Below are 144179 nucleotides of genomic sequence, written 5' to 3'. Positions count from 1 at the left end.
TCTGCATTTAACAGAAAAACTAACAGAAAAATTGACGGAGGTATGACATTGTCACAAATTCGTAAGATACAGTATGACATTGTCTTTTTTAAAAGATGAGGTATGAAACTGTCGTGACCTCAATAGTTGAGGTAGTTTTTTGTACCTTACCCTAGAAATTACTACCTGCGCATTGCTGCGATATTAGAAATTGTAAGAAAAATTATGTTTCAAAGATATAAAAGATTTTGTCATAGAATATTAATATTACATTGAAAAAATCCTTAACGGATATAGTCCACATACAAAAAAATCCTTGAACTTTTGCCTCTACATAAGAAAAAAAAATAACAAAATAGATCAAGAAAGCAGCTTAGGCAAGGGAAGAAAATGGAAGTTGTTCCCTTGAGCACCTTAAGTTTCCCTCCAGTAGCAAGAAAGCAGCCTAGGCAAAGAAAGATATGAAATATTGAAATACATGCAATTAATTTATATATCAACAGGTTTATACTATATATAAAAAAAAAAGATACAATATGGATACCTAGTCCTTTTTTTGGTGGAAAAAGAATCTTGTTTTATAACAGTTGGAAAGGACATTTTTTTCAGTGATTTAAAAGTCTCTTATTTAGATCACTGCAATCTAATATTTAGTTGATGATGTTGCATATTGTATATGTAAATATTGAGATTTTATGGAATAATTGAACAATCAATCTAAAAACCAAGTTAACACCCATAGACATATCCCCTGTATTCTCAAGAGGACCTAATTCACTTCTTAATTGTACCTAACATGTATAACACTTAACACTTCACTGTAGCTTAATAGAACAATATAGAAAATGGTAGAAATCAAACATTATTTTTGAAAGCCTAAACTAATACAAAATAGGAGACAGGAAATTAAGGTAATTGGTAGATTGAAGACTAACCAGGTTGAGAGTGGAGCTTGATTTGTTCACTTCACAAAAAATCATAGAAAGCACAACTTTACACTCAGGTTAGTCTTTGAACAATGAATAGGTAAGGAAAAGAGTGGTCTATTTTCCAATTGCATAGATACTTATGAAAGAAAAGAGAGAACCACAATGCATATTCCAGTACTCATAAGCAATAATTTGGGAATTTTCCGACAACATACACTAAAAGTAGGATAGCCAAGGAAAACAATAAGCAACAATTATCTTTGTTAACAAAGAAAAAGAATGCAAGTGCATCTGTTTGAAGGATCACATGGCAACACAAAAGAATTATTGAAAACATAAGAAGATTCATGAGATAGATCGATGCATGGCAACGATATAAATACAAATTTTGGGAAACAATTGTCTAGTTAAGGAACAATTCCATTAACAACTCAGTATGAAGTATGGACAAAGATTGAGACATTACTCACATAAAGTTATTCAGGATCACCACTTGTGCCAGCAGCAAAGGCTGAGGTCAATGAGATAATCAACAACCTTCCCACACTGCAAATGAATATGTTAAAAAGAAGCATGCTTAGGAAATCATTTCTTAATAAATTAACCTTTCTTTGGTGTCAGAATTGGAAAATCCTTTATGCAGAAACGTGAAAAAGAACAAATCAAAGATGTACTTACACCACAATTCATGATCATTATCCACAATTTCCAAAGCAAACATGCAATCAAACAGATACCTTTCTATTTTTCACCTCTCTCTCCCTGTTATTTGTATTGTGATAAGGTTTATGATAAACAATGATTTTACCAAAATTTAATAATAATAAACATCACAGTAGAAGTTTAACATGAGAGAAAGAGTCAATCTCTACCATTCCCTTGCATGCTTGATCTCCACATAAATTTAATCTAAATTTACCAGTATTAACAGAATCAATAACTTAATAACATTTTTACATCATTAATTAGTAGAAAACAATACATAAATACAGCCCAACAAAATAAACATAATGCATTCATTGCTGAAACAGGGAGGCAACCTCCATGCTGCTGTTGTGCAAGATCCAGCAGAGGAATCACTGCAGAATGTTTGTAGTTGGATGGATGATGGGATAGTATCTCTTTCACCTAAAACTGAAAAAGTGACCTTTTAGAACTCAAAAACATAAAAATAATCTTGCAAGTGCCAAATAATGGATATAATCAATGCTCGTGGTCTGACAGCTCAACTCAAGAACTTAGATAACATCATCATCATATGAATCAGTAAGAAAACTTTCTAAAATGCGATAAATAACTTGGGCAAATTTAAACCTTATAGGACAATCCAATTCTAGTAACTCAACTTAGCAACGTGGTTGGAACGTTCAACACCCCCTACGCTCTAGTTATGCATAAATTCAAAACTGAGCATGTTTGAATTAAGGGTGGTCAGAAAATCCTAAACCTTTTATACACATCTTTGCTTAATTATCGGGGCTTGTAATGTTTGACATTAATAGCTTTAGCCTAAAGCACACATTGACAACCAAATTACACAATCTTTCTCCTCTTTTTCATCTTTTTACAATTACACATCTTTCGCCAAAGTTACTGCATTGCATCGCCATTGAATAATATGCTAATACAAATCACAATGGAAAGGGGCATACCAAAAAAAAAAAAAAATAAACAAAGCTCCAAATCAAAACTCACATTAAATACAGAGGGCTCTCAAGGCTGCAAACAAAAGCCCCAAATCCAAAGAACCACGATTTCTTAAAGCCAAAAACAAAACCAAATTAAACACCATGACGAGGAATCCAAAGCTACAAACGAAATCCCCAAAATCACAACAACAAAATTTAAACAAAAAACCCATTCATAAATTAAAATTTAGACTCCTAAATACATAATATTCAAAGCAGAGAATTACCCACCCCAAATCGGCACCAAGAAACACTACCTTTTACTGGCCTTCAAATTTTCTTCGAATCAACACCAAATTAACTATTTTTCAGCAACAGAAGCTCATTGTATAAAAAGCTTATGATCAGCATCTATTTGAGTCGAGCCTTTCCAAGATCTGATTCAAGTTTTTCCTTATGTAGTGGAAATGCCTTACAGATAGTTTTACCCCACAACAGCGGAAGCAAATTCAGAGGTTGAATCCGTCTTGTCATATCTCTTCCTCCTCTGTTCCAAGTATTTGATCCCCCTTACGCTTACAACATAGCGGGTTGCTTACTTTCTTCCGGTGCATCGGACTTGGTTCAGTAGAATATCTCATGCGTTCCTCGACTGGATAAAGTCATTTTTGGAGGATAAACTGTGAGTCGGAAGAACGGGTTTAAAAGAAATATATATTAGCTTGATTTTTATGCAGGGCATTCATGGGTGGTCCGACGAAGCAGCTTTTCCGTGGGGGGTCAATTGATTACACAAATCTCTTTGTTTCAAATAGGTTATCCCATTTCGGCCGGCCAATCAACGAAGATCTGAAGAATGGTCACTTTTTGAGCCTACGAAAGGAAATTCCATTCTAATCCTGCTACGAAATATCGATTTTCAAGCGGTAAGGTTTTGAGCCAATCAAGTAAGCAAGTACTTGTATCCGTCCCTGCTGTCGCAGGTGATGAAGTATTAGGCACACACGCTCAATCCGCGAGGATTCCAAGTATCTTGTTATTAATGCGTGCATTCCATTATTGTGGAAATATTCCCCCATGGCACCAATAGCGGAGCCAAAATTTTTATTTTTTGGGTGGGTTAGCTAAAATTATTAGCATGTAATCATATAATATTTTTTTTCGCCTACATAAAATTATATAATAATCTATATAAAAGTAAGAACATGAAGTACTAATCCGAACGAGTTTATTAATTACTTTCCAACTAATTTTACACAAATAAAACATGAGTACAAAAAAACAGTAGAACGAGGACAAATATTATCACTTTTGTTGATAACAAGTACCCAAAAGAAAAAAAGGTTAGGGGATGCCAATTCAAGTTTTGCCGTAGGTATCTGTAATGAAATTGAAATCTTTTGTTATTATCAAAATCGATATTGTCATCGAGTCATTTTTATTAGTTACAAATACAGGAACCATGAAACATGGACTATTGTCAAAATCTTTAACCCTAATAGACAAATTCAAGGACTTAAAAAAAATAAACCTAACAATTGAATCAAGAAATAAGTTAAATGAAGAGATGAAGAACATACCTAGTGTTCAATTTCATTACAAAATAATTTGATGGTGATTCATAGTTTTTCTTTTCTTGGGAAAGCAACGCAGCTTTGTGGAATATGGTAGATGGTTTTTTTTGTTTTGAATGAATAGGGTAAAAAGCATGGGGAGTAGGAGAAATCTAATTATGTATTAATTTGTCATTTTTACTTTTAGCCTAAAAATAATAAAATAATATATAAGGTAATAAAAGTATTATTTATTAATTAAGAAACACATTAACTAATAGTTTTGGCTTGATTTGGGTGGGCTATTATACCTACAATGAGCAACAACAAGTTATATAGAAACTATTATAGCTGTAGTTTGTTAAAATCCTCCCTAGGCTACAGCCCACTATAGCCGTGGGTGTAGCTCCGCCAGTGCATGGCACACCAAGAATATGGGGCCAGAAATTGCAGAGGAGCTGGTTTCTATTTTTCCAGAAAAAGATCTACATAAATTTTGATTGATTTCATCGTTTTTAGCAAGAAAAAGAGAGACAAAGACAGAGAACTTGAGATCAGAGAGGCATAAAACGTCAGGTTTGAGAGCAAGAAAAGCTTTTGCGAGAATTAGTTTGGATTTTCCCAAGAATTCATCAAAATCAAACGATAGAAATTTAATCACAACAAACATGCCGAACACAACAGATCAAACATTCATGCAAAGAAAATTTGATTAGATACTTTCTTGCGGAATGCCAGTGGTTCGGAGCCTGAGAAAGAGCTCGAGAAATCTGTGGAAGCAAAAATGGGAGCCTGCCTTTCCATCTTTCCTCCTTACTGCGATGAGCAACACATGTATCGGAGGAAGAAAATTCAACAAAAAGGCACACCGATGATAGACACATGGCCAATAAAGAAAGAAGCGGAAGCCGAAAGAAAGATTGAGAAAAATGAACAAAACCAGGGGGTTAAACGATGAGTGAGATGTGGCGAAGATGGGCAAAACCAGATTTTTGTTGTACCAAGCAAGCAACAAAATGTGGAAGTGAGAAGAAAAGAAGGGTATTTCTGCCATTTACTGTTCACAAATGGTGAAAAACAGTGCCAGAGGAATTGAGTTTTAGTATATAGATAATGTGTGATTTTCGAAGTTAGGGTTTGTTTTAGAGTCATGGGGTTTAGGTGTAGTCAGTGTTTGTAAGTTTATGGCTAGGTAGACTAAATTCATAAAATAAATGATGTGTCAACAATAAGAAATAAGCACGTTAATTAACATTTAAGTAATAATCCAATCATCAACTTTCATGTCATTTACAATGTGTTTCGATGAGGAAATTTAAGATTACAAAGGAATTTCAAAATGACAGAAATAGAAATGATGAAATTTTATTTTTTAGAATTTGTGAATTTTATTGTTTGGTTAACTTAAAAGAACAATGACAGAAATAACACTTATTTCTATGAAATTTAAACTAGGGAATTGGAGGCCCTGTTCCAAAGTTTTTTTTTACCGTACGGAAATTCTGAATTTCTATGTTTATGAATTAAAACAAGGGAATTGGTGCATGTTAATTTATAATTTCCGACTTTTGTCAAAATTCTAAGTTTATTTTCTTCATCTAAACATAGTGTTAGTTTTACAAATTTTAGTCTACAAATTTGGTCTTCCTAGTATTACCCTTGGAATTAATATGGATAATTTAAGGGAATCAATACATGGTTCAATTGTTTGTTGGTTATGTCGCACCGGAGAGAAGCCATCGAGGGTGATGGCTAGGGTGTATCAAGTGGCTTCTTCAAGTTTTTAATAGTAATTGTTTTTTGTCAAACAATATATTTTGTTAGATTAGAAGTTAAATTAGCTTTGAACCCACGCCAGTGGCAGATCTAGGATTTTAGTATGGGATGGTCCTAACATTAAAGCTCCAAAAAAAAAAAAAAAAAAACCAAACTAACATTGCAAAAGAAAAACGACAAAGTCACTATTTGTCTATCAAAATAAAATAAATATTTTTGTTGTCTTGAAGTATAACTACATAATGTGTAACTCTTGTTGTGAATGCAAGACTATCAAAAGTCTTGTAGTTAATACAAAGACAAACACTGTGTTTGATCACTTGAGTGACAAGTCCTCACAACATGCACTAATAAATAAACTAGGTACCCCAAGAAAAACTTGCATAACTAAACTCTAATTAGGGTTTTGGGATCGAAGAGAAGAATGGAAGACGTATGCAAACTACAGGCTAAACCCAAATGCCAACACAGATTATAGGCCCATTGGGCAGTAGTCAGTAATAAGCATAGAGGAGGAAGGTAAGTTTGGAAAAGGATCCTCTTCGGATCCTCTTTGTGGGGATCACTGCCATTCATCATATATCGTGCGGTCAGTTTTAGTTAGATACTATTTATATTCAATTTTAAATTTTAAATTTTAAATAATTTCTGACCGCACGATGTACGATGAACAACTATGATTGATGGATCCCCCGAATCCCCCAAAAAAGATCTAAAGAGGATCATTTTTTGGTAAGTTTAAAGTTTTTTATTGGTTGGAAGAGTTGAGGAATCCCAAAGGCAAAACGAAATGATTACTTGGATGAGATTAGGACTCCCTTGATATGGAAATGGGTCCTCTCTGGATCCTTTCCACCAAATCTTGTCTATCAACAAATTCGGACCCTTGAAATTTAATTCAACAGCTAAAGTTATTATAACTTTTAAAAGAACCTTCTGTTTTTAGCCGTTTGATCAAATTTTAATGGCCCAGATTGGTTGATTAACAAGATTTGATGGAAGGGATCCGGAGAGGATCCCTTTCCCCTTGATATAATATTTCCCTTTTTCAAACTCTTTAAATTGATTTTTACTTTGAATTGGGTCCCACCTCAGCCACCAATGAGTATGGATTGAAGAACCTCACGTGGAGTCTAAACCAAAAGGATGTGACTAGATGTCCAATCAGAATAAAAATGCACGCCTTCCATTTTTTTTTAATGGTTTGGCTCAAAAGGGTCTCATTTTGGCCAATTAATTTGAAAGAAAAAGAGTCATCTTCTTTCTCCTTCTGTTTTGCAGAAGGTGCACGGCAGCCATGGCTGCTCTTCTCCTCCACCACAGCCCATATTTGGGTGGTCCTTAGAGGTTTTCAAAGCCACTTTTGGGTGGTCCTGGAACCACCTTGGTCCCTTAATAGATTCGCGTTTGACCTACGCCATCATGTAAGGATTCATCTCATTTCCATCACTGTAGTAAAAAGCCACTTGCTTTAATAAGAATTTTAAAGTAATGTGGAAATGTTGTGGTTGCCTTATCAGCAGTTAATTGGGTCCCACTCATGTCATGTCGGAGAGTTAACATATTTATTGATATAGTTGATGGAAAACGACATACTGAAGTAAAAATTGAGTTTCAAGAGATAAAGTGATGAAATTTAAATTTTAAGGAACAAAGTGAGATTAAAGTGAAATTTCAAAAACTGTAGCAAAAAATAAGCCTAAAAATTATGTTTGCCTAATTTGTCCATGAGTAGTTCAACTAGGCATGGTACTGGTAAAGCAGAGCAATAGGAAGGTGAATTCAAACGCAGATGCAAAAGATTTGGGCATTTCGTCTACTGACCTAAACCACAACTGCGAGTTAAATTCTTAGGTAACCAAAAACAAAAAAATGGTGCCTGTTTCTTGGCAACAAGCTAGTCTGTACTTGCTTTAGTCTTTGTAAGTTATACCCAATTAGTTGTTGTTGTTTTTTTTTTTTTCGGTTGTGGAAGAAGCAGCAAATTGCAATTCAATAATCGAGTGCGCGATGTTCATTGATATTTATAGGATTACAAGTCATACATATGTAGAACTAGGATTACAATTTAGTATATTTATAGGATTACAAGTCGACGTGGATTAAATAGTAGTTGAATCAGGACAAAACATGATCTGCAGTAAGCAGTGCAGCAGGGGTGTTTTCTGAGGATTCCTTGTTGGAATGGAATTCTGTTTGTGCAACAGACAAAGACTGAATTGGAGTCGGTTTATCACTCCCCACAAACAGAAATGAAGGTCACAAACTAGAAGTTTGGACAGTAATAATTCAAAACGAACTGCAGACAATCCCTTGGTAAGGAGATCAGCTAGTTGATATGTGGAGGAGACATAACAAATGATGATCTCTTTACAAGTTACTTTTTCACGAACATAGTGATAGTCGACTTCGACATGCCACATGGGCTGTTGATAAACTGGATTGGAGGTGACGGAAATTGCACTAATGTTGTTGCACCAGATATGTGGCAGAGTAAGAGGGAGATGAAGCTCCCGAAACAAGGTGCGATACCAAGAAAGAGCAGCGGCTGTGTTGGCAAGCTGACGATATTCAGCTTCTGTACTTAAGTGCGAGAACCACGTTGCTTCTTGGAGCTCTACAAGATGAAGTTGTCACCAAGGAACATACAATAACCACCAGTTGAACGACGGTCTTTCGGATCACCAACATAGCCTGCATTAACATAGGCAGTGAGTTGAAGGGAACTCGGGCGGTAAACAATCCCATGGTTTGAAGTAGTTTTAGGATAATGGAGTATTCGCTTAACCGTAACCCAATGTATCGTTGTGGGCTTATGCATAAACTGACAAACATGGTTAACGGCAAATGCAATATCAAGATGAGTGAAAAGAAGATACTGCAAGACATCCACAATACTATGAAACTCGGTGATATCAGACAATGGTTCGCCATCAGACACACTGAGGTGTTGGCCACTAATGGCTGGGGTCGAAATGGGCTTGCATTTCAGCATTTTGGTGCATTTAAGAAGATTAGTGATATACTTTGTCTGAGCAAGATGAAGGCCGGTGCTAGTACGATGAACCTCCATACCTAAGAAATAATGTAAGGGTCCAAGATCCTTCATGGAAAATAATGTGCCCAACTGATGAATGAAACGAGTTATATGGTCCATGCAATTGCCAGTAATAAGAATGTCATCCACATAAATTAACAAGTAACTAATCACTAAACCATCAAAGAAAGTAAACAATGACGAATCTGCATGAGAAGATATGAAACCCAAACTTTCCAAGTGTTGAGAAAAACATTGAAACCATGCATGAGGAGCTTGTTTAAGACCGTATAAGGAACGTAGCAATTTGCACACATGAGATGGACGTTGAGGATTAATGAACCCCAGTGGTTGCCGCATATAGACCTTTTCACTCAAAGAACCATGAAGGAACGCATTTTGGACATCAAGTTGACAAAGAGGCCAATTGAATTGAATAGCAATGGAGAGAATTAACCTAATAGTCACATGATTGACAATGAGACTAAATGTCTCACTGTAGTCTAAACCCTTTTGTTGATGAAACCTGTTAGCCACTAACCGTGCCTTGTAACGCTCAATTGAGCCATCAAAGCGTTGCTTGATTTTATATTCCAATTTATTCGGAAGAATGTTCATATTGTGTTGAAACGGAACCAAAGTCCAAGTGCCGTTACGTTGTAAGGCATTGAATTCGCCAGCCGTCGCCTTTCGCCACTCGGAATCCTTATTAGCCTGACTAAAACATGTAGGCTCAACCAAGTCACTAAAAAAAAGTAGTAACATAAGCATATTTGGGATTAGGTTTAAGGAATACCAATTTTTCCTTGAGTGACCATGGAATGGGACAAGTCGCTTACCTCAGGAGTAGATGAAACAAGTGAGGTAGGTATGATTGGTGGGAGGTTTGAGGTAGGGACCGGTCAAGAGAAGAACTAGAGGGTACAATAAAGATTGATGTCGGTAGGACAGGGGGTTGGGAAGGTTTGGGGCGTGGGGACCTGCTAGTGTATACTGGAAGTGGGTGCTAGGTAGGAGGCTGAGGATGACCTAGCATAGAATGCCACAAAGCTTCAGTTACACGTTCACCTAATAAAGCAAAAACACCATTAGTTTGATGATAGGGGCGACTGGAACACAGGTAGAATCCATTGTTACTCCGGCCTTGTAAAAGGGTCATCCTCGTCTGCGAATCCTACACACAATAAAAATAGGGATGTAAAGTAAAGAAGCAGTTATTATCATCTGAAAAATGGTTCAAAGAAATCACATTAGTTAAGGCTTGAGGACAATAGAGTGTGTTAGGCAAACGAAAAAAAGCATATTTATTTCTAAGATACGAGTGACCAATTTTTGTGATGTTCAAATCTAGACCACCATGCACATCACGAATTTGATCAGTTCCATGATACTCACAAGGATTTTGAAGTTGGCCTACATCATTGGTTATGTGAGAATTTGTGTCGGAGTAAAAAAGCCATTGTTGGACAGAATGTGCAGAGGCAGAAGCACGAGAAGATGGTACAGCTGCATAGGCTTGAAGACGAGATGAGGGAACTCAACCTTCGTATGACATATTGAGACGATTGAAGCAATCAATAGCCGAGTGCCCAAAGTGTTGACAAATTTGACATTGAATGCGCCCAGAGGAGGAAAAAAACAGGCAAGGAACCATGAGATGTGCTAGAGATAGGTGCTAGACCAAGAAGTCCATTATAAGAAGAGGATGACTCGCGGGAAGGGGTTGCAGAGGTGTAGGTTGTAAAGGCAGCAGAATCGGAGCCCTGGGCAACCAAATTTTGGCGTGAAAAGTTACCACTATGTTCACCACAAAATGAATTACCACGGCCACGGAAGCCACCATGACCACCACGGACAGCAGGAAAAGCAGAGGTGCCATTATCAGAGGGAAGAGAGAAGGCATTATAATGTTGCTCAACACTCAGTAATAAAGCTTCCTATGAATTGTAGGTGATGAGAGTGTCACGAGATTGTACGGAAGCAACAGTGGTCTCGTAATCCAAGAAAGGATCATCTGATCAATCTTTATCCATTCAACATATACTGGATTGACCTTGTCGATGAGTTTACCATTGTCATTAAGAAGAAAAGCAGATGGGTTGTGAGTTTGACCAGTAACATAAGATAGTAAGTTGCGGCTGTGCAGCAAGGGAAGGAATTGACCACGCCGGAGAGGGTAGTTGTTATGGTTGAGCTTGATGGTGAGAAAATTTGTGACAGAGGGAGCATCAGCAGTAGAGGAAGAAGACGCCATAACTGTAGAATACTGAAAAAAAAAAAAATATATAATATGAACCTTTGTCAAGAGATGCTGGCTCCTGATACCATGAAAGATAGCAATTATGAATCTCAGCTCAATAATCGAGTGAGCGATGTTCATTGATATTTATAGGATTACACGTCATACATATGTAGAACTATGATTACAATTTAGTAAATTTATAGTATTATATTGAAATTTGAAGGTGTATTTTCTATTATTATGATGAAACAAAGTACAAAGATAGCTCATATATATGAGCGTGGGAAGAAGAGAAAAAACAAGGAACAAAAAACAATCTTCCTTCCTTGATTTACGCCTAATCACCTAACAACTAAAGCAAGGGCAGCAACTAGACTAACAACTAAAGCAAGGTCAGCAATCCCTTGAATTAGTGAGAATAACAGCCATACTCAAGTTGTTAGACAGCACCCCATGCATACATCCATGCTACCTACCAGCTATGGTAAATGATAGATAACTAGACTAGATCTTCCAATACTCCCCCTCAAGTTGGATTAAACGGGTCGATTGATCCAAGCTTGGACAAGAGGTGATGGAAAATAGCAAACGGTAATCCTTTTGTGAAGATATCTGCAAGTTGATCATAACTACGAATTAAGTGTGTATCAATGACCTTGGACTGCACTTGATTTCGAACATAATGGCAGTCAACTTCAATGTGTTTAGTTCGCTCATAGAAGACAGGATTTGATGCTATGTGCATCGTAGCTTGATTATCACAATAGAGAGACATAAGTTGTTGATGAGGAAACCCCAAGTCCAATAATAGATTTTTGAGCCAAATAAGTTCACAAGCAGTCGAAGCCATAGCACGGTATTCTACTTCTGCACTAGAGCGTGCAACCACACTTTCTTTCTTGCTCTTCCAAGTGACTAGGTTACCTCCTACGAAGGTGTAGAAACCAGTGATAGACTTGCGATCGAGAGCATTCCCCGCCCAATCTACATCTGTATATCTTGAGATATGAATGTGATTATTGTTGTGCATGAGAATCCCTCTACCAATGGAGCCCTTCAGATATCGAAGCACATGATGAACAATCTTCATGTGATCCATGCTTGGAGCATGCATAAATTGGCTAACAAGACTCACGGCATATGCTATATCAGGGCGAGTGATAGTTAGATAAATGAGTTTGCTGATCAATCTCTGATAGTATTCTATATTGGGAATGAGATCACCGTGAGATTGCAGCTTCAAGTTACTATTCAAAGGTGTACGAGCAGGTTTACAGTCTATCATGTTGGCCTCGCGAAGAAGATCAATAATATACTTGCGCTAATTTAGAAAACAACCCTTGTGAGAGTATGCCATCTCGATCCCTAGAAAATATTTAAGAATGCCGAGATCTTTTATAGCAAACTTGTGATTGAGATATCGTTTAAGAGCACTAATCTCTGACATATTATCACCTGTCACAATGAGATCATCAACGTAAATAAGCACCACAAGTTTACCCGATGTGCTTGAACGTACAAATAAGGAAGAATCAGCATTGCTCCGACAGAAACCAACTCTTTCTAGAACATGACTGAGCTTGGCATACCATGGACGTGGACTTTGCTTGAGACCATAAATGGATTTATGAAGTTTGCACACCATTTTTGGATTGTTTGATTGAGGATGACCTAAAGGCAGTTTCATGAAAACTTCTTCTTCAAGCTCACCATGTAGAAAAGCATTTTTAACATCCATTTGAAAAAGAGGCCATGCATTGTTAATGGCAATAGATAACAACACCTTGATAGTGTTCATCTTTGCCACATGAGCAAATGTCTCATTGTAATCCACTCCATAGGTTTGAGTAAATCCTCGAGCAAGCAAACGAGCCTTATTCCTTTCAATCGCACCATCTGAATGGAACTTGGTCTTGTATACCCAACGACTTCCCACAACCTTCTTTCCTTTGGGAAGTTTCACTATAGTCCAGGTGTTGTTTTCATGAAGAGCTTGAAGCTCTTTTGCCATAACAGCTCTCCACTCACTGTGTAGATTAGCTTCGTGAAAGCTTTGTGGTTCATAGGTTTCAGTAATTGCACTGAGGAATGCAGCAAAAAAGGATGGAATTTTGTTGTAATTAATAGCAGAAGTCAGGGTATACCTGGCATTGTAAGTTACATAATCATGTAACTTGGACGGAAGTTTCCTCTCACAGGGAGGATTTTGACGAACTGTGAGAGATTGAGTTGCTGGCAATTGAGCAGTTTCTTGGTTAGAAAGACTACTGGAGGGTTATGATGAGATAGGTTCTTCAGGGACCACATGTGGAGAGTTCTGTAGGTTGCAAGAATCAACCTCATTCAATACCTGGTCCCTTGATGCATCATCTTCACTTAGATATGGTATTGGGAACAAATCAAGCAAATTCTCCCCCTTTCTAGAATAGTTAAGAGGTTGAGTGAAGTAAGGTATGCTTTTTTTCAAATTTCACATCTCTTGAAACAACTATTTTCGTAGTTGTTAGATTGTAGCATTTGTAACCCTTTTGAGTGGATGAATAGCCTAGGAAAACACATTTGGCAGCCCTTGGATCTAGTTTGTCATGATTTGATGCTTGAATATGAATGAAGCATGTACATCCAAAAACTCTCAAATGGGATAGATTGATCCGTCTATCTTTCAAGACCTCATATGGTGATTTAAAGTTCAATATCTTACTAGGGAATCTGTTGATGAGATATGCAGCAGTAAGAATACCTTGGGAGTAAAAATTTTTTAGGCACATTCGAGTGAAACATAAGAGCTCTAGTTTTTTCAAGTAGATCTCTATTCTTCCTTTCTGCTACCCCGTTTTGTTGAGGTGTTCCAACACAACTAGTTTGATGTAATATACCATGTGTGCTTAGACAGTGAGATATGTTATGGGACTTATATTCGGAGCTATTATCTGATTGTAAAACATGAATCTTTGAAGCAAATTGTGTGTTTACAAGTCTATGAAAATCTTGAAAAACTTCCAGCACTTCAGTTTTAAATTTCAAAAGATACAACCAAGTGATCATTGTGAAATCATCCACAAAAGTTACAAAATATTTGTATCCGTCAGGACCTTAAGACTGGTCCCCAAACATTGGAATGCACGATTTCAAAAGGATTACTAGCACTAGACAAGAAGGAAGTGAAAGGTAATCTAGTGAACTTAGAGAAGTGACAAACATCACAGGAACTTGTAACTTTGCATAGGTTTGGAAACAAAAAAGACATAACTTTATCAGAAGGATGTACAAGTTGTCGGTGCCAAAGTTGTTGTTCTTGAACCAGGCTTGAAGTGACTTGGAAAACCTTGGGAAATTGGACATGCTTGGAAAGGTAGTAGAGGCCATTTAAGAAAAAACCTTCACCAATCGTCTTCTTGGTGGTGATATCCTGAAAAGCCACAGTTTTTGGGGAGAAAATAGCAAGACAGTTCAATGAGTTTGTGATTTTTCCAACAGATAAGAGCTGAAAAGGGAATGAGGGAACATAAAGAGCCTCAGACTCGTCACCACTAGAAATCAAATGTGTTTTCCCTCTCCCTACAATCATAGCACCCTTATCATTAGCACCTGACACTTGAGATGGACATGAGAGTTTTTCAAAATTATGCAGATTTGTAGACTTGTTAGTCATATGATCAGTAGCTCTTGAATCTATAATCCAATAATCATGCGCATTACCTACTTTGAGAGCAGTTAAGAAGGATTGTAAGATACCTGGAATATCTTGTTGTGTCACACCTTCATTTTCAGCCATAAAACCAACAAACTGCCCTAGTAGAGCAGCTTGTTTGTTGTCACCTTGACTAGTTGATCCTTCATTGTCTCCATGCCCTTGTTTCATGTGGAGGAAGGTAGCAAATTCATTTATCAGGATGGCTGGATTGGAGGTGAACTTCTGTGCTCCCCCGGTATGAGTGGTGGCGGTATGATTTGCCTTGTAGGATGAGTTGTGTGAACCCTTAGGGAAACCCTTGTTGTTGTCCCTAGAAAACTTGGGCCTTAGTTTAGGGTGGAGAATCCAACAATGATCTCGTGTATGTTCCCCAGTACCACAGTAGCTACATTTCACAATAGGTTTCTTTCCTTTGTAGCCCTTCTCTTCACTAGTTCTATGGTTAGAGAGATATACCCTAGCTTCTGGTATATTTGCCTTTAATTCCACAATCATGATTTTTCTACGAGTTTCTTCCCTTTGACTTGTGGCACACACACTTGAGAAGGAGGGAAGATCAAGATTCATGAGGACATGACTCCTGAGATCTTCGTATTCAGGACTTAAACTCGCAAGAAGTTGAAATATTTTGTCTTCCTCAGCTCTCTTGGTCATCACGGCAGTGTCAATGGTGTGTGGCCGATAGACATTCAACTCATTCCACATGGTGGTTAACTTCCCAAGGTGTTGCGCAAATGAGTTTCCTTCATGTTGTAGACTAGCAATATCCTTTTTTAACTGGAACACTCGAGCTGCATTATTCTGATTGCCATACATTTCTTTGAGATTTTTCCAAAGGATGCAGGAGGATTTAGCATAGCTGAAAATTTCTGCAATCTTTCGATCCATAGAATTGAGTAGCCATGACATGACCAACTGGTCCTTGCACAACCAATCATTGTAATCTGATGAGGACACATCAGGCGCTGGAATAACACCATTAAAATAACCAAGTTTCGATTGTCCTCCCAAGGCAAGAGTGACTGCTCTCTCCCGATGAAGATAATTGAACTCATTTAGTAAGACAGAAATGAGACGTTGATTTGGGTTGACATCAACATCTAAATGAAGTGAAGATGGTGCAACATGCGAGCTAACTTCTTCGCCATGCACTGAACTCTCTTCAGCCATGATAGAGAATCAGGAAAAGCTCACAGATTTCTCAAGAAACTACTCAGAAGCAGGTCGATTAGGATCATTGCTCTGATACCATATTGAAATTTAAAGGTGTATTTTCTATTATTATGACGAAACAAAGTACAAAGATAGCTCATATATATGAGCGTGGAAAGAAGAGAAAAAACAAGAAACAAAAAACAATCTTCCTTCCTTGATTTACGCGTAATCACCTAACAACTAAAGCAAAGGCAGCAACTAGACTAACAACTAAAGCAAGGTCAGCAACTAGACTAACAACTAAAGCAAGGTCAGCAATCCCTTGAATTAGTGAGAATGACAGCCATACTCAAGTTGTTAGACAGCACCCCATGCATACACCCATGCTACCTACCAGCTAGGGTAAATGACAGATAACTAGACTAGATCTTCTTCCAATAGATTACAAGTCTGCGTGGATTAAATAGTAGTTGAATCAGGACAAAACATGATCTACAGCAAGCGGTGCAGCATGGGCGTCTTCTGAGGATTCTTTGTTGGACTGGAATTCTATTTCTGCAACAGACGGAGACTGAATTGGAGTCGGTTTATCACTGACTTCTTAATTAATCTGCCCAGATTATGGTTAACTAACAAGATTACTGAAACTTGGATTTCTTTGGAAAACCTTTTTGTTAACTAATTGAAATGGAAAATCCATTCCATTGTTGGTCTGACTACAAAAACAAGGCTGGCTTATGACCAAACAAAATCATGTTGTTGGGTGTCAAAAGTACACCAATGGATGAGTTCCAAGAGAAAATCCCACGAAAAAAAAACCAGATCGACCGGCATAAACAGAAACTAAAAACTGAAAAAAGAATGAAAAAAGGGGATTGGATTGGATTTGTCTTAGATTGATGTCCGGAAAGTTACTAGTAAACGCGGTGTAAATTCAATAACAAACAAGGAAAAATACACGAAAAATCTGCATAAAAAACGAAAACACACAGGAGCTTTCAAGCTTTCAAGTTTTCAAGTTTACTTGTTGGCTACTTCGACTTCGTTTGTGTTTGTATACTCGTTACGCGAGCTGAAACCCTAAACTTTTGTTCCATTTCCTATTTCGTCCTTCAACTTTGTTGTTTTTCTTTATATGCGCCTCATGGACATGGTTATGAAGAATTTAGTAATGTGGTCTACTGTGCTTACATAATAGGACTCCTTTTGTTTTTTCACTTTTCTTCTTTACCACAGGTACACCACTATTGTATGTCCCATGCCAATTGGCATGGAACGCCCTGATGAAGGCTTTACTCATGTCGTAAAAGTCTTTCCCCTCTTTGACATGGTAGGTAAGTTTTGACTGTGACACGAATGCAATAGCGGATCAAGGCCAAACCCTAAGGGGTGTCAATTGACCCCCAAAATTTTATTTTTCTTTCAATAGATTTCAGTTGTTTTGGCCCTTTAATTCTTGGTATAATGTCTAAAAAAAAGCAACTAAGGGAAGTCAATGATGATTTAGTTTATAAAGTCCATTGGTGAGGTTTTGATGCTTATATATATGATGATTAAGTTGCGAGCTAAAAAACAAGAATTACTGGTTGAGTAACTTAAAAAATAATTTTTTGAATTGAAAAGCAAACGATAAACACCTACAGGGTCGGTATTTAAGTAATAAAGATAGTGGGACAATGATCCAAATAACAAAACAAAATTAGAATACATAATCCGAATAACAAAACACAATTAGATTAAGCTTGAGAAAACAAACACAATAACACAAACAATTAACTAAACAGAAGCGTACAAGATAGCCACAAAACCAACGAAAACAAATCAAAGAGGCTGCAGAAGAAAAATAAAGCAGATGGAAATATTATCATGCATGCATTTTTCAGCAACGGATGGGCTGGCCAAAGTTGCATTTAGCAGGAAGCTGCATGGCAAGGTTTGGGTCGATTCCATAGGCACTGAGAAAGTTTGAGTACTTCTTGAAAAGGCAAAGGCATCCGAAGTCGGCATATGAAAGAGCCGTGCAACACAGAGCTGACGGAGGCTGGGGGTTTGCTCCGTTCACTGAAGGGGCGCATGCATTCAAACCCTCTTTCGTCATTCGGCAAAAACTCTGGTCGCTGTTGGCCATCAAGGTGTCGGAGCCAATGGCTACTGCCAAGAACAATGCCACAATAACAAGCAGCTTTCTGTATGCTTCCATGTTTCTCTCTCACCTTCTCTCTCACTAATATTGTCTTTGGTTTCTTGTTGTATTGATGAACCATGTGAAAGATGTCTTTGGGGTTTGGCTTTTATATAGCTAGCAAGCAAAGGTACGGGTATGGTGGGTTGTCTTAACTCTTGCCCGCTTGTAATTATATATATATATATATATATATATATTGGTGGTGCTAGTTGTGATTCATTGCTCATTTTTGGTTGGCACTCTCTGAGGGTTATTTTGAGACACATTATTGACATTCTAAAAAAGTTATTCGACACTCTAAATATATAGAAATATAAGAAGAAAAATACACTTGAGAAGAGTGCAAAATGATTTTTTTGTAGTGTCCATAACAGCACCCTCTATTTTCTATGTTGATATTATACTTTTTGCAAGGATGTCCTCTAAAGTAAAATTTTTTAGCTCAAGTGGTTAAAAACATTTACTTCCTACACTCGATCTTTTGTATTCGTGACTCTTCCCATTATAATTCATTAGCAGCATGCATGCATTCATTAGCATTACAGTGTTAGAACTCGTGACAAAGAATTGGCGTATTGAGAGTACTGCATGGTGTGGGCTGTACAGATCACGGAGGTGCATTGGTGGTTGGTCGTTTCTGGGAAATATTATCCAAATTAACGAATTGTTTACAACTAATTAAGGAATGTGATTGCTAATTTGGTGACATGCATGTGACCCTTCGTATCCTTTTGTTGTTTTTATATTGGGTTAATTACACTAACACCCCTTAAGGTTTATCGAGTTTTCACAAAACCACCTCACATTTGAAACATTACACTAACACCTCCTCACGTTTTAATTCACTTTCACATAACCCCTTCAGTCAAAATTTTGCTAATAAATGGACAACTTTACCCTTGTAACTAATTAATTAAATAATAATGAAATATATTAGAAAAAAAATATTAAAAATAAATAAATTAAACATTAAAAAATAAATTAAAATTTTAAAATGAAATAAATCAAATGCAAACCTTTATCAAGTTACTGTTAGTAAAAACATCAGGCTGGCATTACGGAAAAGTCTTCATCGGGTTAAGAATAGAACATGCTTCATCAGTCAGATTGTTCAGACAAGGATGAAAATTTTCTCAATTTTTCTTTAGATTAAGGGGAAAAACCTCAAGAGCATAAAGACACTACTTCTTCTCCATGACGTCGGACAGGGCCTCGATGACAGTGTTTTATTCTTCACATTTTTCAAAGAGGAATGAGCGGAGATGAAGCGGAAGGAGCGAAGGTTGCGGAAGGAGCGAAGGTTTTTTTGTAAGTCACCGGAGTTGATGTATCTGAGACGCCCAGGAACTCACCTCTCTCCCAGTGGAGTTTTTGTTGAGAGGAAGAAGATGCGGGATGAGAAAGGAAGAGAATGAGAGAGATTGAAGAAGCCATGGATGGCTTTGGCCTGCAAAATTGTTAAAGCAGTGACGGGGTAGTGAGTAATGAGGGAGGGGCAGGGGAGAGGAAAAGGATGAAGGTGGCAATGGTGGGACAACGAGAAAGGAAAACGGCGGGGAGTGGAATTGGGGAAGGGGTTTAGGTTTACTCTTTTTTTTTTCCTTTTCTATTTTTAAGTTTTTAATTTATTCTTTTAATGTTTAATTAAAATTTTCAATGTTTAATTCATTTTTAATGTGTTTTACTAATATATTTCTATTTAATTAATTAGTTATAAGGGTAAAGTTGTCATTTTATTAGTAGAACTTTGACTGAAGGGGTTATTTGAAAGTGAATTAAAACGTGAGGAGGTGCTAGTGTAATGTCTCAAATGTGAGGGGATTTTGTGAAAACTCGATAAACCTCAGGGTATGTTAATGTAATTAACCCTTTCTATATTTGATGCTTCCCTTCTTGATGGGGATGGAGGTGGAATTCATTAATTAACAGGAGTTTATAGGAAAATAAGGGCTGGTTTGGTATTGCTGTGCTTTGAAAAAAAACTACTTCTTTTGTGCTGTGAGAATAAGCAGCTGTGGAATAAAGCAGCAGAGTGTTTGGTAAACTTTTTTGTACAAGTGCTTTTGAAAAAAAAAGCAGTATTATAATGTTTGGTAAACTTTTATGTAAAATAGATGTGAAAAAAAGCCGGTTTTTCAAAGCTGGGTTTTGCAGCTTCTTGTTTTTGGCTTTTTTTCACCCAAAACTGTGAAAAAAAGCTGAAGCTGAATGTTTACCAAACACAAAAACAGCTCCCAACTTTTTTTATACCAGTTTTTTTTTTTTCTTTTCAGAATCACCTCAATACCAAACCAGGCCTAAGATTATCGTTAATGAAAAATGCAAAATGTCTTCAATAGACGAGATATAAGCTGGGAATTATAAATAAAGATTCTATATTTACATATCCCCTTTTTAAAGTAGAATGCAGTCCATCCCAAACCAGGCAATACCAATGCCAATATGACTGAAAAATGTTAGGGAGATCGTTGGATATTAGTTATATGTGTCAATTACTAGACCACGACATGGTACATTAACTTACTATATCCAATTCAAAGTCATTCAATTTGAAGTGGGACCGTTTCAATAGCAATATTCAAATTGCTTAGTCTCATATATTTCAATTACCCTAAGTAAATCACCTTTCTCTTCTCCTCTATTGATTCATCATTTTCTTTCAAGTGTTATTACATTCTAGTGTGTCATTACAAGGATCATAGGTTATTGCATCCTAAAACTTAGTGTGGTAGCAAATTTCCACCGTCTTCGATCTTCACGAAAATGTATTCACAAAACAATCAACACTGTTGATTAAAGATCTAAGCCTCACGCGCCCACGAGGTATTGGGATTTGTTTTAGGGGGGTGGGGGGGGGGGGGGGGGAGGGGAGGGAGTTAGGCCAATGGATCTCCGATGTCAAGAGTGAGTGTTTAGGGCTTTTAGGTGTAGCAAAAGCTTACTGAAATTTGGTAGAGATAGAGGTATTTATAGACGGAGAGTGTTGGCCATAGTGTTAGAGTTTTTCCCTACACTAGCAGCATCCTATTGGTCAAGGTGTGAGGAAAGAATATTCCCAAGATATCAATTAATAAACAATCTTTGGGATAATGGTAGAAGTATCATTAATTGATTGAAATAAGGATTACTTACTTGATGGAGTCAATCTTCAATTTATAATGTATTAAAGATAGGATTTGGTGATTAATCCCTATCTTTAATGTCTTTGATGTTTCCTTGCCACGGGCAATCGTGGGCAGCTGATTAGACTTCTAGGGATGCTAAGCAGTGCGTGAGAGTATTTGAGAGCCCTGCCTATTTAATGAGGGCAATCTTGTCTTTCTAAAGAAAAGGTCCACGTGTCATTTCCAAAATTTATGGGATTATTTTTTGATGCACAAATGCCCCCACACCTACTGGACTGTATTAAAAAAAAAGGACAATAGGTGTACTAAGCTGCTTAGGTGTGTAAAGAGTTATTTACCAATTTGATGTAGATGTCCTTCTTTGACTTGGAGATAGATTCTTCAAAGAAAGGGAAACCAAATTGCCACCAATACCCATTTAAATGTGCCTTAAGTAAGGGATTAAATAAATTTGGAGAAATTTTTTTATCCCTACAAGAAAGAGAGAAAAGTAAGATGAAATTTATTCCTCCTCTATCAGCCTTCTTCGCTTGCCCTTGCAAAGAATAGCTTCTCGTTGTTCTTCGTCTTTTCTGCCCCGCACCAAGGTAAGAAAAAAATTTAATTTTTCTTCTTCTTAATTTTCTGGAGCCTCAGGGCTTGAAAAATTGGCTCAGGAGGGCCGAGGATGGTGACTAGGTAGCCACGGGTCTACTATGTGAATTGGGCAGCTCGGGGAGCTGTTGTAATGGGGCGCTAGGGCGTTGAGCAGGGCGAGCCACTCACTCAAGCCCTTTATGACCTTGTGCCTGGTGCAGGCTAGGCGTAGAGATGAATGTCCTTGGGATATGAGGACTGATTGGAGGGAGAGAGAGATGTAGGGCGGCATCTCTCCTACTGGTGAGTTGGGCCGAGAGGCTCTTGGACCTCGCTAGGGCACCTGCGCGGTGGAAAAGAGAAGAAAGGGTGTCAACCCTCTTGGGCCACTAGAAGGATGGGCCTAACGTGCTGGTGGTAGGCTCTTGTGGTCCTTCATATATATACACAAGAACAATGAATATCCCCTGCCTTCCTATCATCAAGGCGGTTCCTCTGGCAAAGTGGGTTACAAGGCTGCTCAGGTCAAGATCAATTCAGTGAGTTGTTTCAAGATTTCCTTGAGACATATAAGCATAAAATTCCGTCAAGGGTTTGCGTCAAGTTGATGAAGAATGACAAAGAGCATGAACCATGCAGTGAGGTTGCCAAAGCTAGGAAGATAACTATCAAATTCCACCCATAAAACTTTGGGCTGGGGGTTCACATTTCCAATGTCGTGCCTCTTCCATGAGGTGATCTGCTTCATGAAGTGTGCGCTTGCTCAATGCTCCCCAAATGCAGTTCACATAATGGTGGGGTTCTCGAACTTGAGCAAATTCTTTGATATAGCCTTGACCATTAATGAGTTATGCTACTTCTTTGACATCGGCCACAAGGAAAATGTGGGGCTGCTGAGGTATTGCTATAGGTTGTTTGATGCATCTTGCAAAGGTGGTCATGAGTGGGCGAGAGATACCTTGGAGGTTAGCGATGAGTGGGAGTCTGATTCTTCACCTGAGACGCGCCTCTTGATTGAGTTCATTAGTGGTAAGTAAACTGCTTCCATTTTAGGTATGCTTCGAATTTTTGTTAAGCTGCCATTGACTTCAATTTATTGATCGTCCTCCTTAACTTGTGTAGATTCGCAATTTGGCTCAACTCCAAGAACTTCGGCAGATATGAAGAAAGTGCACATTGCTCTGGGCATTCCTACTGCTTACAATGAGTGGAGTTGGTTGCTTAGTCCTCTTCATTGGGAGAAAGGTAGACTGCCGCCGAGGGAAGAGATTAAGTGGATCAAAGAGGAAACGCTTGCTCGTCTGATTGTAGCCGTGGAGATTGCTGCCAATGAAAGTGGAAAGAAAAGACCTTCATTACCTACTCGAGAGTCGTTGATTGAGAAAAATGTAAGGACTTCTTCTGCTGCTAAAAATCTTGTCATTGATTTGACTTCTCCCAAGGCGAAGAGTAGGAAGGTGGATTTTGCTGCTAAGGTAGCGCTAGGGCTTGTACCTTCCACTGCTAAGACAGATCCATTTGTTGAGAATGAGAAGTCTACTCGCAATGGGCAGTTGTGAGAAGTCCATCGAATCCGTTTCTGAAAGTTCCTTGAAAATTTTGATTTGCTGAAGGCTGACGTGCTTGAGGATCGATGCATGCGCCAAGTTTGTTGGTAGCATTGGGTAAGTAATTCTCTCATATTCTTTTGCAAAGCGTCCTGCCTACTCGAGAAGGTCTTCCCTACATACTATTGTTCATAAGATTTTGATCTTAGTAGCTGAGTTCATGCACGTTGATCATGATGCTACTAAAGCTACTAAAGAGGTCAAGGTGGCAACGACTACTTAGCTTCGCTCGACTACTAAAAAGATTGAAAAACTTGAATCTGAACTCACCCCTATTTCTGTGCAACTAGAAGCCGTTCACCAAGAAGTTGGAAATTTGAAGGTTAGGCTTAGTGCTACTCAAACAATGTTGGAAGTTGCAGAAAAGGAAATTGACTTCCACTTCCCAAAGATTCTTGACCTTGAGCGTGTCAATTCTGAACTTCAATTTGCCTACTTTGCCAAAGATGATGCTCTTATTTCCACGCACGATGAGGTGAATGAGTAGCTAAAAAAATGAGAAAATTAGCCACGAAGTTTCACTTACTTCCTATCAAGCTAATTTCTACAAGCTTGGCTATGTAGACAATCTCCAAGGCAGGTCGTCAGATTATGCATTTTCCAAGAAAGACTTCGAGACTTACTTCATTTCTCTAGACGATTTGCTTAACTTCTCATTTGAAGTTGCCTTTGGTGGACCAATTGAGGGTTAGAGTGTTTAGGCAGAGGCGATTGAAGATGAAGTAGTGGAAACTATGGTTGCTGAGGGTGGTGCAGCTACTCAAGGTGTGGCAGCTGAGGATTTAGTGATCGTTCTAGCTGCTGATGAATAGTCTTCTTAATTAGACTTAGGTATTTTCTTCTTTTCCTTTTTCTTTGCTTTATTTGAACTTTGTTTGCTTTCGAGTAGTTTATCAATTTGTTAGAAAATTAATAAACCGCTTTCCTTGTTTTACTTCACATTCACAATTTCGCCTTGTTTTGGCTTATAGATTTCATATAGCTACTAGTTGTAGGATCGTCGGTCAGGCGTCTTATAGAAGTAGATGGACCCGCATGATGACTTGAGGTGTTAGCACTGGCCTTCAGAGGTGCCTAAGCATGAGCCTTAGCCTTCCAAGGTGTTGATTCCCCAATCCTTTGAGCTACATGCAGAATCACAACTTAATAAAGTTTCGAGGACACGAAACTCACTAGCCAATTTCACCATAGGCATGTTGTCATGCGAATCTTTCATGCCCAGGGATCCTGCACTTAGCGTGCTGTCATGTGACTAGTATTACAACACTTTAGGAGTCGAGTTATGTTCATAAAAATGCACAATCAATATCAATCTTCTTCCACAACAAAAAGAATTCCAGTTTTTCTTGCAAAAACACATACCCATCTCGTTTGCATATTAAACCTCCAAGCAAAAGCTAGGAAGAAAGTAGTAGATCCAATGAAAAAAAAAAAACTTATAAAAATTCTAGAAAAGGAAAAGAAAGTCTCAATAGCATAATTAAGAACTACGCCCTCAAAACTATTATTTTACTATATATTTTCTTTTCCTTCACTTTCCCATCAATCAAACAAACCCTGAATTGGTTAAACATAAAAGAAAAATGAAAATTTCAATTGAGAGCAAAATACTAATCATTCCAGAACAAGGTTGAAACACTTAAAAATCACATTTGATTAAAAGAATGAGATTGCTAGAAACCAAACCCCCAAAATCACACACCTCCGTTTCTGTCGATTCTAAGCCTCTTTCTCTGTACACCCTCTATCGCTCTTAATGAATCAAAACCCCCAAATCCAATTCAATCTCTTACAGAATCCATAACATGATCAAAATTAAAAAATCCAACAAAAAACACTTTATTTTTGATATTTTTAAATAGAACAAAACAAAACCCTTTGTCAGGGCCGGCCCAGGCCTAATGAGGGTTGGGCGATCATCCGGGGCTCAAAACAATTAGGAGCACCAAAATTATTAGGGTGGTATATTATATATGTTTTCATAATAGTATAAATTTATAAAAATTGGTTAAATAATCAAGAAGTTTAGCTAGAATTGGTGGTTTATGTTGGTCAAAATTTATGAGGAGCTCTTAGGTTCAAAACACTATGTGCGTTTATTTACTGTCCAATTTTTACAAAACCAGAAAAGTGGTGGTTTATGTTGTTTAAAATTAATGAGGGTGTCGTGGATTCAAATGCTATGTTTGTTTTTTTACTTTCCAATTTGTATGAATTTCTTTTCATAAGAGTATAAATTTATAAAATTCGGTTAAATAACCAAGTTGTTTAACAATGAGCATTGGTTTTTGTTGTTTGAAATTAACAAGAGGTCTTGAGTTTGAAATGCTATGTCCACATTTATTCTTTCCAATTTTTACAAATTTCTATTTTGTTATTGTTAGTTTCTTTTTAATTACTGGCTAATAGTTATGTTGGTTGCAATTTTTAAACAATAATTTCAATTCAAGTCTAACCTTCAACAAAGAGTAATGTGAAACACCCTGACCCAGATTGTCCACATGAACACCTGAATTGCAATGTGTTGGCCGACACCAGGAAGGTGACGAAGCCATAAAACTATAGTGATGTGGAAAATGTGAATAAATTAAAACCTAAAAGTGACTAATTTATAGTGTGCATGTGAACGGGATTGAACCCATATCACACGAGTGATGTTAGAGTATAGATAAATTATAGTAAAAGAAGATTAAGGACATTTCTATCGAAAGGAGAAGTTGCCTACACAACAGCTTTTACCAACAATCCTCGTCGTCACGAAACCTCTGCCACTAAAATCCTGGAGGGGCGAAAAATAAGGGTGAGTGGACTTGAAAATAAAGCTTTGTAAAACCTTTTCAAAAAGTGTAAACCCCTCGCTGTAAAACAAGTATATGGTTTCCCAAAAATATTATAATAATAGTATGTAATAGGTACCCTGCAGCACAAGTGAGCTAAAGGATATAAGCACAACAACAAGGTATCTCAACACCAAATCTCAATTCGTTATTATAAGAAATCAATGCTCATTAATTTATGTAGGCATACAAGTCCATTGTAGAGATATTCAAACAATAGAATAGGCTCGGTGTAGCTTTTACATTGTAGTACTACATCACGTGAGTTGCGCTAGTCGCATCACAAATGAGTCCAAAACATCACACAAAAGGATAGGCTGCCACCTAACTCTGGATCCAAAGCGAATGTAAACTACACACGAAGCTGGTCCTTGGCCCAAGAGAGTACAAATAACTAAGAGACACCGTGCAAACATGTAATAATGAGCAGATAAAATGCAAGGGTGTCATGCCACAAGTTTATGCTCCCAAATAATATTAAAAACATAGAGTGTATGAAAAGTCTATTTGTAAAGCTAAATATAGGATGTCACATCATAGTATATAAAAGTTGTTGGGAAAAATCACATACACATACATACACACACACACATAAAAACCAAAAGACCCACTCATAGATACATGGAGGTCGTAACCGTCCAACTATGCTGCCCGCGGCACTCCACTGGGTGGTCCTCTCCTATATGGGAAATTACTACACTAATCACTAACTAATAATAATTAATGTAATAAACCTAATTTCCTTTAGTTTGTTTAAGACTAGAATTTTTGTCGGAAACTCCTACAACTTGCCGAAATCAACAAGGTTTTGCCGGGCTTGGCATGGAAAATCCTACAACTTGCCGAAAAACATGGTGGGTTAGATATTCATCCTTTAAACATACAGAAACGTACACCCATGCTAGTAAAACGTGCTAGAAGACTCAAGGCAGAGCTTGAGGGTGGAAATCTTGAACTTACTATGGCCGGAGAAGTTTTAATTCGCCGGAATTTGTCAAACGCTGAAACAGGAACCGTGTTTTCGTCTGAATTTGGCACCACCAAGGAGTTGCATAGCGTCCTAGGTAATTTTTCGGAGAATTTTGGAGGTGTTGGTTGAACTTTAGAGTGGTGGTTGTGGTGATGTTCACCGAGAGAGAAAGAGGGATGAGAGAGCTATGGGAGAGAGAGAGAGAGAGAGAGGGAGAGAGATAAAGAATTTGAGAGGTGCGGGATAGCTGAGTGTGTATCGAGAGATGTGAGTGAATAATGAAGTGAAAAGGGAGAGAGTGAGAAATGTGACGTGAAAGAGGGGAGAGGAACTAATTGTGGGTGGAGTAGGATTTTAAAGCCATTAATTATTGTTTTATGCCACTTGCCTCTACTAAATTAATTGAATACACACATGCAAGCATTCACATTACACGAATGCTCATATCGGCAAACATCAACATAAAAATAAAACTATTATTTAACTTCAACTTGCAATTCACTTCAATTTCCACCAGAAACAAAAGCATGTCTTCCAACTGCACAAAGACTACTCAGACGCTTAATAAAATTCCAGCAAGGGTGGACGTTGCACGAGGGAAATTTTCAAGTTTTGGATTTGCCTTGGGTATTTTTACACAGTTTCAAATATAATTTGTTCATTATAATTTTGAATTGAGTTTCATTTGCGGCCACGTGTTTGTAAAAATGAGTATTATTCAGAAATAGTAAAATAATAGTGAAAAAGTGAAAGGAAAATTGAGGTTCACGTGGAAGGCCAACGTGGCATCACAGGGGCATTTTGATAATTCCACTACTACAGAGAATAAAATACTATAAATCTCAGAACGGGGTGTCACAATCTACCTCAAAAAAAATTCATCCTTGAAATTAAAAACAACATAACTTAATCAAAGAAGTAGTGTATGTGGTTTTTTTTTTTTTTTTTTTTTTTTTTTTTTTTTTTTTTTTGGGTCAAGCCAAAACAATAATTAATTAGGCACAAGATCAAATTAATAAAATACTACCGGAGACGGGCCTACTTGCCCACTTGCTTAATGAACCCAACGAATAGGCCATCAATATCACAGTCTGCAACCTACAATACTGACAACCAACTATTGTCTCGATAAACAAGTAATGGAATCCCAAGGGTGCAAAATTATTATTTTGCCTCTCATTGGGAAGAGTGCATAAATCATCCGATTTACGCATCGTTTGCACTCGTGAGTATGTAAGAACACGTACTACTTAGAAAGACGTGAAAAGGAACAAAGAGTAATAAGGACCCAAATGTCCACGTAGGATTTCCACTTAGTTGACCAGGTGCGTTTCATAATTTTCTAGCATTAGGGAATAAAATAAAAATAAATGTGGGACATGATTCTGCTAAGTGGTCTAGAGGGTGTCCTCGTGGACAGATAGAAGATGGGCACCCTAGTAAGTTGATCGACTATCATCAAAACATCATCATAGTTTCCACGTGTATGAGATGACTCGTACATGAAATTCATGGTGATATTCTCTTATATCCATCTAGATATACGGAGTGACTATAACAACTTAAATGGTTTCTTTCTTCCTTCTTTAACTAGTTGACAAATCAAGTTCTTGCTTAATGCCTAAGTAATCTCCTTTTTCAACATTTCCTGATGATCAATAAGTAACGTCACATTAATACTCATGAGTTGTAATTGAAATGAGATATAATGATTGAGTCCTTTATATGTTTTTCTGTCGAGGTCATCAGCAACTACGTTTGTGTAACAGGGGTAGTACACAATGGTGCAATCGTTGATGTTGATTAATTTCCTCCATCGATGACGTCTGCAATCAAGCTCTTTCTAAATGAAGATGTATTTGAAGGGTTTAAGGGAGTCGATGAAGATTTTGGCATGTTTCTCCATAGAAAAACCGACATCAAGTTTTTAGTGTAAAGAAAGCAATTGTCAACTCTAAGTTGTAGGTAAGATAGTCATTTCATGTGGCTTTAGTTGTCATAAGGTATAAGCGATTACCCTACCATGCTGCATCAGTATGCAACCAAATCATTCAGCTAAGTGGCACTGTAGATTTTGAAATTATTGATGTCATTTAGAAGTGTAAGAACAATAGTCGAAATGAGAGAACACCTTAATTGTCAGAAACTTATTCACATTCACGTCTAAAGGGAAACTAACTTATTTCTTGGTCAACTTTGTAAGGAATAAGGCTACGGCAGAGAAAGTTAGCACATATCGTCAGTGGTAATTGACAAGACTAAGGATACCTAAAAATATTTTGCAAAACCTTGTGGGGGTTTTCAATTTTCTACAACTGCAACATTTTTGGGGATTGACAAGAATGTCATATGTTGAGATCACAACTACCAAAAAGGCACATGATTTAAACAAAACTAGAATTTGGGGAATTTAGTGTAAAGTTGATTCTCTTTGAAATTGCTCAGATCAAATCATTGGTACTTAGAAAGTTTGACTTCACTATTTGTGTAACAAGGAAGTTCTCGATAAGGTTATCACGAATCTCTTGGGATATGGGCAAAATGCACGGTCTGTCAGGTTCATGAACAATATTGGAGCATTTGTCAACCCGCATGACATCACAAGGAACTCATAATGATCATATCGAGTCCTAAATGCAGTCTTAGGAATATCATCATTTCTAATCTTCAGCTGGTCGCAACCAAACTTCAAATCAATCTCGAAGAAAGCTCAGGTTTTATAGAGTTAGTCTGAGAGATCATCGATTTAAGACAGGATTAATTGTTTTTAATCGTCACCCAATTGAATTGTTAGTAAATAATGTACAATCTTAAGATTCAGTCTTTGTTTTTCATGAATGGAGGCAGAGGTCTCTATGGTGAATGTTCAAGGAAAATAGGTGTTATACTTGAACGTAGATCAATGGTGTCTCACACATCTCAATCTAGTGGTATCACAAGTAGATATTCAGGAATGCCGTTAGGAATTTAGTTTGACCAGGTTCATAATTCCAACTGTACCGGATTGTCATCTTCCTCTACAACACATGCTAATAAGCCTTCATAACTTTTCTCAAAAAAAACGTTTCGCCTTTACAGTAGGGATTAACTCGTGCTTCAGACTATGAGGCTTACATGTGAGGTGGCCACAACGATGACAAGTCGTCGGAAAAATGACCATTTTCGGTCGATGCTCCACCAAAAATATAATAATACAATAGAGCCATCTATTGAATTACATGGAAATCCACTATATCCAACAAAATAAGATTAACTGGCATTAATGGGTTGGTAATGAAAACAGTGCAACCACTGCATTCACGCATGACATAACAGATTTTCCTTATGGCATTGGAATTGTCAATACATACTTGACTAAGGTACCATGTGATTCACGTATTTGAATAAACAAGGGTAATATGATTGACTGGTAATTAACGTCGCTTACACGATTACGGGCTTGCTACTCTCTTGCATGGCTTGCTCCTAAGTTTTTACGATTGTGGTTTCGTTGGCCCTTATTGTCTTGATAAATATGTATGTCGGTGGTGCCGCAACCTAACGTTCCTATGGTATTCTAGTAATGTCTACCTTCATGACACTGTAAACCAATGTCCTGGCAATGAGGTATGATAACTATATATCACAGTGTATTTTCAATATAAAGAAATCATACCGCCTGGATATTGGTTCATAACTCCCGAATACAGGATAGTCTCGTTCTGGTGGCAATTAGCGTCACCTAGGCTGGCTACTACCTATGGCATGGTCAAAAGAGTAAGTAAGATTTTCTAGGAATGATGCTCATGTGAGGTGATTTTGTCACTTTTGGTTACACTGACTACTGCTTTTGGTATGTAATCATGGAAACTAGTGTTTGTGAAACTACCCTAAGCTCGGGAATGGGAATTGTGGTTAACTTTACCTTAAAATGGGATTTATCAAAATTTGATCTTCCTTCTGAAGATCTCGAATCATAGCTGCTATGTTTGAACGATTGACATTGTCGGGGAAAAAATGTGAATATTCTTTCGTTAAGAGCAACCACTTCTGACACTAACATAGTCATTCGAGACATTTTCGAAACTTCGAGGTGAAGCAAAACCTCGAGGAAATTCTAGGAAGTGGCACATTAAATAAAGACTGTCAAGGATGAGAGGGCATGTGGTTTCCTAACAAAGAAGGGTGGATAACGATGGTTGGATTGTAGTTGGAAATGAGCGATAAATTTCAATGATACACAATTATCGATACGTCTACCCTGCTTCAGAGTCAACAAAACGTCTTCAATTCAAGTGTTTCCTAGGCAAAGAGGTTCTTCACTTAAAAATCTAATGGCAATCGCCAAAGCATCCTTCTAAAAGGTCAGTAATTCGTAGAAAATTGTTAGCAATAGTCGTTCCAAGTTGCCTAAAAGTTATGAAAAGTTGGCAAATTTTGTGTTCGACAAGGTGGCATAATTATGAAGTTAGAATTCAAGAACTGAGAATGCTTACATCACATGTGTGATGATTGCGATACTGCCTAACCGATGTTCTAATACCAAATTGACACATCCCGACTGGGATTGTCCACCTGAACACCCGAATCCCGATGTGTTGGATGGCACCAGGAAGGTGACGAAGCCATAAAGTGTAGTGATGTGGAAAATATGAATAAATTAAAACCTAAAAGTGACTAATTTAGAGTGCGCATGTGAACGGGATTGAACCCATTATCACACAAGTGATGTTAGAGCATAGATAAATTGCAGTAAAAAAAGAGTAAGGACATTTATACCGAAAGGAGAAGTCTCCTACATAGTAGCTTTTACCAACAATCCTCGTCATCACGAAACCTCTGTCCCTAAAATCCTGGAGGGGCGAAAAACAAGGGTGAGTGGACATGAAAATAAAGCTTTGTAAAACCTTTTTGACAAGTGTAATCCCTCGCTGTGAAACAAGTATATGGTTTCCCAAAAATATTATAATAATATAGGTACCCTGCAGCACAAGTGAGTTAAAGGATGTAGGCATAACAACAAGGTATCTCAACATCAAATCTCAATTCGTTATTATAAGAAATCAATGCTCATTAATTTATGTAGGCACACAAGTCCAATGCAGTGATATTTAAACAATGGAACAGGTTGGGTGTAGGTTTTACATTCTAGTACTACATTACGTGAGTTGCACTAGTCGCATTACAAACAAATCCAAAACATCACACAAAAGGGCAATCTGCCACCTAACTCAGGATCCAAAGCGAATGTAAACAGTGCATGTAAACTACACATGAAGTTGGCCCTTGGCCCAGGACAGTACAAATAACTAAGAGACACTGTACAAACATGTAATAATGAGCAGATAAAATACAAGGATGTCATGCCACATGTTTATACTCACAAATAATATTAAAAACATAAAGTGCACGAAAAAACTATTTGTAAAGCTAAACATGGCGTGTCACATCATAGTATATAAAAGCAAATGTTTGAAAAAAACACATATATGTATATATACGTAAAAACGAAAAAACCCACTCACAGATACATGTAGGTCGTAATTGTCCAACAATTCTGCCCGCAACACTCCTCCAGGTGGTCCTCTCCTATACAGGAAATTACTACACTAATCACTAAACTAATAATAATTAATGTAATAAACTAATAACACAATATTTTTACATTTATATTGCCCATATTTCCTAAGTTTCATGCTATGTTTTCTTGTGAAATTGGTTGTTTGATGTGTCTAGTGTGTATTTTGTAGATAATGGACCATAAAGAAGACTTTGGAGTCTTTTGGTGATTTTAAGGCTAAAAAGGATCAAAGCTAAGAAGAACTGAAGTCAAGAAGTATTCCAACAATCATCAGATGCTAATTTGGTCAATCCGCAATTTAATGGCTGTTGTTTGGAAATTATAAATGGAGCTGGAAGGTGTTGCACAGAACTGTCATTTTCGTTGGGATGTCAGAAATTCATTAGGATGAACAGGATGTCGTGCCATATATATATGGAAGGCTCTAGATGTCTAGTTTTGGTAGAATTTTACAGACCATGATTCGGATGCTTCTAGAAGAAGTTATACCTGTTTTAGTGCGAGAAGGTCAGTTCAGGAATAAGTAAGTCCAGTTTGGATCAGGAAACATATTGGGATTCTTGTATGGGCTGGGATTTGATAATTGCGGCAAAGAAAAGCCTAACCTAAACCTAACTATATGTTCCTTGGATGGTTGTAAAAAGAGGGGTGAGTATCAACATGGAAATGGGGAGGAATGCACTTCATCATATGGTTTTAGCAAATTGACCTAAGTAAGACACCAACACTAAAGGGGTTCTTCATTGTTTTCTTTTACATCTTTTCAGACTTGGTGATCATGATTGTGATAATTATGTCTTCTTATAATTTGATGGTCATGATGAACTAATTCTTTGCTAGGGATCCGATGTAGCCTTCATGATAATTCTATGTCTTACTTAACTTTACTCTTTTATCAATTCAAGGGTTTCTACTTTCATTCATTATGCTTAAATCATTCTTTATGTTCATGTTATTGATTAGCTACCTTTAATATGAATTTTTAGATGTATGAGACAAGGTTATAGTAGACGCCTTTTTTTTTTCTTTTTTTTTTTTTTCACCCCCACCCACACACACACACACACCAGGTTTTGAACCTGGGACCTAGAACTACCCCACCCCTTACCCATACCCTCACCACTAGTCTATTCATAGTGGATTTTATAGTAGACGCCATATGCTTAGCCTTGAGATAGCTCTCTTGGATGAATAAATCGTTGTTGATGCAGACGCCATGCTAAGAAACCCTAGAACCTAAATTGAATTATTCTTATTAAGTTATCTAATAACATGGAATTGGATTGATATGGTGAAGTCGGATACCTAGTGTTTCAACCATTGTTTTCAGAAATTATTTACATAAATTCTCTTTAATTTACTGCACTTAAGATTACTTGATCAACTTCTCTTGGGTTAATTATTTGAATTTCGTAGTTTAGTTGTTTTCGTTATTTTACAAATCTTTGTGGGTACAACAGTCGTATTTGCTTGCTATACTATCATATCGATTCGTGCACTTGCGAAAAATATAATTTGTTCATCATAAACCTAATTTCCTTTAGTTTGCTCAAGAATAGAATTTTCGTTTGAAATTTGGGAAGAAATTCAAATGCCCCGTTGAAACCCTTACACAACCAAATTTAACCTATAATGTATCAAAATGAAGCTTAGGACGAGAGGAATAAGATTATACCCATTTTAAGGCCAAAGACGGCCGAAGCTCATCAGAAATGCCCTGAAAGTTACGGCCCGAGTTGGAGTTCTTTGTTTTCGTCGGTTTTGAAGTGGATTCGAGTATGCAAGCTCAAACCCGTGGCCTAGGGGTTATGGGTAGTCGTTCTACACCTTTAAACTCAACCAAATCAAGAAGGTTTGGCCGGGCTTGGCACGGAAAATCCTACAACTTGCCGGAAAACATGGTGGGTCAGATATTCGTCCTTTAAACACATAGAAACATACATCCATGCTAGTAAAACGCACTGGAAGACTCAAGGTAGAGCTTGAGGGTGGAAATCTTAAGCTTACCGTGGCTAGAGAAGTTTCAATTTGCCGAAATTCGTCAAACGTTGAAACAGGTTCCGTGTTTTTGTCCGAATGTGGCACTATCAAGGAGTTGCAGAGGGTCCTAGATAATTTTTCGGAGAATTTTGGAAGTGTTGGTGGAGCTTTGGAGTGGTGGTGGTGGTGATGTTGACCGAGAGGGAAAGAGGGATGAGATAGCTATGTGAGAGAGAGAGATAGAGAGAGAGAGAGAGAGCTTGACAGGTGAGGGAGAGCTCTGTGTCTAGATAGATGTGAGTGAGTGAATGAAGTGAAAAGAGAGTGAGAGATGTGACGTGAGAGAGGGGAGATGAACTAATTAGGTCAAATGATGAGTCTGTGGATTTGATGGAGTAGGCTTTTTAAAACCATTAAAATTATTGTTTTATGCCACTTGCCTCTACTGAATTAATTGAATACACACATGCAAGCATCAACAAAAAACAAAAAAATAATAATCCATTAGAACTATTATTTAACTCCCACTTGCAATTCACTTCAATGTTCACCAGAAACAAAATCATGTATTCCCACTGCACATAGACTACTCACACACCTATAGGCGAAGCTACATGCGGACAAGGAGGGGTGGCCGCCCTTTCCCTCATCAAATATGAAGCCTAGGAGCGATGGTTCGCCCCTCTACTATCGTCGGAAAACCTGCAAGTCCTGAGGATTATCCCTGCTGTTAGAGCAACTTCACCCCTATCCACTTTGCGCCAGCACCCAGCCCATTTATCCACTTAATTGAACAGTAATAGACCCAATGAACAGTAATAGGCCAAAGCATCTCCACCCCAAAAAAAATGTGTTGGCACCCAGTCTAAAAAATGCGCTGGCACAAACGATCTTCACCCCTACAAAATGCGCTGGCACCTAGTCCATTTAAAATATTAAATAATTTTTTTATAAAATAATAAAAAAAAATAGTTTTAATTTCGGATAGGATTTTTAACCAATCTCGTCACGCCACGTGTCATTATCCCAACGTACTATTTTTTGAATAGATTTCCGCTAAGATTTTCAACCAATCCCGACAACCCACGTGTCACTTCCTGTTTACAATAAATTAGGCAAGATTTCGATAAGATTTTTAACCAATCTCGTCACGCCACGTGTCATTATCAGAACGTACTATTTTTTGAATAGATTTCCGCTAAGATTTTCAACCAATCCCGTAGTGCCACGTGGCATTGTCCAGAACCTCATCTTCTTTTTTTTTGTCCATATAAACCCTACATCGCTACATCCATCCTCACACTAAACTCAATCCTTTTCTTTTTTAGCTCATAATTCTTCTTTATCGTTTTCAAATCTTGAGTTCTTACAATGTCTTCTTTAAAGAGAGCGTATAAACAGTTGCAAGAGCAGCAGAAAAGGTTGTTGGCACAACAGGAAGAATTGGTCAATCTTGACCAAGGTGGAGGTGGAGATGAGGCATTTGCAATGGAGGAGGATGAGGATGATCACCATAGAAGGCGGAGGGCCTCACATTCCCGCCGTATCATGGAAGCTATGGGTCAGATAGCCAAACCCAGACGTGCGGCAAACATCGATAGAAGAAGGGAAAGACGAGGTAAAGATCTCTTGGAAGATTATTTTATTCCCAGCAGCGTTTTCCCTGATCATGTTTTTAGACGTCGTTATAGAATGCAACGAAGTTTGTTCACTAAAATCATGAGTGATGTTTGCAACCATGATCCATATTTTGTGCAAAAAGAGGATGATTTTCATGTTCTAGGTCTTCTTCCTGAGCAAAAAATTACGGCTGCCTTGCGAATGCTTGCATATGGAGCATCTGCAGATCAAGTGGATGAGATCGCAAGGATGGGAAAAACAACGGTTCTGGAGTCCTTGATGCGGTTTTGCTCTGCAATTGAAGCCCTCTACACCAATGAGTACCTTCGGCAACCCACGACAAGGGACATGCGAAGGCTTCTGAGGAAGGGTGAGATGCGAGGCTTCCCTGGCATGATTGGAAGCATCGACTGCATGCACTGGACATGGAAAAACTGTCCAAGTGCGTGGCAAGGAGCTTATGGCGAGCCAAAAGCATCATTCTGGAAGCGGTGGCTTCTTTTGATACATGGATTTGGCCTGCTTTTTTTGGTGTTCCAGGAGCTCAGAATGACCTAAATGTCCTTACCCAATCTCCAGTGTTTGACGAACTGCTACAAGGGCGTGGGCCGAGATGCACATATTGGGTTAATGGTAATAAATACGAGGGACCATACTACCTTGCAGATGGTATTTACCCAAGGTGGTCAACATTTGTCAAAACAGTGCCACACCCGCAGAGTGAAAAAGAGAAACACTTCGCAAAGTGTCAAGAAGGGTGTAGGAAGGATGTCGAGCGTTGTTTTGGTATCCTGCAAGCTCGTTGGGCCATTGTCAGGGCTGCAGCTAGAATGTTTGATGTCGAGGCTCTTCGATCCATCATGATGACGTGTATTATTATCCACAACATGATTGTTGAAGAAGAGTATGATTATGATGCCGTCGATGAATACGATCCGGATCCGATGAACAACTCAAGAACACAAATCTACTATGCTCATGACCGGACCGAAGATCCCGTGCAACATGAGCCGTTGGAACGGAATGGACGTTACAATGAATTGATCGTTCAACGATACACTTCATTGCAAGAGCCATACTGGCACATAGCCCGCCAGAATGACTTGATTGACCATCAGTGGAGATTGCACGAAGGCGAAGATAATTAAAATAAGGCTTGTGGTTGAAGAATAAAGTGTATTGTTTTTTAAGTAATCTTATTTAGTGTGTTTGTTTTTTTTTAAGTTTAAATGGTGAGGTTATGTAATTTTATTTGGTGTTTTTTTTTTAAATGTTTATTTGGTGAGTTTATGTAATCTTATTCAAATATTTAAATAAAGTACAAAAATTACATAAGAAATTAAATAAAGTTCTAAAAGTAAATAAGAAATTACATAAGAAATTAAATAAAGTTCTAAAAGTAAATAAGAAATTACATAAGAAATTAAATAAAGTTCTAAAAATAAATAAGAAATTACATAAGAAATTAAATAAAGTTCTAAAAGTAAATAAGAAATTACATAAGAAATTAAATAAAGTTCTAAAAGTAAATAAGAAATCACATAAGAAATTAAATAAAGTTCTAAAAGTAAATAAGAAATTACATAAGAAATTAAATAAAGTAGTACAAATAAATGCGAAATTATACAAAGTCTGTGGAGTTAGGATATGTGGTGCTAGGATCTTGGTTGCTAGGATTTCTGTAGCTGGAACCCCCTTGACTTGTTTCGGCATCTCTTGCACGCCTCATTCGCACGACATCTTTTTTTTCTGATGTCCAAAAATATTTTGAATTCGGAGACAGTCCTACTAGAGACTTGTTCATAGTGTCACAATCTGTTTGAGCCATCCTTTCTTCTCTAAGCATCTCATTCTCTCGATGAAGTGCTTCTCTAATCATCTTGTTCTCTCGATTAACTATTTCTCTTTGTCTCTCAGCCGCCGCATCACGAGCCTCAGTAGCTGCAATAATTGCTGCCATAGCAGTAGCTTTTTCCTCATCTCTAGCCTTTTCCCATGCCATGTTCAGTTCACCTTGACGAGTAAGTTCCTCCATATATTTAGTGTAGTCATTTTTGGAAGAACTACCTTTTTTCTTTGATGCCTTTTTACCTTGAGGCCTAAGGGACTGACGAGTCGGTTGGGTCTCTGGCACTTGTTCAGGCGTCCCTTCCGTGTCTTCAAATATGTTGGCTTCTTGTTCGGCTGTGTCTGCTTCTGGCGAACTGTGCAGACCCATACCGTGCATGACAACTTCTGGACCGGTTGCCACAATTTTGTATCTAGGGCAATCTTTGACAGTTTGCCAACATTCCCATTTGTTAAATGATTTGTTATGGTTCTTTGCATTGTAGAATGCTTGTGCTTGTAGTGTCTATAAAAATGTGGGATAAGATAGTATTAAAAAATACGGGTGTAACACAAATAAATAAATTAAAATATTGATAGACGTGGAATGCATATAAATTACATAAGAAATTACATAGAAATTACATAAAATATTGATGGGCGTGGAATGCATATTACATAAAAATTACATAAGAAATTAAATAAATTAAAATATTGATGTGGGGTGGAATGCATGTAAATAAATAAAAATATTGTTACCTCATCCACTAAACTTGTCCCACTACGCAGATTACCAGAAGCATGAGAGAGGGCGTTTTTCCAACAAGTAAAGGATGCGTTGAGTTTTTTCCAACGACCTTGAAGACCTTGACTAGATCTGGCATCTTTTCCATGTACATCGCAAAACGATTTCGTAATTTTACTCCACATTTCTCGCTTATCCATCTCATTACCCGTAATCGGGTCATGAGTAGTGCGAACCCAACATTCACACAACGTAACATCTTCACTGAGCTTCCACGAAGTCATTTTTTTCTCTCAAAGTGTACAAAATATTCAAATGTAGAAAATGTAGAAAGTGTAGAAAATATTGAAATGTGGTGTAAGGTGGAAGATGAGGGTTAGGTATTTATAGAAAAAATTAATAATTTTTTAAAATTTTTCTGTATTTTTTTAAAAAATTTTGACAATTTTTAATTAATTTTTAATAAATTTTAATGTTGTAATTAATCTGGACCATTGGATTTGAAAAATAATCAAATCCAACAGCCAACACGTTGCCACGTGGCCAACGGTCAAATTTCTGACCGTTGGGCCTTTTTTTTTTTTTTTAATTTTTGGTGAAAAAAAGGTGGACCGTTGATCTGTGATCGGAAGGTCCAATTTAAAATTTAAATTTAAATTTTTTTTACCGTTGGAAATCCAACGACTCTGAGGAGGGCCACATAGCCCTCAGCCGGATGAATGCAAGTTGCCCTGCACGCGGGCCCCACCGCCTGCAAAGCCTGTCGGCTACTCGCTAAGACTCGCGCGTGTTGTGCACGCGCCAAGGAAATGGACCGGCTTATGGGTCTGTCCGAAATAGGCTGGGCTGCTGCCTGGCTTGGGCTGGGTGCCAGCTGGTTTTGCGGGCTGGAGGTGATGGACATAGTCCCGATCCATTTTCTTCACTTGGTGCCGGTCCATTTTCCTTGGGCTGGAGCTGCTCTTTTGCAGCCTGCGCTGCGCGCTGCTGTTTGTGTTTGTTTTTGTTTTGCCTTTAAATAGAACGGCGTCGTCTTGTCTTCTGAAAAAAAATTAATAGACTGCCGGAACGGTATCGTTTTGGTTTATTAAAAAACAGAAAGAAAATATAACATAAGGGGACCACTGGTCCCCCACACCACGGTTCCTACTGCCTTCTGCCTTATGATTTCCCATTGGCTCCAATGGCTGCAGCTTGCATCATTCAACCAACAACATAGCAGCTCACTGCTGCCTTGTGTTACCTTCCAACAGGCAGCCAACATAGCAGCTGCAGCTTCGAAGCCAGCCGCAACCCTTCAGCCGCCATCTTCAACCCCTTTGAGGTAAACCTAATTTTTCAAATTCAAATTACTAACTAATAATTTAATATAAAATTTTGCTCAATTCATAAAGAATTATAGGGTAATATGAGTATTGATTATTCATATGAATTATATGATTATTGATGAATTAATTCAATGTATTGATCATACCTTTTTTTTATCCAATGTTGAACCGATGACCTATGTATTATGTATTATGCACTTTGATTAGTTGATTAGTGATAACTTACATGATTATTGCCCATTGTTCAATTGAATTGTTAGTTTAATTAATTAATAATTGTAGTAGACTTTAGGATTAAGAGTCTAAGATTTTTTTTTTCTTTCTCATTGTAAAGTTATGTAATGAAACGATACTATAAAAAATAGTACTTGAATTCTTCTTTAAATTTTTCTAGTAGTCCTCGTTCGAGTATTCTGGGTAGTCTTCCTTTGTAAGACATGTATTTACTTTTATTGATAATGAGTCATTGCGACATTTTCATGACATGATAACTCGCTGACAACAATTGTAACTTGTATACATTATGAACGACATTACCACTGTGAACTATGTGACAGCCCGTCCCGGATTTTTTGTACCGTAAGGGTGAAATGACGGTTTTGCCCCTAGTGTGTTTGTTTCGTTGTGTGGTCATTTTGGGGGTTTTGGTTGGCTGTTTTGGACCACACACACACACCCACACTCATCCTCATCCTTTCCCTGTCCCGTATCTGTCTTTCTCTCTCTCTCTTTCTTTCCTTTATTCTTTGTACGGATAAGAACCAAAGCACTCTGAAACGTGGTAGATCGAGGAAGAAAACTACATATTTGTGCTCGTGAGGTCCTTAGGAGTTTAACCATACCCATTTCAGGTAAGGGACCTTCATTTTCACGTCGAACCCGAGATGCTCAATTCGGGGTATTGTTCATGCACACGTAAATTCATGTGTTTTTGGGAATTTCAAGTTTGTAAGAAGCTAGGTGAGGTCCTTAGGAGGCTCGGGGTGGTTCGTTTGAAGGTTTTGGACGTCGGGATCGTGAGTTACAAGTTTGGCCAGATTTGGTGGAGTTTTTCCGATGAGATTCCGTTGGTTTTAGTGCTTGAAAGTGGTAAGGATTTGTTCCTCTAGTTGTAAGCATCATTTTGGTACCAATTTCGTGAAATTTGGGTGAAAAACGAGTGAGATATGAAGTTTGGAAAATTTCCCGGTTTTCCGGCTAAGTCGACGGCGTCGGAATTTGGCCGGAGAAGACGACGGAATATTCCGTCATTTTGGACGGAATATTCCTAACGGCGTTAACAGAATTTTTCAGACTTAACGGAATATTCCTGACAGCATTAACTGACGCCATTAGTGTGCCAGGCACGTGCCTGCGCGTGGGCGGCACGTGTGGCCGTGCCTTGGCCGGCACGTGGGGGCGCATGCAGCGTCGGAAAATTATTTTAAAAGTATGGGGATGTTCGTGAGGTTGAGTAGATCATGTTGGTGTATTCATACACCCCATTTGAGCATTGTATGAGAAGTTATTTCGTAATGTTGGTTATGTGCTTTAAAATTAACGTTTTTATAGTTGTTTCGCATATAGGTGAGACCTATCCCGAGGACGAGTACAGTCACTCAAGGCAAGGGGGTTACGATTCTTCTACATACCAGTGAGTGGGCTTTGGTTTTCCGTATATACCTATATACTTGTGATTTTCCCAGAAAATGAAATTAAACGTTTATATGTTTTATATGCCATGCATTATGTTTGCCCGTTTAATTATACATTATTAGTTGCATATATATATATATATATATATATATATATATATATATATATATATATATATATATGTTTGGTGCTGCGGACACACAGGTAAGTGCCAGGTAAGTTATGGTTTATGTTTATTTTTAGTAGTGATTTGAGATGCATAAAGAGCTCATAACCTGCACCCCCGGTGTTAGTGCTCTCGCCCAGAGTAGGGCACAGTCCTTCACGTGATGTTCACCTCCCGCACCACACGCTCATCTTGGATACAAGTTAGGTGCACAATCTTGTCGTACAGACCACTATAGGTGGTTCTGACTCGTAGGTGACCCGCGATTATTCGCCCAATCTTCAAGTGATCTTAGCACTTGAGCGTATTTATTTATACCCAGTCCTATCGTACAGACCACTTTAGGTGGTTGTGACTCGTGTGCAGGTATAGTTAGTGAGTTATGGATTTAAGCTCTAGATTTAGCCGTACAGGTCATGTTAGGTGACTCTGGCTGACAGATTTCATGGCATTGACTTAACATTACCTGAGTACTTGCATCTTTTATGTAGAGGCATTCGACATGGCATATTTCTAAGCATGAGTTATATATATGTGCATATTCTATTTTCTGGGAAACTATATAGGTTTTACGGCGAGGGTTTAGTACTTTTGATATTGATATGATTTTGAAAAGCTTTGTTTTTGCCCACTCACACTTTCTGTTTTACGCCCCTCCAGGTTCTATTTTGAATAGCTCTTTTGGTGGCTCTCGAGGGATTCACGGCATATCTGACAGCTTATCACCAGTATAAGACCACCTTTGGGTGTGTTTATTTAGTGTTTGTTTCTCCCGGACTGCCCTAGGTCTTTCGTGCTCTGAATATTGTTTTTCACACTTACGCTTGCACATGTATGTTCTACTTAGTGTATAGCTTGGTTTTTATTTATTCGTACTTTTATTATTATTCTTAGCTTCCGCATTGTGCACATGGTTACGTCATTTCCACGTGACGGCCAACATGCCCTGATCTCGGTCGTGGTGTGTTAACTATCTAAATGGATTTTGTTATCTACATTTTTTTTAACTGTTCACTATTTAAATTGGCCCCTTCCGCTAATAATTCATGGCTTCGCCACTGCAGACACCCAATAAGATTCCAGCAAGGGTGTACGCTGCACAAGGGAAATTTTCAAATTTTTGGATTTGCCTTAGGTATTTTTACAGAATTTCAAACATAACTTGTTCGTTATAGTTCCAAATTGAGTTTAGTTTGCAGTCATGTATTTGTAAAAATGAATATTATTCGGAAATAGTAATATAATAGTAAAACGTGAAAGGAAAATTGAGATCCACATGGAAGGCCTAGTGGCATCACATGGGCATTTTGATAATTCCACTACTACTGAGAATAAAATACGATATATCTTGGGACAGGATGTCACAAATGTGTAGACCAAATTTTTAGACCAAATTTGCAAATCATATGACATGTCACTAAGGTTTTAATTTAGTGTTCATTTATTTCTTATACATATCAATTAAAACTTGAAAATATGTTAGTTTTTAATCTCATACTGACAAGGGTAGTAATAAATAAGAAAAAAAACACCTTACGATTTTATATAAGTACTTTAAAAGTTTAAATAGAAAGGAAAGAAAACTCATCAGCTATCTACTTATAAGCCCAAGGTTTGCTGGTTCCTTTCTCTCAATACAAAATAAATTAGTTTTTTCGTGTCTCTAAATTATTGAGTTTGAAGTGTTTATTCAAAGTTAATTTTATCGAGTATTACATGTGAAAACAAATATTATATATATACTTTTTTTGTCAAACAATAGATTTGGTAGGTTAGATGTTCGAACCCACGCCGTGGTGCAAAGACAACACTTATCTCCAACACTGTGATAGAAGGCCACTTGCGAAAACAAATAAGTTTTATTATATGAAGTTAGGGCATATTTTTTAGCGTAGCTCGAGCCTCAAAAATCTTATGACCGGCCCTGCCCTTTGCTCCAACCAAACTAAAAATGAAAGAAACTTACTGTGCTTAGGTATCTTCTAAGCAAACCGAGATTTGATAATGACGAAAGGCAACCTTTGTCAACAACAAAACACAAATTTATAAGCAACCCAAGTAGAGATTTGAGACCAATAAAAAAAATTAAGGTTGACAGCAACAGAGAATGACAGACTAATATAAAAAATGGAAACATAGGTTGAAAAAAAATGTGGTTGAAAACGAGCAATCAACGATGATCGACACGTGGATTCGACAAATCCGTCCTTTTACTATAGCTAGAGCAAATAACAATGAAGGATAAAAAGGAAAAGGAGTGCAATTTCGTCATTTCACTATTAATAAAAATGAGGACACAAAATAGACAGTTGAGATCGAATGAAGGGCATTTTTGTAATTTTATGTACAAAGAAGGCAACAAAACGGGACAACAAGAAGAGACCAAGGGTATTTCCGCCCTTTCACTGTTAATGAACAGTGCCAAAAAAACTGGGTTTTAGTATATGTATAATTTGAGACAAATAAGTTTCTTATCAAATATTGTAGTTCGATTTAAAAAGGTGTTGAAGTTTAAGATTAACATGTTATCTTATAATGAAAATTCAATAAACCATCTAAACTAGTACAAAATACACTAATGCAGCATACATTTGTAACCGATAACACAAAGATAAGTAAATTAAAATCTAAATGTAGCATACATATGTAATCGATAACACAAGTAATTAACTTTTTGGTGTTACTATTTGTCACATCCTGGCCCAGGCCACCACCATATCCCGGGCTCGACTCCACCGTAGCACGATATTGTCCGTTTTGGGCCCCTACCACATCTTCACGGTTTTGTTTCCGGGAACTCACACGAGAACTTCCCAATGGGTCATCCATCATGGGATTGCTCTCACGCGCTACTCACTTAACTTCGGAGTTCTGATGGAACCCGAAGCCAATGAGTTTCCAAAAGGCCTCGTGCTAGGTAGAGATGGGAATATACATATAAGGCTTAGAGGATCCACTCCCCTGGGTGATGTGGGATGTTACACTATTTATTAATACACTGAGACATATCAACTATTTCGCTACCTATAATCTAACATGTGGAGTAATACAACAAGTTATAAATATTTTCAGTATATAGAAAATTTTTGTGAACAAACAGAGACTTATCCTTTAATAGAGGAACTAGTGGAACCAGAAAGAGGAACAACATCACAAATTAAGTTAGGGATTTTATCTTGTAATGGAGGCAGGGCTAGCCCTAAGGGTAGTCCATGTAGGTGCCCAAGGGCCCCCCAAAAATTTTATATATTTTGTAATTAACATATAAATATAAAAAAAGTAAGAAATATCATAATTCATTTGTTGGTGCCGTGAAAATGTTTAGCTTCTTTTTTTCTTTGGGGTGTTGAGTTCAAAACTTGGAGCTGCCTTTTTAGTCACTAGGCTTTTCTTTTCTTTTTGCAAATTTATTCCCAATCTATTAATCTATCTGTCCAAATGCATATAAAGTTATTAAACTCAAGTCCATTCCCAATCTTTTTTTCTTTCAATTTCCTAACCTCTCAATTTCTATCGAATGTCTAAACCAACTATCACATGATCTTGAAGATTGTACTTTAAGATAATAAAAACTTTGAGTTTATATTTTTCTTTTCAATAATTTATTATGCAATGGATTATTTTAATAATTTATTTGTTAGTGTGGTGTTGATTTTAGAAAAACACTCATAAGAATAATTGGCGTTGAATTTATTATACTTGTCAATGAAGTTTTATTGTTATTTACTCTCTTGATTATCAAGTTTGATTGTTCTTCACTCTTAATCTTATACTCCTGACTGCAAACATTTAGTATGTTTGCTTCTAAAAATGTGAGACGTGTAATTTTTAAGTAATGCTTGTATATCTTTTTTTTTTTATATTAATTTTAATGATACTTAATGACACACCCCGACCGGAGTCGAGACGTGCTGGCCGTCACGTGAGGGTGACATAGTCAAGTGCGCAACAGAAGTGATAATAATAAGAAAATGCGAATAAATAAAGGGAATTGTTATTGGCACTCTAAAATTCTCATTCCACACTCCAAACTTTCTATATTTAGAAAGAAAAATACACTTATGAGGAGTGTAGAATGAGATTTTTGGAGTGTCAATAACACTTCCTTAAATAAAAACCAAAACTAAACTTATTTAACTAGAGATAATATGTAAGAGTGTGAAAGTGATCAAGTATAAGATAAACGCATATCAGAGCATAGGTCAAACAAAAGTGCAGTCAAACTAACTAAGTACTAATTATACAAACAGAGAGAAGATCCCTACTTTTATTTATGGAAACGTCAGAATTGCCTTGTAGTCCTCGTGAGCCACCAAAGATGAACAGCTACCTAGAACTTGGAGGGGCACAAAACAGAAGGGTAAGTGGGAAAAAACAAAATGTTTGAAAACATATTTATCTTTATGAACATAATAACCCCTCTCCGTAAAACCCGTATAGTTTCCAGAAAATACTACAACATAGGTATGAAAGCCAATGCACAAGAGCAGCGAAAATTGAAGTATACCATGTCATAATATCTCAGCAATAATAAATGTAAGCCAGGTGTGAAACCAATATAAAATAATATGCCAGTCGGAGTCACCTGTACGACTGGATATGTAGCTCATCAATCTAGGCTAGCACACGAGTCGGAGTCACCTAGTGTGACCTGTATGACAATCTGGGTATAAATATGTACTCTCAAGTGCTAGGATCACGTGAAGGCTGTGCGATAATTCGTGCGTCACTTGCGAGTCGAAACCACCTATTGTGGCCTGTACAATAGGCTGGCACCAAACTTGGATCCAAGGTGATCGTGCGGTGCAGGAGGTGAACAATCACGTGAAGGCTGGCCTTAGCCCCAGGCGAGAGCACTAATACTGAGGTGCAGCCATGATGAGCTCTAAATAAATGTGTGCATACCAATGCAATACAACCCATTTAATCACATAATACTCACATGATGCTTACTTGAGTCTCTGCAACATCACACAATACAATTCACAAGTGTACCAATGCAATATTTAAAATGTAACTTATTTACGACATGGCAAGCAAAGCATAGTTCTATATAAAACCATTTCTAAAAATTGTATATAAAAAAAAATACACACACACACACACACACACACACACACACACACAAAACAAATGCCTACTCACTGATAAGTAGCAGGATCGTAGCCCCCTAACTTCGCTTGTCCATGCTCATCTCGGGGTATGTCTCACTTATATGTAATACAACTATTTTTACATTAATTAATTAGCACTTAAACAAAGCCTAGGATTAATTCCTCATATATTGCTCAAATAGGGTGCTTGAATATACTAATGTGATCTACTTGACAACACGAACACCCCCATATTTTTAGAAAAAAATTTGGACGTCGGACGCGCCCTTATGCTCTAGCCAAAGCACAGCCACAAGCGTTGGCCACGCCCAGGAACGTGTCTGGCACACAGGACAGAAACCTTAACGGCATTAGGAATATTTCGTTAAATTCGAACGATGTTACCTGACGCCGTTATAATATTCCGTCAACTTTGACGAAATATTCTTCTTCTTCTCCGATGGACCATGCCAGTCTCCATGGTCCACCTCCGCCGGTCGCCGTCTGGTTTGCCAATTTCTGGAAAATTTTCAAAGCTTAATATCTACTTCATTTCTCAACCAAAATCCATGAAATTTATATGGATTTGAAGGTCTTGAAGAGTAGAACACATTCGTACCTATTAGGAGTTCAAAATCCTATGAAAAACAGTCAAAAAATTCCTTGAAAAATTCGGCCAATTCTGCAACTTTCCAAACTTCCCTATACCGACGTCCGCTTTACTCCAAAACTACTCCAAAGTGTTAGGGAAGTTGCGTGGATACCTTTCCAAGCCTTAAAACCTCGAAACCACACCTGGATTGCATCGGAGCAACTTGGCTCCTCGTCGGAGCTGGTGAGTCGACAGTCAAAACTCACCAAAACTAAAACCTAAAGGTATGGCTAGGTTTGTGAGTTTGTGAGAAGTGTGATGGTAGTCTTCGTAGTTTCGATCTATGCTATTTTGGTGTGGTTTGTGCGTGTGGGGTGCCTCGGGTACAGAAGGATGAAGAAATGAGAAAAGTCAAGAAGGAGAGAGAGAGTATACGAGAATGTGATTGGCCAGAATCAGAAAATAATATTTTTTTGATTGGGCTGCTTTGAGAGAAAGATAGAGTTCCAATTGGCCCAAAGAAAGATAAAAGCCCAAAATCTGATTGGTTTAGAGGTAATAGGAGCTAATATAATTGGTTCATGATTTACCCATTTACATATTCAATTAATCGTAACTTTTTTGTTACGAATCCGATTCGGCCTTAACTCATGTCGACGTGCTCATGACGTCGAGTATGATTTAATTACAACAGTGAGGAAATAATTTAAAACTACATACGTACATCCACGTCACTAAGCCGATGAGGGCAATATCTTCACTTTACACACTATGGAGAAAATATATATAATAATTTAGGACGGGTCATCATAGTCTACCCCTCTTAAGAAAATTTTGTCCCCAAAATTCGTACACATCAATAACCATAAAATAGATATGGATACAGGTCTCGCATACGCTCTTAAGTTTCCCAGGTGGCCTCCTTGACTAAATGGTTCATCCATAAAACTTTCACCATACAAACGGTCTTGTTCCGAAGAACCTTATCTTTCCAATCCAAGATTGTCACCGGCTCTTCATTGTAGGTCAAATCTAGGTTAATTGGTGAGGAGGAAATACATGCGATGGATCAGAGACATAGTGACGAAGCATAGACACATGGAAAACGTCATGTACCTTTGATAATACTGAAGGTAGCTCAAGCCTGTAGGCAACTTCACCAACTCGCTCAGTGATCTGATGAGGTCCAATATATCGAGGACTTAACTTACCTTTCTTACCAAATCGTACCATGCCTTTCCATGGAGATAACTTTAGGAATACCCATTCTCCAACTTTATATACTCTATCAGTTGCATGTTTATCGGCGATACTCTTCTGTCGATCTTGGGCCGCTTTCAGGTTAGCTTTAATCACCTACATATTCTGTGTAGTCTCATCCACAATCTCAGGGCCCACTAGCACTTTCTCGCCAACATAACGAGGTACAACATGGTTTACCATAAAGCGCCTCAAAAGGTAACATGTGAATGCTAGAATCATAGTTGTTATTGTAAGCAAACTCGATCAAGGCTAAACGTTTATGACAAGCGTCTCCAAACTGGAAAACTAAGGCTCTCAACATATCTTCTAGCGTTTGAATGGTTCTCTCAGATTGCCCATCCATTTGTGGGTGATAAGTTGTACTATAAAGCAATCTTGAACCAAGAGCTTCTTGGAAAGCTACCCAAAACTTAGAAGTGAACCTGGAATCCCGATCAGAAATGATATTAACCAAAACACCATGCTACTTGACAATCTCTGAAATGAAAAGCTCAGTAATTGGCTCAAAAATAGTTCTCTCGAACAGGCAGAAAGTGCGCGGACTTCATAAGCCTATCCACTATCACCCAAATACCATTATACCTATTTCGCATACGAGGGAGCTTGTACACGAAATCCATGGTAATATCCTCCCATTTCCACTGAGGTACGGGAAATGGTTGTAATAATCCAAAAGGTTTCTTCCTCTCTGCTTTGACTTGCTGACAAATTGCACAACGACTCCCATATTTAGCAATCTTTCTTTTCATACCAAGCCAATAATAAAATGGTCGAATGGTGTGATACATCTCGGTACTCCCAAGATGCATCGCATAGGCCGAAATATATGCTCCAAGTATATCTTTCTTTAATTCTTCGACATTAGTCACGTACATTCAGTCGCTCTACATCAACATACCATCGGAATTCCTAATCCTAAGGTCTTTCTTTTTCCTTTTAGATGTTGCTTGTCTTAACTCTTGAGATTCCGGATCATTTGCCAGAGCTTCAAGTACACGATCCAGCAAAATTGGCTTAACTTGAAAATTAGCAAGTAGAGCTCCCTGGTAATCTTTCCCTAATGTGACTCCAGTAGATCGCAACTCCGTTAAGAGTGGAACACCGCGTGCATAGAGTGTGTTGAGTCGACCCTGGGATTTCTTGCTTAAAGCATTAGCTACATAGTTTGCACGACTAGGATGATACTTAATCATGCAGTCATAATCACTAAGCAACTCAATCAATCTTCGCTGCCTGAGATTAAGATCTTTCTGAGTAAAAATATATTTAAGACTTTTATGGTCGATGAAGATCCAACACGTTTCCCCATACAAATAATGCCTCTAGATTTTCAATGCAAATATAATAGCAGCTAACTCGAGATCATGAGTGGGATAATTCATCTAGTGGGGCTTTAACTATCGCGAAGCATACGTGATCACCCTGCCATGCTGCATTAGTACACAGCCCAAACCATTTAAAGAAGCATCACTATAAATCTCGAAATTCCACTATCGTCCGGAAGTGCCAACACAGGTGCATGAGTGAGAGAATATTTCAATTGCTAAAAACTTTGCTCACAGTCATCACTCCACTTAAATTTTACTCTTTTTCTGGTCAACCTGGTTAGAGGTAGGGCTATAACTGAAGAATCTTTCACAAATCGTCGATAATAACCTGCTAAACCAAGAAAACTCCGTACTTCCGCGATAGTCCGTGGCTGCTCCCAATTCTCCACCGCAGCTACTTTCTGAGGGTTCACAAGAATACCCTGGGCTAATATCACGTGTCCCAAGAACAACACTTGATCCAGCCAAAATTGGCATTTACTAAATTTAGCATACATACGATGTTCCCTCAACTTCTTCAGAACTAAAGTGAGATGTCTAGTGTGCTCCGCCTTAGATTTAGAATATACCAAAATATCATCGATGAAGACAATGACAAACCTATCAAGGTACAGGCGGAATACGTAATTCTTCAGGTCTATAAAAGCTACTGGAGCATTCGTTAACCTGAGTGGCATCACGAGAAACTCGTAATGACCATATCGAGTCCTAAATGCCGTCCTCGGAATATCCTCACGCTTGATCTTCAACTGATAAAAACCAGACCTCAAATCAATTTTGAAGAAGACATAAGCACCTCGAAGATGGTAAAAAAGATCATCAATACGAGGTAACGAATAACGGTTTTTAATCGTTACCTGATTCAGCTATCAATAATCAATGCATAACCTCAAAGTCCCGTCTTTCTTTCGTACAAATAAAACTGGAGCTCCTCAAGGAGAAGTACTCAACTGGATAAAACCTTATCAACTAATTCTTGCAACTGAATTTTCAATTCCTTCAATTCTACAGGAGCCATTCGATTAGGGGTTAAAGAAATATGATCTGTACTTGGAGTTAAATCAATAGTGAATTCCACTTCTCGATTTGGTGGTGGTCTAGGTAAATCATCAGGAAAATGCCTAACTACTCGAACATCCTCCACACAGGTAGAAGTATCCTCGCTCAACACCACATGAGCCAAGTAACCCTGACAACCTTTCCTTAATAATCACTTTGCTCTCACAGCAAAAATAACGCCATCTCTCAGTCCACTACACTCGCCCACAAAAGTAACCATAGGCAAGCCTGGCCGATCGAAAGTTACTGTCTTCTAATAACAATCCAACTGAGCACGACTGTAATGTAACCAATCCATGCCCAGAATAAAATCGAAATTAACAATATCTAGTGGAACAAGTTTAGCTGGCATGACGACATCTTCCACAAGAACAAGGCATCTCTGATATGCCCAACTAACATAACAAGTCTCACCTCTAGGTATCGAAAACTCTAATTCATAATCGAGATGTGTGGGATAAGGTTGCGTCTTTTGAGCAAACATATGAAAAATAACAGAATATGTGGCACCTGAATCAATTAATACTATAGCTGATATGAGCATATTTATACAACTTTGTTATCTTATTTCTTTGCATTTACTTAGTTAATTTCTATTTATTTTGGTAATTTATGTTATTTTCGTATTATTGTAGGTCCAGTTGGTAAAGATGACAATAAATAGTCAAATGGAGCAATTTGGAGTAGTTTTGGAATTGGATTGGATAGCATGCGTCGATAGCATATGGGTTGGACGTTTTTGGTGTTTAAATGGTGCTAGACATGTGCTAAAATCTGGAGAAATTAAAGTTGAGGCTTGGACGGCAAGGAATTACACAAGAAAGAGGAATCCTAATTGGAGAGGAACATTATCTTATCTTATCCTATCTTATCTTATCCAACATTATCTTATCCTATCTTATCCAACATTATCTTATCTTATGTCCAGCTACAAGGAGGAATCCTAATCATATTCCAACACTCTCTACCTAATTTTTAGAGTCCTAAAATAATTCAAAATGCCAAAACATTTTCCTCCATGGATTCAGCCATTCCCCCTATTTATATGAAATTCATGCAGAGATTTAGGGTGTGCCATGCCTACCATTCATCCATTGAAGTTGCTGGAATTTTCAGAGTTCTTTCTATCTTTGTTTTAAGTTTCAATGTTTATTTTAGATTGCTTTTCAGTTATGATGAACATGTGTAACTAAATTTCTTTTTAGCTAGAAGTGATCTGAAACCCTAGTATTTATAGGCTAAATGGGGCTGTAGCTGATTGCAAGGTGATCCCAACCATTAAGCCAAAGTTTTGAATGTTTTTCCTTATTTGGCTCCTCCAAATTAGGCTAGATGTTCTAATTCCTTTCCCATTGTTCTCCTGGTCTTATAACAAGCCAGATTCGTCTTGGATTCTTTATTTGGGCTTCAAAACATACCACTAGACTTCTTTCCACTTTTGAATAAGGGTCAACCCCAAAAATGGCATGTTTTCATTTCTTTTGCCTTCAAATTGTTCCTAAAGTACATGTAACTGCACACTAACACAAAATAAGGTAAAATGCAACCAGTTTAACTTAAAAACATCACAAAGAGGCTAGAAATGGATGGTATAAATGCATGACATATATGAGTTATCAAATACCCCCAAACCTGGTTTTTGCTAGCCCTCGAGCAAAACTATAACTAAAAACACACAAAAACAATAAAATCTAACTATACCACTTTCGCTGGCTAAACAATTGCACTGAGCATGTGCAACAAGCCTTTAAACCTCTAGGTGTCCCTAGTCGGAAGAGTTGTATCTCCTGAGGGTTTACAATGATAAGGCCTACAAATGTCTACAGACTCTGCAAACAAATTAGTTAAAGCATACTTGAAACAAACTAATAAGAACCAATGAAAGCTTAGTCATACATTTGAACCAAAAGTCTGCCACTTCGAAGAATCGTATCATATGTAGAATGTAAAAATATTACTCCACAACTCATGACTTCAAAGACACAATACTCAAATGCTAAAGATAGAATTCGCCTCAACTCTATTCCTCACAGATATCACTCAAATTTTCACTCAGATCCTAAGGTGTAGTCTCTCCACAAATATATGTGAGTGAAATTATGTAAAAAGGATTCAAAAATTCTCACATATGAAATATGAAATAAAAGCATAATTTTTTAATAGATCTCATGAAATGAATCAAATACTAAGAAAATGGCTAGCACACGTACTTACTAGCACCCATGAATACATCCCCAAAGATCAGCTAGGTCTTTCACACGGTTGTAATGTAAGGCTTAGGCGAGGGGCTATGAAAAAAAAAGATAGGAAATACTAAAGCTTGGAACGTACCAAAGTGTCTTCCTTGTGAAACCAATGAGCTCTCCTCTTCAATTGACCTTACTTGTTTGTTCTTGGCGTCCAATGCCCATGTGTGATAGTGAAAGGATCTGGACATTACATTTTCTTTGATCATGTTGTTTTTTTGTTTTTCTTTCCATTTCTCTTTTTATTTTGCAATTCCAGCACATGTTACCTCGGTACACGCCAGTTTCTTGATCTAGAGCTCAACCTATATTTGTCTTCATCAGTTTGGTATTCCCCAAACTATAAGGTATAGTTGTAATGGGCTAAACTTGATAGAGTTTGGTACGGATGATGAAAGAACTAGGCTAAAAGTGTTTGGCTGCAACAAGGGTGCATGAAGCACACAAAGGGATGGGAATTAGGCCTTTTAGTGGTTAAAACATGCATAGCCTAACATCATCTCAATGAGTTCATTGATAGGTGATAATAAACACACGGTATCTGCAACATAGGATTATTCTTAGCATTCAATCAAAGAGAAATAATGAGATCATTTGAAGTGAAATTGAAAGAAAAAGATAGGTGCAGAATAACTCACTAGGGTATTCTCCATTATTCTTCTTCTAGAATTTGAGCGTGGTACTTTTACTATCATAATTCCAAGAGTAACAGCTTTGTAGCAGAAAATAAGATACGAAACTTTTTCATGACAACACTGTAGTTTTGTTTGTAAACATAGCCCTTATATACATTCACATTAGTAAGCAAAAGTAAACTTAACCAAAACTAAAAACAAATGAAAATTTTCAATCCCACACCCCCAAACCTAAACTAAGCATTGTCCTTGATGCTTACAAAATGAATGGAATGCATATATTGCAAATAGGTAGAGTGTGTGGAATAAAATAAAACTAAAAGACGCAAATAAAAGGAAAGAACACAAACCCAGCAAGGTTGCCTCCTAACAAGCACTTTATTTAACGTCTAGGCAAGACTTGGTGGGTATGATGGATGAATGCCTAGGGTGGCAGGAAGTCAAGGTACCTCCGAACCTTGGTCGAAAGATGTGGTTTCTTTCGAGGGACTTTGAATATGGTGCGTTGAATTTCCACAAGGACTTGATTGTGATGGTGTTTTTGTCTCTCCTTGTGAATAAAATGCAAGACCATATCTTCTTCCTTTGTTTGAGATGGCAGCAAGGTCTTGTTATCGAACTTCAATTCTTTTCCCTCTTTTAATGGTAGCTGTGGATGCAAATTTTTGCCTTCTTGATCTTGGAGAAAATTGCACCTACAAAACAATTAACACCTTAGGTTAAGGTCAAGAGCCTCACGCGCCCACGATGAATGGGGGGCTTTGGCCGAAGAACATCCGATGCCAAAGTTAGAATTTAGAGAGAAAAAGTGTTTGGAGAGTTTTTGGAGTTTTACAAGAGTGTGGACCTCCCTTTTTAGAGAAAATAGGGTCATATATATAGGGAATGGAGGTGGCCGAGCCTTAGAGGTTTTTGGTGTGAAAATGGGTGATTTAATTGGTTATTAATGGATTAATTAGGAATTAATCCATTAATTAGCCAATTAATCTCCATTTATATGGAATAATTTGTAGGTTATGAAGTAATTACCTAAGATGAGGATGGATGAGATAATTTGGAATTTGTTACCTATTTTGGGCACTCTTAGCTTGATTAAAGAATGACTGTCCACTGCTCGTGCATAGGACAACCGGTGTGTTTCAAGGGTAACTTTGTCCTTTTCACCAAAAATCCACGTGTCGCCTTGTGATTATTTTTGGCTCCACAAATGCCTCCACACCTGTTGAGCTGCTCGTAGGAAATGGCAGCAGGTGTAGAGATCTTCTAGCTCTATGAAACTTAGGATTGCTTCCTGTTTTGATGTAAATTCCCTCTTTAATATGAAATTAGATCATTTTAGGAAAGGGAAATAAATTTCTCCCAAAGCCTATTTAAGTCCACCTTAAGTGGGTTATTAAATCAACTTTGGAGAGTGATTTATTCTCCCCTACAAGAGAGAAAGAGAGCTTAGAAGATATTTGTTCCCCATCCTCTAGCAATCTTCTACATCTTGCTCGTGCAAATGACCGTTTTTCGTTGCTTTCTTCATCTTCTCTGTGCCGCACCAATGTAATAAAAACTTAATTTCTTCTTGGGTGGTGATGCCACAGGGCAGTCGTCGGGGTGGTGCGGCACGTCGGCTGGCAAAGGCCAGGAGTTAGCTTGGCATGGGCCAAAGAGGTGATGTGGCAAAGGCCATTGCTTGAGCAACTCGGCTTGATTTAAGCCAAGGATTGGTTCGGCATGGGCTGAGGAAGTGGCGTGGAATAGGCAATTGTTTGGCTGCCACGTTTAGGCTATTTGCCAAAAATGAGAAAACTGCTTGAGTTTGATTTCTCAGCTGCCGTAGATGGAGCAGTCAAGGATCGAGCTGCCAAGATCGGAGTTGCTGAAGGTGAAGTGTTGGATGAGCGAACTATTAAGTGTAAAAATGGCTACTGCCCCCTAACCATTTGTTGCCTAGTTGATCTTCAAGCATTCGATTTTTTGAGCTATGTGGCCTTCTCGTGCTGAAGGGCTTACCTAAATGGGTGTTAGGGATTTAGTTTACCCTCTCGCACTGGAGAGCAATTAGTTTATCCTCTCGCACTGGAAAGCAGACCCATATGGGTGTCAAGGAATTGGTTTACCCTCTCGCACTGGAAAGCAATTAGTTTATCCTCTCCACTGGAGAGTAAACCCATATGGGTGTCGGGGAATTGGTTTACCCTCTCGCACTGGAGAGCAATTAGTTTATCCTCTCGCATTGGAGAGTAAACCCATATGGGTATCGGGGAATTGGTTTACCCTCTCGCACTAGAGAGCAATTAGTTTATCATCTCGCACTAGAGAGCAAACCCATATAGGTGTCGGGGAATTGGTTTACCCTCTCATACTGGAAAGCAATTAGTTTATCCTCTCGCATTAGAGAGCAAACCCAGAAAGGGTTTTGAGCAGTTGTTGTGGACAGCAGTTGAGCCAGGCTTATGAGTAACTTCTTGAATCTTCATTGAGAATAAAGAAATAAATCAACTGTGTAGAAACTGCATAACAAACTGGATAGTCTTCAGCTTACGAAGCCTTGTTAGTCGAGCTGCTTGAGACTTTAAACTTATTTAGAAAAGCCCAAACGAGGTTCAAGGGGTGATAGAGGCTTCCCCTGCTTGTGTAGGTCGTTTCATCAACCTATCAAGATACTCGTCGCATCAGCCCTCATTTGTCAACTTCTCAAGGTACTGCTTCCATTTCAGGCAACCGTTAGTAATATGGCCTGGTCCTTGATGGAATGCGCAATACTTTGTATGATCTAGCCTGGTAAGATCGTCTTTCATTGGTGGTGGCAATTCGAACCAAGGTTCGTTCTTGAGCTTGCGGAGAATTTGGCCGATTGGAACTGTGAACTTGGTGAATGTTTGAGGCGTTGAGTCTTCTTTGGTCAGGGAACATTCCATGTGCTTCTTTTCCGACTCGTTTTTGTTAGATTGCTTGGCCTCGTCCCATAATGCATGTTTTTCTGCCAAAGCATACGAAGCTGCTAGGGTTAGTTCTTCTCCCATGATCAGTTTTTTGAATAAAGGATGTTCGGTGGGAAGCCCATTTCTAAATGCCGTCATTGCTATATCCTCGCTACAGCCAACAATCTTGGCCTTCTTCACTTTGAACCTCTTGACATAGTCGCGAATTGTCTCCCAAGGGTCTTTTATGATGCTGAAGAGATAGTCGGATGTCATTTTGATTGAGCGGTTAGACGAGTACTCCCTAGTGAAAACAAATGACAGTTCGTTGAAACTCCGGATTGACTGCGGGGTTAAAGTGTGAAAGCAGTCTTGTGCCTCGCTTTGTAAAGTTGTGGCAAAAATTTTGCACATAAGCGCATCATTATTCCTGTAGAGGATCATGGTACTGCGATAGTGCTTGAGATGTCGATCCAAATCTTCGTCTCCCTTGTATGGATGGAAATTTCTGCCTTCTTGATCTTGGACAAAATTGCACCTACAAAACAATTAACACCTTAGGTTAAGGCCAAGAGCCTCACGCGCCCACGATGAATGGGGAGGGGGGCTTTGGCCGAAAAACCTCCGATGCCAAAGTTAGAATTTAGAGAGAAAAAGTGTTTGGAGAGTTTTTGGAGTTTTACAAGAGTGTGGACCTCCCTTTTTAGAGAAAATAGGGTCATATATACAGGGAATGGAGGTGGCCAGCCCTTAAAGGATTTTTGTGTGAAAATGGGTGATTTAATTGGTGATTAATGGATTAATTAGGAATTAATTCATTAATTAGCCAATTAATCTCCATTTATATGGAATAATTTGTAGGTTATGAAGTAATTACCTAAGATGAGGATGGATGAGATAATTTGGAATTTGTTACCTTGGGCCCTCTTGGCTTGATTAAAGAATGACTGTCCACTGCTCGCGCGTAGGACAACCGGTGTGTCTCAGGGTAACTTTGTCCTTTTCACCAAAAATCCACATGTCGCCTTGTGATTATTTTTGGCTCTACAGCAGCAAATCATCTTTTAAAGACTCCAAATATGGCACCTGAAAAGATGTAAAACAACATGGAGAATTCGGCACAGATTTTGAAAATCATTCAATTAAATTAGAGGATAGAGAAAGAGCTTCAAACACTATGTCCGACACAGTTTCACCAAGCACATCTATGGGTGACTCATCATGTCCTTGTTTAACAAATCTTCCTGGAAACGGAATTGGTGGAACATATGGCTTGGGAGGAATGTAAGGTTCTTCTTCTTCGTAAAGCTTAGGAACTTCACTATGAAAATATACATTGCAAGCTTCCTTTGGTTGTTCCTCCTCATCTTCTTGATCATCACCACCGGATTTATGTTCATTTAATGCTTAGACAATCTGCCCCAATTGAATTTCCAACTTGGTAAGTGCAGTGGAGTGTTCTTGAATCATGCTACTCATTGATTGTTGAAATTGTAAAATGCTTTGAGCAAATAGCTTCAAAGTGTCCTCCAAAATAGTGTCAAAAGATTCTTGTTGTAATGGAGGTGCAAATGCTTGATTTGGAGCTTCTATGTTGTTCCAAAAGCCATGATTAGAGTTCCTCCAAGCAAGGCTATATGTATTTGACAATGGTTGCAGTAGTCTTGGTTAGAGAAACACATATGGTGTGAGTGCTCTTGGACAAACGTAGGAAACTCTTCTCTCCTTGGGCAGAATTGAAGAGGATGGCCAGTTTTAGCACATAATGGACATTCGCTATACATCTTTCTATACCACCTGAAATCAAACAACCTAAAATGTAAATTAAAAATCTAAAGTAAGTAAAGAAAAATAGATAGGGTTTATAAAGCAAGCAATTATAGGAACTGAAATCAGTCCAACGGCACCAAAATTTTGTTATGTTCACTTCAAGTTCAAAAATAAGGATAGTATAGTGGCACAAGTAAGTGTGTCGAACCACAGGGACTGATTAGTCCTCTACAAATTACAAGTTTTATGTGAACCCTACCTAAGCAATGAAAATGAAAACTAAATTTAGATTTTTGTTTTGAAAGCTAAAGTAACTTAAGATGCAAGACAAGATAAAGATGAATGACAGATTGATTCAGAAACGATGGGAATAAAACTAAGGATACCGATTTCACCATTACAAGTCAATTCCATAAAAATTAAGTCCAAAAGCATTCAACTCTCCAATCTACAACTAGGGTTCGTTTTACTTATTTATGATCATCCATTTGATGTATGGTTGTGATCAAGTACTCCTAATATGCAACTAGTTGTGATGTTCAACTTAGATTACCAAATAAGAATTCATTAAGAACAAGAAAACTTTATAGAACCAATGAAATCACATGGCAGGATGTATGCATAGTAGTTTCTTCATTCATTCACATGTCTACCAAGATTAAGCATGATGTGTACTATAACCTTGATCAAATAATTCATAAGTATCCCTAATGGTGATCAAACATTAAGATTATCAAACAAATTATACTACAAAATCAATGAATGAAACAAGAACACAAATTGGTAATTTAAATACTTCAACTTTATAACACAGAACATGTTTGCAAGGCTACACTGAATTCCCAAGTTATGAACTTAATTACACAACATGAGTAAAATATATATATATATATATCAAGAACAACATGAGTGAAATTAAATTAAATTTCATAGAAGGAACCCCCTTGAAGCAATTCTGATGTTGAATTTCTGCAAGAACAGCGCGGCTGCGTGGTTTCTTCGGTGGCAGCGGATGGTGAAGGGAAATAGGGTTTTGTTTCTGGAAGAAAGGCCAAAGAAAGATAAGAGAGAGAGCTCTGGTTGATCCCCAAAGGGACTTTATGAAAAAGTGATCTAAAACCCTAGTATTTATAGGCTAAATAAGGATGTGGCTGATTGCAAGGTGATCCCAACCATTAAGCCAAAGTTTTGAACGTTTTTCCTTATTTGGCTCCTCTAAATCAGGCTAGATGTTCCAATTCCTTTCCTATTCTGCTCCTGGTCTTTTAACAAGCCAGATTCATCTTGGATTCTTTATTTGGGCTTCAAAACAGGCCACTAGACTCCTTTCCACGTTTGAATAAGGGTCAACCCCAAAAATGGCATGTTTTCACTTCTTTTGCCTTCAAATTGATCCTAAAGTACATGTAACTGCACACTAACACAAAATAAGGTAAAATGCAACCAGTTTAACTCGAAAACATCACAAAGAGGCTAGAAATGGATGGTATAAATGCATGACATATATGAGTTATCAGGTGAATTTGAAGCCATGATCATATGTTTTATATAAATTGATTACATCCAGTTATTGTTTCATAAAACATGAATGCGATTTACTTATTTGCTTTATAGAGAACCTATTCTTGTATGTTTACTAAGGGTGCACACTTAGTTTGCATGCAGGGATTTGATGCTAGAATATAAGGGAATTTCACCTAATCGTTATGAACTTATATTTGCAAGTAGTAAAAGTCACTAGTCATGATTGAGTTAAGTAAATTCTTGGCAGGAGTTTCATGTTTTTCATAGTTACGAATGTTTTGTCAATGCTTAAGATTTTCACATAAATTTATGATCTTTGAGATGTATCTCTATCATGCTTTTCATAGTTAGGGAACTTGAGAAGAATAATTTGGTTGAGTCGCTGAGTCCAATTCAATGAACTTAGGAAAATCTTAGAGTTAATTTGTGTTGTTCATAGTCAATTTGGGGCATTGTCATTCATGGTTTATAGGAAAAATAACTGGAAATCGATTTGTATGCATATGTTTCATGTGTGGAGAAGAATCCTCTAGCTATCCTCTTACCCATATTTAATTCACAACTTAATTTACTTGCTGCCATTCACTTTTGTTCTCATTAAATTCTTCCAAAATCCCCTTCATTCATTGTTTTCTCTTTAGTTTAACTTAGTTTTCAGTTTTATAAGTTTACTTTGTGTTGATTAGCATCCCTTCTAATCCTCGGAATAGAACAATCCCTACTTACTCATACTATGATTGCATAATTTATAGGGTTTAATTTATGTGTTAGTTTCTACCACATCACTAGCAAAATGTCCAAGAATATTTAACGTACCCATAATTAGATCAGGATTACTTTGAGCATCTTGCAGAGTGATGTGATGGCACACAGCCCTGCGCCTATTGTTGACCTCTACGACCTTTGTTTCCTTGATTACCGCGTCCCTGAATACCTCGTCCCTAACTAGGCTGATTAGGCTGTCTCGTCGAACCGGCACTACTAGAAGCAACCTCAATGTTCTAGGACTGTTCTCCAAAATACCACTGTGGTCCACCGCCTTGGTACGGTGCATACGACGTGTAACCTCCCTGATATGGTGGATAACCACTATGATAAAATGGATCGGCTAAATACTGATAGGCTCCCCCATACTATGAAGCTACATCCCCCTAATAGTGGTAAACACCACCATAACATGTCGGAGTATAAGTACTAGGCCCCTTAATCTATTGAAGGGGAACTGCTGGTGGTAAGGTAGGAGGCTGGGGATTATGCTGATTCTACGGGCACTGGTTAGCCTTATGCCCCGTTTGACCACAAATGAAACATCTACCACTACCACTTTGTCTACACTTCCCAAAATGATGATTATTACACCCATGACAAAGTGGAGCACTAGAAATGTTAGGACTTCTCTGCCTTTGGAATCGGGAACCACCTGTGAACCTGCCGCCCTTCTACGGCGTAGCAGAATTCAAACCACCATTAGATGAACAGGAACTATTGCCACTTCGCTTAAAATTCTGTGTTTTACGAGGACCGTAGAAGGACTGCCCTTTATCTTTATTAGTATTATTTTTCTGAGCATTACCTTTCTCTTCCTCCTCATCACTATCATCCAGAGCATTCTCAGAGTCCTCAACCCGGAGTAAAACCTCGAAGAATTCTTGATATGTAGAACAGGGAGTCGAAGTCGCCATAGAACGCAACTTCTTGCGAGTACCTTTCTTAAAATGTTAGAGCATCTCAGCAGGATTTGCAGCAATCTCTGGACAATATTGAGACAAATCAGTGAACTTCCGATGATACTCAGTGGTTGACATTTTCCCTTGCTTTAGTTCTAAGAATTCATCCTTCTTATGATCCAAATACTCCGGTGGTATAAATCTCTTCTGAAATAGATGCTTGAAAATCTCCCAATTTGTGGCATCTTCGGCTGACAGCAAATAGGATTCCTATTTCCACCATGATGCAACCTCCAAACACAAGAACCAAGTGGCTATCTCAACCCATCTGTCATCTGAAAGATTTCCCTGTCGCTGCATCACCCAAAAGGTTTTTTCAACATGGTCGAGCCAAAGCTCAGCTCCTTCGAACCCCTCATTACCAAGGAAATTATTTAGCTTCAAGTTACATACAGTCTCCAAGGGGGTCCTCTAGGGAGGAAGAAGTGATGATTGAATAGCACTAGCAATAGCTTCACCAAGTTGTCCAATATATGGAAAATCAGACTCAGAAGAAGTACGTGGCTCTCTACGAGGCGGCATAGTTCTAACATAAGAGATAAAAAATAATTAGGACTTATAACACCAACAAAGAATGCAGGACTGCCAAACCTAGGCTTTGATACCAAACTGACACACCCCGACCAAAGTCAAGAAGTGTCAGCCGTCACGTGAGGGTGACGTAGCCAAGTGCACAACAGAAGTGATAATAATAAGAAAATGCGAATAAATAAAAACCAAAACTAAACTTATTTAACTAGAGATAATATGTAAGAGTGTGAAAGTGATCAAGTGTAAGATACATGCATATCAGAGCATAGGTAAAACAAAAGTGCAGTCAAACTAAATAAGTACTAATTATACAAATAGGGAGAAGATCTCTACTTTATTTATGGAAACGTCAGAACCGCCATGTAGTCCTCTTGAGCCACCAAAGATGAATAGCTAAATAGAACCTAGAGAGGTGCAAAACAAAAGGGTGAGTGGGCAAAAACAAAGCGTTTGAAAACTTATTTATCTTTATGAACATAATAATCCATCTCCATAAAACTCGTATAGTTTCCAAAATACTACTACGTAGGTATGAAAAACCAATGCACAAGAGCAGCGAAAACTGAAGTATGCCATGTCATAATATCTGAGCAATAATAAATGTAAGCCAAGTGTGAAACCAATATAAAATAGTATGCCAGTCTGAGTCACCTAATGTGACTTGTACGACTAAACCTGTAACTCATCAATCTAGGCTAGCACATGAGTCGGAGTCACCTAGTGTGACCTGTACAATAGGCAGGGTATAAATATGTACTCTCTAGTGCTACGACCACATGAAGGTTATGTGATATTTCACGGGTCACCTACGAGTCGGAACCACCTATTGTGGTCTGTACGACAGGCTGGCACCAAACTTGGATCTAAGGTAAACGTGCGGTGTGGGAGGTGAACAATCACATAAAGGCTGGCCCTAGCCCCAGGCGGAAGCTCTAATACCGGGGTGCAGCCATGATGAGCTCTAAATAAATGTGTGCATACCAATGCAATACAACCCATTCAATCACATAATACTCACCTGCAGCTTACCTGAGTCTCTGCAACATCACACAATACAATTCACAAGTGTAACAATGTAATATTTAAAATGTAACTTATTTACGACATGGCAAGAAAAGCATAGTTCCATATAAAAACATTTTTGAAAACTGTATATAAATATATATATATATATATATATATATATATATATAAAAAACAAATGCCCACTCACTAATAAGTAGCAGGTTCGTAGCCCCCTAGCTTCTCTTGTCCATGCTCGTCCTCGGGGTACGTCTCGCCTATATGCGATACAAGTATTTTTAAGTTAATAAATTAGCACATAAACAAAGCCTAGGATTAATTCCTCATACGTTGCTCAAATGAAGTGTTTGAATATACCAACATGATCTACTCGACAACACGAACACCCCCATATAACGGTGTTACCTGATACTGTTAGAATATTCCATCAACTTTGAAGAAATATTCTTCTTCTTCTTCGGTGGACCACGCTAGTCTCTGCTATCCACCGCCGCCGGCAGCCATCTGATTCGCCGGTTTCTGAAAAATTTTCAAAGCTTAATATCTACTTCATTTCTCAACCAAAATCAATAAAATTTATATGGATTTGAAGGTATTGAAGAGTAGAACACATTCGTACCTATTAGGAGTTCAAAATCCAATGAAAAATGGTCAGAAAATTCCTTGGAAAATCCGGCCAATTCTGCAACTTTCCAAACTCGTCTATACCGATGTTCGCTTCACTCCAAAACTACTCCAAAGTGTTAAGGAAGTTGCGTGGATACCTTTCCAAGCCTTAAAATCTCGAAACCAAACCGAGATCATGATGCGAGATTTATACGCGCACAAATTAAACCCTCTTTTTGTCAAATTGTAGTATAAGTATAAGTAGGGATCGTTCTGGACCGGGGATTAGGAGGGATTGCAAATCTCTTGGAAATTGACTCAAAAACGTAAAATAACAATATGAATGTATTTCTAACTAATCTAACACTTTAAAATAAATGGGGGATTGGTTTTGGATGAATTTAAACTAAAACAGAAACTTGGAATTAAAACAGATTCTAAAAACGAAATTAATGAAATAGAATGATGAACAACTAGTTAGAGGGTTCCTTATCCACACATGAACATAAGCATATAAATTGACTCCCAGTTATAACTTCAACAAACGATGAATGACAATGCTCCAAGTTAATTAGGTTCGCTTAAACTAACTTTCAGATTTCCCTAGATTCATTGGATTGAATGGGATACGCATTACAACCAAATTATTCCTAATCAAAGTCCCTAACCATGGAATACGCATGATAGAGACATTCAACAAAGATCATTAAGTTCAATGGAAATCATAAACATCAACTAGGCATTCATAACTATGGAAAACGCATGTTAATCCAGCCTAGGGTTTACTAAACACAATCGTGACTAGCGATCTTTACTACTCATGAATATAAGTTCATAACGATTAGGTGAAATTCCCTTATATCCTAGCATCAAGTTTAGACATGCAAATTAAGTGTCGACCCTCAACCCACATACATAAACAAGTTCTTAATCAAAACAGAAAAGTAACCCACATCTAAAGTTCATGAATTCATAACTGGAGTAAATCAAATTATAACCAACATATGTCCATGGCTTCAAATTCGCCTCTAACTAAAAAGAAATTAGTTTCACATGTTTAACATAATTGAATAACAAGTTAAATTAAACATGAAAACAGAAACAAGAAAAGAAAGAACAAATGGATGGAAAGTTAGCTACGGGGTTCATCTCCACATATGTTATACTTGCATAATAAAACGATTTCCAATTGCATTTCAATAAATCATTAATTCTCAACGCCCCGGGTTAATTAGGTCCGCTTAAATTAACCGTCAAGTTTTCCTTAAGTTAATGAATTGGATGGGTTAGCGCAACGCAATTCACAACATTCTCCAAAAGTCCTTTACGTGAAAAGCACAATAAAGATACAATCAAAGATCATTAAGCATAATGAAAACTATAAGTGTTGACGAGGCATTCGTTACTATGGAATACGCATGAAACTTATGCCAAGAATTCGTTTGACGCGATTGTTTATAAGCAACCTCCACTACTTGTGAATATAAGTTCGTAACTATTAGGTGAAACTCACTTATATTCTAGCGTCATATTCATTCAAACGGTTAAACAAATTGAATCCACAACTTATGAAACGCAATTAGAATTAATCAAATCAAAATGCAAGCATAAACATATATTTCGAATCACCCCCTAGCTAAAGGGGGTTTAGTTTATTATAACTTTGAAATCAAAGAAATACCTAAACATTCCAACAACTCAAACTTGAATTGTATGAACGTTTAGGCACTCTTCTCTTCCATTCCTCATACGTACAAACAAAGAGAATTGAATTTAAACATTGAAATCAAAGAAACACCTAAACATTCCAACAACTCAAACTTGAATTGTATGAACGTTTAGGCCCTCTTCTCTTCCTCTTTATTGTAGCATAAGGTCTAAGGATAGTTGGTTTGGGGGAATGGAAGTGTGGAATGGAGTGAGGAGTGATGGAAATGGAAAGATGGTTTTTGGATTCTAAGGGAGACTCACGGCTAAGAGAGAAAGGGATGTGTTTGTGGTGTGTTGTGTATGAAATGAGATGTCCATGAATGAATGAATGCAAGGGTATTTATAGGAGTAGTGGAGGGAACATATGGCTATGTCATTTGTAGGTGAAGTAGGTGGATGTTGTAGGTGAAGTAGGTGGATGTTGTAGGTGAGTAGGTGGATGTTGTAGGTGAAGTAGGTGGATGTTGTAGGTGAAGTAGGTGGATGTTGTAGGTGATTATGAGTGATAAGTGATAAGTGTATGATATGTTAAGTGATAAGTGAATGATTATGATAAGTGATAAATGAATGTATGATATGATAAGTGGTGAATGATATGTGGTGAATGATAAGTGGTAGTGTTTAAGTATTTAAAATAGGGAACAAAGCCCTTCCTTGCATGGCAAGGAAGGGAGACACAAGGAAACACACGACAATGTCCTAAGGTTGCTAGGAATGTTGTTTTTGTGTTCTAAAATGCGTAGGAGTTTTCAATGATGCTCAAACATGAGGTCTTTTTAGGATTTAACTTTCCTACTTCAAGTCTTCAATTTCGTCCAAACTTTGGCTCCATGGATAAGCTATCCAATCCATGCCCAAAAATGCTCCAAATAGCCTCAAAATGCACTTTCTTGCTCCCTAAGCCCTTAGAACCTGAAAACACACAAAAGAAGCATAAAGAACTAAAATAACTAAAGAAACATAACGTAAATGTACGAGAACAAGCCATTTAAGTCGCATGAATATGCTCCTATCAAATACCCCCACACTTATCTTTTGCTAGTCCTCGAGCAAAACAAAACAACAAAAGAACACGAAACTAGACAAAACGAACAAAACACAACCTACACCTTCCAACAATCGTCTAATGGATTTCCAATGCACATGACAAGTTAAAAATCATTAGTCCCATAGATTTTTGTCATCTTCACACTTAAGTACATTCTTACTCATAGTCACCACATATTATTTCACAAATAAGCATTTAAAACCATGTTTTGAATGTAGTAACATGCCTTAGAGAATTTGCTCAAATCCTTACAAGATATGCACTCGTTTTTCACACAGATTTTCTGACTACACACCCTAAACTAGTTATATGTGAGAAGATTGATGTAAACATAAAAACGAACACTCACATATATGTATTTCAAAGGAAGCAATTTCTGGAGTTAATAAGCATGTTTAGATATGATCTCATGAATGGAATGCTACTACTTAGATGCGAGAACCAGTGACACCATATGCTCATACCAAGTTCAAACTCCACAATTGAAATACATAACACTTAAGATTGAAGTCACGGGTTATAATGGGGCTTGGGGTGTTTGGATAACAAAGAAGGAGTACGGAAAACAAAGGTTCTTTAAGCAATAGTGAGCAAAGTAATGAATTAGACATTTAGAATTCCCTTTAGAACGCAAAAATCAACTTTGAACACCCAAGGGGGAATCACACAAAACTTAGGGCCATATTCAACTTTTTTGGATCCTTTCTTCAACCATCAACGCTTGTGAGTTCATCCTTACTTATTTTCACTCCTTTTTTTTTTTTTTTTTTTTTTTGAATCTCAAAACATATATATAAACTTAAGAACAAACTTTCACTCCCCCACACTCATTTTCTTGCATAATGTAACTCAAAAGGAATTCATTTTCCGTCATGCTTACTATGCTTCAAGAACAAGGGTACAGATGGTCCTAATCTAGGCTAGGTAAGGGGTGATGTGGTTAGCAAAGAAAATAGGCTAAACGAGGCTCAACGGGGTTAAGACTTACAATATATACGAAATATAGGAAGTAAGGCTATTTGGCTATGATGGCAACTACACAACTTCATCTTGATATATGTTATGCAATTCAATGTCATGCTTTGAATGAAACGGATATAAGTTCTAGCATTTAGTTCTATCATGATACAATTGCATTCTAAGTAGCAACCGAGCAAGGAATAATGAGATCATGCAACAACTTAAGAAAACAAAGAATCACAGAAAATAACTCTCCAAAGAAGGTAATGGCTCGAGTCTCACAGGGTTGTAGCGTTTGTTTGAGTTCCTTCCTTCAAGCATGTTACAAAAACGAATTTTTCTTTTATGATTGCATGTGAAGTCATATATTATAACCATAACCAAGCATATACCAAGAGTAAATCAAACTTTTCTCTATGTTTATAACTCTTTTTAACAGTCATGCAATTTACAAACCAAATCCTTATCATTGTGTTGGAAGGTACCCTAAGACACAAACACACAAAAACGACTCAAAACACTCTTTTTAGGTTTTTCAAAACATGTTTTTCAAATTTTTATGTGATTTTCGGATTTATAAAACAAAACATACTAAAACACTCTAAAACATCTTAAAAACACCTTAAAACAGCAAGGAACAACATTTGAAGTTATGGGTGATAAAATCCCACGAATTTGCATCAAAATACTTAGTTACCCCCCCACACTTAAATCAAACATTGTCCTCAATGTTTTAAGCATAGATTCACACAAAACATAAGTAAACACACAAAAAACAACTAAACATACTAAACATGGCAAAATGTAATTAACAAAGAGAAGAGTTTAGGGACGCAAATCTGGTTATGGAGTGTAAATTCCCTCTTCTCCTTGGTGATTGCATTGAGGCTTGATCTTGATGATTCCACAGGCTTACTCTCGAACTGGTTGCCTCCCATCGTTGATTTTCCTTTGTGCTACTCTTGAACTGGGCAGCAGGATTCTTTTGGTCTCCCCCGGAGGTCTGAGCTTTCCCCTTTTATCTGTTTCTTTGTTCAATCTTTGCAGGAGTGGTCCCTTCTCTGGAAGTGTATCAACCGTTGAAGATGACTACTCGAGAGCAACGCTAGGTAAGCAATCAGGAATAAATTCCAGGCAGTCGGATCCAAATCGGAAGACTGACTCCAAGTGCCGGCTGATTGCTTCTTTTACTTTGCCATGCGAGTAAGAACAAGGACAAAGAAAAAGACAGGGAAAGAGCATGATATGAGATACTTTTGCTTTTGACCTTGATGATATGAGATACCTTTGCTTTTGAAGAAGCGGTGAATGAATCAGCACATGTATTTGTTGTGCTGTTTCCTCCTGGGTCATCTGTACTCCAGGCATCTGGTATCATCTTTGGGGAAGAAGAAAGAATTGAGTATTTCGAAAGGCTTTGCTAGGAGTGCGCCCTCAGAGGTGAGGGAAAGTTGGGCATTTTCTTCAGGTTTGCCCTGCCATAAAAGACGAAGGTCGACATATATAGAGATAATATCAAGTGGTGGTACTTTTTACCCTTGTCGACAAATGTCTCTTCGATATCTGAACGACGCCTCTTCGATTTCTGAGCAGGCGCCCCTTCGATTTCTGAACGACACCCCTTTGCTTTCTGAACGACACGTAGTAGTGCGGATGCGGCTCCTTTTGACAAAGCTGCACACGTCTTCTGAAAAGCAGAGAAAGCGTCGCCGAAATTTACGCTTGTCGGCAAAAATGTAGCTGCGATGATGACCTCCACGTGAACTTTTGACAAAGTTGAACGCGTTTTCTGAAAAGCAGAGAAAACGTCGCCGAACTTTCACCGGAAATTCCGGCGTTTTGAATCGGTGGACGCGTCGCCTTGGCTTTTTTATTGAGCTATCGATCACCACAACAAACACACTCTGAAGATTTCCCATTCTTGAAAATCGACTCCGGCCCTTTGAAATTTAACTCCATCCCTTCTCTTTGAACACTTTTGAAAAATGGCAAACCCATCGAACCTTAGCTTGGAATTGAGCCTTAGCAGTGATACGGGCGCGCCGCGTCAAGGTAACGTATGGCGCCCTTCTTTCTTATCTTCTAACGGTCCTCTTACAGGTGAAGACTCTGTGATGCAGGACGCCACAACAGCTACAATAGTAGCTAGGAACCTCCTCACTCCAAAAGATAGTAGGCTGCTGTCAGGACGGTCCGATGAGTTGGCCGTTCAAGAGTCCCTCGCACTTAGTGTTCAGCGTGCGAGTTCTGTGTCCAACATGGGCCAACGCCTGCTTGCCCGCTCCCGTCAGGTGGAATCATTGATGGCGGAGGTGGAAAGTCTTAAGCAAGAGATCAAACTGCTTAAGTACGAGAATAGAAGTTTGCATGTGCTTGCAAACAACTATTCGACAGGCATGAAGAGGAAGCTTGATGAGCTGCAAGAATCCAATGGTCGCATGCAAAGTGACCGTCAAAGGCTTGCGGCTTACTTCCAGAGGCACATTTTTCCTGGCTCGTCCAGCGTTTGGCCAAGTATTGAGGCCTCGAATGCTCTATCTCCGATGCCTCCTGCTCCGATGCCTTCCGCTCCGATGCCTCCCGCTTCTATGCCTTCCGCATCTATGCCTTCCGCTTCTAGAGTTTTGCCCAGTAGTGGGGCTTCAAGCAAACAACCTCTGTGAAGGCTCCATCTTTCTCCATGTTTAGTATCTCTTTTTTTTTTTTTTTTTTTTTTTTTTTTTTTTTTTTTTTTTACATAAATAAAATCAAACGGCATGGAATTGGTCCTTGAATGGAAGGTGATACTTGAAGTGAACCGGCATTGGTTCAAATTCTAAAGTGGGTGCCTGGATCATTAACAACATATTAGTATAAAAGAAAATTGAAATTCGGGGATGTGGCTTACCTGTGTGCTCCGACATAAACTCAAGAATAAACACCACTCCCTGGAAAGTTTCAGGGATATTGGACTTGGCCAGATTGCATGTGAGTATTGGTCCTTGTCTTGTGTCATAAAATTCAATTTCTTTGGGGTTGTTTGCCTCAAGTATATCCTCTTCTAGACATTCCCCAGTCACATCTTGCTCTTGATTCTTTGGAAAGGATTCGAAGATGCCTTTCTCACCCTCTTCTTCCTTGGATTGCATAATCCTGCAAGGAATAGGGACATTCAGTGGAACGGGGTTAGAAATAATTAACTTTGGAACAACCTTACCTGAATTGGATGGCGTAGGAGCGATAGGTGCCTGCGGCAAAGGTGTTTCCACCCTTGCCATAGGTTGCGTGTGTTCCTCTTCCTCAATTAGCAGCTCCTCATCCACTTCTTGCTCTTGAATTTGTTTCATGAACTCCATAATCTGCCCAATTTGCTCCTCCAATTTACCCAACTTCTTGTCTTGATTTTGTTCGTCCTTGGTTTGAGTTTGGACTTCCTGCGTCAAAGTAGTAAGTAATTGAAAAATCGTATCATTATCGCTTGAATTACTTACATTGCTTTGGGCAGGTTGTGGTGGATGCATAGACGTTGAATAGAACTCCTCATAAGGCTGCCAATATCCTTCTTGTTGAATATGTTGAGGTTCCCACCATATAGAGTTTGAATGATCACTCCAATCGGAATTGTAAGTATTGGAAAACACGTCGTTCCTTGATTGATTATGATCAAATGTACCAACTCTTTGCGTTTGGTACTCTTCCATAAGCTGTGACAAAAGAGAAGCACTATCAAGTGCCATGTCTTGCGTCTAAAATAAAACTAAAAATATATACACACAAACGAAAATAAAACAATCCAAGAGCGCCAAAATTTGATGCGAGATTTATACGCGCACAAATTAAACCCTCTTTTTGTCAAATTGTAGTATAAGTATAAGTAGGGATCGTTCTGGACCGGGGATTAGGAGGGATTGCAAATCTCTTGGAAATTGACTCAAAAACGTAAAATAACAATATGAATGTATTTCTAACTAGTCTAACACTTTAAAATAAACGGGGGATTGGTTTTGGATGAATTTAAACTAAAACAGAAACTTGGAATTAAAACAGATTCTAAAAACGAAATTAATGAAATAGAATGATGAACAACTAGTTAGAGGGTTCCTTATCCACACATGAACATAAGCATATAAATTGACTCCCAGTTATGACTTCAACAAACGATGAATGACAATGCTCCAAGTTAATTAGGTTCGCTTAAACTAACTTTCAGATTTCCCTAGATTCATTGGATTGAATGGGATACGCATTACAACCAAATTATTCCTAATCAAAGTCCCTAACCATGGAATACGCATGATAGAGACATTCAACAAAGATCATTAAGTTCAATGGAAATCATAAACATCAACTAGGCATTCATAACTATGGAAAACGCATGTTAATCCAGCCTAGGGTTTACTAAACACAATCGTGACTAGCGATCTTTACTACTCATGAATATAAGTTCATAACGATTAGGTGAAATTCCCTTATATCCTAGCATCAAGTTTAGACATGCAAATTAAGTGTCGACCCTCAACCCACATACATAAACAAGTTCTTAATCAAAACAGAAAAGTAACCCACATCTAAAGTTCATGAATTCATAACTGGAGTAAATCAAATTATAACCAACATATGTCCATGGCTTCAAATTCGCCTCTAACTAAAAAGAAATTAGTTTCACATGTTTAACATAATTGAATAACAAGTTAAATTAAACATGAAAACAGAAACAAGAAAAGAAACAAATGGATGGAAAGTGAGCTACGGGGTTCATCTCCACATATGTTATACTTGCATAATAAAACGATTTCCAATTGCATTTCAATAAATCATTAATTCTCAACGCCCCGGGTTAATTAGGTCCGCTTAAATTAACCGTCAAGTTTTCCTTAAGTTAATGAATTGGATGGGTTAGCGCAACGCAATTCACAACATTCTCCAAAAGTCCTTTACGTGAAAAGCACAATAAAGATACAATCAAAGATCATTAAGCATAATGAAAACTATAAGTGTTGACGAGGCATTCGTTACTATGGAATACGCATGAAACTTATGCCAAGAATTCGTTTGACGCGATTGTTTATAAGCAACCTCCACTACTTGTGAATATAAGTTCGTAACTATTAGGTGAAACTCACTTATATTCTAGCGTCATATTCATTCAAACGGTTAAACAAATTGAATCCACAACTTATGAAATGCAATTAGAATTAATCAAATCAAAATGCAAGCATAAACATATATTTCGAATCACCCCCTAGCTAAAGGGGGTTTAGTTTATTATAACTTTGAAATCAAAGAAATACCTAAACATTCCAACAACTCAAACTTGAATTGTATGAACGTTTAGGCACTCTTCTCTTCCATTCCTCATACGTACAAACAAAGAGAATTGAATTTAAACATTGAAATCAAAGAAACACCTAAACATTCCAACAACTCAAACTTGAATTGTATGAACGTTTAGGCCCTCTTCTCTTCCTCTTTATTGTAGCATAAGGTCTAAGGATAGTTGGTTTGGGGGAATGGAAGTGTGGAATGGAGTGAGGAGTGATGGAAATGGAAAGATGGTTTTTGGATTCTAAGGGAGACTCACGGCTAAGAGAGAAAGGGATGTGTTTGTGGTGTGTTGTGTATGAAATGAGATGTCCATGAATGAATGAATGCAAGGGTATTTATAGGAGTAGTGGAGGGAACATATGGCTATGTCATTTGTAGGTGAAGTAGGTGGATGTTGTAGGTGAAGTAGGTGGATGTTGTACGTGAGTAGGTGGATGTTGTAGGTGAAGTAGGTGGATGTTGTAGGTGATTATGAGTGATAAGTGATAAGTGTATGATATGTTAAGTGATAAGTGAATGATTATGATAAGTGATAAATGAATGTATGATATGATAAGTGGTGAATGATATGTGGTGAATGATAAGTGGTAGTGTTTAAGTATTTAAAATAGGGAACAAAGCCCTTCCTTGCATGGCAAGGAAGGGAGACACAAGGAAACACACGACAATGTCCTAAGGTTGCTAGGAATGTTGTTTTTGTGTTCTAAAATGCGTAGGAGTTTTCAATGATGCTCAAACATGAGGTCTTTTTAGGATTTAACTTTCCTACTTCAAGTCTTCAATTTCGTCCAAACTTTGGCTCCATGGATAAGCTATCCAATCCATGCCCAAAAATGCTCCAAATAGCCTCAAAATGCACTTTCTTGCTCCCTAAGCCCTTAGAACCTGAAAACACACAAAAGAAGCATAAAGAACTAAAATAACTAAAGAAACATAACGTAAATATACGAGAACAAGCCATTTAAGTCGCATGAATATGCTCCTATCATATCACGTCAGAGCAATTTGGCTCCTCGTCGGAGCTCATGAGTCGACGGTCAAAACTCACCAAAAAATGTTCGTGAGTTTGTGAGGAGTGTGATGGTAGTCTTTGTAGGTTCGATCTGTGCTATTTTGGTGTGGTTTGTGCGTTTGGGGTGTCTCGGGTGTAGAAGGAAGAAGAAATGAGAAAAGTTGAGAAAGAGAGAGAAAGTGTACGTGTATGTGATTGGCTAGAATCAGAAAATAATATTTCTGATTGGGCTACCGTGAGACAGATATAGAGTTCCAATTGGCCCAAAGAAAGATAAAAGCCCAAAATCTGATTGGTTTAGAGGTAATATGAGCTAATATAATTGGTTCATGATTTACTCGTTTACATATTCAATTAATCGTAACTTTTTCGTTACGAATCCGATTCGGCCCTAACTCGCGCCGACGCGCTCATGACGTCGACTATGATTTAATTACGACTGCGAGGAAATAATTTAAAACTACATAAGTACATCCACATCACTTTACACACTAGGGGAGAAAATATATATAATAATTTGGGATGGATCGTCACACTTGATGTGAAATAATTTTTTTTATGTATTTAGCGATTTATATATACATACATATATATATATACATATATATATATATATATATATATATATATCACTGTGGTGGAGGGCCATTTAGCCCACCTGCACTTTCCCTTCATCATGATGAGTATTTTTTCCTTTCCAGCTATAAATGGATGCATGATGAGTATTTTGAATGTATAGTGGCTTTTTTAGATTACTATACTATTATTAGGGGAGGGGAGGGAGAATTGAAAACTATTAAAATAATTTAGAATAGGAGGCCAAAACACATAAGTAAGAATTCAACACCATATCTACTAGGATATTGGATCACATGCGTGAATGTATAGAGTGTTAATATCATCATTCTCTTCATTAACATTTCTTCTGTGGGTTAAAGTTATACTCATTGAAAGCAAATTTCCTAAAAAATATTATCAACTCTGATGATATAAAACTTTAGCTTTTGTCTTCCGACAGTTCATTTCTTCTTTATTCTATTCATTCATTTTTCTACATCACATAAGTTCAAATCTTACTCTCCTTTACTAGATGGAAAAAAAGGAAAATTTTGACAAGGCATTCTTCTGAAATACAATATGGAAATTTTGAGAAAGGATAACAATTTTGTTCCAAAAATATTATGGGTTTTTGCTTTTAGTTCTTCATTCATTCATATCTAGTATTTGATGTTTATCCGAACCTTCAACCCATAAACTGAAATAACAAAAAGGAAAAGTAGATAAACATGACAGTAATTTGAAATATGTAAACCAAAATGTTATTATAAATTTCTTTCAAGACAAAAGAAACGATTGAAAGTGAGATTCGAAATCCCAACTTATTCAATTGGGAAGTTGAGAACTTTTAGATTAGAAATCCCAACTTATTCAATTGGGAAGTTGAGAGAATTTAATGGATCTATAAATCTACGAATTTTTATAGAGTTTAATTGATTTGTAGCGATTCATATAAAATTTTGATTTAATTCCTTCAAAATCTCATGAGAAAAAAATGAGATTTGGGGATGCTCAAAATAGGTTAATAACTACGAAATCTCTTAAATTCCCTCTAATTCCTCAACTTTTTCAAATTTTTTAAAATCAATTTCTAATTAAATACACCTAAATTGTTGTAAGATTCTTAAAAATTTTAAAACACTTGGTTTTAAGTGACTAAAAAGTTTATTTTCAGTTTGAAGGTATTTTAGTAATTCTGTAAACAGTACAAACCCAGCTCAAAATCTTGAACTTTTTCTTTGGTCCAAGAGGAAGAGACCGTCGTTCTTCTCCTCAGATTTGTAGCGCTTGACTTGTTCTGCACTGTTTTGGCTTGCCATAAGAAAAGTAGACCAAAAAGCCAAAGCCTTTGGTCTGAAGCTTCTTCTGTCACCCCCAACCTTTCAACAAATTCAGGGTCAGGCGGTAACCGTTGTTCTGCGCGTTAAAACTGTAAACTCAGCCACAAACACAAAAAACCCTCACAGACATTGGTTTTTGGAGAGAGAAAGTTAAAGATAAATGCAGCCTAATAGTGTTTCTTAGAGAGAGAAGCGACATTGCTTCCCGCATTTTCCATGCCTATTTCACTCGTTTCTCCCTCATGCGTGCAAGTTATTCCCAAAATCTTAAATCTCAAAAACCCAAGACCCATATTTTCTTTCCCATTAAAATCTCCGCTTTCTCTTTAAACTTCCTCATTCATCTCTCACACACCATTATTTTCCCTTTATTTGATCATATTTTATCGATTTGCTTTATTTGTTCTCGGTTGCTCTTGTTTATTGAGGTCGGTTGGAAAAATCACTCAAGGTTTACTGCTTTAATGCTTTTACACACTGATTTGTGGAGGTGAAGTCTTTCAAGGTTGATTTTTATGTATAAAAGGTTTAAATTCATTGGATTTGGCCAAGTGGGTTCGGTTTAGGATCTGCAATTCCTTAATGTTTTTGCATAAATCTGGGGCTGGAGATTGATTTGGGGAAGATTTTCATGGTTTTTGGTTTCTGGGTTTTGCTTGTTTAGATCTAGATTGAAGCCGTGGAAACCATGTGAGCAAGAAGAGCGCTGAAACATCATCCTCTGCAACCAATCTTCATACAAATTTGCAGTACACAACTGATCAATTGAGTTCTTATGAGGCAGCTTGCAAGCTCGATGCAGACTCGCAGCCCTTCGACATGAATCTCCAAACCCGAACCAATCATGTCATCAGCATAATCGCGGCTGGAGTCGAAGTCCAAGCCCTCTCGTTCGATTCGCTGAAGGAGGTGACAGGATGCCTGTTGGAGATGAATCAGGAAGTTGTGAAAGTTATCTTGGAGTGCAAGCAAGACATGGAAAAATCAGGAGTTGTTCGAGCTCATGGATGAGTATTTTGAGAACAGCTTGCAGACTTTGGATTTCTGTACTGCGTTGGAGAAGTGCTTGAAGCGAGCTCGCGATAGCCAGTTGCTTATTCTCTTTGCGCTTCAGCGATTCGAGGAAGAAACCAAAATGGGAGGCGGTCAATACACGAGGACTTTGGAGGAGTCGAAGAATTTCAAGGCGATAGGTGATCCCTTTACTGAAGAGTTCTTTCAGATATTTCAATCTATTTATAAGCAGCAAATACTAATGCTTGAGAAGTTGCAAATGCGAAAGAACAAACTCGATAAGAAGCTCAAATGTATTAATGCTTGGAGGAAGGTCACGGGTATGACATTTGTTGCTACATTTGCTGCTGTGTTGATTTGTTCTGTTGTGGCGGCAGCCATGGCTGCTCGGCCGGTTGCAGCAGCTCTAGCTGCGGCTAGTTCTATCCCGGTAGGCTTAATGGGAAATTGGATTGACTCTTTGTGGCAAAACTATGAAAATGCTTTGAGGGGTTAAAAGGAAGTGATTAGTTCAATGCAAGTAGGAACTTATGTTGCCATTAAGGACTTGGACAACATTCGGGTTCTCATTGATCGATTGGAAATTGATATCGAGTCCCTCTTGCGCAATGCAAGCTTTGCCATTGACGAAGAAGCTGTGAAAGTTGCAATAGAGGAGATTAAGAAGAAGTTGGGAGTATTTATGAAGAATGTAGAGGATTGGGAACCCAAGCTGATATCTGCAGCCGCGACATTCGAAGAGCAAGGACTGTGGTTCTGCAGAGGATCATCAAACATTCCAACAACTGAAAATCGAGGACCCTCATATAACCAGTTTCTGTTTTGATGTTTCGAGAAATTTCGAATTTGTGTAACTTTCTTTTTGTTTTTTTTTCCGCTTTCATCGTATTCGTTCATTCTTTAGATTGTAACTTGAATCCAAACAACTGGATTGGTATACATAAGAAATAATGCAAGATTATATAGCATTTTACCTCCTGTCTCAATTTTAGGCAAGAAATTGACTTCAAATAGTTCCGATTTAATGACAACATTTTGTCTTCAACCTCCTAATTGATTGCTAAATTTGATGAAATATTTCGGTCCATAACTTTGTGATCTCATGGATTTTCGGAATGTCGTGCCGAACATATTTGAAGATATTGGAGTAAGAAGTCTCTTTTCATTTGGATTGCCATATACGCATCTTTCTTCTGTTTAAAGCATGCTTAATTGTTACAAGTTGAGAGTTGAAACTTGCAAGTTCCAAGAGGAGCAAGGTTATAGTCTCTCTCTCTATGGTTGGTTTCCAAGTTCACGACCAAGTCAACTGTATGCGGTTCTCTTGTATCCATGTCTTTTTTCCAATAACGAGGAAAAACCCTTATGATTCATTTAATCTCGTACAAAAACTCAAAAAATCATATGTATCTGGTAAATTTAGGTTTTTTTTTGCATTTGTTATGGTTAAGTTTACAGCTCGTCTCGTGCTCACTTTTTCCCACCAAGCCAATTGTATGGCTTTGTATGCATGAGTTTCTGGTGAAGTTATTTCTTAATTGCAAATTGATCGTAATCATTTATGTGATTAGAGTAGTGACCATCTCATTGTCGCTTGCCTCCGTACATTTTGGTAGAATATTCAATCTTGTAGTTCCGAAGAAAATATAGAGATGACCAAGAATAGAATTAAACCCAAAAAATAGTCCTTGTCCGTAGGAATCTAGGACGAGATTCACAAAAAAAAAAAAAAAAAAAAAAAAAAAAATCTTCATGTTCAAAGATAGCATCAAACTCGTTCATACTGAAAACGAGAACATCTCACAATCTAAAGGTCCTCAACCTAATAATTTAACTAGGGTGACAAGCCTCCAACAACATTGTGAAACTTTGGTACCTGCGTGTGTCCAAACGCAGACATGATCTCCCCTTTCTGTCATCTGGTTATGTATTGAATCTCTCCATACTCTCTCAATAATTCAAGCACCCTCCTCACTTTCGTAACTATGGGGGCATAAGCTGACATGTCCCCTAACGCATTCCTCATCGTAATCTTGTTTTACGACATCTTTGACAAGCTCCCTAAGTTGAAATCTGCAAAAGCAAACAGATCCACAGTTTCTGTGAACAAGATCAAGGCGGAACCAATCAACTACTTGCTCTCAAACTATTTGGTTCAACTTTCAGGAATCTATCGGCAAGCAAGACTTGTAGTTTGGGTGAAATCACCGTAAAATAATACCTTGCATTCAACCTAAAGGAGAACCAGAGAAACAAAACATGAGATCTTTCATCTAGATAGTCTGTAAAATTAAACCATAAATTGATAAATTGATAAATAATAGGTGACTTGTAACACAAGAAAGCTATAACTCAAGTTACACTTCGTGTATTGTAACTACAAACTCGAGAGGTATTCTATATGTGAAATACGTAACTACTAATTTCATGTGGTCGAATAATGTTCCATTTTTCATGTGAAATATGTAACTACTAATTTGGACGTGTACATGGGTAGATCTATAGTATGGCAAGCGAGGGTAGCTAACCACTAAGACCCTAAAAATCTCTCTACCAGATCGGATTTTACCCACCCAAAAGCTGGTCAAGGCAGGGCAAAGATTGACTTTTCCATAATTTTAAGTTCCCAAAACATAAATTGAAATTAAAAATAAAATTAAAAATAAAAAAAAAAAGTGAAGAAGGCAACTTTGAAGTACATTTCGTAAGAGGACTTTTGGTGAAGAAGAAGACCTATCTAGTTTATTTTCCTTGAGTCGAACGGTGTTGTTACGATCTGTTCTTAAGTTTAATGTAAAATCGTTCCTATTATGGTAAATGACCAAAACGTCCATACCAACCCATCTTATTATTGGGTCAGGCCCAATAATGACATTTCCATTCAATCCCGCCCAACCCCAAAAGCATGCATTCGGTCCACTTTCTTATTTTCTTTGCTTTTTAATTTTATCTTAATCCACTTAACGCTCACTTTGAGCAAGTCCAGAAGGGCCTTTAGCCCGATGGACCGTGGATTGCACAGGAGCAAATCGTTGGGGCGATCAACTCCAGCCCATACGGGCTTCAGCACAGGAGGGGGCCCGAGCGACAAACCCGGCACAAATCGGTGGCCCGAGAGCCCGAGGTCGAGGTGATGCAACGCTGACGTCAGGGTGACATCAGCCATGTTATTATATTTTTTGCGTCAAGCACGAGCGTAACATGCGCGCGTGGGGGCGCATCTCCGACTAGTTTTGCAGGCGCTAGGGCCTGCGGCGCAAATTCAGTAATGTTACCGTTGGAGGCCACGTGGTGATAACTCCAAGAACTCTTGAGAAAATGAAGATCGAAGAATTCAAGAAAGCTTGAGAGAGAAAAGTTAAAGAGAGAGAAAAAAGATAAGCAGCAGAAAAGAGATGACTAACTGAATTGGATGATTTGCAAATGTTTTTACAATAGCTTTTATAATACCACATTCCTAACTAATTTGCATATGTGGTAATCCTCTACATCTTTTCTTATTACATTCTAACCAATCAATACTCGACACCTGTACTTTAGTTATTACCCCCCTCAATCGCAGCTAGGAATAACAAGGCTGAGATTGATGCAGTGCTTAACAAACACATGACTGTGAAGTCCTTTAGTAAGAATGTCTGCAACTTGATTATCTGTGGAGATATAATGAACCACGATATCTTTCTTCTACACCCGTTCACGAATGAAATGATAATCAATGTCAAGGTGTTTAATTCTGGAATGGAAGACATGATTTATGCTAAGGGACAATGCTAAGATATTATCACAGTGCAAATCAGGAGAAGCGTGTAAGAATTGATTGAGATCTTTAATTAGTGACCTTATCCAACACACATCAGCTGCACAATTAGCTAGAGCTTTATACTCAACTTCTATTGAGCTTTGAGACACAGATGATTGCTTCTTGGACTGCCACGAAATAGGATTAGAACCAAGAAAGACTACATATCCAGTAACTGACCTCCTGGTGTTGATATCAGAAGCCCAATCAGCATCTGAATATGCTAAAATGTGAATATCAGCACCTAAATGATATGTAATTCCACACTTTAGAGTCCCTTGAAGATATCTTAGTATCATTTTTACGAAGAACATGTGTGCATCAGTTGGATTTGTCATACATTGACACACAACATTCACAGAGTGAGCAATATCAGGCCTAGTGAAGGTCAAATATTGAAATGCTCTAACAATACTTCTATAGAAACTTGGCTTAGGCAAAGGTTGGCCCTCAGATATGAGTAACTGAGTATGAGGCTTTGAAGGTGTTGGTGCAGGCCTACAATTCTCCATTCCTGCTTTTTTTATAAGGTCTTTTGCATATTTGGTCTAACTAATAAACATATCTCCATTGCTTTTATGCTGAATGTGCAGCCTTAAGAAGTAAGTCAGCCTTCCCATGTCCTTTAAATCGAATATCTCACTGAAAGCAGTAATCACAACGTAGACTTTGGTGATATTCAAACTTGTAAGTATTATATCATCTACATATAAGAGTAGAATGATAATATCCTTGCCATCTGTCTTAATAAAGAGGCTTGTGTCAGACTGAGAAACTGTGAACCCCAGAGATGGTAACACACCTGTGAACTTAGCATTCCAGGCTCGTGGAGCCTGTTTGAGGCCATACAACGATTTAACAAGTTTGCAAACATGGTTTGGTGCTCTGGAATCGACAAAACCCTGTGGTTGCTTCATGTATATTTCTTCCTGCAACTCACCATGTAGGAATGCATTCTTGATGTCAAGTTGTCTAAGTTCCCATTTGTAACTTGTAGCAAGTGCAAAGATTAACCGCATTATAGTGTGTCGTACCATTGGACTAAATGTCTCGGAGTAATCTAAACCATGTTCTTGTGTATAACCTTGAGCCACCAAACATGCCTTGTATCTAGATATACTACCATCAGGATTCTTCTTCAATTTGTATACCCATTTGCTCCCAATAATAGTTCTGTTATGTGGAGGAGGTACGAGAACCCAAGTCCCTTGCCCTTTAAGAACATCAAACTCATCTTCCATAGCTTGTTGCCAATTTGAATTTGTAGCTGCTACTTTAAAATTCTTTGGTTCTTCATAATCAACACTTTCAGCCAGAAGAGAAAATCCATCATAGCACAGAGAACCATCATCAATTTCCAAAGACTGTAATTCAGGTAAGCTATAAAAAGTAGCATAATCTCTTCTCTCAATTGCTCCAGTTTGTCATAGAGTGTGTTCTAGAATTATTAGTAGGAATAGAACTAGAAGATTGATTCCAATCACTCAAAGAGATAGGAAGTAATACCTGAAGGTGTGCTGGATCTAAGATAGGTGACAAGGGTTGTTTGAGATCTTGTATAGGAGTAGACTGATGTGAGCTTAATGACTTAGATTTCTATGTTCCAGATTCCTGCCTTTGTGGTATAGACTGTGAAGTAGTATCAGACATAGATTGAACTTGTTATGTGGATCTGCTGTCATGTTCACTTGAAGCTCTTAATTGAACTATAATTGGAGTGGAATTGACCGAGTGTGGTACAAATCTACTACTTGACAGCACTAAGAGTTTACATTTTGCAAGAAACAGAGACTCATCATGTACTACATGCCTAGATAAAATCAATTTATGCGTCTGCAAGTTGTAGCAAATAGCCCCTTTATAGCCCGAAGCATATCCTAAGAATATACACACTGAGGTTCTAGTTTGAAATTTAATATCATTATAATGTCTCAAGTATGGAAACACAGCTAAGCCATATATTTTCAAATCCTGCAAGGATGGATGCTTATCATATAAACAAAAATAAGGTGAATTCATTTGTAATGACTTAGAGGCCATTCTGTTGATTAAATACACAACATGTGCACAAGACAGATACCAAAACTCCTGTGATAATCCAGCAACATTCATCAAAGTTATTCCTGTTTCAACTACATGCATGTGTCTTCTTTCAACCAAGCCATTTTGTTGTGGAGTGTATGGACATGAAATTCTATGAACCATTCATTTTGATTGCATAAATTCTTTGAATGAATTACTGACAAACTCACCACAACCATCTAATTGTAAACCTTTTATTTGTGCTTCAAATTAAACCTCAATATACTTGTAAAACTTGACAAATATTGAAAACACTTCTGATTTATTATATAGTGGAAAAATCCACATGTATCTTGTACAATCATCAACAAATACAACATAGAATCTATACCCAAACATCTAAATAGATTCTATCAAAAGGTAAGATACATCTAGAAGACTCATTATCAAAAGGTTTTCGAGTAATCTTCCCATGAATACAATATGTGCACATTTTATGCTTATTATCCTTAGAGACTGGAATATGAGACTTAGCTAACATAACTGCCATGACTTCATTTGTAGGATGCCATAGCCGTTGGTGCTAGAGAGAATACTTTATCAACTGTCCAATAAAAGCACTCGGAACTGTCCATGATGACACAGGAATCTGAAACAGCTCTTGAGGTCTACTTCTTCCTTTGTACAAGATCTCCCTTGTCACCTTGTCCTGCACAAAGAAATTTATGTCATCACAAATAAACCAGCATCTGTTATCTTTACAGTTGCTTTACAGACATTAGATTCACAGCAAGAGATGGAACATGTAGCACATTTTTCATTATAATAGAATGAGAGGATGTTTTAATAATTGCAGAACCAATATTCTGAATTGGCAAACCTTGACCATTGCTAATTTTAATTTTCTCTGAACCTTCAAAATGAGAAACTTGATGTAAGCTGGCAAGATCAGATGTCATGTGGTGTGATGCTCCTGTGTCCACAATCCAATTTGCAGCATTGGAATATGATGGTGAACTTTGAACATTCATCCCTTGCATTGCATGTTGTACTTGATATGAAAGATTAGGTGCATGTATGTTTTGTTGAGCATTCATCCCTTGCATGGCAGGTGGATGCAACTGATATGAATAATGGGCAGCAAAATTCTGAGGTTGTTGAACAAAACCTTGTGATGGAGAGATCACTGAAGATTGACCAGGAAATGTAGGTGCAAGAGAAGCAGGAGGCCCAAAGGGTTGGTAGGAGTAATTTCCCCTATGATAGCATTCCAGTGCATTATGTCCCCTCTTACCACAAATCTGACATTCAGTATTAAAATGTGGTGAAGTACTCTGAGCAGTTCTATAAAAACAGTTAGGAGCAGTGTGCCCTCTTCTCTGACAGATTTGACATTCTGGATGTAAAGTAGTTCTTGACTTAATGTTTCCATTCCAACCATTATTGTTCCTATAATTAGACCATTTACCTTTGAATCCTGATCGGTAAGTACTATTTCCCCTTGACTGTCCTCCATTGTAAAACCCTTGTTGATTTCCATTAAACTGTGTTGAAGATTGATGTTGCCTTGAGTTGTCTTGTGGATGCTGCTCCAAGTTACCAACATAACCACCACCTGAGCCATAAGAACTTTGATTAGGAAAATAAGCAGGTTGCACCATTTGAGACTGTGGAAAGAATGGCATTTGTTGTGGTAATGGAGTAGCAGTAATAACACCTCCTGTACTTGATGGCTCATTTGCAGAAGATTTGGAACTGGATGCACCATTGTTATACAAAGAAGAACTTGAACCACCACTATTTCCTTGCATAGACAAAGCAGCTATATTTTGAGTCAATGAATTCATCACCACATCATTTTCCCTTTTAGCTCCAATTAATAACGCCCTAAATTCCTTCATAGTGACATTAGAGTCTCTCGCAAGTATAGCAGTCCTAATAGTTACATATTCTTTGGGTAACCCAGCAAGAGCTGCAATCATCACATCATTATCTGATACATATTCCCCAGTAGCCATCAATTGATCCCTGATTGACTTGATCCTTAACAGATATTTATCCATTGAATCCCCACCTTTCTGAACTGTATGTAATTCCATTTTCAAGTGATTAACCCCTGTCCTTGACACAGATGCAAACATTTCCTCAAGATTTGTCCAAGCTTCAGCAGCAGTCTTACACCCTATAACATATTCTATAGCATCATCAGTCAACATTGCTATCAACAAACTTAATAGTGACAAATATGTGGTCTCCCAATCTTGAAAGGCCCAATCAGTTCTTTGGTAACCCTAATTTCTGCACTAACCACAAATTTCGATGGACATGGAGCTGAACCATCAAAATGATCGAACAGTTTGTACCCTTTTAACACAAACTTGAATTGAAAAGACCATTTGGTGTAATTGTGCTCACCAAGTCGAATAGTCAACATACCCAACAATCCCTCAATTTTCACAAACAGGGCCATACCTAATATATTTCAAGAATCAACCTTTTAACAACTCTTTGAATATTTCCCAGAGAAACAAAACAATTTTCTTGAATCAAACTTCTGACTAACTCAAATTTCTTGAATTAATGGCATTGGCCTTTAGATTCCTTCTTAGCACAGAGTAATGGCATTGGCCTTCTCAACTACCCAGTGCTCAACAACTATCTAATAATGGCTTTGGCCTTCAGAACTTCATATACAAACTACTATCTTCGCAAATACAAACTATCAACTTCGCAAATCAAACAAAATTACTGAACACAAACTACTCAAAGATACCAGAATTGCCCAAAAGCATTTCAAGAAAAGGCAATATATTGAAGCACTGTAAACATAGAACCTGAAATTTCTGCAGATTCCACCTTGATTGCATATAGAACACCCCAAATCGCCAAAAAAAGAAAATCTTCCAAATTGCCAAGAAAAATACTCCAAATCACCAGACAAATCTGGAAACCAACACGCTTCCATCAATGATTCTGATGAGCATCGACCCACACACAATCGCTGGCTCTGATACCATGATAACTCCAAAAACTCTTTAGAAAATGAAGATCGAAGAATTCAAGAAAGCTTGAGAGAGAAAAGTTAAAGAGAAAGAAAGAAGATAAGTAGTGGAAAATAGATGACTAACTGAATTGGATGATTTGCAAACGTTTTTACAATAGCTTTTATAATACCACATTCCTAACTAATTTGCCTATGTGGTAATCATCTACATCTCTCCTTATTACATTCTAACCAATCAATATTCGACACCTGTACTTCAGTTATTACGTGGCACCTTCGTGTCCGTTGGATTTCCAACGGTAAAATAAAAATTCAAATCTTCTTTAATTTCAGCCATTGAATTTGAGATCAACGGTCCACGTTATTCGCCTTTATAAATTAAAAAAAAAATACAATAAAAAATTCTGAAATTTTACCGTTGTGCTACGTGGCACAATCTAGAGGGTTGGATTTCAAAATTTTTTTAATCCAATGGCAGAAATTAATTATGCGAATAAAAATTTAATGAAAAATTTGAAAAATTAAAATTAAAAATTGATTTTACCTTTTCGGATAATGACATGTGACGCAACGAGAAAGATTAAAAATCTTATCTGAAATTACAAATAAAATTATTTTGTATTATTTTTATAAAATAAAAAATATTAATATTTTATTACCTATTGCTATGATTATTTAGTATAGAGGTGGAGATGAAATTAATGTTTATTATGGAGAGTTTATTAGATGAATTGAATATTGAGGAGCCCTATGGGCCTTTCAACGCTGGAGTTGCTGTTAAGGCGAGAGCAACAATAAGCATTTTTGCCACTAAAATTAAATAACCAAAAATCCATACCTCTATTTTTCTCAGATCCCTCTTTCTTCCATTTCTTCATATCTCAATCCGCCGCTGCACCTCACTGAATCGCGAGCTCAGAGACGACGTGCCGTTCAGGCCGTAGAGATCCGGCACCCCCGCCAATGGAGGCTTCTCCGCAAGGCGGATTCGACAGGGACAAATCCAAGTCCTCCTCTCCCATCTCCGTCGTCTCCAATTTCTGGAAAGGTAATTTTCAAGTTAATGTTAAGCTTTCAGTTGAAGCTTTAGAGTTGCAGTTCTGCTTGAACAATTTGAGAATGGTAGCTCTGTAAGGACCCGCAAGTTTTTCTTAATGTCAGCTCTGCAATTTGCTGATTGGATTCTGCCTTACTGGCAATACAAGGAGAAAATAAGCTTTGGTTTATGCTTCATTTCAATCAGATATGTGTATATATGTACACACAACGTTTGTATGTATGTATCAGTGTAAATTGGCGCTCACAATTTGTTAACATTTTTTAGAGAAATGGTGCAAATGACTAATTTCATTGGGCGTTATCGAGTTTTGTGTTGAATCACTAAATATTCAAGTAAAAAAGTAAATAAATTGCGTGATAGTTGTGAGAATGGAATGAGTTTATTGATAAGAAATTGCGGAAGGTCTTAAAATGTTGCATAGTGGAGCTAAAAGATATTCTGTGATGGAGGTTGGAAAACTGTTCAGTTTGGTTTAGCATCCGTTAGGATCGGAATGATGCCTCACGGATTGACTGCTGTGGGTATTTGGGTTGTGAACCAAAAGTAACAGGAATATCATTGCTGAAAAGTTGAAAACTTGATATCAATGGACGCTTTTGTGTTTTTCTTACAGATTTTGACTTGGAGAAGGAAAAAAGTGTATTGGATGAGCAAGGGGTTAGGATAGCTGAAAATCAGGAAAACAGCCAGAAGAATAGGCGGAAGCTTGCGGAAAGCACTAGAGGTATGCCATTATATCTTTATCATGACCACAGTTTACTTTAGTTTACATTAGTTGGTCTAGTAAGGGAAGAGGACCACCTCTCTGTGGGCCAGCGTGAATTTCTTCTTGAAAGTGCAGATATTGGGTACCTTTGCAAGGAGGCCTTTTTCTGTGTTTTAATTGTTTCATCTCACTTTTTCCGCTTTGCATGATGGAAAACATGCTTTTCTGACAGATTTCAAGAAAGCGTCACCAGAGGAAAAGCTAAATCTCTTTAATTCATTACTTAGAGGTTACCAAGAAGAAGTTGATAATCTTACTAAGAGAGCAAAATTTGGAGAGAATGCTTTTCTTAACATCTATCAAAAAATTTACGAGGCTCCAGATCCTTATCTGGCGCTTGCTTCAAGTGCTGTAAGTACTAAGTACCACCATCATACTTAGTGTTTTCTGATATTTCTGAAATATCAAACCTGATTTAATACATAATTTGATCTTTAATACCTTAAATTGAATGAACTTCAATGATGTTCAAGGACCAAGCAGATATATATGCATGAAATGATTGTACATAACTCTCAGGAGATTCCATTGAACGCTACAACTTGCTCTTTAAATTATGTTTTGGGTGATTTTGAAATCAAAATTTGCTTGGCCAGTTCTACGGCCGTTGCGGGCCATGGCGATTTTGCTGTCTATTTTTTGAAGTTCATAAAACAACAACAACAACAACAACAACAAAGCCTTATCTCACTAAGTGGGGTCGGCTATATGAATCCTAGAATGTCATTGCGCTCGGTTGTGTGCCATGTCTTCTGTTAGATCCATGTAGTCCAAATCTTTTCTTAGAGTCTCTTTCCATGCCTTCCTAGGTCTTCCTCTACCCCTTTGGCCCTCTGTCTCATACTCTCATTTTCTAACTGGAGCATTTGTAGGTCTTCGTTTTACATGTCCAAACCACCTTAACCGATTCTCTCTCATCTTAACTTCAATTTTGGCTACTCCTAATTTGCCTCGGATATCCTCATTCATAATCTTGTCCTTTCTCGTGTGCCCACACATCCAATGAAGCATTCTCATCTCCGCTACACTATTTTTGTGTACGTGTTGATGCTCAACATGAGTGTAGCAGAGATGAGAATGATTCTTTGGATGAGAATTAGAGCAAAAAAAAAAAAATTGCTTCAAGTTAAAAACTTGATTTTGTAAATAAGTGTAGTTTAATCAACAAAAGATTAGAACAAAATTGTGTTGTGACTCTTGTGAGCCCAATTGAAGTATCATTAGTGTTGGCTGAGCAATGGTTTCATATAGAATATAGATGACCTGGAAAGTTTTATTATTAAATTACTGCATCCCTTTTTGACCACATATTGTCTCTTGAGCGTGTGCTATGCTCTTTTTTTAAGCTGTGCCTTATGGGTATGTTTTTGAAAATCTTTATTTATCTCATGCAGGAGCAAGATGTGAAATTGTCTGAACTAGAATCTGAAAATAGGAAAATGAAAGTTGAGCTTGAAGAATTCAGGACAGAAGCAACTCATTTAAAAAATCAACAGGCAACAATAAGAAGACTTGAAGAGCGGAACCGCCAGTTAGAGCAACAGGTTTGTAATTACTAGTTTCTTTTGTTATTTAACAAGCACGACTATACCTTCTCAAGTGGTTTGAAGTTTTTCTCTTTCTCTCAATATAGAATTTATTTGAGTCGCGGTGTGATATTTTTAATAATCACATCTTGCCATCTCAAGTTGGATATATTGGTTTGGTTGATAGGGTTTCTATCAGACTCCCTCTGGTGAGCTATCTCCTAGTTAAAGTTAGATGTAATCATGTAAACAGTTTTGAAACTGAAGGTGGTCATTACCTTCCTTTAGATGAGAAAGTTCGTTGTGACTTTGTTATAATTTCAAATTCATTGTTGTTTCTCTGATTTCATTGTGACCTTGTTATAATTATTGCTGGAGCATTTAGCCATAGCGAAATCAACAGATTTAAATTTTAACATATGTTTTTAACCAGTGGTGATACCTCCCTTTTAATGTGTGAACTTTCTCATGTTCTGTTAGATGGAGGATAAAGTTAAAGAAATTGTGGAGATCAAGCAACGCAGTTTTGCAGAAGAGAACCAGAAAATACTTGAGGTCCTAAAAGAAAGGTAAAAATTCCTGACAAAGATTTATGGGAATGATACCAAGGCAAAACCACACCAGATCTCTGATTGGTTTTGTTTTGCGCCTTTTGATGTCTTTATTAAAAGCTTTATTATCTTTTTGCGTATCTTGATTTATGATCTGTTCACTTTATACAGAGAGCAATTGTTGCAAGATCAATTACGTCAAGCTAAAGACAGTGTTTTCAATATGCAGAAATTACACGAACTTGCTCAAAGTCAATTGTTCGAGCTTCGTGCTCAATCAGGTGAATTTCAAATTTTCTCATTTCTTCCGGGTCATCTAATCTCTGCATTCAATATAATAAATTTTCTCAAAGCTGCTCATGTTTTCTCTAATCTTTTCAGATGAAGAGAGGGCAACCAAGCAATCCGAGGTCAATCTTCTGATGGATGAAGTTGAACGGGCTCAGACACGGCTTTTTAGTCTTGAGAGGGAGAAGGTGTGTGCTAAACCCAATATTTTTTTACGTCACCAGATTGGAGTTGTTCATAATCCACTTTCAACGTTAGTTATTTATTCTTTATTTGTAGGTGCTGCGTTTTAGTTTTATCTCTTTTGTGCAAACGGGTCTTACATTGTAACTTTTGTTACTTTTTAAGGTCCAAGCTACTGCAATCATTGTTTATTCAGTTTCTCGCTTTTGCTTCTTGCAGTAAATGGTTCCTCATTGTTGAAGCCCCCTTTTTCATTGAACATTTTGCAGGGATTTCTGCGTTCCAAATTACAGACAGCAAATGATGACACTGAAAATAAGAAAAGGTGAGGTAGTTCAGTGTTGTATTTTGTATGTCCCCGGAAACTATTGTCTCAATTTGCTTTTCTTTTCTTTCAGATGGTATTTATTTGATTCCATGAATTGTAGAATATAGAAGTTTAGAATCTTCAATCATTGCAATACATAATGTTTATTAAGTAAATTTTATCATTTGGCATCTATTGTAAGGATTCTGTGTATTCTATGTGAAAAAATTGCTGCCTTAAGAAATTAAACATGGTCATCATCTTGTTATTGTAAAACTAAGAAGAAGGTGTGTACTGAACCCAATATTTTTTAGGGAGTTTTAACGAAAAGCCTGCTGTACTGTTCACTTTAACGAAAAACCATATTTTTACACTAAAAAGTCAATCCTGGTACTATTCACTTTACCCTATATTTTGTCCTTATCATTAAAACTCAAAGTTTTCAAGCCCTTTTCATTAGTTTTCCTTATTTTTTATGTTACAAGGTTTGAATTGTTCACAATTCACTTTCAAGGCTTGTTGTGTATTCTTTATTTATAGGTGCTGCATTGTAGTTTCATAGTCTTTTGTTTTATGGACCGTTGAAAATAGAAAAGTCCCTCCTTTTTTTAGAAATTTCGACTTTTCAATCCTTGAAATACATAACGCTTATTAAGTGATCATTTGTCCTGTACTGTTAGGATTCTGCTTAATCTGTTAATAATGTTGCTGTCCTAAGAAACTTTGCATAGTGACATAGTCCTCGTCTTGTTATTGGTGAAACCTAGAACTTACAGACAAAAATAAAAAGGCAATAGAAAAGATCATTTTCCATTCTTATTCACTGAACTATCTGATTTAATTTTTGTTTCTGGTATTAGATATTTTGATGTTCTTCATTTTTTACCTTGCTCTGTATGTTGGATTGTTCTGGTATTAGATATTTGAAGTATCCATGTTTTGTTCCTCCATTGAGATTAAGTCTTTATATAGATTGATTCTGTTGTTTTTGAGTTATCTTTTTTATTTTAAGTTTATTGCTGTGCCACAGTGATGTTGATTCAACTAGCGTCCTTGAGAATTCTTTAATTGCTAAAGAGAAGATCATTGCTGAACTCAACATGGAACTTCACAATATTGAAAGAACGTTATCAAATGAAAGAGAAAAGCACTTGAACGAGATCAAGAGGTTGAATGCACTGCTCATTGAAAAGGTATACTTATTAAGAACATAACAAAAAGTGCTGTTAGGGATTGAACATTGAGTGTTTTAAATAGTTCTTTATTTAAGCTTTATGATGCTCCGGAAACCCAAGTCATGAAGTTGCCACCCTCTTATTTGATTTCCTGTATTATGTATCACCCTCTCATTTAATTTCATGTATTATATAGTTGATCTTCCAGCTCCCGTAATGTACCGCAGTTATCTTTATTTATTTTTTGTCTCTATTGTGTAAGAACTTTATCAACCCCCTTTTAATTTAGGAAGCTGCTGTTGCGGAGATGAAGAAAGAGCTTCAGGCACGGCCAACAACAAAACTGGTTGATGATTTGCGTAAAAAGGTTAAAATTTTGCAGGTAATGCCATCTTTCTCCTACATTCTTTAGCTTGGAAGTTGCCTGTTATCATTTTAGCTTCAGTTTTGTAACTGTTATCAGAAGTTTTTACACTTTCGAGTTGTATTGTTTAGTTGTTTATACTTGTGGTCAATGTTGTTTGGAGAAATCAAATTACAAAATTTTTGGTGAGGAAACTAAGCTCTATGTCTAAGAAAAGTTGAATTCATTGTACACAATGCCGGAAATCAACTCACTACTGCATCATACCTTCAGTGTTTAAAGTCTGGAGTATGTCATTTAGTAGTCTACGACTCTACAATGAGAATTCACTTATGGGGCTGCTATGAAAAAAACTTTGAAATTATTAGATCAAGTTTGTTAATTTAAAACGGTAATTTGGCATTATTGAGTAAACTAATATTCTAGTCCATCTATTAATGAAGTTCATTGTTAATATATACTTCACATGATTGAAATTCAAGCTCTATTTCAATGATTATTACAAAGGCTTACAACAGTGGTTATATATTTTTTTTCTGCTTGATTCTTGTCCGTTGAACTTGTAGTTTCTTATATTTAACTCCTGGTTTGTATACTTTATTTGTTCTCATGTATCTTCTGTACGACCATAGAACTCCTAGTTATTTTTCAAACATTGTTCTCCTTTTCTCAAGTACCTCAACAATGTTCTGTTAATCACTGATTAACTTGACATTGTTATATTTGTAGGCAGTTGGTTATAATTCAATTGAGGCTGAAGATTGGGAAGTAGCTACAATTGGGGAAGAGATGAGCAAAATGGAGTCTCTTCTTCTCGATAAAAACCGGAAAATGGAGCATGAGCTCACACAATTGAAGGTATGAAGACATGCATGCAGCAGACACAATGATCGGATTCCTATCTATCTCTAGTCAGAGATAAAACTTGATTTAAATATTTCCCAGGGATCATAGCATGTCTTTCTGTGGGAATCAATCCATGGAGTGTAGTTCAGTTGATGCCTATTCTATTACCGACCTCTCATGTGTCTGTTGTATTTTTTATTGTGCTGCTTTCAGGTCAAACTTTCAGAGAAAGCATCCTTGCTAGAAAAAGCTGATGGCAAGATATCAGAACTTACAGTAAAGGTTAATGAACAACAAAAATTAATCCAAAAGTTGGAGGATGACATACTGAAGGTGAGCATTGATTACTCATGGTGCCCGCATGAGTGTTACTTTTGGTTTCCATGATATGAACTGTGAAGTATGATTATAATCTTGATATAGTCAACATCTTTTGCAGTTGCAATTTTGAGAAGTAGAATTGGTTCAGATTTCATAGAAACTAAAGTCAGCTAATATTGACATAAACACATTCAAAATCTCATGCGTATATGAGCAGAGAATGCATGTAGGAGTACGACTTCGTACTTGAGTTACCCCTCATATTTTCTAAACTTTTACCTTGCCTTTCTACTGCAGGGCTATGGTCCGAAGGATAAAAAGGGAATTCTATTTGACGACTGGGATCTTTCAGAGGCTAGGAGCACTGAGCCGTCTGAGGTACTCCTCTTCTCCCTACCTCCAATCCCCTCCGCCCCCCGGACGCGTACATATCAATATCTCTCTCATTTTCGCCACCATAAATTTCTTCACATGAAATTTCATGAGTCATGGGGTAAAAAAATTTGGAAAATGTAACATCTTTGCTGCAATAATGCAATTTGTTTCCTTCCTGGCTGTTTTGTCGAATTAGTCTTCAATCAAATATTTTCATTTGTTGGGAGTAAATTGACTTGCAACTCCTAAGGTTTGCGTAAGGGATTGAGGTTTAGTTAGTAAGGAATGGATCAAAAAATTTTAGATAGGAGCATTATGAAGGCATGTGAGAGGGATTTGCAAATCTCTACTTGGAAGGAGTAGTCTACAAATCCCTTTTATATGCTTTTGTAATGCTCATATGGTGCATTTCTAATCCCTCCTATCTATCATTTTTTTTATCCATCCTACTAGCTTGATCTCAATCCCTCCAGAATTGGGCCTAAAGGTGTACGAAAGTTTGAAATCACCAAGTTAATCTTGTTCTTATTGGTAGTCCATTTCTGTACCTCAAAAAACGAAGTATTTAGCAAAATACATGAAGTTTTGTTTTTCTTTTTTTTATGCATTCTAGTGCTTAGGTATATCACCATAGAACAACATGGGTGATGATTGTCAAATTAGCTCACGGTTATTTTATCAAGGGCCTCTTTGGTTTTAGCCTTTTAACTACAACATATTTTGGTAATTACTAATTATACCTGTGAACTTTCTGTGTTTGATTTACAGTTAAGTTAGTTCTTGTCATTGCACTATGCATTAGTTCTTGTCATTGCACTATGCGTTCCATTTTACTCTGGTTATCAATCATTTGGTTTCACATTAATTTGTTTTGTTAACAATACCCTTTCCGAATCAGAATGCAGATCAAAAACACGGTTCCTTGGACCAAGACCAAAGCTCAATGCTTAAGGTTATCTGTAATCAGAGAGATCGATTCAGGACACGCTTGAGAGAGACAGAAGAAGTACGTTGTTAATTTTCAAACAGCTATGGTTGCTTTGGTTTGTAATCTGCCATATCATGTGGCTAGATTACTGGTCGAATCGTGCAACTTTGCTGACTGATTTTATTGTCTTAGGAAATAAGACATTTGAAGGAAAAGATAGGAGCGTTAACAGTGGAACTGGAAAAGACGAAAGCTGATAATGTCAAACTCTATGGAAAGATTCGTTATGTTCAGGATTACAGTCTTGAAAAAGTAGTTTCTAGAGGATCAAAGAAGGTGTTATATGTGCTTCTAGTTCCCTCTTCTTCTTTCAGACAGAATGGCTGGGTATTTTTTTGGGTCAATTGTTGGAATCTTTGTAGTTCCTCAACGCTCTATTCTTTTTGTTGTATATTTCAGCCTGCAGAGGATCTTGAAAGTGGTTTTTCCTCAGATGTTGAATCGAAGTACAAGAAGATATATGAGGATGACATAAATCCTTTTGCAGCCTTCTCAAAAAAGGTACTTTCTGGTGAATTTGTAAAGTTTGTTAGCAAAGATGCATATACCCTGTGATCGGACTTACAGATGTATATTCCTTTTGCTGTCTTTTATTTTTTAGAGATCATATATTAACTTACTTCTCTTGTATTATAGGAAAGGGATCAACGATACAAGGAGTTGGGTTTCAGGGATAGAATTACTCTAAGCAGCGGACGTTTTCTTCTTGGAAACAAGTAAGATCACATGATCTTATTCTCAACTACCCAGACATATATCAGATTTTGCTCATTCTTTTCAACGGTCGAGTATTTTGTCATATTGTTCTAATTAACAGTGCAATTCCTGTTCCATAAAAAATGTGCAATTCTTGTTTGTTGCATCTCTTTAATAGAAGTTTGACAATGACTCTAGTTGCCCAAGTTTGATAATGGCTCTAGTTGCCTGGCCCGATCCATGTGATTTGGTCATCTATTCCCCAGAATTTGAGGAAATTTTTTATTGTAAAGGAGTGCTATAACAAATTTTCAGTGCTAATTGAATAACCCTTTAAAAGTTTTTTCTCATGTCTGTATCCGGTTGAAATCGTATTCTTTTAGCAGAACATATATACAAGTGGAAACAGCCTCTTTGTAGAGCAAGGGTAAGGCTATGTACGATAGCTGTCCCCCCAATCCTTGTAAAGTGGGGAGCCTTGTTGGCTTGGGGTCGCCCTTTTTAAAAAGAAAAAACCATATATGCAAGGTAATTTAGTTTAACAAGAGAAGAATAATCTTACAGGTATGCTCGGACTTTTGCATTTTTCTACACGATTGGGTTGCATATACTTGTGTTCACCTGCCTCTACCGAATGTCGGCTTTGAGCTATCTCAGGTATTTTCTGGTTCTGTTTCTTTTCAAGCAGTTTCGATTGTTAATTTTCTCACTAGTTGAAATTTTTCTGTTTTTGCAGCAATGGTCAGGAGGATGTAATTATTGGAGATAAACAAGTGAACCTCCCACATGCGATCTAGGATCGAAGACCATTTCAGCCCTACACATGAAAAAGTATGTATAACAAAAATGACGTTCATCGACCAGGAAAATAAAAGTTGGTGTATTCTTAATGTATTTACGGGTTTACTATATTTGATATTAAGTTTCATAGTGGTTAGTTTTATCTTTACAATTTGTACTACGGAAGAATTGATTTTTAATGCCGATGGGAAGGTGGACTTGTCTCCCCGCAATCATATTATCAGATGAGATTATTGTTATTCTTCGGAGCACTGGTAAAACATGCAGCATGAATTTTTCACTTTTTAGGACGTCCGCGCTGTATCAAAGGACGGATTAGCAATAGCTTGTGGATGACAAATGTTTGTTGCCAGATTTTTTACGTTAAATTGTAAACCCTCGACTGAAAAATTATAGTTTGGGCCTTTTTTTTTTTTTTTTTTGGTTTTTTTTTGTTTTTTCCTTCTCTTCCTGCAGAATAAAGTGAGTGAGCCACTTAGACGTTATTGTTAGTATATTATGAGGTTAAGTTCACTTATTCTTCCTTAAAGCAAGTTCACCCCTAAAAAATAAGTTGGTTCAAAGTTCATTTAATCCGCTCAAATGAATAGTAATTGACTTAATTGAACAATAATTGGCCAAGAGTTATCTCTACTTCTAAAAAATGAGCTGATCTTACGTCTAGTCAATTCATATTAAAATATTTTTATAAAATAAAATAATTTTATTTTTAATTTCGGATAGAAATTTTAATCAATCTTGTCACACCACGTGTCATTTTCCGAAAGTACAATTTTTGTAGAAGAAGGTTAGGTATTTATATATATATAAACAAATCGTTTAAATTTTTTTTCTGTATTTTTAAACTTTTTTTTATTAAGTTAATTAATTTAGACCGTTGGATTTCAAACAGGTTGAAATCCAACATCCCAAAAGTGGACACGTGGCCCACGATGATTCTGACAAGTTTTTTTTTTTTTTTTTTTTTGAAGTCTGGAACTCACGCCCACTCACCAGCTGCAAAAAAAAAAAAAAAAAAAAAAAAAAACAATCAGTCGTGACTGACGTCATGCTAACATCAGAATGACGTTAAATAGGCCAGTTCCTCACTTAGCCTATTCTTGGCCGGCCTAGAGATTGGGGTGGACTTTGGGCCGGTCTATTTTGTGGGGTAGAGTGGGGTTTTTGGGGTGCCAGCATATTTTTTTAGACTTTGGGCCAACCTCCAAAAAAGGGATGGACTTGCTCTTAATGTAGATAATATTGTTCACCAACAATGCCAGAGACTTATCTCTGTCTAGGCCAAATTAATTTTCAAAGAGTAGTAAGCAATGGAATTGCTTTTCTGCAAATGCCACTTTTTAGACAAATTCAGAGCTCTAATTTTGGGGCCTCAGACTTCATGAAATCTCGGAAAGATCTCAAGTTCAGTAGCCAACTTTTTTCAAACTTTTGGGCATAGACACCAACTGTAACAATCTGTCTCTAATTTTACGGTTTTTATAATTTTGATGGTGTGAATTGACGAAAATGCCCCTTGAGGCAAGATAGTTGACTTTCGTTGACTGTCATTTCATGATGTGTATGAGCTACTATTTTATTGTATTCGCGTTGTACTCGTTGCTACGAATGCATGGGCGCAAGCATAATCAAATTTGGAGTTACGATGAAGATTTTACAAAACTACAAAGCAAAAGGGTATTTTAGTAACTTCACTATTTCCAATATTCTCTTTTCTATTATTTTATTATTTTTCTTTGGGATATCTGTGTCTGTGGGACCCACCCACATGGGTCTTCTCTCCCCTTTGTCCGCGTGTTCCATCCTTCCCCACTCTCTTGGATTCCCTCATCTCTCATTTCACTCTCCATCTTGCCTCTCTCTTTGTCTCTCTACAAATGCAGAGAAACAATCAACATCGTCCATCACCACAGCAACTCCCCGGCAAACCACAACAAACCACCATAATAAATGTAGGAGTTTATTTCCAATTGTGTAATAAGTATCTTATCTAGATTTGACTGCTCTACTTATATCATATTGTCATCTATGCTCTGAATACTCGTGTATTATGGGTTCTTCCCACTACTACGCACTCTCTTATTAGCTTAAATAAATTTTGACTTCAGTTTAAATTTATTCATATTTTTACACATCACCTACACTTTGGCTACATCTCATTCGAGTGTTGCGCAACATGTCTCGACTCCAGTCGGGGTGTGTCAACTTTAAAATCCCCCAAAAGTGGAGAAAAATTAATGTGAGACTCTATTGTGTTCCTTCCTAGTGCAAAAATATGGTTGGTATAATGGCACAAGTAAGGGTGTCGAACCACAGGGACTGATTGGACCTTTATAAATTACTAACTTTGAAAGAACCCTAACTAAAGAATGAAAGTAACCAATTGAGAGTAGTTTTTGTGCTGTAAACTTAATTAAATTAAAATGCAAGAATGTAGCAGCGAATAATATATTGATGTAGAAGCAATGGAGATGAGGCCAGAGATTCGAATTCACCATTACAAAACCAATTCCATGTTTATAAAGTTATGACGTATTCAACTACCAACCGATTTCCTGAGTTCGTTTTACATATATATGATCAGCCATATGATGTGTGGTTTTGATCAAATTCTCCTAATCTACAACCTAATTGGGATGTTCAACTTCAGTTCCTAATTAAGAGTCTTTAGCATGCAAGAAAACGTTAAAAAACCAAAGAAAATACATGGCATGATGTTTACTCTAATCTTGATTAAATGATCTGTAGTTAACCCTAATGGTGATCAAACATTAAAATTAACAAACAAATTTAACAATCGATTAAGTGAATGAAACAGGAAGCAGATTGACAAACTGAATACTTTAACTTAAAAACATGGATCAATTTTGCAAGGCTACATCGAAATCCTTAGCTATGAACTTAGTTACACATCATGTTCACATAAATTAAAACAAAAATACAGAACATGAGTGAAAATAAATTCAGGAGAGGAAACCCTTGAAGCAATTCTGATGTAGAACTTCTCCAAGAATAGCCTTCTGCGATGAGTCTTCAGTAGTGGTGGAAGTGTATGGAACGACTAGGGTTTTTCTTAAGAGTGAATGAAAAGAGAGGAAAAATAGGTCCCCAGAATTGTGTAATTCGCCTAGAATAAATAGGGCATGTAAAAGTGGCTAAAAGGCAAGTTTTTATGGGGTAAAAAAGGCTGGAAGATATTCTAAAGTGATCCCAGCAATTTAGCCTTTATTTTGCACGTTTTTGCCTTATTTGGCACCTTCAAATCAGGCTAGATATCCCAATTCATTTCCCATTCTGTTCCTGATCTTCTAACAAGCCAGATTCATCTTGGATTCTTTATTTAGACTTCAAAACAAGTAACAACTTTATTTGGGCTCCAAAACAGGCCAATAAACTTCTCTCCATGTTTGAATAAGGATCAGCTCCAAAATGGGCATGTTGTCACTTCTTTTGCCCTCAAATTGATCATAAAGTACATGTAACTGCACACTAACACAAAATAGGGTAAAATGCAACCAGTTTAACTCAAAAACGTCACAAAGATACTAGAAATGGATGGTATAAATGCATGAAATATATGAGTTATCAGACTCGGCTTGACACGGAATTTTGCTGAGTGACATTACAATTTAGTCAAAATTTGCCACATGGTAAGTTTAAATATTCTTCTATTTTAAATTTTTCATAATTATATTTTCTACTAATTAATAATATCCACGAGATTGATCTAGCCGTTCATATTTTTTTTCTCTTCTCCAACTATCACGAAATGAAAAGAAAAATGAAATCCAATTTCAAAAATATAGTTAAAATCATCCCAATCCTCAACTGTATCTTGATTGAGAAAATCCACCCATGATCGAAATTTCAGGCTTTGCTTGTCAAGGTAGAAGAAAGAAAAGGAAACAAAAATTTTATTTAATATTTTTGTGGTATCCAATTTTGTTGTTAGTCAAAGTAGATACAACAATTCATATTTATTGATAAAATATTAGAATTGTAGATGCCTTTTGTTTAGGGGGCTTTCATAAAAAGGGTTTGGGCTAAGTTTTTTTTAACAAAAAACTATGCTATCACTTTATTTAATGAAAAAAACTTAAATTTTAATAAATAAATAAAAAAAACCCTTAATTTTTAATAAAGAGGACAAAAGAACTTCAATTTTAATGAAAATGACAAAATTTTAATATAAAAAAATTTTAAAAAAAAAACTTTACCCTTGTCCATCACAGACACTGTTTATGAAATTGAACAGTACTACACTATTTATGAAACTTAACAATACTACACAATTTATGAAATTGAACGGTACTATACTATTTACCGTTACTACACTATTTATGAAACTGAACGGTATTACACTATTTATTGGTCTAGATTCATAAATAGTGCCTAGTTCTTAGTTCACTTTCATAAATAGTGTTTAGTTATTGGGTCCAATTTCATAAATAATGTATAGGAGTTGGTACAGTGTCATAAATAGTATCTCATTCTTGGTCTAGTTTTATAAATAGTGCCTAGTTCTTGGTCCACTTTCATATATAGTTCCTAGTTCTAGGGAATGTTTCATAAATAGTGTCTAGTTCTTGGTCCACTTTCATAAATAGTGTACAGTAGTTGGAACAGTTTCATAAATAGTGTCTCCTTCTTGGTCGAGTTTCATAAATAGTGTATCTTTCTTCGTTCAGTTTCATCGGTCTAGTTTCATAAATAGTGTATCTTTCTTTGTTCAGTTTCATAAATGGTGTCTCTTTCTAGGTCCAGTTTCATAAATAGTCTCTTTCTTGGTCCACTTTTTGGTTCAGTTTTAGAAATAGTGCATTCTCCGATGCTGCATCCCCTAAGTAACAACCACTTTCATGATGTTGGTGATGTCCATGCCGATGGCGTTCTTGATGAGATAGTTAGTCGTCCTTCCTTTCTTTTCCACTTTCTCTTCATGAGATACCCAAATCAAATCCAACTCTTGCTACAAAGCTGTAGAGCTTTGTAATTCACATTAAAATCTATCTCAACCCAACAACCATCGCAACTTGTTGGTCGGCATCGACTCTACACCCCCTGCTCATTGGAGAATTGAATTTTCTCTGAATCTGTTCAATTTCTTAGCTTTCTACACCATACTTAATTTTCTTCTATTATCAATTTACAAAACAAGAACTTGAAAAATGTATGATTTAAAAATTAATGAATTAAAAAAAAAAAAAAAAAAAAAAAAAAAAAAAAGACAATAACAACCGTTTGAATTCTAACCAAAATGAAAAGGGTGATGACTGATGAGTAGACGATGGATCATTTGGAGTGGTCAATCAGTAACAAAAAGGGATTCAAAACTTTAAGCAATCATCCAATCATCGGTTATCACCATTTTTTCGAACTTTTCTTTTTATTTTTTTATTTTATTTCTTTGTTTTTGAAATAAAACATTAAATAGTGTTATGAGAGCTTTAATGAAAAGATACCAAAAAATTACTAAAAACATAAAAACAGAAGAGAAAAAAATACAAAATTGAAGTGGGTGAAAACCCTGAAAACCCCAATGTTTGAAGAAATTGATGTAAGTACCTCTGAGTGCTCATTGAGCAGCTCCTTGCTGGGATCAAGGCCAGCGGCCTTTTACCCATTGAGTTGCACGTGCGCCAATAAGTTTTTTTTTTCCTTGTTCTTATCATTAAATAGAGTTATATGATAGTTTTTGGTTAAAATTCAAAGTTTTGGAGCCTTTTTAGACCTGCCAATTTCTTACACAACACGAAAATAACGAGTTCCAAGTCAATATAACAACTAATGGAGTCGTTATTGGCTCACATGATAAGAACCCGTTAATAACATATCCTTAACAAGTTTACACGAAGGTGACACGTGAGTAAATTGTTTCGACACATTAAAAAAAAGTTATTTTGATGATTTTAATTTTTTTAAACTACTAAAAAAACTTACTATAAAATACAATAGTCATAGTGTATATGTATACAATGTAGATTAAATATGTATTATTATTCTATATAAATTTAAAAAATTTAAGTTTATTTATTTATTTATTTTTATAGTATACTATAGGCAAAGAGTGAGATTAAAAAAATATAAAACACATTAAAAATAGAAGTATCAAGTAATTTAAAACCAAACACATTAAAAAATTATGATAATTAATTTACAAGTGCAAAAAATGTGAAAAAAAAAAATGCAAAAGCTTGTGATCGCATTCTTTATGCTATGAGTATGGGTACATCGTTGTTTGAATTTTTAAAACCATATAAACCCTCATGAATAGTATTTTTAAGGGAGTTCAAAATAAATAAAATTCATTATCATTAATGTACTTGTCTAAAAAATGTAAAAGCATGACACACCCCGAACTAAGAATTGGGGCGTGCTGGCCGTCACGTGAGGGTGACGTAGCCAAGTGCACAATGCGGAAGTAAAAGAGTGAAAAATAAAGTCGACGATATAATTTACAATAAAAAGATCAGTGAGTGCTAGTGACAAACACAGAAGGAAAATGCAAAGTAGAAATTCAAGCATCCTAGGTGCAGTCCAGAACAAACAAACACTACACAAGATAACTAGAAAATCCTACATGGAGGGTACTCTGTCCGAACTGCCTCGATGCCTCTTTCGTCACCCACGTCCTCGCTACCTAAAACCTGGAGGGGCGCAAAACAGAAAATGTGAGTGGGCAAAAACAAAGTTGTTTTTCAAACCATTTCAATATCAAATAATAACCCCTCTTTGTAAAACCTGTATACTTTCCAGAAAATATTATACGTACTCGTACCTCAAATCATGCTAAAAAAAACGATGGAGGAGGGCTATATAGCGACGGTACAACAAGGTTGGGCAACAGAGTTCCATGGTTCACCAATGTATCGAGTCACGAAGAAGATTAAGGCGACAAGATTACAGTTGGCTAATTGGGCAAAAACAACAAAAAGATCAATTCTGGGGGAAATCTCAAAAACGGAAGATAAGTTGAATGCTTTATTTGGGAAGCCCTTTACTGAAACCACTATTGCACAATGGCATGAATTGAACACTCGGTTGCAAGCTCTATTAGCACAGGAAGAAGCATTATGGAGGCAAAGGTCCAAGGAAAATTGGTTAAAGCTTGGGGATCAAAATACATATTTTTTTTCACCAGAAGGCTAATCGAAGACAACGTAGGAATTCTTTGTTGAGGTTTTTTGATGAGGCAGGGGTGTGGCATGCGGACAAGAGGGGCATGGAGATGGTGATTGTTGATTACTTCACAAAATTGTTTAATTCTCAGGGTGCGACAAATGTGTCGGAAATCATGTGGGTGGTCACACCCAAAGTCACGGATGTGATGAACCAGGAGCTTTTTCGATAGATTTCCAATGAGGAAATTAAAGGGGCTTTGTTTCAAATGCATCCAACTAAAGCTCCGGGCCCTGGCGGTATATCACCGGGTTTTTGTTAGAAGCATTGGGAGATGGTCGGCCAGGATTTGTGTGATGGGGTAAGGCATATTCTTTCATCAGGTCATATGCTTAATAAAATCAATTATACCCATGTCACTTTGATTCCAAAGAAAGTGGATCCCTTAGTGATGACTGAACTTAGGCCGATTAGTCTTTGTAATGTGATTTATAAGATATGCTCAAAGGTTCTTACTAACCGTCTGAAGGCCATTCTTCTGGAAATTATATTACCATCGCAAATTGCCTTTCAACTGGGAAGGCTAATTTCTGATAATTGTTTGGTAGCCTCCGAGATTGCCCATTATATGCATAGGAAGAATAATGGTAGAATGGGGTGATGGCGTTGAAGTTAGATATCAGTAAAGCCTATGATCGTATTGAATGGAGTTTTGGAGCATATTATAAGAAGGTTGGGTTTCGCGAAGGAATGGATACAATGGATAATGATGTGCGTGTCTACGGTTTCTTATTCGTTCAAATTGAATGGGGAGCCTGTGGGGTTAGTGTATCCAAAACTGGGAATTCGTCAAGGAGATCCCCTCTCACCCTTTCTATTTGTCTTATGTGCAGAGGGATTATCGACATTATTTGATTCTTGGGAAGCACAAGGCCGTATTCAGGGGGCACAGGTATGTAAAGGGGCTCCAAGTGTTCATCATTTGTTATTTGCAGATAATAGCTTTATTTTTGCCAGGAGTTATTACGCACATATGAAAAGGCGTCTGGGCAAGCAGTTAATCTTTCTAAAAGTAGTGTTGCATTTAGTAGGAACCTTACGGAGTTGGATGCACAATGTTGGTCGATTGTCTAGGGATGAAATGGGTGGAGTATCACGACCGATATCTTGGACTACAGGTGTTTATTGGTAGGTCCAAGAAAGAAGCATTTGTTTATATTAAAGATCAGTTGTGGAAAAAGTTGCACGGTTGGCGTGGTTCTTTGTTGAGTAGCGCGGGTAAAGAGATTTTGATTAAATCGGTTGCTTAGGCAATGCCATTGTATACGATGCACACATTCTTGCTACCTAAGTCTTTTTGTGATGAGCTAAACCAAATGGTGGCCCAGTTTTGGTGGGCAAGAGAAGGTGGAAAACAGAGAATACATTGGGTTAAATGGCAAAGGTTGTGTAAGCCGAAAAGTGAAGGGGGTTTAGGGTTTAAAGATTTATATGCATTCAACCTTGCTTTGCTTGCGAAGCAAGGGTGGAGATTACTACAGTAACCAAACTCTCTTATGGCAAGAATTTTCAAAGCCCTGTATTATCCTACTTCTGAGTTCTTACACGCTCCAGTTAAACTTAATTCGTCCTACTGTTGGCGTAATGTGGTGGCATCCAGGCATATTATTTGTGTGATGCACGATGGAGGGTGGGGGATGGTTTACGAATCCATATTTGGGGGGATAACTAGTTGCCACGAGAACACTTCTTCAAAGTTCTTAGCCCCAGACCGGTGGAGGTGTACCCAGAGTTCACAGTGAGATCTTTGATGGTGGAGGATGATGGGGTTCGATGGAATTCAACTTTAGTTTGTAGTTGGTTCTTGGAGGAGGAAGCGGATTTGATTTTGAGTATACCCTTGAGTTTATTCTACCGTGCGAATTCGTTGATTTGGATAAAGGAACCTAAGGGCTTGTTCACTACGAATAATGCGTACTTTGTGGCTCAATCGGGTTCAGGAATGAGTGGTGATGAGCCTATGGGATCGGTGATTAATGGTGATACAAGATTCCTATGGAAAGCTTTGTGGCGAGCTAAGGTCCCGGGGAAAGTGAAAATTTGCGTATGGCATGGTTATATGAATGCTTTGCCTTCCAAAGTTAATCTGAAGAGCAGACGGGCAATTATGGACGAGACTTGTGGTTTTTGTGATAAAGAGGCAGAGACTGTTGAACATGCTCTTCTAATGTGTCCTAGAGGGGCAGCGGTGTGGTTTGGAAGTCTATTGGGCATCCGTTCTTTACATCTAATTAAGGAGGGCTTTGGTCGTTGGTTGGAGTATATGGCGCAAAATGTGTCCAAGGAAAGCTTTGATTTGCTTCTTGTTCTTGTTTGGAGTATTTGGAAGGTTCGTAATGAGTTCATTTGGAATGGTGTTGAGGTTTCTCCTTTGGATATCCAAATCAAGGCACAAACATGGTTGGCTGAGTTTAAAAAATGGAATGCAAGGGCACTGCATAACTCTTCGGCAAGAACAACTAAATGGCAGTTGTTGGCCCATGGTTGGATAAAATGTAATTTTGATGCATCATGGGATGAGCAAAGGTCAATTGGAGGCTGTGGGTTGGTAGTGAAAAGCTCGGAGGGCAAGTTTCTGGTAACATAGGTAAGCAGAATGGTGGCCGTGCGATCGGTGCTTATGTAGAGGCAGCGGCTGCTAGGGCGGCAACTTTGTTCTTGCGCAGATGGGTCTTGAAGCAGGTTCAGGTAGAAGGGGATGCATTGTTGGTGATTTTTGCCATTAAAAATGCAGGTGCAACATTTAATGGTCATTATGGTTATATGTTCAACGATACAAGGCGGCTTTTGCAGGACTTCAAACAATGGAAAATCACCTTTGGTCAGGTGGCTCATCACCTTACGAGGTGTAGTCTTACTGTTGATCACTCGGTTTCTTGGTTTGAAGAACCTCCTGATGTAATTTCTCATTTATTATTAGAGGATAGTACTAGTAGTTAATTTGGTGCAGGACGCTCTTTTTTCCTTCGATCGAGTTGAAAGCACCGGCAAGGTTTTCATCTAAGCCAATTGTAAGCACCTTATCCTCAGTTTGTACGTATTTCAATCTTCAATGAATATCGTACTCTTCTTCTTCAAAAAAAAAAAAAAGTAGAATATTTAAACTTACCATGTGGCAAATTTTGACTAAATTGTAATGTCACTCGACAAACTTTAGTGGCAAGCCGAGTCTCACATTAATTTTTCTCTACTTTTGGGGATATTAAAGTTGACACACCCTGACCAAAGTCGAGACATGCTGGGCAACACCCGAAGGTGATGTAGCTAAAGTGTAGGTGATGTGTAAAAATATGAATAAACTTAAATCGAAGTCAGAATTTATTTAAGCTAATAAGAGAGTGTGAGGTAGTGGGAAGAACCCATAATACACAAGTATTTAGAGCATAGATGACATTGATTATGGTGGTTTGTTGTGGTTTGCCGAGGAGTTGCTGTGGTGATAGAAGACGTTGATTGTTTCTCTGCATTTGCGGAGAGACAAAGAGAGAGGCGAGAGGGAGCTAAGAGGGAGAGTGAAATGAGAGATGAGGGAATCCAAAAGAGTGGGGAAGGATGTGACACACGGATCGAGGGGAAAGAAGACCCACGTGGGTGGGTCCCACAAACACAGATATCCCAAAGAAAATAATAAAATAATAGAAAAGAGAATATCTAGAATAGTGAAGTTACTAAAATACCCTTCTGCTTTGTAGTTTCATAAAATCTTTATCGTAACTCCAAATTCGATTATGCTTGCACCCACGCATTCGTAGCAACGAGTACTGTACGAATACAATAAAATAGTAGCTCATACATATCACAAAATGACGATTAACGAAAGTCAAGTATCTCGCCTCAAGGGGCATTTTTATCAATTCTCACCATTAAAATTATAAAAACCGTATAATTAGAGACGGGTTGTTACAATTGGTGTCTACACTCCAAAGTCTAAAAAAAAGTTGGCTACTGAACTTGAGATCTTTCCAAGATTTCATAAAGTCTAAGGCCCTAAAATTAGAGCTATGAATTTGTCTAAAAGCTGTCATTTGTAGAAAAGCAGTTCCATTGCTTACTACTCTTTGAAAATTAATTTGGCCTATACAGAGATAAGTCTCTGGCATTGCAGGTAAACAATGTTATCTACATTAAAAGCAAGTCCACCTCTCTTTTGGAGGCTGGCCCAAAGTCTAAAAAAATATGCTGGCACCCCAAAAACCCACTCCACCCCACAAAATAGACCTGCCCCAAGTCCACCCAGTCTCTAGGTCGGCCCATAATAGGTTAAGTGAGGAACCGGCCTATTTCACATCATGTTGACATCAGCCACAATTGATAAATTTTTTTTTTGTGGCTGGTACGTGGGCACGCGTTCCAGACTTTAGAAAAAAATGTCAGAATCACGATGGGCCGCATGTCCACTTTTGGGATGTTGGATTTCAACCTTTTTGAAATCCAATGATCTAGATTAATTAACTTAATAAAAAAAATTATAAAAATATATTTAAAAATACAGAAAAAAAAAAATTAAACGATTTATATATATATATATACCTAACCATCTTCTACAAAAATTGTACTTTCAGAAAATAACACATGATGTGACAAAATTGATTAAAAATTCTATCCGAAATTAAAAATAAAATTATTATTTTATAAAAATATTTTAATACAAACTGACCAGACTTTGGATCAGGTCATTTTTTAGGAATAAAAATGCACTTGACCAATTTCTGTTCAATCAAGTCAATTACTATTCATTTGAGTGGATTAAATGAACTTTGGACCAACTCATTTTTAGGGATAAACTTGCTCTAAGAGAGATTATGAACTTAACCTCATAATAGGTTAACAACATCCATGCGGCTCAACTCACTTTATTTTGCAAGGAAAAAAAAACCCAAACTACAATTTTTCAGTCGAGGGCTTGCAATTTAACGTCAAAAATCTGGCAACAAACATTTGTTATCCACAAGTTATTGCTAATCCGTCATTTGATACAGCGCGGACGTCATAAAAAGTGAAAAACTCATGCTGCATGTTTTACCAGTGCTCTGAAGAATAACAATAATCTCATCTGGTAATATGATTGCAGGGAGACAAGTCCACCTTCTCATCGGCATTAAAAATCAATTATCTTCCGTGGTACAAAATGTACAAGATAAAACTTACCATGAAAATATCAAATATAGTAAACCCGTAAAAACATTATGTATACACCAACTTTTATTTTCCTGGTCAATGGACGTCATTTTTGTTATATACATACTTTTTCATGTGTAGGGCTGAAATGGTCTTCGATCCTAGATCGCATGTGGGAGGTTTAGTTGTTTATCTCCAATAATTACATCCTCCTGACCATTGCTGCAAAAACAGAAAAATTTCAACCAGTGAGAAAATTAACCATCGAAACTGCTTCAAAAGAAACAGAACCAGAAAATACCTGAGATAGCTCAAAGCCGACATTCGGTATAGGCAGGTGAACACAAGTATATGCAACCCAATCGTGTAGAAAAATGCAAAAGTCCGAGCATACCTGTAAGATCATTCTTCTCTTGTTAAACTAAATTACCTTCCATATATGTTTTTTTTTTTTTTTTTAAAAAGGGCGACCCCAAGCCAACAAGGCTCCCCGATTTACGAGGATTATGGGGACACCTATCGTACGCAGCCGTACATTTGCTCTGCAAAGTGCATGTTTCCACTTGCATATATGTTATGCTAAAAGAATATGATTTCAACTGGATGCAGACATGAGAAAACACTTTTAAAGGGTTATTCAATTAGAACTGCAAATTTGTTTTAGCACTCCTTTACAATAAAAAATTTCCTCAAATTCTGGGGAATAGATGACCAAATCACAAGGATCGGGCCAGGAAACTCGAGCCATTATCAAACTTGGGCAACTAGAGTCATTGTCAAACTTCTAATAAAGAGATGCAACAAACAAAAATTGCACATTTTTTATGGAACAGGAATTGCACTGTTAATTAGAACAATATGACAAAATACTCTGCCGTGAAAAGAATGAGCAAAATCTGATATATGTCTGGGTAGTTGAGAATAAGATCATGTGATCTTACTTGTTTCCAAGAAGAAAACGTCCGCTGCTTAGAGTAATTCTATCCCTGAAACCCAACTCCTTGTATCTTTGATCCCTTTCCTATAATAAAAGAGAAATAAGTTAATATATGATCTCTAAAAAATAAAAGACAGCAAAAGATATATACATCTGTAATTCCGATTACAGGGTATATGCATCTTTGCTAACAAACTTTACAAATTCACCAGAAAGTACCTTTTTCGAGAAGGCTGCAAAAGGATTTATGTCATCCTCATATATTTTCTTGTACTTCGATTCAACATCTGAGGAAAAACCACCTTCAAGATCCTCTGCAGGCTGAAATATACCAAGCATTGAGGAACTACACACATTCCGACAATTAACCCAAAAAAAACCAAGCCATTCCGTCTGAAAGAAGAAGAGAGAACTAGAAGCACATATAGGATAAAAATAGATAAGTATAACACCTTCTTTGATCCTCTAGAAACTACTTTTTCAAGACTGTAATCCTGAACATAACGAATCTTTCCATAGAGTTTGACATTATCAGCTTTCGTCTTTTCCAGTTCCGCTGTCAACACTCCTATCTTTTCCTTCAAATGTCTTATTTCCTAAAACAATAAAATCAGTCAGCAAAGTTGCACGATTAGACCAGTAATCTAGCCACATGATATGGCAGATTACAAACCAAAGCAACCATAGCTGTTTGAAAATTAACAACGTACTTCTTCTGTCTCTCTCAAGCGTGTCCTGAATCTATCTCTCTGATTACAGATAACCTTAAGCATTGAGCTTTGGTCTTGGTCCGAGGAACCGTGTTCTTGATCTGCATTCTGATTCGGAAAGGGTATTGTTAACAAAACAAATTAATGTGAAATTAAATGCTTGATAACCAGAGAGTAAAATGGAATGCATAGTGCAATGACAAGAACTAACTTAACCGTATCAAAAACACAAAGTTCACACGTATAATTAGTAATTACCAAAATATGTTGTAGTTAAAAGGCTAAAACCAAAGAGGCCCGTGATAAAATAACTGTGAGCTAATTTGACAATCATCACCAATGTTGTTCTATACAAACCAAAGCAATAGAATGCATTAGAGAAGAAGAACCAAAAAAAAAAAAAAAAAAAAAAAAACTTCATGTATTTTGCTATACTTTGTTTTTTGAGGTACAGAAAAGGACTACCAATAAGAACAAGATTAACTTGGTGATTTCAGACTTTCTTAAACCTTTAGGCCCAATTCCGGAGGGATTGAGATCAAGTTAGTGGGATGGATAAAAAAATGATAGATAGGAGGGATTAGAAATGCACCATATGAGCATTACAAAAGCATATAAAAGGGATTTGCAGACGACTCCTTCCAAGTAGAGATTTGCAAATCCCCCTCACATGCCTTCATAATGCTCTTATCTGACATTTTGTGATCCATTCCTTACTAACTGAACCTCAATCCCTTACGCAAACCTTAGGAGTTGCAAGTCAATTTACTCCCAACAAATGAAAATATTTGATTGAAGACTAATTCGACAAAACAGCCAGGAAGGACACAAATTGCATTATTGCAGCAAAGATGTTACATTTTCCAAATTTTTTTATCCCATGACTCATGAAATTTCATGTGAAGAAATTTATGGTGGTGAAAGTGAGAGACATTGATATGTACGTGTCCGGGGGGCGGAGGGGATTGGAGGTAGGGAGAAGAGGAGGAGTACCTCAGACAGCTCAGTGCTCCTAGCCCCTGAAAGATCCCAGTCGTCAAACAGAATTCCCTTTTTATCCTTGGAACCATAGCCCTGCAGTAGAAGGTACAAGTTTAGAAAATATGAGGGGTAACTCAAGTACAAAGTCGTACTCCTACATGCATTCTCTGCTCATATATGCATGAGAGTTTGAATGTGTTTACGTCAATATTAGCTGACTTTAGTTTCTATGAAATCTGAACCAATTCTACTTCTCAAAATTGCAACTGCAAAAGATGTTGACAATATCAAGATTATAATGATACTTAATAGTTCATATCATGGAAACCAAAAGTAACACTCATACGGGCACCATGAGTAATCAATGCTCACCTTCAGTATGTCATCCTCCAACTTTTGGATTAATTTTTGTTGTTCATTAACCTTTACTGTAAGTTCTGATATCTTGCCATCAGCTTTTTCTAGCAAGGATGCTTTCTCTGAAAGTTTGACCTGAAAGCAGCACAATAAAAAATACAACAGACACATGAGAGGTCGGTAATAGAATAGGCATCAACTGAACTACACTCCATAGATTGATTCCCACAGAAAGACATGCTATGATCCCTGGGAAATATTTAAATCAAGTTCTATCTCCGAGTAGAGCTAGATAGGAATCCGATCATTGTGTCTGCTGCATGCATGTCTTCATACCTTCAATTGTGTGAGCTCATGCTCCATTTTCCGGTTTTTATCGAGAAGAAGAGACTCCATTTTGCTCATCTCTTCCCCAATTGTAGCTACTTCCCAATCTTCAGCCTCAATTGAATTATAACCAACTGCCTACAAATATAACAATGTCAAGTTAATCAGTGATTAACAGAACATTGTAGAGGTACTTAAGAAAAGGAGAACAATGTTTGAAAAATAACTAGGAGTTCTATGTTCGTACAGAAGATAAATGAGAACAAATAAAGTATACAAACCAGAAGTTAAATATAAGAAACTACAAGTTCAACGGACAAGAATCAAGCAGAAAATAAAAAATATAACCACTGTTGTAAGCCTTTGTAATAATCATTGAAATAGAGCTTGAATTTCAATCATGTGAAGTATATATTAACAACGAACTTTAGTAATAGATGGACTAGAATATTAGTGCGTTTGTTGTACCGGACTATCTCGGACTGGACTAGCTTCTGGGACTAAGCTAGATAGTAATCGTGAAGTGTTTGGTGTATTGCCAAACTAAACTATGGACTAAAATATTTTAGGACCCAAATAATTTTTTTATCGTTTTTAATTTACTTTTTCCTTATAAACAAAAACACAAAAATAAATCCCAAAATAAATATTATATTATAAAATTATTTTGTATTTATTTAATTTTTAAAAACCTAATTAATGTTTCACTCAAAAGTGATCTGCCATTACATTTTACAAGAAGAGAACCAACGTTTTCTTCCAAATCTCTCTCTGCCTCTTCACTTAATCTCAGAAATTTCATTGCAAATCTCAAAATATCATACCAAAGAGCAACCTGTTTCTCTATCCTCTATTCCCTTTATTCCTTTGGCTGCTGTTTTGGCCTTTATCTTTGCTGTTCCCTTTGTTGTTTCCTTTGCCTGGTCTTCAGATTTTCTGGGTTTCTTTATCCTCCACTCCCTTCTGTGCTTTGGTTGAGTTTTCTGTGTTTCTGGCTTTTTTGAATTTTCTGGGTTCTGGGTTTCTGGCTTTTTTGGGTTTTCTGATTTTCTGGGTTGAAATTTTGGGAGTTAGATCTGGCTTTGAAAAGGGAAAGACTGCATAATTTTTTATTTTTTGTTTTGAATTTTTCAGCATCTGGGTTTGAAGGGGTTGTGGAAGCGAGAAATGAGAAGATGGGAGGGCGAAGCAGGGGTGAAGCATTGCAGAGTTGGGTTTAGCAGTCCGCCCATTTTTGGAGGGTCTTGCTAAGACCCTCTAGTGAAGCGTGTAGTCCGGTTTAGTCAGGGGGCTAGTCTCATTAAAACTAGTCCCTGCTTGTAACAAACACCAGATTGCACTAGCATTTAGTCTAGTGTAGTCCAGTGAAGGCTAACGAAGCCAAACAAATGCACCCTTAGTTTACTCAGTAATGCCAAATTACCATTTTAAATTAACAAACTTGACCTAATAATTTCACAGTTTTTTTCATAGCAGCCCCATAAGTGAATTCTCATTGTAGAGTCGTAGACTACTAAATGACATACTCTAGACATTAAACACTGAAGGTATGATGCAGTAGTGAGTTGATTTCCGGCATTGTGTACAATGAATTCAACTTTTCTTAGAGATAGAGCTTCGTTTCCTCACCAAATATGTAATTTGATTTCTCCAAGCAACATTGACCACAAGTATAAACAACTAAACAATACAACTCGAAAGTGTAAAAACTTCTGATAACAGTTACAAAACTGAAGCTAAAATGATAACAGGCAGCTTCCAAGCTAAAGAATATAGGAGAAAGATGGCATTACCTGCAAAATTTTAACCTTTTTATGCAAATCATCAACCAGTTTTGTTGTTGGCCGTGCCTGAAGCTCTTTCTTCATCTCCTCAAAAGCAGCTTCCTAAATTAAATGGGGGTTGATAAAGTTCTTACACAATAGAGACAAAAAATAAAAAAAGATAACTGCAGTACATTACGGGAGCTGGAAGATCAACTATATAATACATGAAATTAAATGAGAGGGTGATACATAATACAGGAAATCAAATAAGAGGGTGGCAACTTCATGACTTGGGTTTCCAGAGCATCATAGAGCTTAAATAAAGAACTATCTAAAACACTCAATGTTCAATCCCTAACAGCACTTTTTCTTATGTTCTTAATAATTATACCTTTTCAATGAGCAGTGCATTCAACCTCTTGATCTCGTTCAAGTGCTCTTCTCTTTCATTTGATAACGTTCTTTCAATATTGTGAAGTTCCATGTTGAGTTCAGCAATGATCTTCTCTTTAGCAATTAAAGAATTCTCAAGGACGCTAGTTGAATCAACATCACTGTGGTACAGCAATAAACTTAAAATAAAAAATATAACTCAAAAACAACAGAACCAATCTATATAAAGACTTAATCTCAATGGAGGAACAAAACATGGATACTTCAAATATCTAATACCAGAACAATCCAACATACAGAGCAAGGTAAAAAATGAAGAACATCAAAATATCTAATACCAGAAACACAAATTAAATCAGATAGTTCAGTGAATAAGAATGGAAAATGATCTTTTCTATTGCCTTTTTATTTTTGTCTGTAAGTTCTAGGTTTCACCAATAACAAGTCGAGGACTATGTCACTATGCTTAGTTTCTTAGGACAGCAACATTATTAACAGATTAAGCAGAATCCTAACAGTACAGGACAAATGATCACTTAATAAGCATTATGTATTTCAAGGATTGAAAATTCTAAATTTCTAAAAGGAGGGACTTTTCTATTTTCAACGGTCCATAAAACAAAAGATTATGAAACTACAATGCAGCACCTATAAATAAAGAATACATAACAAGCCTTGAAAGTGAATTATGAACAATTCAAACCTTGTAACATAAAAAATATTGGGTTCAGTACACACTTTCTTCTAAGTTTTACAATAACGAGATGATGACTATGCTTAATTTCTTAAGGAAGCAATTTTTTCACATAGAATACACAGAATCCTTACAATAGACGCCAAATGATAAAATTTACTTAATAAGCATTATGTATTGCAATGATTGAAGATTCTAAACTTCTATATTCTACAATTCATGGCATCAAATAACTACCATCTGAAAGAAAAGAAAAACAAATTGAGACAATAGTTTCCGGGGACATACAAAATACAACACTGAACTACCTCACCTTTTCTTATTTTCAGTGTCATCGTTTGCTGTCTGTAATTTGGAACGCAGAAATCCCTGCAAAATGTTCAATGAAAAAGGGGGCTTCAACAATGAGGAACCATTTACTGCAAGAAGCAAAAGCGAGAAACTGAATAAACAACGATTGCAACAGCTTGGACCTTAAAAAGTAATAAAAGTTACAATGTAAGACCTGTTTGCACAAAAGAGATAAAACTACAACGCAGCAGCTACAACTAAAGAATAAATAACTAACGTTGAAAGTGGATTATGAACAACTCCAATCTAGTGACGTAAAAATATATTGGGTTTAGCACACACCTTCTCCCTCTCAAGACTAAAAAGCCGTGTCTGAGCCCGTTCAACTTCATCCATCAGAAGATTGACCTCGGATTGCTTGGTTGCCCTCTCTTCATCTGAAAAGATTAGAGAAAACATGAGAAGCTTCAAGAAAATTTATTATATTGAATGCAGAGATTAGATAACCCGGAAGAAATGAGAAAATTTGAAATTCACCTGATTGAGCACGAAGCTCAAACAATTGACTTTGAGCAAGTTCGTGTAATTTCTGCATATTGAAAACACTGTCTTTAGCTTGTCGTAATTGATCTTGCAACAATTGCTCTCTGTATAAAGTGAACAGATCACATATCAAGAGACGCAAAAAGACAATACAGCTTTTAATAAAGACATTAAAAGGCACAAAACAAAACCAATCAGAGATATAGTGTAGTTTTGCCTTGGTATCATTCCCATAAATCTTTGTCAGGAATTTTTACCTTTCTTTTAGGACCTCAAGTATTTTCTGGTTCTCTTCCGCAAAACTGCGTTGCTTAATCTCCACAATTTCTTTAACTTTATCCTCCATCTAACAGAACATGAGAAAGTTCACACATTAAAAGGGTATCACCACTGGTTAAAAACGTATGTTAAAATTTAAATCTGTTGATTTCGCTATGGCCAAATGCTCCAGCGATAATTATAACAAAGTCACAATGAAATCAGAGAAACAACAATGAATTTGAAATTATAACAAAGTCACAATGAACTTTCTCATCTAAAGGAAGGTAATGACCACCTTCAGTTTCAAAACTGTTTACATGATTACATCTAACTTTAACTAAGAGATAGCTCACCGGAGGGAGTCTGATAGAAACCCTATCAACCAAACCAATATATCCAACTTGAGATGGCAAGATGTGATTATTACAAATATCACACCGCGACTCAAATAAATTCTATATTGAGAGAAAGAGAAAAACTTCAAACCACTTGAGAAGGTATAGTCGTGCTTGTTAAATAACAAAAGAAACTAGTAATTACAAACCTGTTGCTCTAACTGGCGGTTTCGCTCTTCAAGTCTTCTTATTGTTGCCTGTTGATTTTTTAAATGAGTTGCTTCTGTCCGGAATTCTTCAAGCTCAACCTTCATTTTCCTATTTTCAGATTCTAGTTCAGACAATTTCACATCTTGCTCCTGCATGAGATGAATAAAGATTTTCAAAAACATACCCATAAGGCACAGCTTACAAAAAGAGCATAGCACACGCTCAAGAGATACAATATGTGGTAAATAAGGGATGCAGTAATTTAATAATAAAACTTTCCAGGTCATCTATATTCTATATGAAACCATTGCTCAGCCAACACTAATGATACTTCAATTGGGCTCACAAGAGTCACAACACAATTTTGTTCTAATTCTCATATCTTTTGTTGATTAAACTACACTTGTTTACAAAATCAAGTTTTTAACTTGAAGCAATTTTTTTTTGCTCTAATTCTCATCCAAAGAATCATTCTCATCTCTGCTACACTCATTTTGAGCATCAACACATACACAAAAATAGTGTAGTGGAGATGAGAATGCTTCGTTGAATGTGTGGGCACACGAGAAAGGACAAGATTATGAATGAGGATATCCGAGGCAAATTAGGAATAGCCGAAATTGAAGATAAGATGAGAGTGAATCGGTTAAGGTGGTTTGGACATGTAAAACGAAGACCTACAAATGCTCCAGTTAGAAAATGAGAGTACGAGACAGAGGGCCAAAGGGGTAGAGGAAAACCTAGGAAGACATGGAAAGAGACTCTAAGAAAAGATTTGGACTACATGGATCTAACAGAAGACATGGCACACAACCGGGCGCAATGACATTCTAGGATTCTTATAGCCAACCCCACTTAGTGAGATAAGGCTTTGTTGTTGTTGTTGTTGTTATTTTATGAACTTCAAAAAATAGACAGCAAAATCGCCATGGCCCGCAATGGCCATAGAGCTGGCCAAGCAAATTTTGATTTCAAAATCACCCAAAACATAATTTAAAGAGCAAGTTGTAGAGTTTAATGGAATCTCCTGAGAGTTATGTACAATCATTTCATGCATATATATCTGCTTGGTCCCTGAACATCATTGAAGTTCATTCAATTTAAGGTATTAAAGATCAAAGCATGTATTAAATAAGGTTTGATATTTCAGAAATATTAGAAAACACTAAGTATGATGGTGGTACTTAGTACTTACAGCACTTGAAGCAAGCGCCAGATAAGGATCTGGAGCCTCGTAAAGTTTTTGATAGATGTTAAGAAAAGCATTCTCTCCAAATTTTGCTCTCTTAGTAAGATTATCAACTTCTTCTTGGTAACCTCTAAGTAATGAATTAAAGAGATTTAGCTTTTCCTCCGGTGACGCTTTCTTGAAATCTGTCAGAAAAGCAATTTGTAAATTAACAAACATGTTTTCCATCGTGCAAAGCTGCAAAAGTGAGATGAAACAATTAAAACACAGAAAAAGGCCTCCTTGCAAAGGTACCCAATATCTGCACTTTCAAGAAGAAATTCACGCTGGCCCATGGAAATGTGGTCCTCTTCCCTTACTAGACCAACTAATGTAAACTAAAGTAAACTGTGGTCATGATAAAGATATAATGGCATACCTCTAGTGCTTTCCGCAAGCTTCCGCCTATTCTTCTGGCTGTTTTCCTGATTTTCAGCTATCCTAAGCCCTTGCTCATCCAATACACTTTTTTCCTTCTCCAAGTCAAAATCTGTAAGAAAAACACAAAAGCTTGCATTGATATCAAGTTTTCAACTTTTCAGCAATGACATTCCTGTTACTTTTGGTTCACAACCCAAATACCTTGGTCGCCACAGCGGTCAATCCGTGAGGCATCATTCCGATCCTAACAGATGCTAAACCAAACTCAACGGTTTTCCAACCTCCATCACAGAATATCTTTTAGTTCCACTATGCAACATTTTAAGCCCTTCCGCAATTTCTTATCAATAAATTCATTCCACTCTCACAACTATCACGATATTTATTTACTTTTTTACTTGAATATTTAGTGATTCAACACAAAACTTGATAACGCCCAATAAAATTAGTCATTTGCACCATTTCTCTAAAAAATGTTAACAAATTGTGAGCGCCAATTTACACTGATACATACATACAAACGTTGTGTGTGTGTGTGTATACACATATCTGATTGAAATGAAGCATAAACCAAATCTTATTTTCTCCTTGTATTGCCAGTAAGGCAGAATCCAATAAGCAAATTGCAGAGCTGACATTAAGAAAAACTTGCGGCTCCTTACAGAGCTACCATTCTCAAATTGTTCAAGCAAAACTGCAACTCTAAAGCTTCAACTGAAAGCTTAACATTAAATTGAAAATTACCTTTCCAGAAATTGGAGACGACGGAGATGGGAGAGGAGGACTTGGATTTGTCACTGTCGAATCCGCCTTGCGGAGAAGCCTCCATTGGCGGGGGTGCCGGATCTCTACGGCCTGAACGGCACGTCGTCTCTGAGCTCGCGATTCAGTGAGGTGCAGCGGCGGATTGAGAGATGGAGAAATGGAAGAAAGAGGGATCTGAGAAAATAGAGGTATGGATTTTTGGTTACTTAATTTTAATGGCAAAATCTATATATACTAAAGCAGGTGGGGAAATCACTGTAGCTTAGCTACAGTGCATTTCCGATTTTACCCCTACTTTTTTTCGTTTACGATTGGTTTCAAGTACCATTGAGAAGTGTAAATATTGAAATACAAAAAACTAAATATACAGAAACTATACATAACATGATACACAGAAAAAGGGTCACTTTGTATTCATTTTCCAATATAATTGGGAGAATATTACCCAAGAATGGGTATTAAAAAAAAAAAAAAAAAAAATATCACTGAATAGGACTGATACCAATATGGACTACCCACTTCAATTTTTGTGCTTTCTTAAAATTTGCATACCAAAGTGGTATTTTAGTATACACTAGCATATGGGCATATGGCCACACACAAGGTATGTGAGAAAATTTTTTATTTTTATTTTTGAAATAGAAGGAGAGAGGAAGAGAGTGATAGAAAATGTGGGAGTGGGAAGGGTTTTTCCCTTTTTTTTTTTTTTTTTTTTTTTTTTTAATTAGAGATATGTTAGAATTACATTTAGGGTCTTAGTGGCATGCTACCCTCGCTTGCCATACTATAGATCCACCCATATATGCGTCCAAATTAGTAGTTACATATTTCACATGAAAAATGGAACATTATTTGACCATATGAAATTAGTAGTTGCATATTTCACATATAGAATACCTCTCGAGGTTGTAGTTACAAATACACAAAGTGTAACTTGAGTTATAGCTTTCTTGTATTACAAGTCACCTATTATTTATCAATTTATGGTTTAATTTTACAGACTATCTAGATGAAAGATCTCATGTTTTGCTTCTCTAGTTCTCCTTTAGGTTGAATGCGAAGTATTATTTTACGATGATTGTACCCACATTACAAGTCTTGCTTGCCGATAGATTCTTGCAAGTTGAACCAAATAGTTTGAGAGCAAGTAGCTGATGGTTCTGCCTTGATCTTGTTCACAAAAACTGTGGATTTGTTTGCTTTGGCAGATTTCAACTTAGGGAGCTTGTCAAAGATGTCGTAAAACAAGATTACGATGAGGAATGCGTAAGGGGACATGTCAGCTTATGCCCCCATAGTTACGAAAGTGAGGAAGGCGCTTGAATTGTTGAGAGAGTATGGAGAGATTCAATACATAACCAGATGACAGAAATGAGAGATCATGTCTGCGTTTGGGCACACGCAGGTACCAAAGTTTCACAATGTTGTTGGAGGCTTGTCACCCTAGTTAAATTATCAGGTTGGGGACCTTTAGATTATGAGATGTTCTCGTTTTCAGTATGAACGAGTTCGATGTTGTGTTTCAACATGAAGAAGTTTCTTTTTCTTTTTTTTTTTTTTTTTTTTTTGTGAATCTCGTCCTAGATTCCTACCGACAAGGATTATTTTTTGGGTTGAATTCTGTTCTTGATCACATCTATTTTTTCTTCAGGAACTACAAGATTGAAGATTCTACCAAAATGTAAGAAGGCAAGCGACAATGAGATGGTCACTACTCTGACCACAGAAATGATTACGATCAATCTACAATTAAGAAATAACTTCACCGCAAATTCATGCATACAAAACCATACAATTGGCTCGGTGGGAAAAAGTGAGCACAAGACGAGCTGTAAATTTGAGCATAACAAATGTAAAAAAAAACCTAAATTTACCAGATACATGTGATTTTTTGAGTTTTTGTACGAGATTAAATGAATCATAAGAGTTTTTCCTCATTACCAGAAAAAATACTTGGGATACAAGAGAACTGCATACAGTTGGCTTGGTTGTGAACTTGGAAACCAACCATAGAGGGAGAGACTATAACCTTGCTCCTCTTGGAACTTGCAAGTTTCAACTCTCAACTTGTAACAATTAAGCATGCTTTAAACAGAAGAAAGATGCCTATATGGCAATCCAAATGAAAAGAGACTTCTTACTCCAATATCTTCAAATATGTTCGGCACGACATTCCGAAAATCCATGAGATCACAAAGTTATGGACCGAAAGATTTCATCAAATCTAGCAATCAATTAGGAGGTTGAAGACAAAATGTTGTCATTAATTCGGAACTAACTAAAGTCCATTTCTTGCCTAAATATTGAGACAGAAGGTAAAATGCTATATAATCTTGCATTATTTCTTATATACACGAATCCAGTTGTTTGGATTCAAGTTACAATCTAAAGAATGAACAAACAAGATGAAAGCAAAAAAAAATAGAAAGTTACACAAATTCGAAATTTCTCGGAACATCAAAACAGAAACTGGTTATATGAGGGTCGTCTTCAGTTGTTGGAATGTTTGATGATCCTCTGCAGAACCACAGTCCTTGCTCTTCGAATATCGCGGCTGCAGATATCAGCTTGAGTTCCCAAATCCTCTACATTCTTCATAAATACTCCCAGATTCTTCTTAATCTCCTCTATTGCAACCTTCACAGCTTCTTCGTCAATGGCAAAGATTGCATTGTGCAAGAGGGACTCGATATCAATTTCCAATCGATCGACGAGAACCCGAATGTTGTCCAAGTCCTTAATGGCAACATAAGTTCCTACTTGCATTGAACTAATCACTTCCTTTTGACCCCTCAAAACATTTTCATAGTTTTTCCACAAAGAGTCAATCCAATTCCCCATTGAGCCTACCGGGATAGAACTAGCCGCAGCTAGAGCTGCTGCAACCAGCGGAGCAGCCATGGCTGCCGCCACAACAGAACAAATCAACACAGCAGTAAATGTAGCAACAAATATCATACCCGTGACCTTCCTCCAAGCATTAATACATTTGAGTTTCTTATCGAGCTTGTTCTTTCGCATTTGCAACTTCTCGAGCATTAGTATTTGCTGCTTATAAATAGATTGAAATATCTGAAAGAACTCTTCAGTAAAGGGATCACCTATCGCCTTGAAATTCTTCAACTCCTCCAAAGTCCTCGTGTATTGACCGCCTCCCATTTCGGTTTCTTCCTCGAATCGCTGAAGCGCAACGAGAATAAGCAACTGGCTATCGCGAGCTCGCTTCAAGCACTTCTCCAACGCAGTACAGAAATCCAAAGTCTGCAAGCTGTTCTCAAAATACTCCTCAACGAGCTCAAACAACTCCTGATTTTTCCATATGTCTTTCTTGCACTCCAAGATAACTTTCACAACTTCCTGATTCATCTCCAACAGGCATCCTGTCACCTCCTTCAGCGAATCAAATGAGAGGGCTCGGACTTCGACTCCTGCCGCGATTGTGCTGATGACATGATTGGTTCGGGTTTGGAGATTCATGTCGAAGGATTGCAAGTCTGCATCGAGCTTGCAAGCTGCCTCATAAGAACTGAATTGATCAGTTGTGTACTGCAAATTTGTATGAAGATTGGTTGCAGAGGATGATGTTTCAGCGCTCTTCTTGCTAATATGGCTTCCCATGGCTTCAATCTAGATCTAAACAAGCAAAACCCAGAAACCAAAAACCATGAAAATCTTCCCCAAATCAATCTGCAGCGCCAGATTTCTGCAAAAATAATAAGGAGTTGCAGATCCTAAACCGAACCCACTTGGCCAAATCCAAGGAATTTAAACCTTTTATACAAAAAAATCAACCTTGAAAGACTTCACCTCCACAAATCAGTGTGTAAAAGCATTAAAAGCAGCAAACCTTTTGAGCTTTTTCCAACCGACCTCAATAAACAAGAGCCACCGAGAACAAACAAAGCAAATCGATAAAATAGATGATGGGTTTTGTTCAAATAAAAGGAAAATAATGGTGTGTGAGAGAGATGAATAAGGAAGTTTAAGGAGAAAGAGGAGATTTTAATGGGAAGGAAAATATGGGGTTTGGGTTTTTGAGATTTAAGATTTTGGGAATAACTTGCACGCATGAGGGAGAAACGAGTGAAATAGGCATGGAAAATGCGGGAAGCAATGTCCCTTCTCTCTCTAAGAAACATTACTAGGCTGCATTTATCTTTAACTTTCTCTCTCCAAAAACCAATGTCTGTGAGGGTGTTTTGTGTTTGTGGCTGAGTTTACTGTTTTAACGCGCAAAGCAACGGTTACCTCCTGACCCTGAATCTGTTGAAGGGTTGGGGGTGGTAGAAGAAGCTTCAGACCAAAGGCTTTGGCTTTTTGGTCTACTTTTCTTATGGCAAGCCAAAACAGTGCAGAACAAGTCAAGCGCCGCAAATTTGAAGAGAAGAACGACGGTCTCTCCTTCTTGAACAAAGAAAAAAAAGATAAGAGTTTTAACGAAACACTCTCGGTGTTATTTATTTATAATAAAAGTGATATGTTTACTCTAAAAATTCACTTCTGGTACTATTTACTTACAACATTTTTTTGTCATTTTGATTAAAATGCAAAGTTTTCAAGTTATTTTCATTAGTGTTTCTAAAGGGTAAAGATTTTGAGTTGGGTTTGTATTGTTTACAGAATTACTGAAATACCCTCATACTGAAAATAAACTTTTTAGTCACTTAAAACCAAGTGTTTTAAAATTTTAAAGAACTTTGTAACATTTCAGGTGTATTTAATTAAAAATTGATTTTAAAAAATTTGAAAAAGTTGAGGATTAGAGGGAATTTAAGAGATTTCATAGTTATTTTGAGCATATACAAATCTCACTTCTTCTCATGAAATTTTGAGGGAATTGAATCAAAATTTTATATGAATTTTTACAAATCAATTAAACTCCATAAAAATGCATTAAAATCTCTCAACTTCCCAATTGAATAAGTTGGAATTTCAAATCTAAAATTTCTCAACTTCCCACTTGAATAAGTTGGGATTTCGAATCTCACTTTCAATGGTTTCTTTTGTCCTAAAAGAAATTTATAATAACATTTTGGTTTACATATTTCAAATTAATGTCATGTTTATCTACTTTTCCTTCTTGTTATTTCACTTTATGGGTTGAAGGTTCTGATAAACATCAGATACTAGATATGAATGACCCATAATATTTTTGAAACAAAATTGTTATCCTTTCTCAAAATTTCCAAATTGTATTTCACAAGAATGCCTTGTAAGAACTTCCCCCTTTTTTTTTTTCCATCTAGTAAAGGAGAGTAAGTAAGATTTGAACTTATGTGATGTAGAACAAATGGCTGAATAGAACAGAGAAGAAATGAATTGTCAGAAGACAAAAGCTAAAGTTTTATATCATAAGAGTTGATAATATTTTTTAGGAAATTTGCTTTCAACGAGTATAACATCCACATAAGAAATGTTAATGAAGAGAATGCTGATTTTAACACTTTATACATTCATGCATGTGATTCAATATCTCATGTGTTCCGGCCCCTCTCTTAAATTATTGTAATAGTTTTTAACTCTCCCTCCTTTTCCCTAATAATAATACAATAATGTAAAAAAACCACTATACATTCAAAATACTCATCAGGCAACCATTTATAGCTGGAAAGGAAAAAAATACTCATCATGACCAAATCTATAGATTCTTGCCATTGAAATTTGATCCAACGACTACAAACATAAGTCCACTTTAAAAATTATAATAACTTCAGCTGTTAGATCAAATTTTAATGGTACGGATCTACTGATTTAGTGGATTAGAAGGAAGGGATCCGAAAAGGATCCATTTTCAGAAAGTTGACACAAAATCTCAAGAGCAAAGCTGTTCCCGTTTGTACCGCGTGCACCTCCGAGTCTCCAACCCACCCGCTTTTAGGAGATGGCACGTCATGGTGTTGACACGTGTTCCCAACCTACTGGTTGCCGCCAATGAGAGATTTCAAAACCTTTTCACACTACGCCACATCATATGCCACTTCTTCTTTTTTCGTTTTTATTATTTTTTGTTTTGGGATTTTGGTTTTTCATATTTTCTGTTGCTTTTCTTAGCAAAAAAATATTCAACTCTTATTTTCTTCTCATCCCTAATTTACATTACAGATCACACTACTTCCATTCAGGGCCGGCCTTGAGAATTTAGGAGCCCTAAGCGAGCCTTCGAAGTGGCGTCCTAAAGTTTTTTTAGTCTCAGTTCTTTACACGTTGATATGTTTTAAAAAAAATTAGCTAAATACGTAAAAAAATTATTTCACATCAAGAATCATTAAAATTAATATAAAAAGAAGATAGATATACAAGCATTACTTAAAAATTACACGTGTCACGTTTTTAAACTCAAATGTACTAAATGTTTGCAGTTAAGAGTCTAAAATTAAGAGTGAAGAACAATAAAACTTGATAATTAAGAAGGTAAGGAACAATAAAACTTCATTGATGAGTATAATAAATTCAACAACGCCAATTATTCTCTTGTGTTTTGTTTTTTTTTTTTTTTAAATCAACACCACACTAACTGACACACCCCGACCCAGAAAGTCCACTTGGACCCTGAATCGAGCTGTGCTGGCCGACACCTGGAAGGTGACAAAGCCATAAAATGTGATAGTGTAAAAAAAGTGAATAAATTTGAATATAAAAGTGTCTAAGTACCAGAGTGCGCTACGAGTGGGAGCGAACCCATTTCACACGCGATGTCAGAGCATAAGTAAGGTACAGTAGTGTGGGTAAGAATCATACCCTCAGAAATATCCATCAATACTAAGATTCGCCACAGGTTCTTGTCGATACAAACTCAGCAGCTAAAACCTGGAGGGCACCAAACAGAAGGTGTGAGTAAGTAATAAAACCAAGCTTCCCAAAGTTATTACCTCTCTAAAAGTAATGCCCCTAAATGTAAAATCCGTATCGCTTTCCATAAGACAGTACAACATATATACCTATATCCAAACCATACTCAGAAATGACCAAAACCACGGTTTACCATCAACTCCACCATACATTAATAAGTAGGCCAAATGAACTAAATCAATACAAGGTGATATATCAATCAGAGTCATCTAAAATGACATGTACAACTTATCCATATCTCATCAATCATGGCTAACATATAAGTCGGAGTCACCTATAGTGACCTGTACGACTTATCCATATCTCATCAATCCTGGTTAGCATATAAGTCGGAGTCACCTATAGTGACCTGTACGACTTATCCATATCTCATCAATCATGGCTAGCATATAAGTCGGAGTCACCTATAGTGACCTGTACGACTTATCCATATCTCATCAATCCTGGCTAGCATATAAGTCAGAGTCACCTATAGTAACCTGTACGACTTATCCATATCTCATCAATCATGGCTAGCATATAAGTCGGAGTTACCTATAGTGACCTGTACGACTTATCCATATCCATATCTCATCAATCCTGGCTAGTATATAAGTCGGAGTCACCTATAGTGACCTGTACGACTTATCCATATCTCATCAATCATGGCTAGCATATAAGTCGGAGTCACCTATAGTGACCTGTACGACTTATCCATATCTCATCAATCATGACTAGCATATAAGTCGGAGTCACCTATAGTGACCTGTACGACTTATCCATATCTCATCAATCATGGCTAGCATATAAGTCGGAGTCACCTATAGTGACCTGTACGACTTATCCATATCTCATCAATCATGGTTAGCATAGAAGTCGGAGTCACCTATAGTGACCTGTACGACTTATCCATATCTCATCAATCCTGGTTAGCCAATAACTCAATAAGTATACCTGCACACGAGTCGGAACCACCTAAAGTGGTCTGTACGACAGGACTGGGTGTAAATAAATACGCTCAAGTGCTACGATCACGTGAAGACTGGGCGAATAATCGCGGGTCACCTACGAGTCGGAACCACCTAAAGTGGTCTGTACGACAGGACTGTGCACCTACCTTGAATCCAAGGTGAGCGTAAGGTGCGGGATGTGAACATCACGTGAAGGACTGTGCCCTGGCCACGGGCGGGAGCACTAACACCGGGGTGCAGGTTTATGAGCTATGCTATATCTCAACACAATCGTACTCACTACCATCACTAACATCAACATGTACTCACCTGAAGCTTACCTGGGTGTCCTGCATCCACCTTTGCACTTGAAAGCATTCCCAATAATTATATGCAAGTATAATACATATGGATATACCATGATGCAATCTAACACTCAATCATGTTGTAGCATTTTCAATTATAAACTATACAGTGTGAAATGTACAATCAATAATTTTCTACTCCCGAACTACTTATTTTCAGGGATAATTATCCATAATAACCCAATTAACACTAATTAACTAACTAATTCACAAAACTAAAACTTGTCTTTATCAATTTCCTTCGCATTACTCAATTTCCCAAACAAGGCTTTTGTCTCAAATATTTTATGGCTGCATCTAACGTCTCGTTAGACTGCCTACGTACCCTAGACAGGGATCAAACCATTCGTAGTTCATATAGGTACTTCAAGCATTCACAATAATTATACGAAGGTAATATACCTAATCAATTTAAAAGTGTCGATAGAACTCTCAACAGTATGTACGATAAAAAGGAAAAGATCCACTCACCTGGAGTCCACGCTATGATTCTCTAGCGCACGCATCGAGGCATCCTGAATGATTGGTCCCTGTGACCAATTATCAAATCACATCTCAGAACTCTTATCCGTAGAATATGTAATTCACATAAAACACAACCTCAACGACATTCTAAAATAGTTTGAGACCCATTGACCACAAGTCAACCGTCGATCTTTGATCGACAGTAGGGTTTACAACCCTGTATAACTTGACCCGGAAGATCCGCATATCAGATTTCCAATCCGCAACTACCAACGATCCACAATATGTTTCTACAATAACATATTAAAATTTCATTACGATCCAACGGTCGGATCTCCGCCACTTACCTAAAACAAGTGGCCGTGAACATTTATTTTACTAACTTACAAATCCAATTCAGGAAGATCCGTAAGTCGGATTCTCGATCCATAAATTCCTATGATCTTTAAATATTACGTATTATAATGTATCCAATTTTGGTGACGATCCAACGGTCGGATCGTCGATTCACATTTTTATCAAGTAACGTATTGTAACAAATTTAGGTTCCAATGATCAACCTACGTCATTCAAATAACAAAACTGAATTCAAGACATTCGACATAGCCTAAAAATAGCATTGGTGGCCCACTGGCCACGCACCGCCGCCCCGACTCGCCGGAAAATTCAACTATTTTCAAAAATTCTCAAACTTCACAGAAATGAAGATCTCAGTGAGTGGAGTAACTTTCATACCTGCTACGAAGTCCAAAAGTGGACGGAAGATGGTCAATTTTTCCCACAAAGCCGGCGGGTGCCTAAAACTTCCCGACGTCGATTCGTCGTCTACGGTGGTCCAACGGGGTCAAGGTTGGTCGGGTTTTGCTCCTGGGATGATGGGCTACAAAGCCCAAGTGGTGGCATTGGCCATCGCTTTGCCGATTTGCCGGAAAATCGAAAAGGGTGACCAGAGCACCATTGATTTTCGTCAACTTTCGTGGCCTCAAACCGCCTCATACCATGGTTAATCAAGGTGGTTCTTGGGTGGGTTTTGTAGAGGGGAATGAGAGCTTCAAGATGGTGGTGGTGGCATCGAAAAACTCCACCGGAGTTGGCCGGAATCGGCCTTGGAAAATGGATGGTCGTGCATGTCGGGTCACGGTTTTGGGGGAGCTTTCCCATTTTTTTTTTTTTTCTTTTTCTTTTCTTCTTTCTTTTTGATTGGCTGCCAACTTTACTTCTTCTTTCCTCCCTCCATTTTCTGATTGGGCTTCCCCCACAAAGTGGGGATTTAATTTAAATAAACATTAAACCTTGAATAACCAATTTTGAACGTCCGTAACTATACCGTTATAATCCGGACTCGCAAACGGCTTTCGCCTATACGTTCGTACCAATGAGTACTACGAGGATATGCTAAAAGAATAAGTCCCACATCTCTCAAGTCGATGGTCTACGGAAGTCAAAGTCCTTACCTCTAGGGCAATTTCGTAAATTCACGCTTTTAAAATAAAATAAAAACGTAAAATTTGGAACGGGTTGTCACACTAACAAATCAATTATTAAAATAATCCATTGCGTAATAAATTATTGAAAAGCAAAATATAAACTCAAAGTTTTGATTACCTTAAAGTACAATCTTCAAGATCATGTGATAGTTGATTTAGACATTCGATAGATATTGAGAGGTTGGGAAATTGAAAGAAAAAAAGATTGGAAGGGGACTTGAGTTTTGTAACTTTATATGCATTTGGACACATAGATTAGGAGTAAATTTGAAAAAAAAAAAAAAAAGATAAACCTAGTGACGAAAAAGGTAGCTCCAAGTTTTGAACTCAAAGCCCCAAAGAAAAAAAGAAGCTGAACATTTTCACAACACCAACAAATGGATTATGATATTTCTTACTGTTTCTATATTTATATGTTAATTACAAAATATATAAAAAATTTGGGGGGCCCTCGGGCACCTACATGGACTACCCTTAGGGCTAGCCCTGCTTCCATTACAAGATAAAATCCCTAACTTAATTTATGATGTTGTTTCTCCTTCTGGTTCCATTAGATCCTCTATTAAAGGATAAGTCTCTGTTTGTTCGCAGAAATTTTGTACTACTGAAAATATTTATAACTTGGTGTATTATTCCACATGTTAGAATATAGGCAGAAAAAATAGTTGATATGTCTTGGTGTGTTAATAAATAGTAACACCAAAAAATTAATTACCTGTGCATTTAGATTTTAATTTACTTATCTTTGTGTTATCGGTTACAAATGTTAATGATGCATTAGTATATTTTGTACTAGTTTAGATGGTTTATTGAATTTTCATTATAAGATTACATGTTAATCTTAAACTTCAACACTTTTTTAATAGAACTACAATATTTGATAAGAACCTTATTTGTCTCAAATTATACATATACTAAAACCTAGTTTTTTTGGCCCTATTCATTAACAGTGAAAGGGCATAAATACCCTTTGTCTCTTCTTGTTGTCCCATTTTGTTGCCTTCTTTGTACATAAAATTATGAAAGTGCCCTTTGTTCGATCTCAACTGTCTATTTTGTGCCCTCATTTTATTTATTTATTAATAGTAAAATGATGAAATTGCACTCTCTTTCCTTTTTATCCTTCGTTGTTATTTGTTCTGGCTACAGTAAAAGGACATATTTGTCCAGTCCACCTGTCGATCATCATTAATTGCTCGCTTTGGACACATTTTTTTTCAACTATTGCTTCCGTTTTTTATATCAGTCTGTCATTATCTGTCGTTGTCGATGTTAAATTTTTTTCGGTCTCAAATCTCTGCTTCGGTTGTTTATAAATTTGTGTTTTGTTGTTGACAAAGGTCGCCTTTTGTCGTTATCAAATCTCGATTTGCTCAGAAAATACCTAAGCATTGTAAGGGCGTGTTTGTTTGGTCGGCTTAAGTTTCACTGGACCGAACTACTGAGCTAGAATTAGTAGACCTACGTTTGGTGTAAATTGGGATTGGGATTGTGTTTAATGGGATTAAGCCAGACTTGTACCGACTAATCCTTCACTAGGTGGACTTAACGAGAGCCACCAAAAACAAGGGGATTTGTAGTCCCGTTTATGTTCTTCGCTTCACCTCGACTCCAAGCCATTACTGTCTCTCACTTCCCCGACTCCACAAACCTCGACTCGTCGTCGGTCAGCTCTCCAAGCATCGTTGCAGGCCGGTTTTGCCGCTCTGATTGAATCCACGGACTTGGAAAGCTCTCTCCAATTGGAATTTTGCACCAAACAAAAATTTGAAAAACCAAGCTCGATTCTTTGTTTTGTAGAAAAAAATTTGGCAATTAATTAGAAAAAAAGAGGGAAGGGAAGGAGAGCGTGGGACGGAGAGAACGAGGAAGATAAAGAGAGAGAAAAAGATGGAGGCTTCCAACGAAAGGGAGAGTTTTTTTTTAGAATAAAAAAGGTAATATTATTAGATATGAATTAAAAAAAAAATAATATTGTAGTTTGTTATTATTCTTTTTTTTAGTCCGACACTGCATCAAACGCTTCACTAAGTCAGTCCAGCTTAGTGTAGTCTAAGTCAATCTAACTTAGTCCCTGAAGCTAGTCCAGGAGATAGTTCCGGTGCAACAAACACACCCTAAGTTTCTTTCATTTTTAGTTTGGTTGGAGCAAAAGGCAGGGCCGGTCATAAGATTTTTGAGGCTTAGGCTACTAACTCTTGGTGAACTTCACCACCACCACTCCAAAGCTCCACCAACACCTCCAAAATTCTCCGAAAAATTATCTAGGATCCTTTGCAACTCCTTGGTGGTGCTACATTCGGACGAAAACACATTTCCTGTTTCGGCTTTCAACGAATTCCGGCAAATTGAAACTTCTCCGGCCACGGTAAGCTTTTCCACCCTCAAGCTTTACCTTGAGTCTTCTAGTGTGTTTTACTAGCATGGACGTACGTTTCTGTGTTTTTAAGGGACGAATATGCGACCCACCATGTTTTCCGGCAATTTGTAGGATTTTCTGTGCCAAGACTAGCCAAACCTTGTTGATTTGGTTAAGTTTGAAGGTGTAGAACGACTACCCATAACCCCTAGGCCATGGGTTTGAGCTTGCATGCTCAAATCCACTTCCAAATCGACGAAAACGAAGAACTCCAACTCAGGCCATAACTTTCAGGGCATTTCCGACGAGCTCCAGCCATCTTTTGGCTTAAAATGGGTATAATCTTATTCCTCTCATCCTAAGCTTCGTTTGGATATATTATGGGTTAAATTTGGTTGTGTACAGGCTCCAATGGGTCATTTGAATTTCTTCCCAAATTTTCGATGAAAATTCTATTCTTGAGCAAACTAAAGGAAATTAGGTTTATGACATTAATTATTATTAGTTTGGTAATTAGTGTAGTAATTTCTCGTATAGGAGAGGACCACCCGGAGGAGTGTCGCGAGCATAATAGTTAGATGGTTACGACCTACATGTATCTACGAGTGGGTTTTTTCATTTTTTACGTGTGTGTGTATATATATATGTGATCTTTTTTCAACAACTGCTTTTATATACTATGATGTGACATTGCCACGTTTAGCTTTACAAATAGTCTTTTCGTGCACTTTATGTTTTTAACATTATTTGTGAGCATAAACTTGTGGCATGACATCCTTGCATTTTATCTGCTCATTTATTACATGTTTGCACGGTGTCTCTTAGTTATTTGTACTGTCTTGGACGAAGGACCAGCTTCACGTGTAGTCTACATGCACCATTTACATTCACTTTGGATCCAGAGTTAGATGTCAACCTGCCCTTTTATGTGATGTTTTGGACTCGTTTGTAATGCGACTAGTGCTACTCACGTGATGTAGTTCTTGAATATAAAACCTACACCCAGCCTGTTCCATTGTTTGAATATCTTTGCAATGGACTTGTGTGCCTACATAAATTAATGAGCATTGATTTCTTATAGTAACGAATTGAGATTTATGTTGAGATACTTGTTGTTGTGCCTACATCCTTTAGCTCACTTGTGCTGTAGGGTACCTATTACATACTATTATTATAATGTTTTTGGGAAACCGTATACTTGTTTTATAGCGAGGGGTTACATTTTGTGAAAATGTTTTACAAAGCTTTATTTTCAAACCCACTCACCCTTATTTTTCGTCCCTCTAGGATTTTAGTGGCAGAGGTTTCGTGGTGATGATGATTGTTGGTAAAACCTGTTATGCAGGAGACTTCTCCTTTATATATAAATGTCCTTACTCTTTTTTTACTGCAATTTATCTATGCTCTGACATCACTTGTGTGATAATGGGTTCAATCTCGCTCACGTGTGCACTCTAAATTAGTCACTTTTAGGTTTTTATTTATTCACGTTTTCCACATCATTATACTTTATGACTTCGTCACTTTCTTAGATTGAAAGGAATGAACTGTTTTTTGGACCTGGGTGATACTAATATAACAATCATATTTTCATAGAAACTAGAGGTTCCAATTTATGTTTTTTACTGTTTTCTGATATTTATTTTCGTCGTTATTTATACATGTTGCAGAAATTGTAGTTCCATCAAAACTTGCTTAAGTATATATATTGTTTTCTTTTTCTTTTTTTTTTTTCCTTTCATAGTGCATGATAGGGTTTTCATTAACTCCAAATTAATATTTTTATTAGTTTATTTGTATTTTTATGTTTTATTTATATTGCTTTTAAATTCCAAGCTCGCCCAACCTGGGGAGCAGCTTGGAACAAGAAGTTTTCCGCTTCTGTTATAGAATTGTGTCTCTTTCTTTATATTAACCATAGGTGTTTTCCTGAATAATGGAACCTTTGGTAATCTCTTGAAGGAAAAGAAGAACTCGTCTTCAAATGAGGTTGAGAATTCCAGGCTGGGTGCTATAGTTAAAATATTGAAGGACACGTCACATTATCATTCTAGTAAATTTGCCGAAGTTGACATTGCTTTGTTGCTGAGACTGCTAAAATCATGGCCAGTTACAATGTTATTTCCAGGTTGGTGTGCGAATATTTGAGGAATTTTATGTATAGATCTGTTCATTTTTTTGTGGTCTTGGAGAACATTACTCCATCTGTTCAGGTTACAAGTTAACACTAAAAGAAATCATTGTTTAAGAATGAACGCAAGTTAATAACTTGATGGTTCATACTATCTAATGACTATTCAATGTCAAATTGATTCAACTCTTTTGAATTGGCTCGTGGCTGATTGTCTCTTAGGCATTATACTGAACCCTGCCAGGTTGCAGGTTACCTCATTTCTTTACACATGTAGCTTAAGTGGATCCTTAGCTTTATGATTGATGGCTACAGGTTAAAAAAAAATGAAAAATGGTAGAGAAAAGAGAAAAGGACATGAATGATACGAGTATAAGAGTATATAGTAGATTTTTCATTTTTAAAAGGTCATAAGTCCTGCATTGGGATTGCGGCAACTTCATACTCTATTCAACTGCTGATATCATCTCCTTCTTCATAAGTATGGTAATAAGAGTCAGCATATACAAGATTTTCTTAGTACAAAATCAATAAGCTTACTTTTAATGTGAATTGTTGAATGCTCGTCCTTTTTTATATTAAAAGTCTGTGGGTGTGTTGTTTTATCGTGTGGACACCTTGTGTTTCACAAATTATTTTGCCTACTCAAGTATATTTGTTTATTTTATATCTGCAGTTATTGACACTTTGAGGATGATTGTCCTTCACCCTGATGGGGCAGCATCTTGAAGCTGAAGATGGTATTCATGCTACAAATATCCCATGCTATACTTGTCGAAAGACCCAAAAACGTAAAAAAGACTGTTTGATGAGGGCAGATCTTCTAGGAACATGCTTAAGTTGATATCTTTAAATGCCTGCTACATATGGTATAAGCAAAACATTAACAGTGTTGTAAATCTCAAGCTTCTCGTTGTTGCTATCCTTTCCAACTTTTATCTCTATTTCTTATCTTTTGTTGTCTAACCAGATTTACTAACGAAGTTGACAAGAAAAGTTTCAACAAATTCACCACTTCCTGCTAATCTCTTAACAAGTTTTCGTGTTGTGACCAATCTTTTCAAGAATTCGTGCTACTACAATTGGTTACAAAAGCATCTTACTGAGGTTAGCCTTCCTTCAGAATTGTTTGTATGACCATTATGGTTTTGGACAGCCTAAAGGGCTCTTTCCCAGTCACATTTAGTTCTTTGTTAATGTTATGGTCAAGTACCGACAGATATCTGACGTGTAAAGTTGCAAATGAAATGTTAATTGCATTCACTCTAGTTTATTTTATGATGAATAATTTCTGTTAGGGATATCTGTCTTGTAATTGTTGTACGAATCATTATATTGAGTTTGATTTGATTACTTGCTTGAATGAATCATAATATTGAGTTTGATTCGATTACTTGCTTGAATGAATCATTAATATACATGTATGTTGCTAAAAGGATGTGTTTTTGTACTTGAGTAATGACTTTTATGGCAAGTAATACACTGCTTTTCATGGTTAGTGCATCTTGGATTCTGTATATCAATGATTTGTTAACTTGATTTATTGAAGGACCTTGCAGATTCTAGATGTGTATTCAAGTTGTTATTCATCTCCAAATAAGAATTTGCAGTTATCATACGCAACCTTGATTCTCAAGTAAGTTTTCTATTGGCTGCACATGTAATCTGTTTCACGTAAAACTGTGATCATAACTGAATGGTTGACCTTGTTTTCCTTTTCCTTCTTTTTGGATTATTTCTGCAGGGAAATTGTTTCCGTAGCATATTAGCATTCTAATTATAGACGCCGTTTGAATAAATTTGAGGCCTTCTATCTTTCATTATAATTTATAAATGTGCTCTAGGGCATTGTTTTATAAATGTTGACATGCTGAAATTTCCATTTTTTATGCTATCGACAATGAGGAGTAAAAAGAATTAGTGACAGAGTCATCATAGTGATATGTAATTGGGATTTTGGTGATTTTGATGCCTGTGTGAACTGTAAGATATCATCATTCTCGTGTGTGTGTGGATGTCTCAATGATATGTCACCAACATGTTGCTGTTAGGATTGCTTAAAAAGATGTTACTGTTTGGATATTTTCTGTTCTGCCTTGCGCATATTTTTTTCACGTTAGTTTAATGGATTTTTGGGAAGAGACACACACCCTTTAATAATTAAACTTGGTAGTAGGAATACTAGCCTACCAGTATGGGCACATAGTTACAAAGTAAAAAATAAGATTGCAATTTAGAATTCGAGTTTTGGTTTTCGGTTAAAGAAACCCATTAGAATGCATATGTACATGAAAGTAAGAAGTGTTTACGCTTTATACTTGAAGTTTGAAGATCCTATGTGTCAGTGGCGCACGGTATTTTGATCCATGTATATCCTGATTCATGAATATTCTATATCAAACATGTTTAATTGATGTATTATTAGTTTCTCATAATAAGACATGATGCATGGTTACTTGTTTAGCATTTTCTAAAGTTTCATTTTGATTTTCCACTTTAAAAAATAAATTTGCATTTTTTAAATCAATATTTGCTATCAACATTCTACCATATGTCCACCAGTAACGGCATTTTAATCTTTGTCTACCTCTGTGTTCAAGTTATTCTCAAACTATGAAAGCATGCTAAAGTCTTTTGATTACTCTTGACAGGATTTGGAACCGTTGATTTACCTGTGGAAGTGATTCTCTATATTTGACTGCGGCAGCCGTGCAATTTTTTGTGGAGAAATCCAAGTGCACATGATTGCAAATATATGCATCTCTTTGACAAGTGAAAAGGGATACAATGATTCTGATCAGAAAAAGGATCCAATGATTAAGGAAGTCCGGTGGAGAAATCCATAGTCATATACCATCTCCAATTGAAGAGGCCAAACATAGCCCCTTAATAATTTATTAATTTTAAGTTTATGCTTTAAATTTATAAGTCAATTTAATTAATTACCCTTGAATGTTTTCAAATTTAGCCGTTAAATTTGAATCAATCATTGCAACTAACTAAAAGGAGCCGGACGCCATAAAAATTGCTAAGAGGGGGCTACATTTGGCTAGCCTAATGCCCCCTTGGCCAAATATTGGCCTGATGGGCTCCATAAAATTATAACTCAATCATTGGTTGGAGATGAATTTTTGAATAAATGTGACCATTTTTTGGCTTTTAGACCTTTGGCACCCTCCATTGGAGATGGCCTAAGGAAGACAATCAAACCAAGTTTAATAATATCACTTACATAACAACAATTAAATGATTTGATTATTTCCATTTTGTATAAAACTTTTGATCACTCCACAACAACATCCTAATCAGCGGAATCTCAACACTCCTCTCCTTCAAATGCAAATTTCCTAGGCACTATTCTTTTCTCCAAACTGAATCCAAAATACTGCGGAAACTTCTCTCCTCCACGCTCCTTCCCATATGCTTCACCAAATATTCATACTTGGGCCGCAAGTTATCCTCCACATTGTACCCAAAAATCGCAGGCAGCCGCATACATACATTGACCGCGTTCTCGTACAAAAACCCTAAACTCCTCAAGAACCTCATCTTCTTCTAACAAATGCGCATTTAGATTCGTCGAAGACTTGATCTTTTCAATCCCCAGCTGTTCGAGATAATGAAGCGTGGGACGGAGGCAGAACTCGACATCGGTGAATAGGAGGTCGGGGCAGCGAAGGATAAGACCGCAGGAGGACACATGGTTGGCGGAGAGATCAGAGTGGAGGAAATCAAATATGGGGGCAATGTCCATTGGGTTGAGGGAGGGGGAGAAGAATATTGGAAATGTGCCCTAAAGTCAATCATATGATGATACTTTACAAATATTTCACATGTTAAACTAATCTAGTTTAATATAAAGGTAAAGATTATTGTTTAAAACCGTCTCATATAAATGTTATATGCTTGAACAATAAGTCCAAGGAATATGTAATTGAGAGAATGTGATATAAAGAAGTTAGATTCATGAGGCCATTCTTTTTTGTATACATATCCTAAACGTTCTTGATCATAGGATTGCCAATTGGGCATTGACAGTCCGTTAAGACCAGTGCGTGCTATGTCTTCTCTCTGAGAGAGTGACTGATCTCAAGTCATTGGTGTGACTGACACCAAGACAAGCATGTAGGGTTCAATTGAGAACGAGTCCATTCAACACAATCAATAAGGAGTTCTCATACTCATGTCACATGAGAACTCAAGGCTGGGATAATGCAAAGTAGTCATTTGACCTGAGACATCATAGTTGTCTTATGGTTAGGTCCTTAATCTTTGACTACAAATGTCTACAACATAGTTGGGGTTAAGCCACTTAACTATAGAGGCATGTGAATGCACAACAAGGGATCTCTAACCTTCAAACCGTTGAGGGATAATACTCTATGATATGATTAAGAATCTCTAGTCAGAGTATGAATGAGATTTAGGAAGTCGTTCCAAATCACATTCAAGGTAATCATATAAGTAAGAGAATCACATTGGATAGTAGACACGAATAAACTATCAAACCAAACAATGTGATTAAGAGTATTGTATTAGAGAAAGACTGTATTGCATTGTAATCCCAAATTGAATGGTTTCTCCAACCTCTTTTGATTAGCTTGGGTAGCCATGACATATTGCTAGGTGTTACTCATGGCTTGTGGAAGCCCTAAAGGTGTATAATCACTAAAGGGAGAATTGAAAGTAAGTTTCAATTCACAATTTATTAGTAAGAGTTCTAATTGCCCACTGCCTCGCTAAAAGGAACCTAATGGATCACACACCGTGTGAGGTAATGATTGAAGGAAATAACGAAGATGAGTAAGAACAATTAAATAATTTAATTGTATATGGAAAGGATTAATTAAAAGTTAATTAATCAAGAACGAAAGGTTTGTTTTAGGCCTTAAGTTAGTTTTTGGTTTCGTGAATTAAAAGGGTTTTGGTCCACAAGGCACATAAAGTTTAAGTTGTGTGACAACTAAAACAAAATGGGCAGTTAACCCACGAACAATAGGGAGGCTAGCCATGCTTAGAGAGGGAGTGGTTTTGGGCTTATTACAAGTTTGTCACTCCAATGAAGGTAGGTATAAAGGTAACTTTGTATAGCCTTTTCTTCAATAAGGGTTTTTCTTTGATGAAAGAAGAGAGAACTTTTGCTCTCTCTTTTTCTCTAGGAGGCCAGCTACATTGGGAGAGTTTACTAGCATCAAAGTCTTCCAATGTCACTCATCTTCTTCCTTCACCATCCTTGGTGTCAAAAATTAGAGGCTTCCTACCTTGGGGACTTTTGGAGAACCAAGTCTTCCATCCATATCCATGGAGCCAAGAAGCAAGGAGACAAAGGAAAGAAGGCTCTCACATGGGTGATTAACCTTTGCTAAGCAAACATGTGCTTCAAAGGTATAAAGAAATCTCAACTCTTTCTCTTAGATTTTGAGTTGAGTCTTGGTTCACCACAACTACTAGGCTTTGAATTTCATGGGGAAATTTTTGTTTTAAAGTGCATAGAAACATGCTTCCGCCATTTAATCGTTAAATGCATGTATTATGTTGCTTAATGAACTTAGTTTTTTTCACAAATTTTCCTTCAAAGAGCTTAGGGGAGAGGAAGGCGAGTCTTGGGAAGTTGGGGTTGGTAAAGCCCTTGGACTTGAGAAAACTATAATAAATTGGATGAAGTCATGCAAGAAGCTAACTATAATAAATTGGTATCAAATTCATTATTCACGAAAGTTAAACTTAGTGGATTGAAATTAAGCACTATATCTTTTTCCTTTTAAGATAAATAGTTTTAATTTATGTATTTAAAGTAAATTTCTTTTTAATGTTAAAAATCATAACAAACGTTGTAATTTAAGCTAATTTTTAATAACAAACGTGAATTACGTTAGTTGGTTATTTAGGATATTATGTTGCCCTTTTACATCTGTGTGAAAAATGCAATATTGTACAAATAATTAAAACATTAGGCTTCTACAATTCAAGAAGATGAAAGTTAAATTTTATGCATCTGTTGAGAGAAAAACTTGTTGAGTGGCACTCCCATTCAAAATTTTCCATTTGTTAAGCATTAAAGATAGATTCATCAGTAGATTTTTCTTTTTGTTCCCTTTGCAATATGACCTTGGTCTCTCCCAATTCATTAGTGGTTTTTCTTTCATTATTTAGAAGGCTTTTATTGGTCTAATCATTTTAGGGTTTTTGAGTCAAGACTTCGATCAAATATGCAGAGAGTGTGACATTCAAAACCCGACCTAATAATACCCAACCCTTTCTTTCTTAACAATTCTCACTTTGTAAAATCCTAAAATCTAACAGTAACCAAATCTACTATATCATTATTCAAACAAAAAAGAGCTTGAGATTTGAGGAAAAATGTCACAGCTCATCCATTTTAGTAGTAGTTTAATCTCTAACATTTGAAAATCTCAAAAATGCCTTGGCAGGCTAAGTGGAAACCTTACGTGACATCTGAGTCCTATTCACTATTTTCCATTTTCTCATTTTTCTAAACAGTACCTGTTGTTACAAACAAGTGAGCGCGAACAAGATGGAAGTCGAATGTGCAATGATTTATACACATTTCCCAATGAGGAGAAAAAGTAATTTTGCACCCTCGTGTTTCCATATCTTGTTTTTCGAGACAACAGTGAGTTGCAGACTATAGTTTGCCTATTTGTTGGACTCGTTAGGAAAGTGGGTAAGTACTCTCGAAATACTCGACGATATGAACACGTGGGCTTAAGCATAACTAAATTTGAAGCTACAACAACAATTCTCTAGAACTATAAAGACCAAGGGCAAATTGGTAATCCCACAAACTAGTGGAAATATCTTGTCTACCACATGGATTATTTTAATGTTATTACTTGTCACTTAGGAGGCCTAATATTGCTTATGGTATAAGTGCGGGAGTAGGATTCTTTCCCCTCCTAATCTCTCTCCCCTTCCTTCCCCTCCTATTTAAATGGTTACGATTAAGTCACGTCAACATCTTAAATTGAATTTTTTTTATAGTGAGGTAAAGAAAATGGAAAGTGTGAGAGGATTAGAAGGAGAGAATCCTACTCAATAAGTGTGGTGAGTCAATTTATGCATGCTCCAACTGAAGGCCATATGGAAGTAGTGATGCATATTTTGAGTTATCTGAAAGAAGCTCCTGAGAAATTTAATTTTCAGCAAACATGGGCATAAGGAGGTAAAGGGGTATATTGTTACATATTAGGTTGGGAATATTACTAATCGGCAGTCTACATCAAGGTACTTCACATTTGTAACCGGAAATCTTGTGACTTAGATAAGTAAAAAGCAAAATGTTATGGCTCGGTCCTTTACAAAGGCCCTCTACAAAAGCCGAGCATAGAGGGGTGGCACACGGCTATCTGTGAATTCTTGTGGTTTCAGAATTTACTCATGGAGATAGGTTTTCAAGCCTAATTAGTTTATGCTTTTATATTGTGATAATCAAGTAGCACGAGAGATAGCCAATAATCTGGTTCAACATGATTATACTAAACATGTTGAGGTGGATCGACATTTTATCAAGAAGAAACTGGATGTTTAGCTAGTAGACATTCCATTCGTGAAGACAAACTAACAGTTGATAGATGTTTTAACACATGCCATGTTAACAAAAGTGTTTCATGACTCACTTGACCAGTTGGGCTTAGGAGACATCTGCACACCAATTGGAGGGGGAGTGTTGGCATGCGTCAATGTACCAAAGGGATTCAATGTATGTTGACACGAGTCAATGTGAGAGAAGAATACAACACAACAATTCAAAACCATAAAACTCTCATGTAGTTTCACTTTTGCTTTGGGCACCAGAGCAAGTTTTGGGTTGTCTATTCTAAAAAAAAAATCCCAAAATATTGCAATCGTACTTTAATTGGGATATATATAATTCACAACATAATTAAATATTTTTTGCTAATCGATGTGTTTAAATTGTAATTTAAAGGTTATTTGATGGTTAAATGGAGATCATTACGGTTGGTGAAAAATTTTGTTCATCAAGTGATGTGGGAGATAATCTAGCATTTACCTTGAATTAGCTGATCAAAACCAGAGTCGTAACACCTTCTCCCCACCTCTGTAGCTGGTCTTGCCTATACAAATGACTTTGTGTTTGCTCATCACAATTCAATAAAGGAGAAAAAAATTAATCCCTATTTATGGAGTAAATAAATTGTTACTTGATTCTATTTACTTATTATTTTGTGAGCAACCCGTGACTGCCCTTTACTCCTTCACCACTTACCTGTGACTGCCTTTTCCTTGTCAATTTACTCATTATTTTGTGAGCAACCCTCCATGTTTTTATGGAGAGCCTTCTTAAACCCATCTCTTCATTCTCCTTTTGAGATTGATTTGTGAGTTTGGGTCAGTTTTGTTTGGGCCATAATAAAAATAAGGTATGCATTGATAGCCTATCCATTCTTATTTATGCAAAAGTTGCATGACTTCGGCCTACCAACTTCGAAACCCAAAACCAGGGATCAGATGACCAGTTCATCTCTCTTCACCTTGTCTATGGGATCATACAAGAGTCTCTACAAGGCACATCTGCACTCAGATGACCAAAGCCTAGGAATATCTCATCTCGTAAATGCATACGTACACGTCATCCGACAAGCTGAAGTCAGTACTGTAATCATGCAAACCGCCTCAAGATATAACCAAAGGCCACCAACCAGGAATAAAATCATTATCAATGCCAGATGATCGATTTACCCCTACTCCAGCTCATCGAAACAATTGGAATGGTAACCCAATTGTTTGGTTATAACAATAAAACTACTGAAATAAATGGTGTCCACATAATGATTCACACAAATGCATGAGCTCTGATGAACTCAATGGCAAGCTTGAGTATGAAAAAAGGCAGTTTTGAGGTTGTACGGGCTCAATGTCCAAGCACAATGATAGGTGGTCAGCAAATTTGAGTAAGAAAACTCTACAGTCTGCCTTACTAGAAAACAACAACTCCAAGTTATAACACAATAGATATTTAAGACATTTATAATTAAGTTTGAGATAAGTACGAATTGAACGTACCCGTTGTTCTGTTAACTGCAATTCACCCTCGTCTGAATCTCAAACGGTTTATCCATCGCTTTCGAGGTTAGCTTCAAATCACTTTGCGTAGCCTGGAATTATGTCGCCTTTGGAAGTTGGGGTATTACGAAACACCTATGAGCAAGTTGTTTCTTAATTTTTGCCCAACATCCAATGGTCACCATTCACGTGACATAGGATGAATACTTGGTCAAAATCATTCCATGCACACGTGTGTGGCATCACACTTGCATCGGTTGACATGACCTTGATCAAGTGCTTCAAAGGTGTAAAAACTAGAGCTTCTTTTGCCTTTGTCTTGGACTTGCCCTTACCATTTCCTGCAACAAGGGTTTCAAATTGCGCATATTCCTGTTTCATTTTTTCTTGCATTGATGCGTTGCAACACAATTTCAGATTTTCCCACAAAACAAAAACCGAGGACATGTCTGCAGATTCATAAATGGGGTGCAAAACCGTAATACGAACATAAGTAGATGAAAGAGAAGGTAACAATAATAACATAACATTTACCCAGAAATAAAAGTCAGTAGTTGTCCACTGCGCCTAGAAATCTCTAAGACGTTTCGTTGATCGCTTTCTCAGAAGGTAAAGGCTGACGTTGATGTGCTGAATCCAAGGTCAAATACATTGTAAAAGCCAAAATTAAACTGTTGTACTTGCTTATAATGTGGTAAAAAGAAACTACAAATGAAGAACAATTACTTACATTGCTGTTCAAAGTACCCTCGGATTGGAAAAGTGTGATAAAAAAATCCCGACCTATAGTAGCCAATCTGAATAAGTCTAGTCTATCGCTGCTACACAAAAAAAAAAAAGGATAGGTTGTTAAGGATATATGGACATTGAGTTCATATTCAATTGTTTGAATGACGATCGAAAGTAAATTTACCTCGGCGAACCTACCTAACATGTCAACAAAAACCTCCACATTTGGCTTTAAGATGATCCGCATGGGCTCCAGGGCAACAAAAAAATCCTCAGTGGAACGACCATCGCTAACCTTCCTTCTTTTGTAGGATTCGAGATGGGTGAAAGGGTGCACTAGCTGCATTCCTTTACGCTTCTGTTGTATTCCCTTAACAAGAAGGGGTTCCCAATCAGATAGACCGGCCACCTCGTTCACGTCGATGCCTTCCTTAGTGCAGGTACCATGCTCGTTGACCTTCGTGTTCTCATCTTTTTCTTGAAGATAGAAAACTTGCCCTTTTCCCAACTCACCCTCCACTTTAAACTCTAATATACGCAACAGTGATTGGGCTACATTGTTTGCGTTCATCAATTATCTTCGGCAATTCGACAACAAAAGTAGGCAAATTCATAGTGGGGGCTGTCGCTTAGATTATGTCTTTTTCCCGAGTTGCCTTCCCTTCGTCAGTAGAGGTTTCAGGTTGAAGGGAAGGTGTGGTGAGATATTCATAACCCGATGGACATTCCGGGGAACTATTAACCTTCTTATCTATAAGGACATTATCTGTGTCCCGCCCTGACCTTACCGGCTTTTTCGGGGGTTGGGGACTTGTCAAATAGTTTTCCAGCTGTGTCGCTTCAAAGACATTCAAGCTCGGCAG

At 37.1% G+C, this 144179-nt stretch overlaps 5 protein-coding genes, 1 long non-coding RNA gene and 4 pseudogenes across 7 annotated transcripts; 2 read left to right on the top strand and 8 right to left on the bottom strand.

The window, feature by feature from the left end:
* Positions 1-225: 225 nt before the first annotated feature.
* Positions 226-3464, bottom strand: LOC148697049 (uncharacterized). Of its 2 annotated transcripts, XR_015963022.1 has the most exons (3): positions 1379-3464; positions 915-943; positions 226-424 (listed from the first exon to the last, which is right to left on the bottom strand). It is a non-coding gene; the product is annotated as an uncharacterized LOC148697049 (long non-coding RNA). The 2 variants fall into 2 exon arrangements; XR_015963021.1 differs by having other exon boundaries at positions 915-3453.
* Positions 3465-11670: 8206 nt separating this feature from the next.
* On the bottom strand, positions 11671-16008 carry LOC148697048 (uncharacterized). The gene is made up of 3 exons (XM_088693433.1): positions 14237-16008; positions 12838-13288; positions 11671-12465 (listed from the first exon to the last, which is right to left on the bottom strand). Exons 1-3 carry the CDS (start codon positions 16006-16008, stop codon positions 11671-11673), a joined length of 3018 nt encoding a protein of 1005 aa, XP_088549559.1.
* Positions 16009-17872: 1864 nt separating this feature from the next.
* LOC137724990 (putative lipid-transfer protein DIR1 pseudogene) lies at positions 17873-18193 on the bottom strand (annotated as a pseudogene).
* A 38840-nt stretch (positions 18194-57033) lies between these two features.
* LOC137724988 (uncharacterized) lies at positions 57034-57726 on the bottom strand. Its single transcript, XM_068463610.2, has one exon. It carries the CDS (start codon positions 57724-57726, stop codon positions 57034-57036), a length of 693 nt encoding a protein of 230 aa, XP_068319711.2.
* Positions 57727-61838: 4112 nt separating this feature from the next.
* On the bottom strand, positions 61839-62825 carry LOC148697047 (uncharacterized; annotated as a pseudogene).
* Positions 62826-64504: 1679 nt separating this feature from the next.
* LOC137724987 (UPF0496 protein At4g34320 pseudogene) lies at positions 64505-78382 on the top strand (annotated as a pseudogene).
* Positions 78383-86938: 8556 nt separating this feature from the next.
* LOC137725237 (protein CASP-like) lies at positions 86939-96720 on the top strand. Its single transcript, XM_068463863.2, has 19 exons — positions 86939-87282; positions 87908-88018; positions 88233-88411; positions 89455-89604; positions 90067-90155; positions 90309-90418; positions 90519-90613; positions 90878-90933; positions 91946-92108; positions 92380-92472; positions 93184-93312; positions 93514-93633; positions 93919-93999; positions 94895-95002; positions 95117-95260; positions 95384-95485; positions 95621-95700; positions 96245-96337; positions 96417-96720. The coding sequence occupies exons 1-19, from the start codon at positions 87198-87200 to the stop codon at positions 96475-96477; spliced, it is 2049 nt and encodes a 682-aa protein (XP_068319964.2). The 5' UTR covers positions 86939-87197; the 3' UTR covers positions 96478-96720.
* A 12005-nt stretch (positions 96721-108725) lies between these two features.
* Positions 108726-119165, bottom strand: LOC137726067 (protein CASP). The gene is made up of 19 exons (XM_068464929.2): positions 118937-119165; positions 118191-118301; positions 117779-117957; positions 116583-116732; positions 116035-116123; positions 115772-115881; positions 115577-115671; positions 115257-115312; positions 114248-114410; positions 113884-113976; positions 112100-112228; positions 111779-111898; positions 111419-111499; positions 110426-110533; positions 110168-110311; positions 109935-110036; positions 109720-109799; positions 109080-109172; positions 108726-109000 (listed from the first exon to the last, which is right to left on the bottom strand). The coding sequence occupies exons 1-19, from the start codon at positions 119019-119021 to the stop codon at positions 108940-108942; spliced, it is 2049 nt and encodes a 682-aa protein (XP_068321030.2). The 5' UTR covers positions 119022-119165; the 3' UTR covers positions 108726-108939.
* A 2095-nt stretch (positions 119166-121260) lies between these two features.
* Positions 121261-123113, bottom strand: LOC137721848 (UPF0496 protein At4g34320). Its single transcript, XM_068460876.2, has one exon. It carries the CDS (start codon positions 122573-122575, stop codon positions 121448-121450), a length of 1128 nt encoding a protein of 375 aa, XP_068316977.2. The 5' UTR covers positions 122576-123113; the 3' UTR covers positions 121261-121447.
* A 13684-nt stretch (positions 123114-136797) lies between these two features.
* On the bottom strand, positions 136798-143887 carry LOC137724984 (transcription termination factor MTEF1, chloroplastic-like; annotated as a pseudogene).
* Between the last annotated feature and the right edge of the window lie 292 nt (positions 143888-144179).

This window comes from Pyrus communis, chromosome 5 (genome assembly GCF_041283825.1).
Source record: "Pyrus communis isolate YQ-2024b chromosome 5, ASM4128382v1, whole genome shotgun sequence".
In the NCBI taxonomy this organism is placed as follows: Eukaryota; Viridiplantae; Streptophyta; class Magnoliopsida; order Rosales; family Rosaceae; genus Pyrus; species Pyrus communis.
This window is presented reverse-complemented; position numbering and strand designations above follow the sequence as displayed.

What these genes read in the sequence shown, in the direction of transcription:
- LOC148697048 (XM_088693433.1), bottom strand. Translation starts at nt 16,008, where the DNA reads ATGGCTGAAGAGAGTTCAGTGCATGGCGAAGAAGTTAGCTCGCATGTT. An exon ending in GTTTGGGGACCAGTCTTAAG is followed by an intron (nt 13,289 to 14,236) that starts GTCCTGACGGAT and finishes TTACAATGCCAG; the next exon opens with GTATACCCTGACTTCTGCTA. An exon ending in ATGGTGAGCTTGAAGAAGAA is followed by an intron (nt 12,466 to 12,837) that starts GTTTTCATGAAA and finishes TTTCTAAATTAG; the next exon opens with CGCAAGTATATTATTGATCT.
- LOC137724988 (XM_068463610.2), bottom strand. Translation starts at nt 57,726, where the DNA reads ATGATCCTCTACAGGAATAATGATGCGCTTATGTGCAAAATTTTTGCC.
- LOC137725237 (XM_068463863.2), top strand. Translation starts at nt 87,198, where the DNA reads ATGGAGGCTTCTCCGCAAGGCGGATTCGACAGGGACAAATCCAAGTCC. An exon ending in CGAGCTTCGTGCTCAATCAG is followed by an intron (nt 90,419 to 90,518) that starts GTGAATTTCAAA and finishes TAATCTTTTCAG; the next exon opens with ATGAAGAGAGGGCAACCAAG. An exon ending in TTAGTCTTGAGAGGGAGAAG is followed by an intron (nt 90,614 to 90,877) that starts GTGTGTGCTAAA and finishes AACATTTTGCAG; the next exon opens with GGATTTCTGCGTTCCAAATT.
- LOC137726067 (XM_068464929.2), bottom strand. Translation starts at nt 119,021, where the DNA reads ATGGAGGCTTCTCCGCAAGGCGGATTCGACAGTGACAAATCCAAGTCC. An exon ending in GGAGCACTGAGCTGTCTGAG is followed by an intron (nt 110,534 to 111,418) that starts GTACTCCTCCTC and finishes TTTCCGAATCAG; the next exon opens with AATGCAGATCAAGAACACGG. An exon ending in CGTTTTCTTCTTGGAAACAA is followed by an intron (nt 109,173 to 109,719) that starts GTAAGATCACAT and finishes ATGATCTTACAG; the next exon opens with GTATGCTCGGACTTTTGCAT.
- LOC137721848 (XM_068460876.2), bottom strand. Translation starts at nt 122,575, where the DNA reads ATGGGAAGCCATATTAGCAAGAAGAGCGCTGAAACATCATCCTCTGCA.